Here is a 140637-nt window from a genome sequence, read left to right as displayed (position 1 = left end):
TTTAAAGGGCCCGGGGTTATATCGGGTCGTGTTATAGCGGGGTAGAGGTGTATATGCTATAAAAATCAAGGAATCCTCTGTTAGAGTTGGCAGTGTGCCTCTCAACTTCCAAACCTACTCAGTTGTGACACTAGCAATCAAAATGTGTGACAAATGACCAAAGTGTGGAGCACCCGTGTTTTGTTGTGTGACAGACAACAAAAGACACAATGGTTTTTAACTCACAAGCCCATTTTGCAGGATATTTTCTGATTGGATTAAATAAATTAGTTTTTAAAAAGAAAATTGGAAAAACAAATTCTCCCACATGCAGCCACCCACACTGGCCATCATCAGAACTTTCAGCGCTCTAGGATCGACAGCTACCCCTTGAACTGTGAGTAACTGCTGTCCTCTGTGTCAGTCAGCCACTAGAGGGGGACTTGACACATGTTTTGCGAGTGCATTACAAAATGTTTGCTAGACAGCAGTGAAATATTGGCGATCAGGAGTCCTGGGCTCTATTCCTGGCTGTAGGAGGGGATTGGTTGGCTGTAGTGAGAGACAGGATAAGGCATTTAGTTGGAAAAGCAATGTGGCTGAGTACGTAAGAATTAGAGAGACAAGATGGGGTCTGTTATTGGACCAACTTCTGCTGGTGAGAGAGACTTCAAGCTTACACAGAGGTCTTCGCCGAGACCTGAAGAAGAGCTCTGTGTGGCTCGAAAGCTTGTCTCTCTCATCAACACAAGTTGGTCCAATAACCAATAATACCTCTCCCACCTTGTCTCTCTAAGCTCCTGGGACCCAAACGGCTACAACAAAACTGCAAATAACTAAGAATTAGGCACGTTAGAGACATGGGGCTGGATTCACAAATGGACTTAGGTACCTAACTGCCCCTTTAGGTGCTTAAGTCCAGCATTTAGGCATCCCTGGCATTCACAAAACCACCGCTCAGCTGCTGCCTAACCCTGTAGGCACCTAAAGTCCCTAGATACCTTAGTTTCCACTGGTAAAGTCCCCAAAGAACATCAATGTCTTCTGCTGGGCAGGCACACAACCACTTTGGTCCTGACGCTGCCGAGCTGTTGGGGATCTAACCCATAGGATGATTCATGAGCTGGCGGTTCCCCCATCCATGGGCCCCAGTCCTGTAGGTGTGCTCAGAGGCTGCCAAACAGAACACCTACTGCACCGGTCCCTCTACAGCATGAAGCCAGAAGTGGTGGAACTCCCCTTATTCTCAATAGTTAGAGCACTGATGCTGGATATGGGAAACCCACGTTCAAGTCCCCACTCTGCCCGAATCAGGCCAGGGGCTTAGATTCAGAGTCCAAAGCCAGAAGGGATCATTTTGAACATCTAGTCTGACCTCCTGTATAACACAGGCCTGAGAACTTCTCCAAAATAATTCCTAGAGCAGATCTATGAGAAAAACATCCAATCTTGATTTAAAAACGGTCAGTGATGGAGAATCTGCTGTGACCCTTGATAAATTGTTCCAGTGGTTAATGACCTTCACTGTTAAAATTGTATGCCTTATTTCCAGTTTGAATTTGTCTAGCTTCAACTTCCAGCCATTGGATCGTGTTAGACCTTTCAGTGCTAGATTGAAGGGCCCATTATTAAATATTTGTTCCCCGCGTATGTACTAATAGACTGTAATCAAGTCACCCCTTTACCTTTTCTTTGTTAAAATGAATAGATTGAGCTCCTTGAGTCTGTCACTAGAAGGCAGGTTTTCTATTCCTTTCATCATTCTCATGGCTCTTCTCTGAACCCTCTCCAATTTATCAACATCCTTCTTGAATTGTGGACATCAGAACTGAACAGAGTATTCCAGGAGCGGTTATACCAGTGCCAAATACAGAGGTAAAATATTCCCTGGGGTACGAGGAAGTGACAGCTCCTACTCAGTTTATTTTCCCTTGAGAAAGGGCTGACCGGGCTTAGGCACCTGCCTCCAGGAAAGGGTCGTGGCTGAGAATCCTGAGCAGAGATAGGTCTGTCACAGATCTACAGTAGTTGGATGCCCCCTTTTGGTCACTCATCAGACTGTTGTGAGGGGACCAGCTGTTGGATTCCTGAGTCTGCTGGCTTCAACCAGGGGCGGCTCTATGTTTTTTGCCGCCCCAAACACGGCTGTCAGGCGGCCTTCAGCGGCATGCCTGCGGGCGGTCTGTGGTCACGCGGATTCGGCAGCGTTTCTGCGGGTGATCTGCCGGTCCCGCAGCTTCAGCGTACCTGCTGCCGAATTGCCACCGAAACCGCGGGACCGGCGGACCTCTCGCAGGCGTGCTGCCGAAGGCCGCCTGACTGTCGCCCTCACAACAACCGGCAGGCCGGCCCCGTGGCTTGCCGCCCCAGGCACGCACTTGCTGCGCTGGTGCCTGGAGCCGCCCCTGGCTTCAACCAATCTCCTTAGCTTTCCCATTGTATAGTCAGAGTACAGTGATTATGGTTGACTACTCTGCATTGTACCTAGTATGGTGGTTATGTGCTACAGGCCCTGCCAGCCCGTGGTGGATTCCACCTTTACATAGAGGTATTCACTGATAGAGCAATTTTCATGATAACAACTTCACAGTCTCAGGATTCATAGCTATACAGGCAGATTCCCCAATTCTCTTAGCCAGTGCACCATCGTGGGGCTACAAGGCATCTGGGTCGGGAAGCTGTTCTCTCTCCTGTTCTCAACATTGTCTGACTTAGTGGAACAGCAGCACAGGGAGCCTTATTCAGCTCAAATGGGGAACATTCCATAAAACCTGGTATGCTTGAAAGCCCTGCTTTCTTTGCAGAAAGAAAGGAAATAATCAAAGTGATTGGACACAGAAATTTTGCCCTAAAGCAGCCCCGAAAGGGAAGTAGGAAGGTGCAAGCTGTCTTAGAAGACAATGACTTAGAGAGACAAAGTAGGTGAGGTAACATCTTGTATTGAACCAACTTCTCTTGGTGAGAGGGAGAAGATTTCAAGCTACGCAGAGCTCTTCTTCAGGTCAGGGAAACAAAGAAGAAGAAAAGGAGGAGGAGGAAGAGCAGCTCTGCGTAAGCTTGAAAGAGTGTCTCTCTCCCCAACAGAAGTTAGTTCAATAAAAGATATTACCTCACCTACCTTGTCTCTCTAATAGCCTGGGACCCACAAGGCTACAACAACAGTGCATAACACAATGAATTGTCTGTTAAGAAAAGTTTGTAATTGATTCCAATAAAGGGGACTGAAACGTTATAGAAATAACTGTTTGGAGTTAATGAAATACACATATTAAGACATTCAGTAACAGCGAATGGTATTGAGTTTGGCCCAAAGAAAATGGAAGTTATTCCTAGATCCCCAAGACTAGAAAAAAGTGGGACAATTGCATTCCTTCACGGGAAATTGTGATTTTTTTTTAATGAAGTGTTTGTCAAACTATGTGACGATTTCAAAACTGATGACGGATCAGAAAAGGTGCTGTATAGATTCCTAAATTACAAGGCTAGAAGGGACCATTGTGATCAGCTAGTCTGACCTCCTGTACAACTCAGGGCAGAGAACTGCCCCAAAATATGAGAGTTGGGGTGAAACAGACAGCGCTCTTCAGATATTAAAACATGTTTTAATGAAAGATCCAGGTCTTGCACCAGTGTTGATCATCAAGTGGTTTAGGTGCAGTGTTGCTCCCAATGCAAAATAATGGCTCTAAGAAATCTGTGGCACAATTCATTTTTTCGCTAACTACTATGGAACAATGTCATTCCCAAACTGAACAGGAAGTTCTTGGCTGTGTGTGAGCCATATAACATTTTAATATGTATGTTTGGGGATGTACATTTGTTTTAGTGGCTGATCATAAGCCCCTAATTCACATCTTGAATCCTAGCAAATCTACCATGGAATCTAGCATCTGGGGTGACTATTTCATATATGTGGTTATACTATTGAACATATCCCAGGAAAAAGCAATATTGTCGGTGCTTTGTCATGCTTTCTGCTTCCAGATACTCTGTCTGGCCCAATAACAGAAAACTATGTGTGAAAGACAGTGTCAGTATGTCTAGCAGTTTTGGAAACATTATGGAGTAACTAAAGACTGGGTCTTAGCAAGACAGTCTCTTCAATTAACTTTATCACACTGCCAAATCTAATACAAGATAATCTTATTCCATTTCATACAGCTGCAATGAACTCTCTACCCTGGATATTATTCTGGGGTGAGTTAAACTTTGCTGTAACGGGTTGGATTAAAACTTCATTGAAACTGCCGAGTGTAGACATGCCCTTCATTTACAATAGCTACAAGAGACAGTTAATGAGCCCAAGGCATAATGGAGTCTCCCTAGAAACTAACACCATAAGGGTGGAGGGTCCCAGTGGATATTGTTTGACCAGTTGTGTGTGTGTGAGGGTATAGACAAGCTGAAGTACAACCAGAAACTGAGAGCGCACACGGAGAGACACACAGGGACAGCCAGGCGCAGAAGCAGAGAAAGGAAGCCAAGTAGCTGCCGGGAAGCCTGGGAGAAGCCTCCAGACTAGTTCTGGGAGGGGGTACTGGCTGAAAGAAGCTTACACCTGGAGCAAGAATAGCCACTCAGGTCAAAAGTGGTAGCAATACTATATTGAGACACTGCATCATTGTCCCAAACTCCAAGATTAAGAGAGTACTGCCCATGAGACTCACCCGGGTATAGTTCAATTTTAACACATTTTGTGCAGTAAGTTATTTGCCCAAACATTGTCTTGGCTGTTGAACAACTGAGAAGAAATGTTACTACACAGGCTGTGGATAAAACTAGATATGGGTCGGTTGGATTTAATCAACAATATTATCATGATTGATTAGGACCCATCCTACCTCGAGTCTAATCATAGAGATTCCATCACCTGCCTTTGGAAGGACACATGAGGCAGTCTGCATGTTATGGATACCCCTTTGAAGTGGCTTGAGCAATTTCATTGAAAAATTCTTTACAAACTGGATTTAAACACATAAGAGCTTCCCCCAAATGTCCCAGAATAATTAAAAGATAAAGTCTTTTCGTCGTTCTTGAAACAAGCCTCCAAAGAACTGGAAAAGTTGCCAGAAATCCTAATGGCCCTGATCAACTGTGTATAGAGCCCAAGATGAAACTCTTGCAACCCTATTTCTGTCTTGTGAAGTCTCTGTGCTTCACCGCCAAACTGCAGAGAATTTATCTGTGGGCAGTTGTCTATCTATGGACAATGTGCTTTAACAGCATCAAGTGCATATAGAAAAGATTAAACAAGATGCTGATTGCGGACCTAGATGATTAACGAATTGAAGATCATGTCCCATATTGCCAGTACCACAGGCCTGGGAAGGCTGAACTCGACCTACAAAAATGAGCAATGTTTCATCAGAAATTTGTCAGATAATGAGTTCATGCTTTGATTCACAAAGCTGAGCCTCTGAGCTGAACACCATCTGAACCTGCATCTGAGGCCTCCCTCAAAAGAACATAAGAACGGCCCTACTGGGTCAGACCAAAGGTCCATCTAGCCCAGTATCCTGTCTACCGACAGTGGCCAATGCCAGGTGCCCCAGAAGGAATGAACACAACAGGTAACGATCAAGTAATCCATCCCCTATCACCCATTCCCAGCGTCTGGCAAACAGAGGCTAGGGACACCATCCCTGCCCATCCTGGCTAATAGCCATTGATGGACCTATCCTCCATGAACTTATCTAGTTCTTTTTTGAACCCTGTTATAGTCTTGGCCTTCACAACATCCACTTGAAAAGAGTTCAACAAGTGATTTCTGACTTTAATCCAGACAATGACTCCATGGAAGGAGACAAGAATGCACGGCCAGGATAGAACTCATTTAAGTCCTGATTCAGGAGCTGGGTTTTGAGGTCTGGACATAGGAGATCCTTGTGTTTGGGCCACTGCTATGAGTAGAAGAGTTATGAAAAGACCTGTTTGATTTAATGATGGGTAAGTCAGCTCCCCACCCACCTCAAAATAAGGAATGTGGCATACTGCCATCTTGAGGCTGCTGCCTGTCTCTAACAGAGAGTGCAGAGGTGGGAGGAAATACGCTAGAACAACATGAAGTTACACTAGGCCTTATTCTCAGTTACCCCAGCCCTGTGCTTGAGGAGGGACAAAGGAGGTGGGGGTGGTGTTAGAGTGAGTTCAAGCCACCTTTATGTTCCCTGTTTTCTTGGGCTGTGCGGGTGTCTGCCCAGCCCCCAGTATAAGTTAGAGCAACCTCAGGGGCTGCTCCAACTTACATTCTTCTTTCCATAGTCCTTTGGTCCGTGAGAGTAGAGACTAGCCACTGGTCACACCCCAGCACATCCCCAGCTCACCCCCCCATGCCAGAGGCTGGGACCAGGAGTGTTGAGCTCTACCCCAGCTCACCACTACTGGGGGAATGCTCAGGGGGTTGTTCTGGCTTCTTTACACTGCCAGAGTGGCAGAAAAGGGCCGCAGGGTCACTGGGAATCAGGCTCACGGAGCGTAGGGATTCTCTGTGTCTGGTTTCAGCCGTTATGCCGTGGACGTAAGAGTTAAATGCAAACATTTCCCTGAAACCTGAGACTCCCTGCTTCTTTGAGAATACAACAGTGAGCACAGTGGGCCCAACTCTCTATTGATGTAAATTGGCAGAGCTCCATTGGCTTACCAGTCCTGCCCACCCCCCGAAGAGCAGAGCCTCCGGTGCCTCGGTCCCTTTGCACTTCTGCTCCTTTGCCAGGTACAGAACTCGCTCCTGCAGGTCTGGGAGCTAAATCCAGCCGGCAGTGGAGCTGGAGTCGGGGAGCCACCGCTGATTTTCACTCGAGGACAAGGAGTCCATTCACCGCTGCCTCACAGGCAGGGTTGTGTGTGAGGCTCTGTTGCCCCTGTATCCTGTGCAGAATATTTACACTCTAGAGAGCGAGAGGTCCAGGCGTGAGCAGCAGCTCAACTGGTCATGTGGCTCCTAATGAAATCCAGACGCTAGAGGAGCGATGACATAGTGCTGTGATTTGCGCTTCCATGCAGACTAAACAAGCAGAGGAGCTTTATATGTTGTGCTGTAGCCAGGAGAGCACAGACGCAAATATAAATCAGGAGTGGGGACACAGACACTCATTCTCTGCCTCAGCGTGTGTCTTTCGCAGCAGCTCAAGTTGGTGTATGAGAGGCAAATGCAGATCAATGCAAATATTAGGCAAAATATCTTTTCTACACTATATTTTACAGGGCTGCAAAGAATCCTGCCTCTGGTATCTGGTTATAGACCCTGATTTGTATTAATCTATTCACTATAAGAGTTGGCAGAACAGTGCATGCAAACAACTTTCAATCCGCAGGTGTTTTACTTTGATCGGTCCATTACAGGTGGGGTATGAATTGTCATCTAAGACACATAGTATTGTTTCCTTTTCCTTATTGGATTATTAGAACTTTTAAAAGAGAAGAAAAATGAATAGTGACTTCTGCATTGTCTATATGGAACGTGCCAACACCCGAAGCCTTTGTGATTGCTGACCATTTTCATGAATTAAATGGCGTTGTCCGAATACTTGTGGACAATAGAAAAGACGACTTCATGAACATCAGCCCCTGTGAAGAGTGCTGCTCAAAGCATTGCATCGTCATGTGATTACTGAGAACCGCCTGGGTACCGTGTGTCTGTTCCACAAATGCTTCCTCAGTTCATCAAACAAAAGCCTCTTACTGCATTTCCTGAGAAACAGCTCATGTATTTATTGATTTATTATTTTGAACGCCAATCCCAGATTCTAAATACTTTACAAAGCTTAACCCCTACAGCATTAATAGTCACAAAATATACCAATTAACAAACAAATGAAACAAAAAAGATAAGTGAGCTGCCCATATATAAAACCTAGAAACCACAGTCCTGGTCACCTGTAATTATATAGCAACATCTAAGTGTCAAACCTCCCCCTCTCCAAAGCCTCAGAACAAAGGTGGGCTTTGCAATGTACCTGGAAAGTTAAAAAGTCTGGGCTCTGTCCGACTGAGGGGGTTACAGCTTAAGCATCTGTGCTGATTGCATCTGGGGTTAAACAGCTCCAGAGAGAGGCAGGTCTTTCAGGTAATCAGCAGGGATCCTAAAAAATGCAGAAAAGTACAGAATGTGCATTTTTACAGAGAATCATTAGTTTTTACTCCGGGTGCCCAGCTCTGAAGGCAGAGCAGAGAGCGGTGGCTGCTGGCTGGGTGCCCAGCTCTGAAGGCAGAGCAGAGAGTGGTGGCTGCTGGCTGGGTGCCCAGCTCTGAAGGCAGCGCCGCCGTCAGCAGCAGCAGCACAGAAGTAAAGGTGGCATGGTATGGTATTGCCACCCTTACTTCTCCACTGCTGCTGGTGGCGGTGCTGCCTTCAGAGCTGGGCACCCAGCCAGGAACCGCTGCTCTCCGGCCATCCAGCTGTGGAAGGCACGGGAAACTAAGTTCAGCATTTCATTTTAACTTCAGAAAAATGTGGATTTTTATGTTTTTTACTTAGGGAATTTTGGGCTTTTTTATCATGGAAAACTAGGATCCCTGGTAATCAGGGCCAAACCACTTAGGATTTTATAGCTTAAAACCAACTCTTTAAATCCCAACCAGAAGGCACTAGGCAGCCAGTCCAGATTCTGGAGCACAGGGTAATGTGCTCTCTGCCTGGATCACAGCTGCGTAATGGGGTAGCCAATTTCTACACTTAACTTTGGCTTCTGGGTGGTTTCATGGTGTTTGCATTGTAGGAGTCTAATCATAAGATGACAAAGGCCTGGGTAATTGTAATTGTAGAGATACCTCTACATTTGAAAGAAGATGAGCTACCCTTCTCACCAAGCCGAAATGAGACAAGGCATTCCAGGCATTGCAGTTATCTGTGTTCAGTCATAAGCAGCCCTTGGGTCTAACATGAGCCACAGGACGTGAGCCAATGGCACAAAAGGTGGATGCACGTCAACGGGTGGCTTCTCTAACCCTTACCAAATGTCCAGGTAGCGCCTCGTCCTACCAACATCTTGTCTGACCTGGACTGAGCCTCAGCCAGCAAGTCTGCCCACACACCCCTTCCAATCTCATACAGACAGTGGCTCAGTGATATCCAAGGCCCCTGCACTCCACAGCAAGGTGCCAGGTTCTCCTGGTGTTTGCAGCTCCTCCGTGCAGCAGACTGGAAATCCTGTGGCAGCTTGAAGTGAACTAAACAACAGAGTTTTTGTTGAATTAACTATGAAAAGGACTCAATCGGCACAGTGTAGGAGGCAGTTTGGGATTGGAGGGAAAACACATTAGCTGGATGTTTCTGCTGAGAAACTCAGAAGTGAAATAGTTAATGTTGACTCATAGAACCAGATCGTCTGCTGTGCCCAGCTTCCACTATGTGCAGCCAAGTGTATGTGTGTGTGAGACGCTGTCCCTGATTCTCTGTTCTGAACAGCCTTGGGGTTGCTCTAACTTGTTCCCTTTGCCTATGGAGAATGAGGGAGATCTCTGTATTATTGTTATGAATCTCATAGGCACCTCAGTTTACCTGTTTGATAGTATCTCTCTCCCTTCCCGCCCCCCACCACTCCTGCTGAGACGTAAAGTACCATAAGGGAACAATGGGGAATCTTTTAACTGGGAAATGCCCACCTGGCTGGCTGGCTGGAGCCAGGCTAGCAAGGTGTATTCTTCTCAGGTCCAAGTATAGGATTAGAGGGAATACTAAACCATTAAAGGATCCCAGGCCTTGAGAAGACGTGTGTGTGTGTGTGGGCTGGGAGCGGGGGGTGAATGGGCAGCAGCTGCAGGTGAGTTTCTGACCGAGCGACACTGGCAGGGCGTGGCAGGGGCTGCATCTCTTGTTCAGGCCAGGGGAAGGGGCTGTCGGGGCTGAGTGGAATTTAGCTAAAACTTGCAAGGAAAGAATATGAGGATGCTGCTTTTGCGGATGCTGGTCACAGGCATAGGTGCTGGAACTAGGAGTGCTGGGGGTGCGGCAGCACCCCCCGGCTTGAAGTGGTTTCCATTATATACAGGGTTTGCAGTTTGATTAAATGGCTCTCAGCACCCCCACTATCAAAAATTGTTCCACCCCCCTGGTCACAGGCTCCCAGAGGAAGAGGGCATCCTGGTGCCAAACACGATTGGGCCTGCCATATTATCATGGTTGGTATCCAGAGAGACCGCAGACCAGAAAACCAATCTAGGATCCGTAAAACCGTCTGGTTCCACCCAGAGAGGAGTGAAGATAAGGAAACCTGTCCCAAGAGCGATGCACTCGAGAGGGACTAAAAGGGTCAAAAGCCCATTTTGCCTTGTGACTATGACAGTCCCGGGGGACCAAACGCCAGCCAGGCATAGACAGAGAACAGCATCTTCTACATCTGCCTCCAGTATTTCCCCCTGTACCAATGGCTGTAAGGAGGATGGGGTAGGAGCTGGCTATGGTGGCCCTATGTCCATCGGGGACTCCTCATGTCAGAAGAATCCCCACAGGAGTCTTGTGGGTGGTTTCAACTCCCTTTGTATCACAGCCCGGGTGACGCAAAGAAAGAAGCATGAGGAAGGGGAATGGCCCCTTAAACCGTAAGCGAGATCTCAGAATTAACAGACTAGTTTTGTAGGAATTACAGTAGGCAAAATGTTCCCACCCAAAAATGGAGAACGATTTTCATTTTGTTTAATTTCAAATTGGAATTGTTTGCACTCTGTAACTTTTCAAAACATCTTCAACTTGAAAAGCTACAGCGCAGCAATAGGAAAAAGTGACCCCCCCAGCCCCCCACCCCACACACACGTACTCTGAAGAGATTGAATTTGTTGCTCTGAGTGGAATAAAGGGAGGCGGCGCGGACAAAAATAAATACATTTTTTTCTGTATATAACAACTGAATCAAAGTGAAAATTGTTATTTGAATTGAAACCAAGTGAAAAAGTCATTTTGTTTCATTCTGAAATTGCCCCAGGTAAAATTGAAACATTTGCAACAAAAAATTTCAAATGAAAAATTTTCATTTGACATTTTTCGAGGGGCGAAAGCAGGTTTGGGGACCAGCTCTAGAGCCCAGGTCTGAAGCAAACTCCACCATTGCAGAGCCCCAGAATGCAGAGCCAGACATACGGTAAGACAGGTGCCTTCCAGAGTGTCTACTTGTAACCTTAAGCAGCCTCCTTTCTTCACCGATTTCCTTAGCTGTAAAACGGGCTAATAATACTGACATGCACCAGGCTCACCAATTTAGTGCTTGTAAAAATGCCTCGCACTCTTTCGTGATACTTGGCTGAGTATGTCAATGACTAAATGAAAATTCACCTGTAGCTCTTGTATTGAAACCATTTATAGAAAGTTAAGTGGGTAATAGGTGTTAGTTTGACCAATAACATTTTTGTGTGGAGATATTGGAAAATACAAGCACCAATGGAAAAGCTTTTGGAAAAAAATATTTATTATTGGTTTTTATCATTTGTGTAGGCTAAAATATGACAGTAGGATGAACTCCGGGGACTCTGATGAGGTGACAAGTTACTATGGTGATGAACGTAGGAAGGAATAACTGTAAACCGTCTTAGCCGGGCGCTTTGGGTGACTGGCTGATGGAGCCCACACCGCTTTTGAACACAGCAATGGAGGAAACACTTTCTTTGGAGGCCCAACATCAAATCAATGGCTTGATGGAAGTCAGGAGCCACCTTTAGGATTGCAGGAGATTGCTTGTGGACTTTGGGGGCCTTTTCTGTACCCAGGGCTGGCTCCAGGCACCAGCTTACCAAGCAGGTGCTTGGGGCGGCCATTTCGGAGAGGGACGGCACGTCCAGCTGTTTGGCGGCAATTCGGCGGATGGTCCCTCACTCCTGCTCGGAGCAAAGGACCTCCCGCCGAATTGCCACCGCAGATCGCGATTGCAGCTTTTTTTGTTTTTTGTTTTTTGTTTGGCTGCTTGGGGCGGCCAAAACCCTGGAGCCGGCCCTGTCTGTACCATTGGGGAGCCCCAAGGAAGCAGACAGAGCCTCCATACCGCTCAGAGAAAAGTGGCGGGGAGCAGCAGAGTTCACTATTTGCTGTCCTCGGGCTGCCAGTGTCTCTTCTTTAGGTGGCCTTCTACTGTCGTGAATGGCCAAGGGTCTCTCTCTTTTACTGATGCCTGTTGAATTACTCCAGGCATCATGCTCCTGTCTTAGTGCTGTCACTCAGGGCATGGCCACTAACAACCCCAAATGAGCCTTTAAAAACCAAACGTGTATTCTGTCATCATTACAGAACACCTGTCTGACGTGTGCATGCACTGTCTCCTCCCCTGCATCATATCATGGACGAGGCAATCCAGGTTGCAATTCTGTATTGATTTAGATAGTTGCAAGTGGAGAGGGGAGGACACTACCTTTCACCTGGGTCAGATTCCATACCCAAAGTGTTGTTCTGACTCCTTCATGTTGGTCTAAATCTTGTAGGTAAAAAATCAGTATATTTTAAATCCCGTTGTTTGATTTTCACCTAATCTTTATGGGGTCACCATGCTGCCAGGCTGTTGGCACTCTGCTCTGAGCTGCCCAATAATATGCTAGTAATCTTGATACTGCCATTTCCCCCTCCCCGAATGGGTCACATGAGAGTTTTCTTATTTACTTTAGGGGACGTATTGTCTCAAACAAATTTAATAATTCTTGTTTGAATTTCCTCTAGAGTTCTTTTTGGTAGGACCTGAAAAAGAAAATGACTTTTTGGCAACCAATTCGTTTTTACCACTGCTACGCAGCCAAGCCAAGCCAAACGTCGTTTTTTGCAGTCCGACAACTCCTTTTTCACTTTTAAATAACAGGAGGAACATTAATTTCATAGAGCCAGCTGAGGTTAGGAGAAATATTGACCACTAAGGACACACAGACTCAAATGTGTTTTGAAGCTGTTTGATCATAGATTTCTCCAGCCCTATATTTAATGTTATATTTAATGAAATTCATTTCATAGCCTGGCATCTCATTGAATTCATTAACTTCTTTCCGGATATAAATCATTGTACTGGATTGGTAGCCGCCAGTATCATATTTGCATACGGCACAATGTTGTGTTCTGTTTTATTAACTGTAACTTCTGCCATGCTGTTATGCTGATATGTATTTTTTTGTACCAGCTTCCCTTGTCTGGTTCCTCTTTGTAACTGAAATTCTTTGGCGTGTGCCCCTTTAAATTTGTATTCTAACCAAAACCCATCTCTGACAGCGGTGTTTTTAGGACAGGCCAGTCTACTTTAGGAAAGGCTTTCTCGCTGTCTAAGGACAGCAATAGACCTCTTTTATTCTGCTTATTATGACTTATTCCTATGATTTGTCTGTTATTAGCCAGTTGTCTGGTACATATGTGCTGTCTATTATGTATATCATCCATTTGCTTTAGCTGAGGAAGGACAGCTTCTAGTCTTCTGTCAGCAGTCTTTGAAAATAATTTCATGTCTACATTAAGACATGGGATTGGACTGTACAAGCCGCGCAGTAGCTTGTCCTTTTGTGGTTTTGGTATTGCTACCTTCTCCACCTCTTTCATTGATTGGGGAATCTCCTCACTAACAAAATCATTAAATAAAGTGGCTAGTTTGTTTGCAGTGATATCTAATGTCGTCTTACAAAACTCTCTTGGGATCCCATCCGGTCCTGAGGATTTTCCTGTTGGCATTGGTTCAGTCATTTCCAGAACCTCCTCTTCCTCTACTGGTCTATCAGCTGGTCCTGAGTTAACTTTGGTATGTTGGCCTGATTAATATATTCCATACTCTTCCCCATAGGCTCTTTATTGATGGAGACATAAAGATTTGTATAAAACCGCCTACTTTCTTCAACAATCTCTCTGGTTTTAAATTTTACTTTGTGTGTGTGTGTTTATTTGACTCTTTTCCTTCTGTTTTCTTTATCTATAAGCCTTATCTCCCCTTCATAATACTTCTATTTCACCTAAAGACCTCTTCAGGTTTCTCTATACATATGGCATGTGCTGATTCTTTGTGGAAGGAGAGGGGTTTAAATGCACGTCCATTCTTTTATGCAAAGTTTGCAGGTTTTTTCAGTCTCCTTAAAACGTTAATTTTGATTTTTCTGTCCTCTCCCCCCAGGATGCTAGACTAATCAATTACCTTCAAATTACTGTTTTATATGCAGCCCAGTGAATGTTTTTAAATGTTTGACCTTTATCATTAGTAGCTAATGATCAAGGAATGATCTCGATACTTAAGAAAACCCAAACTTGACAAAACTTCTTGTAACATATGCCATTACAAGACTGTTCTAAAATCTTGAGCTCACTTATTCTTAAACTTCCCACCATAAGTGACCCTTCTGCAAAGATAGTTACAAATATTCTGTTATTAATAGATCTAAAATCAAGCTGCCTGCTCTGGAAGAGAGCTGGGTCCCGTGCTAAATTATTATTGACGTTGTTTATTAAAGCCTACGAACCACAACATTAAAATCATGAGAACGTTATACCCCTCGAGTATGCTGTAACGATATGAAGTGTCTGGGTGTGATACAGACCAACTTCCATTTAATTATTGTCCTTTGTTGGTATAATTCTATCAAAATAGGGGATCTACCAGCAGCCTTCACCACCTTTCTCCTTTTCATACTTTTCAATGCGTCTCCGCTGGAGGCTACTCATATCTACAGTATTGCTAACTCCAACTGGTCAAAAATCATGAGTCAGGCTCACCCAAAATCATGAGCTTGGCTTTAAAATCATGAGATTATGTAAAAATAATAGGGTTGCTGTTCTTGTTATTTCCCCTCTGATTTCTGAGACTTTAGGATGTGCTGGGGTCACATTTTTGACGCTTTCTCCACAGTCACGAGGGCTAGAAGCTTACTTTTTTTTAAAAAAGAACAAAGGCTGAAATCATCACACTTCCACATGACTCCAGGAGCTGGGGCTTTAAGGAAATAAATAATTATCATGACACTCATGACAAAATCATGAGAGTTGGCGACACTGCATCCAGGGTTTATTTATGTGGATTCAGGCTGGTTTGCTCTTTTTTAAAATCTTATGTGTTCTGAATTTATACCAACCCTTTTGCAGAAAGCAAGATTAAGCCGCCACCTTGTTTGCTGGCCTGTTCCTGTCCCTAAGGCACCTTTTAAAAACAATAATTGCTGAGGTGGGGGCTAAGCAAATGGGAGCCCAGAGCCTCTCTCTCAGCCATGGCCCGCGGGTGAACGTTGGGGGAGGCTAGCCCCCAGCCCATCCCCCTCTGTCTGAGGGCCCACCCTTCCTCTCCCTTTCCACCCCCTCCCCTGCCACAGCCCAAAGCACACACCTCCCCTGTGGCCACTGCCCCCACCCCCACGGTCCCAGCCCTGGAGTGCCAGGTGGGCAGCATGGCTGGAGTGTCCCCAACGTCAGCTCTGGGTGGCCGGGTGGGTGGCACAGTGTGGCCCCAGCCGCAGAGCCCCCAGCCCTGGGCCTTGCGAGCAACGCCCCAGCTGCAAGCCCTGGCCTGGCGGCGGTCCGGGTCTTCGGCGGCATTTCGGAGGCGGGGGGGCCCTTCAGTGCTGCCGAAGACGTGGAGCGACTGAAGGGCCCCCCGCCACCGAAATGCCGCCAAAGACTCGGACCACCGCCGGGTGAGTACAAGCGCCGCAGCTCCCCGGCTTTGCCCCAGGCCCCCTGAATCCTCTGAGCGGCCCTGGCTGTTTGGGGAGGCACAGCTTTCCCTGGCCTATGCTACCCACCGCATGCTCTCAGGCCAGAGCAGACAGGGGCTCTTGGGGGAGGCAGTGAGAGGCAGAGTAGGGTGAGGGGAGGAGAGGCAGAACCAGGAGTCCCACCGAGCCAGCCAGGCTGAGAGAGAGCAAGGACACTCCAAAGCTCTGGTTTAAGGCAACATTACCAACTCCAAGTCAGGCCCCCTGCCCCCCAAATCATGAGCCTGGCTAACATTGTGGGATAAGTACATTTTCTGGCTGGTCTTTGAACCTTTAGGGCAGCGTTTCTCGAACTGGGGGTCCCTACCCAAACCGGGGGGGGGGGGGGGTGGTGGTGGTGCAAGCCTCTTGTAGGGGAGTTGTGGTATTGCCACCCTTACTTCTGTGCTGCCGTCAGAGCTGGGGGGCCGGAGAGCGGTCGCTGCTGGCCAGGCGCCCAGTTCTGAAGGCAGCGCCGCCGTCAGCAGCAGCGCAGGAGTAAGGGTGGCTTGGTATGGGGGGGGGCATCACTCCCTGAAATATTTTCAAAGGGGGTCCCAGCAAAAAACGTTTGAGAACCTCGGCTTTAGGGGTTGTGTTTTCCAGCTTGTCTCTGCAACCGCGAGGGCTGGCTGGCCAGTCTTGTTTGTAGTGGAAGCCGGGGCTCTAGAAGCAGGGCAGGGCTTTAATAGAAGCACCAACGATCCCGATGCAATTGCGTGAGTGGCAATACCGGGAGAAGGTGGCGGTGGGGAAACAGACAACCCAAGAGGAGGAAATGGAGCCTGGTGGGAAGGAAAACCCCAGCAATCAGGGAGGTGAGTGGAGGGTCCTCAATCCACTGCCTGATACAAAGGGAGAGGATAGGGAGAGCAACCCCCGCCCCCTCCCCCATGGGCCAAACCAGAGCTGTGGGGGCAGCCTAGCCATCACGTGAGAGTTCTGTGGGTGGGCATGAGTGGCCGACCGAGCTGATCACCCTAGGGCTGGAGCGAGACTCCCATAGGGTGTCACATCCAGTAAGCGAGGGAGAGTGTCAGGCGAGGGGGGAGGTGTGTGACAGAGTTGGGCAGCAGTAGCTGAGCCAGCACACAGATCGGACCCCCGTGCCCACCTCACAACGGGAACTGCGCCCCATTGAGAGCTCGGCATTGGCTGGAGAGAGGTAAAAGGTGAATGAACTCATTAGCCCAGAGGTACCAAAGGCACAAGTAGGACGTAAAAGAGAGGAACAGCCCCGCGCTCCCCGCCCTGCCTTGTCCCTGGCACTCTGTGGCACGGTAGCTATAGCGCTGCATAGGCTGTAGAGGTGGGGGAGCGAACGCTGTAACTAAACCGCACACGGGGTCTCCGAGCTGTTTGGGGGCGAGAACGTAGGCAGGAGCAAGCCCGCCGTGCCAGTGCCCTAACGACCACTGTGCTACTTAGGTGGCGCTCGCACGCTTTCTGGGGCTGGCTTTGGTCTGCTACGCCAGGGACAGGCTGACCTGGCTTTGGCACCGAGAGGGATTGAGGCGGAGCATCCGCAGCAGCGATCGTGGCTTCCCTCCGGCCTGCCATGTGCCTAAGGGTACGTCTACACGGCAATTAGACACCCGCAGCCGACCTGTGCCAGCTGACGCGGTCTCAAGGGCTGCTGGGCCGTTTAACTGCGGTGTAGCCCCCTCCCAGGAGCCTGGACTCCAGCTCAAGCCCAGACATCTACGCTGCAATTCAACAGCCCTGCGAGCCCGAGTCAGCTGGCATGGGCCAGCCTTGGGTTTCTAATTGCAGTGTAGACACACCCGAAATATCTCTGTGAATCTGGACCCCAGGCTCTGCCCCTCTCCTTTACATTTCCTACAGGCTCGCGCAAGCGGCTCCCTGCTCAGCTTGCCCGCTCCTGTGAAGCTCTCTCTTGGGCACCTCACTCGCCCCCTACAATGCCTGGGTGCCTTACTTGGTGTTGTGCAGGGTGCCTAGGACCTGGGCCTTGCAACGCCGCAGTCCTCTTTGTGGAGCGAGCAGTCAGGGCGGGAGGTTTCAAGGGATTTAGGCTCCTAGAGCTGTTGCTAGGCTGTGAGATGGCCATTATTACCTGGCATAACTCCTGTGGAAAGCAATGCGAACTAGGTGCTTGGGCACTTCTGCAAATCCCATTAGGTGTCCAAAAGCATCCTCAGGCACTTTATACCTTTACCAATCTGGTCCTGTGGGCCTCCGGGCTAGCCTCACTGTCCTCCGGTGCCAGGGGTGAATTAAACCAGTTTGAAAGGGGCCTGCTGAGGGAGCCAGTCTAGGAGTCTCTTGTAGACGGAGGGCACAGTTTGTGTCCACTGCCTCCCCAGTTATCCAAAGGTCTTGGGGGCTACTTCAGGCTCGTGGTGAAATTGTGAAAGGCCCACAGAAGCTAAGGCAAGCCCACCGACCTAGCCCAGCTCACACCTTTGTGGCTCATCTGCTTCCCTTCCCTGCTGCTCTTATACAAGGGCTACAAAACCGTCCCATTGCACCTCAGGAGGGCGTCACAGCGTTGCTAACTCTTGCAGTGTTGTGATTCTGACCCCTGCTGCAGGAGCTCTCATGAAAAGGGCCTACCCATCAATAATATGGGGGAAACACAGCATGAGTGAATGCCTGGTTGCCTAGGGGCAGATGTGGTGAGATACAAGTCAGGAGATCATGAGTGGTAGCCCTAATTCTTCCACTGCCAGTTGAGAATATATCTGCCCCGCTTCTTATTAACCAAGGCCTCATACTGCTGTCTGAGGGGAGAGAACAATAGCTCATCTATTTTCCCAGCTACAAAAACAAGCGCTTGCCCCATGTCACTAATGGTAGCGATGAAAATGGAACACAGGCCTCTAACATAACAGACTCACATCTCATCTACTTTGCCACACTGCCTTTCAGAAGGAACGTGCCAAATTATGTGCTTGTGCAACCCCCGCTAACAGTGTGGCGGTGTCACCCTCCAGTGGCTATACTGCATATAGCGGTTTCTGACTTTGCGACTGTCTCCACGCTAACAGCTGGTTCTTCTTCAAGGCGTGTCTCTATGGGTGCTCCACTTCAGGCGTGCCTGTGCCTCTTGAGCCCTTGATTGGTGCAGTCTAGCTAGCAGTGCCTGTTTGGCTCACGTAGGCGCCCTATGCCTCCTCACGGCAGACACCGAGGCTATTATAGGGGTGCACAGGCAAAACGCCCTCAGTTCCTTCGCTCCCACCTCAGCCTGAGCGAGAGTCCTAGCATGTCCCCCTAGACTGCTCAGCCTTTTGGTTTTTCTTGCAGTTAGACAGTTTCTAGTTGTAAGTGAGGGTTCAGTAGAGTTAGTTGAATGATTTTACATCCAGAGGTCCAGGATTCCATCCCTGCCGGGACCCCCAAAGAGGGGCTTTGTCAGACATGGCTATACTGTCTGTAACCACTCGAGAGATTTGGGCACCTACCTGCTTAGCTCATTTGAAAATTCTGGCTCACATGAATTTTTGGGGTTCAGCTCATGACTTTGAAAGCTTTAGGCTGGCAATACAGGGCCAGCTCCATTTCCCTTTTATTGGCTTCCTCTTTTCGGTATGGAGCTTGTTTTGTACATAATGGGCTTATCGGTGGCTAGGCCGTGGGCTGAGTGGGCCGAGAAGCAGCTTCAGGTTCAATCCAACCAGCTCAGAGGCCCTGCGGCTGAGGTGACAGAGCACATGAATGATAATGCTAATAGCTTATACCAAGCCCATAACTGGGCCTTGCTGAAAAGCAGCCACCTTGGGGGTGGGAGAGGGCAGCCATTTAATACAGTGTGCCCTGCACAGGGGTGCCAGGCAGGGACTTGGTTTGTGTCATTGAGACGTTTGGATTTGAAGGTCTCTCCTGCAGGTGCATGGCTCCTCCCTGTAATCTGCAAGGAACTCCACGGAGGAGGAGCCCTGGGTCCAGGGGCAGGGTGCTCACACCGCTAAGCATTAAAATAAAACAAAAGGAGCCCGGTGGGAGCCTTAATGCAGCCACGCAGCAGGCAGTGATCGGCAGAGGGCACGGGAGGAGAAAGCACCAAAGGTAGAGAAGAAATACACTTTTATTAGGAAAGCTTTCTGCAGATGTGCCAAATTCTGTAGTACCAATCACGCCACACAGCTCCAGTGGAATGGACCCCCTTAACCGGGACAGCCTCTTTGAATGGCATCAGGCCATAAATAGTACTTTCTTCACAGCCACCACCAGCGGCAACATCCTCAGACACCAGAGGGGGCATCAGTCGAAACCAGCTCGACCCCACGCTGACCGAAGCAGCGTGCCTGCAGAGGAAGGTGATGCCCGGGGGAGTTTACATCTTCAGAAGATAAAAAGCTACATGGCAAGGAAGAAACACAAACTAAACCCAAGACAGTGAGCACCGCTGGTCCCAGTGCTCCACCACTCTGGATCACGCAGGATCCGCAGCCGGCTCCTTTCTGCCAGGATGGACCACACAGGATGGACTTCAGACTGGCATTGGCCTTGTCTGCCCCTCTAATACACGGAGCAAGAGCCTTGGCCTCTGGCTGCCATTTGCCAATGTGAATGCGACAGACCGGATTAGGATACAGGAAGCAAGCTAATCCGTTACTGCAGAATACAACACGGGGATTTCTAGTAAACAAGCACTGCTTATGCAACCAATAATACTGCTACAAAAGGGCAAAGGCCCTGCTCAGAGTCTCATGCAGCCCCCCCTCAGAACTCAGGGCAGGTCAATGCCACCCTGCCAGCCCTTCCACATCAGGGGAGCTCCATGCGGTCCTTCTCCCTGCAAAAGAAACGGGGGACGCAAGCTGCTCCGGCCCCCGTGAGGAGAAGATACATGGCAGAGGGCACAGCGCAGCTTGGGAGGTGGGCGTCTGTGATGGGCAAAGAGTCCGAGGCCCCAGTGCAGGACAGAGATGGCTCGGAGGCGTCTCCAGAGCCCACTTCCCAGTTCAGACCTCCATTTCCACTGACCCTTCCTGCAGACTTGCTGAGAGCAGAGCGGCTTCCTCTGCCTGCCAACGCTTGTCTGGTGCAGTACCAGGCCGGCACCTGGGGCCCACGGGACTCCTCTACTGAACTGTCTGAGGGGGCATTATGGCTGCTTTGGGCTGCTCCAAGGTGGCTTCTCTGCTCTTCTTCCTAGGGGGCTTTTTAATGGGTGTTTTTTTGCCGGTCTGGTCACTCAGGGGCGCGTGTTCCTGGCTGCTGCTGGAATTTTGCTTCTCTGCCCTTTTGGCCTCATTGACCGTGGTCTCCGACACGGGGCTGATCAGTTTCTGCAGGTTGGGGGAGGTTGGCAGCGCCGGCTTGCTGGATTTCTGGCTGCTGCTGGTGGCCACGGAGCGCTTGGCTTTCTGCGGAGGGGTGGGTTTCTCCCTCTGGGGCTGCAAAGGGCTCACCCCATTTTGCCGGGCACTGCCATCGCCCTTGTTGAGGCTTTGAGTCTTTTCCTTCAGTTGAGCGGCCAGTAAAGTGGCTGCCTCCGAAGACAAATGGGGGTGGACGGCCTCGGAGCGTGGCTTGCTGTGACTGGGACTCCGGGGGGCTTCCCTGCCTTCCCCTCCTTTCCTGTCTGGGTGGTAGGTTCCCATTTTTTTCAGAGCATTTTGGACGGCCCCATTGATGTTCTCCATCTGCTCTGAACTGGCCTTGGTCTTCTGCTTGGGCTTGGATGGTGACTGGGGCTCCCCAGAGAAAGAGGCTTTGCCCTCTGGGAAGCTCAGCTCTTTCAGATGTTTCTGCGCTTTCTCTTTGCTCCTCGCGCTGCCCTTGTCATCGGCTTTCCCGTGGAGGCCGGCCGAGGTCTCACTTGGGCTTCTCTTCCTCTTGGCCTGAGGGTGCTCAGAGCAATCAGGCTGCATGGCCGCTCTCTCGGGCGACCTGCTGGGAGCGGGGAGCGAGTTGGACTGGTTGGAGTTGTACTTCCCATGGATCCAGGACACTTTCGGCTTTGTGGAGGGATCAGGGGGAGGGGGCTTGGTTCTCTCCGGGGAGGGGGATTTACCATTCACTCCAGGGCTTTTGGTGTCCACTGTATTTTCATCTTCGTCCTTGGATTGCTTGGAGAGGCGGGCAATTTTGGCATAGAGGGCTCCGCTGGTGGAGCCAGAGCCACAGGACGACCTTTCGCTGTCGGAGGATTTGAGCAGGGGTGTTTCGCTGCTGTCTGCTTGGAAGGCCTTGACGGAGCCCGTCTCTTTCAAGAAGGTATACTCTCCAGCCTCCTCCGCGCTGATTGGGGGTGCCAGCTTCTCCACCAGGCTGCAGGCAGGGCCTCTCTCTTTGCTTTCACCCACACCCTCTGCAAAAGAGAAAGCACAGATACATTACACTGTGCCATGGTGCACAGGAGACAGGATGGGGCATGAGGGCCCCACAGCGAAGGGACGGGAGGAAAGGGTTGGGACACAAGTTATAATCAGGCAATGCTTTATACTACCCCCATGGGCCTTCTGTCCCTGCTATTCACTGCCCTATGGACCTTACACCCCTTCCCATAGTCCTGTTATATACCCACACACATCCATTGTCCCATAGGCCTCATACCCACCCCCTCACATGGGCCTGCCATACCATCCCCACCAGACACCCCCTCAGAGCAGAGCAGCCTCGTTTGTATGTTGGGGTTGGCTCTCTTGAAGGGGTTGGTCAGACAACCTAGGGCAATGGAGCAGCCAGAACACAGCTCAAAACCCCTCAGTACAATAACAAGGCCACATGCTGGAGGCTGACAACCTACAACTAAGGTCCAAGAAGGTCCAAGGCCCATGCTTCTGGGACAAGAGCCTGCTGAGACATGGATTGCCACGAGGTGAAATGCTTGGCCCTCCTAAAGGTTGGTGCGGCATCCAGGAGTCCTGGGCCCCTTGTCCCAGAATGAGGATCTGCAGGAACAGGGTCCATTCTGAGCAGAGACATTTGTTCTCGTGGTTGCTAAAATAACCATGGCTTTTATTTTAGAGCAGCTTTGGCGTTGTCGGGGTGTTGGTTTGGTTGCTTTATTTTTGAAGGAGAAAGAATCATCCCATTGGCTTGGGAGAACCACACAAAGCATTGCACACACTCTGGACAACTTCAAGAGCAGAGGAACCTCCAGGATGAGCCTTGGCAGCGTGCCTCTGAGACGTCAACTAGCCAGAGGAGGAAGGAGTGCAAGTGGGGGCAGGCGGGGCAGCATCTCTGCTGAGCTCCCATCTGTTGGGCAGGGCTGTCTTTCGGCGGATGGGTGGGCTGGTGCCAATCCCAGTGTGCACTGACAGACATTCTGTATCACTCCCCACTTGTGAAGGCATGTAACCCCCCTGTATCACAGGGGTTGCCGTGCCAGGGGAACAACCCAGAGCTGGAGAGCCCAGATTGATTAGCAGTGGCAACGGGGATCATCCTATCCAGCAGCACTATCAGGCTCCTGGCTCTGCCCACCCTGCCCAACGTCCACTCACCCTCATGGGGTACACAGTACACTGGTCCCTCGTCGGTGGTGTCAAAGGAGGAGAAGGAGCCCCGGGAGGACCAGGAGGGAGATGGTTGTTCCACTACCGATGGTGGCTCAATGAAACTGCAGTTCATGGTGTTCTCCAGGTCATGGTGAGCCACTGCAACGGGAGAGAGCGGAGAGTTTAGAGCAGCGCTCTCACATCACCTCCCACGTGCACGCCAATCTTCCTTGTACAACCTTGGGGGAGAGAGAGACTCCCACTCCCAGAGAGCCAGTTCAGTTTCCAGAGAGTGCCCATCCAGAGCCATCCTAGCACTTCCAATAGGGGCTACATACCAGGGAAACTGGTTGAAATAATAATTAAAAATAAAATAGTAAAACATCTCGATGATCATGGTATGATCTGAACTAACCAGGGTGGCTTCTAAAATGGAAACTCATACCTCTCCAGTCTATTACAATGTTTTGAATGTGTCACTAAAAATAGCTGGTAAAGGGAGACATAATTATTTGTGCTTTCAAAAAGCCTTTGAGAAAGTCTCTCATGTGAAAGTTTTAAGACAACTAAGTTGTCATGAGTTGCAAGGTGAAATATCGTCATGGATAGAAACTAGTCTAAAGACAGAGAGCAAAGAGTAGGAATAAACAGTCAATTTTCAACCGCAGTGGTTAAGCGGAGGTGTCGCAAGGCTCCATACTAGGCCCTGTTTTATTTAATAGATTTGTTAATGGTCTGGAAATGGGGAGGGGAAGAAGGGTGGTGGCAAAATTTGCAGATTACACATCATTTAGGTTAGTCATTAGTAGAGAGAACAATTGTGGATATTAATGATGTTAATGAATTTATATATCGACTGCTCTCTGCATTATATGTAGTGAAGCCCTGTATAGTATGCTTCAGGGAGGAGGGATAGTTCAGTGGTTTGAGCCTTGGCCTGCTAAACCCAGGGTTGTGAGTTCAATCCTTGAGGGGGCCATTTAGAGATTTAGGGCAAAAATCTGTCTGGGAACTGGTCCTGCTTTGAATATAGGGGGTTGGACTAGTTGATCTCCTGAGATTCTATGATTCTACGCTATGAAAATGCATACCCTTCCCCCCCGCTTGGAATAGTGAGGGAAGAACAAGCTGTAACTATCTGCAGAATGTACTTTTGGTACTGAGCTACACTGGACACCACTGGGTTGGAGCCAGACACAGGCCCAGTGTTACTGATTTACTGGCGTATGGACAATGGCTAGAGCTGATCAAAAAGAAGAGAAACAATGTGAAAATTTTCAAAATGTTGAAGTTGTTTCCTTTTTATATAATTCAAACCAGAACAATATTTTATTCATTTGACTATTTTTACCAAAGCTGTATTGAAATGCAAGGTAATTTACATCCAGAGAAATAATTCAAACCACTCATACACCTCACTGGGTCCTTGATTCACAGATTCCAAGGCCAGAAGGGACCATTGTGGTCATCTAGTTTGACCTACTGTATGACACAGGCCAGAGAACTGCCCCAAAGTAATTCCTAGAGCAAAACATTTAGAAAAACATCCAATCTTGATTTGAACATTGACTGTGATGAAGAATCCACCACAACCCTTGGTAAATTGTTCCAATGGTTAACTGCTCTCACAGTTAAAATTTTACACCTTATTTCCAGTCTGAATTTGTTCAGCTTCAACTTCCAGTAATTGGATAACATTAGACCTTTCTCTGCTAGACTGGAGAGCCCATTATTAAATATTTGGTCCCCATGTAGGTACTGATAGACTGTAATCAAGTCGGCCCTTAACCTTTTCTTTGTTAAGCAAAAGAGATTGAGTTCTTTGAGGCTATCGCTATACGACATGTTTTCTAATCCTTTAATCATTCTCATGGCTCTTCTCTGAACCTTCTCCAATTTATCAACCGCCTTCTTGAATTGTGGGCACCAAAACTGGCCACACCAGCGCCAAATAAAGAAGACCTGAGCATTGTTGTGGAGATCTCTGCTCCATTTGCAAGAGCGACCAAGAAAACAAACAAAATGTTTCGGTGCGTAAGGACTGGCATGGAGAATAAAACTGAAAATCTCGGCATGCCAGTGTAGATATTCGATGGTCCGATCTCCTATGGAACACTGTGCCCAGTTCCAGTCCACGCGGCTCTAAAAGGATATTGCGGAAATCGAGGTGGTTCAGACACAGGAATGATTAGAGGCATGGAAAAAGTTCCAGATAAGGAGGGATTAAAATGATGGGGATTGTTTGAAAGGAGACAAATAAGATGAACTATGATAAAAAATAACCTAGCCCTAACTGATGGGGGTCAGGAGGAACTCCCCACGCGCCCACTGTCTCCCGTCATTGCCAACTGCAGGTGTTCTGAAGCGGCTGAAGAGTGCCTGAGAACAAGGCTCAATGAAGAGGGAATGGCTGTGGAAACAGCTCACCAGAGTGCAACCGGTGAGTAGCTGGCTCCTTGACACACTGGGCCCCGCCTTGGGAGTGAGCCGGCAGGCTGTGCAGTGCCAGCTCCAGAACAGGAGGCTCCCCCAGGGAACAGCGTTTCCTGTCGCTGTTTGGCTCGCACATCTGGCGCGGGGTGACTTGCAGATAAATCATAGGCTGACAGTGGCTGGGAGAAAACTGGCCACTTCCTATGGGCTCCTTCCACGCTGCTGGAGGTTCAGTCACTAAACACAGACTGAATTCCCGCTTAGGCTCAAAGAGAACAGCAGCACTGAGGTTCCCCACTCACCGGAGGCAAGGGGCCTGCTGTGATATATGGTCTTTCCTGCCGTAGTTCCCAGGAGGTGCTAGAGGTTTCACCTGAATATCATCCAGGTGGCAAACACGGGGGGGACAATACCGCTAGGGAGCACTAACCTGCTAGAAGGTTTTCTCTTTAAAGGTCCCATGACACTTTGGGCAGATTTCAGAACTGCTGGTCCCATTAAAGCATTGGCAAAACTCCCACTGCCTTTGATGGGGCTCGGCTTTCACCCTGGCCTCCCTTTTTGCACTCTCAGTTTTTGGGCACAAAAATTGCAGGCATAAGTTTGCAAAATCTAGAGAAGAAAGGCTGTGACCCCATTCAGACTCCCGTAAGAGCCAGGGTGCTATGCCCAACGTCCTGGCCAAACTCCTACTCAGACAATTCCACCCGGCCTCTGTACATTTTCCCTGTAGTAGCAATTGGACTGTGGTATTCACCTTCATTTCCTCTCCTAAACGGCTGTGTAGTGTAACATAGCTGCCGAGTCCCGCTCCTGCGGCGGCTGCATTTTAGTGGCAGGTGACATGATCGCTATATATTTCTAACTTTGCAGTCTCATGTGGGCGTGGGAGGGAGGGTTGTGAGACTGAATGAGTGTTTACAGAGCACTTTCAGATCTTCAGGTGGGACATGCCAGAGGAGCAAGGACACAAAGCTGCGCTTGGCACATTTCCACGTGAAGAGGCAGGCCCCGGGGTTGAGTCTGGAGATGGGAGGGCAGTGCAGGTCTGGGGAGAGGACGTCAGTGTGTACAGAGAGGCGTATGCAGGGGGGCGGAAAGCGCATAGGATGTTGAATACTTCCTGTATTTTAATGCCAAGTATTGCTGCTGATTTCCTAGGCAGGGCAGGTTTTGTGGGGCACAGGCAGGGCAGTGAGAGGAAAGATTTGCTGGATTTCCCTTGCTGCTCATGGAGTCATACGTGTTCGGGCCAGGAGGCGCCATCCCAACTGAACTCCTACATAGCCAGTGAGGAGGCTGCGCGGAGGCCAGGCCAGCCCCGCATCAGGACTGGAAGCGAAGGCAAAGGCAGATCCTTGCTCCAGCTGCTCTTCTGATGCGTGGTTCCATGTGGCACGCAGGAGGCTCCCTTGGAGCCCAGGGCAGCCCAGCTTCCGTCCACGCGTCACATTCCTCGCGGCACACGGAAAAGCCAGCAGTAGCGTGGCCCTGCCTCCTGGGGGATGAGGCTACGTCTGTGGCAAAGTCCCAGAGAGCCCCGTTGGATCAGCTTAGCAGCAATGACTCCGGGATGCAAAGCAGCTTTCTCAGCGGCTGGGTGAACAGAGACTTACTCACAACCGAAACACCCTCAAAGCAGGAGGACGCTGCCCATACGAAGCCAGTCTCCTCCAAGCAGTGCCGGCCCACGGAGAGGAAGGCTGGGATGGACTCCAGAGGGCTGGTGTTGAGCAGCAGCTGGCTCGCAGAGCGGAGTATTCTTAGCTCCCGGCTGTTCTCAGATCATTCCTTTCCCCCGTTCAGTCCCAGGAAGTGACAGAATGAAATCCTCCCTTCGTCGTCGTTTAAACGTCCAGAGATTTCAAACAGGGAAATGAAGCCCGGCCGGTGAGAGGGAGCGTTTGCGAGCAGCTGCAGAGGCGAGAGGAGCGCCAAGCCAAGACAGGCCCCAACCAGCCTGAGGCATGATGCCTATTTGTGAAATAAACACGTGCTGAGGAGTGAGTCTCGGGGCTGGTGCTATTTGTATGTAACAAAAGACCCCACGGCAGAGCAGATGCGCACGGAGGCCCCAGGAACCTTTCTTCTGGCACCAGCTGCTGGCGGCAGACTCTAGACTGAACGAGGCGAGTTTTCTCAAATCAGCAGCTCTGAGGTTTCTGAGACTGGCCCTGGTGGTGCTTCTCTTGAAGGGACAGCACGGGGGGAAAGGCCGCTGTGGTTCCATAGGGTCGGGATCTTACGCAGCTGGGCTCACGGCCTGAACATTTGGCATGCTCCTCCAGAGAGTCCAGCAGCGAGGAAGAGGCGGGATTTGAACTCACGCTCTCCAGCTCAGGCCACCTTTCCCTAAGCCAAAGGTGTTTAGATCACGGCTTGGTTCAGCTACACTATGGTGCCCTGTCGAGTTGCGAGGAGACATTTTGTACCACAAACCGTGGTTGAGATGAGGAGTTGCAGCTGGGGTTCCCTAGATATTGGACTACAGGCCCCTGTGCGGGGGCTGTGAAGCTTTAGGTGAGGCTCCTGTGCTCTGAGGACCTGTGGCTACCTTCATGGAGCCACTGTGGCACTTGGCAGGCTCAGGCACCATTCTTTGGGAGTTAAAGAGGGTAGAGACCAACCACCACACTGTCACCTTCCCCTGCACCTCAGACATTCCTCCTATCGCCATATCTCTACACCACAGGGGATGAAACAGGTTTCCTTGTCCCCCTTCCATGTCTCCCCCCAAACCCTCCTACAGTCGCCGTGTCGAAACCCTAGGAAGTCACATAAACAAACACTTTGTATAGCCAGGATGAAGGTTCAGTAAGTGCAACATCCCCCAGTGACCCCTGTAGAAGCAAGGGAACGGTAAGCCGTGGGACAGACCCTAATGGGCTCATGGTACATTTCCACCAGCAGTGACACACCACCTCTTCCCACAGAACTTCGCCAGCGAAGGAAACCCGCTACACACCACGCATTGGTCCCCTCCGCAGCATGGCATGATTCTTAGCGATGACGTCATGCTCCCCCCACAAACATGGAGCCCACTGGAACCTGGACTCTGCACATCTCTCAGCACTGAGTATTTGCTGAGGTTGTAATTAGGGTTGTGTGTTATTGAGGAGACCCCCCCGGATTGACCACAACCACGTAACACATTTTTATACATCACTCTCTTGTCTACACTAAGTGCTGAGCGGTGTTTAAAAGCACATTCGCACGCGTCTTGCTGGACAAACCCAGTCTAGACAAACCCAAAGTGCATTTCACTTTGTAAACAGTTCTGCTCCATCTCTCACTTTCTAGTTTCTATTCAAAATTTTCTTCAGCAAATACTTACCCTTTCTGACCAGCGACTGGCCCTCACTGTGCCTTGCTTATCTTAAAACATTTGGAGTTTTTATTTTCCTGGGTTTATAAGGCTTGTTTTGAGGATTATCACAATATCCCTGCACTGACAGGGACTCGCAGCCTTAGCTCCTCTTAACGTATTTTTTTTTCCTGGGAATTTCCTTGGGTTCTTTTATTGTAAAATTTCATCCATGAAACAAGAAACTCCCAGAGAATGTCCCCAGGGTTTATTTTTAATGATGTGATTATATGAAGTGTCAACCTCAGGTCGTATTTATTGTAACTTCCAGGGCCAGACTCACTAGTACGTTCTGGTTGCTCACCCCACTCTGGAGCAGTACAATGCAGCCATAGCATAAGGCCACTTCAGTGGGTGCGCACTGCTTTGTATCACCTAAAGCAATATAGAGCAACTGCGGTGTATGCCCCAGTTCCCTCTCCCTCCTGTACACCCCCCTGCACACACCCTAAACTCCTCCTCCTTCCTGTATCCCCGCACATACCTCAGATCCTCCTCCCCTCTGTAACCTGGGCATTCCCCTAGACACACACACAGACCCTGTAGAGAGCAGGGGACTTGCGTGGAACATTTAAAGGTCAATGGGCAGGAAATTGCTTCTTGCACGTCCTCCTCAGCTTCATAGATTCATAGATTCTAGGACTGGAAGGGACCTCGAGAGGTCATCGAGTCCAGTCCCCTGCCCGCATGGCAGGACCAAATACTGTCTAGACCATCCCTGATAGACATTTATCTAACCTACTCTTAAATATCTCCAGAGATGGAGATTCCACAACCTCCCTAGGCAATTTATTCCAGTGTTTAACCACCCTGACAGTTAGGAACTTTTTCCTAATGTCCAACCTAAACATTCCTTGCTGCAGTTTAAGCCCACTGCTTCTTGTCCTATCCTCAGAGGCTAAGGTGAACATTTTCTCCCTCCTCCTTATGACACCCTTTTAGATACCTGAAAACTGCTATCATGTCCCCTCTCAGTCTTCTCTTTTCCAAACTAAACTGCAAGACAGGAGCCCTGATCGTCAGGACCTACAGAGATTTGCAGCACTAAGACTCCCATTTGCAGACAGGAGATCTGCAGCACAAGGACTGCATGCCACAAGGGACCGTGCTTGGCCAGCAGACCCACAAGCATTGCCTACCTTTGGACCTCCATGGACCACTGCATTCTGAGGCTGCAGGAGAAGCCGAGAAGGGCTATTTTCAGCGGGACTGAGGACCATTAAAAAACAAACAAACCCTGAGGAAATTCTCACACACCAACTTGGCTGTGGTTGCTGGCACAGACAAGTAGGGTGAGCACATGTTACCTTCCAAGAACAGGAAAAACACACAAATACTGGAAACCCAGGCAAGGCGGGGTTACAACTGCACTTGTAGCACAAGTCACCAGACAATCCCCCTGGGGCAGAGGGCAGAATTAGGCTGGGTGCCTCGTGTCCAGACGTGCACCTGTCACTGCATTTCCTGGGGTTTGAATAGTGTTTGTGTTTGTTTTAATTCTAAGGCCCCTGCAAGGTACCCCTGTGCACTCCCAGCACTGACCTGCACCAGGAACTCCACCTGAACTGATGCATTCGCATGGGACCTTCAAATTACCCTGGATAAGACTCTAGAGAAGGCCAGTAGGGACCCTTCTGGCCTGGGCTTAGGAATTCTTTTCCATCTTTAATTTCTATACAGAATATAGAATAGACTCATAGAATATCAGGGTTGGAAGGGACCTCAGGAGGTCATCTAGTCCAACCCCCTGCTCAGAGCAGGACCAATCCCCAGACAGATATTTGCCCTAGATCCCTAAATGGCCCCCTCAAGGATTGAACTCACAACCCTGGGTCTAGCAGGCCAATGCTCAAACCACTGAGCTATCCTCCCCCCCAGCAGGCAGACTGGATGGTCTTGCACAGCTTTTTCATCTGTGATCCTGCACTGAAATGCTAATGTCTGTCACGGGCTGTCATAGGAACACAGGCCCTGTACAGCCCAGGTCACAGCAAGGTTCCCAGTGTCCTATCTTTGAAAGTGGCCACACCCAGCTGTCCAGAGGAAGGGGTAAGAACCCCCTACCAGACAATTCTGGAATTGCACATGCAGAGGGGAGTCAGAACAGTCCCAGTTTTTTAATCTCTCCTCATATGGAAGCTGTTCCATACCCCTAATCATTTTTTGTTTCCCTTCTCTGTACTTGTTCAATTCTAATATGTCTTTTTTGAGATGGGGTGACCAGAACTGCAAGCAGTATTCAAGATGTGGGCGTACCATGGATTTATATAGTGGCATTATGATATATTCTGTCTTATTATCTCTCCCTTCCCTAATGGTTCCTAACATTCTGTTAGCTTTTTTCATTCTTGCTGCACATCGAGTGGATGATTTCAGAGAACTATCCACAATGACTCCAAGATCTCTTTCTTGAGTGCTAACAGATAATTTAGACCCCATCACTTTGTATGTATAGTTGTGTATAAGTTCCAATGTGCATTACTTTGCATTTATCAACACTGAATTTCATCTGCTATTTTTTTGCCCAGTCACCCAGTTTTGGAAGATCCCTTTGTAACTCTTCATAGTCTGCTTTGGACTTAATTATCTTGAGTAATTTTGCATCATCTGCAAATTTTGTCCCTTTTCAAGATCATTGACAAATATGATGAACAGCATTGGCCCCAGCACAGCTCCTTTAGGGATCCCTCTATTTGCCTCTCTCCTTTGTGAAAAGTGACTGTTTATTCCTATCCTTTCCCCCCTATTGTTTATACACTGATCTATGAGAGAACCTTCCCTCTTATCCCATGACAGCTTACTTTGCTTAAGAGCCTTTGGTGAGGGACCTCGTCAAAGGCTTTCTGAAAGTCTAAGTACACTACATTCACTGTATCGCTGTTGTCTACATGTTTGTTGACAGCCTCAAAGAATTGGAATAGATTGGTGAGGCATGATTTCCTTTACAAAAACTGTGCTGATGCTTCCCCAACATACTGCGTTCATCTATGTGTCTGATAATTCTGTTCTTTACTATAGTTTCAATCAATTTGTCTGGTACTTTAGTTAGTACTCATTGGCTTGTAATTGCCAGGATCACCCCTGGAGCCTATTTTAAAAATCAGCATCACATTAGCTATCCTCCAGTCATCTGGTACAGAAGCTGATTTAAGTGATAGGTTACACGCCACAGTTAGTGGTTCTGCAATTTCATATTTGAGTTCCTTTAGAATTCTTGAGTGAATACCACCTGGTTCTGGTGACTTATTACTGTTTAATTTATCAATTTGTTCCAAAACCTCCTCTATTGGCACCTCAATCTGGGACAGTTCCTCAGATTAGTCATCTAAAGGAATGGCTCAGGTGTTGGAATCTCCCTCAGGTCCTCTGCAGTGACAGTAGATGCAAATTATTCATTGAGCTTCTCCACAGTGGCCTTGTCTTCTTTGGGTGCTCCGTTAGCACCTCAGTCATCCAGTGGCCCCACTGATTGTTTGGCAAACTTCCCGCTTCTGATGCTGTTAGTTTTTGTGTCTTTTGCTAGTTGCTCTTCACATTCTTTTTTGGCCTGTCCAATTATATGTTTACACTTGACTTGCCAGAGTTTATGCGCCTTTCTATTTTCCTCAGTGGGATTTGACTTCCAATTTTTAAGATGTCTTTTGGTCTCTAACTGCCTATTTTACTTTGTTTAGCCGTGGTGGCATTTTTTTTTTTTTGGTCCTCTTACTGTGTTTTTTATTTGGGGTATATATTGAGCCTCTATTATGGTATTTTAAAAAGTTCCCGTGCAACTTGCAGGCATTTCACTTGCGTGACTGTTCCTTTTAATTTCTGTTTAATTAGCCTCCTCATTTTGGTGTAGTTCCCCTGTTTGAAGTTAAATGCTACTCTCAAAGATGTTACATGTAATTACATTATGGTTGCTATTACCGAGTGGTTCATATATATTCACCTCTTGGACCAAATCAAGAATTGCCTCTCCCCTTGTGGGGTCCAGGAGTCGGACTAGCTGGTTCAATAAACAGTCATGAATGGTGACTAGAAATTTTATCTCTGCATCTTGTGCTGAGGTGACGTGTACCCAGTCAATAAGAGGATAGCTGAAATCCCCCATTATTATTGGGTTTTCTGGTTCTGTTGCCTCTCTAATGTCCCTGAGCATTTCACAATCACCATCACCATCCTGGTCAGGTGGTCAGTAGTATAGTCCTACTGCTATCCTCTTATTATTCAAGCACAGAATTTCTGTCCATAGCAATTCTATGGTACTGTTTGATTCATTTAAGATTTTTACTATATTTGACTCTGTGCTTTCTTTCACATACAGTGCCATTCACGCACCAGCAGGATCTACGCTCATTCCTGTATATTTTGTACCCTGGTATTACCATGTCTCATTGATTAGAATCGTTCCACCCAAGTTTCTGTGATGCCTATTGTTGCGGATTGTGGGGGAGTTAGGGCCCTGCACCCCTCTTCCCGAGATTCACTGCGACTCTCAGCCAACCAGTAAAGCAGAAGGTTTATTTAAGGACAGGAACACAGTCTCAAGCAGAGCGTGTAGGTACGACCAGACCCCCTCAATTAGGTCCCTCTGGGAGGTTCAGGGAGCTTAGACCCCAGCTTGGGGTTCCCTGCGTTGCACCACCCAGCCCCAACCGAAACTAAACTCCCCACTCCTCCCGCTGCTCCTCTCCCTTGTTCAGTCTCCCGGGCAGAAGGTGTTAATTCTCCCCACCCCCGTTCCTGGCTCAGGTTACAGCTCAGGTAGCTTCCTTCAAGGGAAGTCCCACATCCCCACTGCAACCCCCCTGCAACATTCCCAGGTCAAATCTGCCCTGCTCCCTGCTCCGTCACATCTCTCCCCCCTTCGAGACTGAACTGAGCGGGGTCACTCTGACCAGTGACCTGGGGAAGTTCAGGGCTCCCTCTCCGGGACAACGCGTCCGCTATCAGGTTGTCACGTCCCTTCACATGGACCACGTCCATGTCATAATCCTGCAGGAGCAGGCTCCATCTCAGGAGCTTGGCGTTGGCTCCTTTCATCTGGTGCAGCCAGGTCAGGGGAGAGTGGTCGGTGTGCACGGTGAAGTGACGCCCAAAGAGATATGGCTCTAGTTTCTTGAGGGCCCACACCATGGCCAGGCATTCCTTCTCGATGGCCGCGTAGTTCTGCTCCCGGGGTAGCAACTTCTTGCTCAGGTACACGATGGGGTGTCTCTCCCCCTTTTCATCCTCCTGCATTAACACCGCCCCCAGTCCTGTGTCTGAGGCGTCGGTGAACACCATAAAGGGCTTGTCAAAGTCTGGGTTTGCCAGAACTGGGCCACTGACCAGAGCCTCCTTCAGCGCCCGGAGGGCCTCCTGGCACTCCTCGGTCCAGACCACTTTGTCTGGCTTCCCCTTCTTGCACAGCTCAGTGATGGGGGCGGCTATGGCGCTAAAGTGGGGCACGAACCTCCGATAGTACCCTGCCATCCCAATAAAGGCTTGGACCTGCTTTTTGGTTTGAGGAGCGGGCCAGTCTCTGATCACCTCCACTTTGGCTGGTTCCGGCTTTAGGCAGCCGCTTCCCACCCGGTGGCCTAGGTAGGATACCTCAGCCATCCCCACCTTGCACTTCTCCGGTTTTACGGTCAGCCCAGCCTTCTGGAGTCGGTCCAGCACTTGTGTAACCTGGGATATGTGGTCCTCCCAGGTCTGGCTAAAGACACAGATGTCATCGATATACGCCACGGCAAAACTCTCCATCCCCCTCAGTAGCTGATCCACCAGGCGCTGGAAGGTGGCCGGCGCTCCCTTGAGGCCGAAGGGCAGGGTCAGGAACTCATAGAGCCCCAGAGGGGTGACAAAGGCCGATTTCAGCCTGGCATCTGCATCCAGCGGCACTTGCCAATAGCCCTTTGTAAGATCCAGGGTGGTAAGGTACCGAGCACCTCCCAGCTTGTCTAGGAGCTCGTCCGGCCTGGGCATGGGGTAGGCATCGGCTACAGTGATGGCATTGAGCTTCCGATAGTCCACACAGAACCGGATCGACCCGTCCTTTTTGGGGACCAGCACCACCGGCGAGGCCCAAGGGCTGGAAGACGGCTGGATCACCCCCAAAGCCAGCATGTCATTGACCTCTCTTTCCAGGTCCTGAGCAGTTTTCCCTGTGGCTCGGAAGGGGGAGCATTTTATAGGCGGGTGCGATCCTGTCTGCACCCGGTGGACAGTCAGATTAGTGCGTCCAGGCTGGTTGGAAAACAGCTGCTGGTACAGATGCAGCACCCCTCTGATCTCAGCTCGCTGGGCAGGGGTTAGCCGATCAGAGAGGGGAATTGCTTCCAGGGGGAAGCCAACTCTTGTCCCAGAGAATAGATCTACTAAAGGGTCATCTCCCTGCCCCTCCCACTGTCCACACACGGCCAATACCATATTCCCCCTGTCATAATATGGCTTCATCATATTCACATGGTACACCCGGTGGTGGTGTGCCCGGTTCGACATCTCCACCACATAGTTTACCTCGTTTAGTTGCTTGACAACCTTGAAGGGCCCTTCCCAGGCGGCCTGGAGTTTGTTTTTCCTCACGGGGATGAGGACCATCACCTGATCCCCAGTGGCGAAGGCGCGGGCCCGTGCTGTGCGGTCATACCAGACCTTCTGCTTCCTCTGGGCTCTGGCCAGATTCTCCCTGGCCAGGCCCATGAGCTCGGCAAGTCGTTCCCGGAAGGTCAGGACATACTCCACCACCGACTCTCCGTCAGGAGTGGCCTTCCCCTCCCATTCGTCTCTCATCAGGTCCAGGGGCCCCCTTACCCGCCTTCCATATAGCAGTTCGAAAGGCGAAAACCCGGTAGACTCCTGGGGTACCTCCCTGTACGCAAACAGCAGGTGAGGTAAGTACTTGTCCCAGTCCTGCGGGTGCTGATTCATAAATGTTTTCAGCATCATTTTTAGCGTCCCATTGAACCTCTCCACCAGCCCGTTGGATTGGGGGTGATATGCTGAGGCCCAGTTGTGCCGGACCCCACATCTCTCCCACAAGCACCGGAGTAGGGCCGACATGAAGTTGGACCCTTGGTCCGTCAAGACTTCCTTGGGGAACCCCACTCGGCTGAAAATGGTCAGCAGCGCATCCGCCACAGTGTCTGCTTCAATGGACGATAAGGGCACTGCCTCGGGGTAGCGGGTGGCGAAATCTACCACCACCAGGATGTATTTCTTCCCAGACCGGGTCGTCTTGCTGAGAGGTCCCACTATGTCCATGGCCACCTTCTGGAAAGGCTCCTCTATGATGGGCAAAGGTCTCAATGCTGCCTTCCCCTTGTCCCGGGCCTTCCCCACCCTCTGGCAGGGGTCACAGGATCGGCAGTACTGCCGGACGTTGGTGAAGACCCCGGGCCAGTAAAAGTTCTGTAGCAGCCTCTGCCTGGTGCGCCGGATCCCCTGGTGCCCTGCGAGAGGGATGTCATGGGCCAGGTACAGTAGCTTGTGGCGAAACTTCTGGGGAACCACCAGCTGCCTCCTGATCCCCCACGACTCCACTTCCCCCGGGGGAGCCCACTCTCGGTACAGGAACCCCTTCTCCCACAGGAACCTCTCCTTGCATCCTCTCCTCATGGTCTGTCCCACACTGAGGTCAGCCAGGCCCCTTAGCTTCCGCAGGGAGGGGTCCTTCTGCAACTCGGCCTGGAACTCGGCGGCTGAGGAAGGGATGGGGACCTGCTCCCTCTCGTCGGCTGGGTCGGAAGCCCCAGCCACCCCGCGGCCTGTCCTTGGGTGTTCCCTCCCCACCCGGGAAGGGTTCGGTGCCTCCGGTGGGACATCCCTCCCAAGGTCAGGGCGTAGTGCCCCTCGCCGGCTCTGGCTACGGGTCACGACTAAGGCGGTCTGGGGGCTGCTTGGCCAGTCCTCTAGGTCCCCCCCCATCAACACCTCAGTGGGCAAATGGTGGTGCACTCCCACGTCCTTGGGGCCCTCCTTGGCCCCCCATTTCAGGTGTACCCTCGCTACGGGAACCTTAAATGGGGTCCCGCCCACCCCGGTCAGGGTCAGGAAGGTGTTGGGCACCACCCGATCTGGGGCCACCACCTCGGGCCGGGCCAGTGTCACCTCTGCGCCCGTGTCCCAGTATCCATAAACTTTCTTCCCATCCACCTCCAGGGGAACAAGGCACTCGCTCCGCAGGGACAGCCCCGCGCCAACCCTGTAAACGGAGAACTTCGAATCCGGAGCATCTGGCCCTCCAGAGAAGCTGGCCGGGGGCCCTTCTCTCTCTTGAGCAGTTGATAAGCTGCCAGCCCCTCTTGCGTGGGAAGCCTGCCCCTCGTCCGTCTGGGCCGCTACCAAGTTAACCCGGTGCGGGTTCGGTCTGCTCAGTCTGTCCTGGAGCTTGGGGCACTGGGCCCGAACGTGGCCTCTTCGGCCGCAGTAATAGCAGCTCAGGTCCCGTGGGTCCCCTCGAGCCGGTCGGTTGTCCCTGATGCTGGGCCTTCCCCGTGGGAGGGGATTCCCCATATTCCCCCTTTGGGAGGTCCCAGGGTGACTCTCTCTCTGCATCGCGGCGGGCCTGTTCCTTTGGGGCTCCTCCCTGCCACCCCCTGACCGGCTCTTTACAAACTCATCAGCCAGCTGCCCGGCGTGTCGCGGGTTCTCTGGCTTTCTGTCCACCAACCACAGCCTCAGGTCGGATGGGCACCGCCCATACAGTTGCTCCAGTACCAGCAGTTTAATCAGGTCCTCCTTCGTCTGGGCCCCACCAGCCCACTTGCTGGCGTATCTTTCCATGCGGACGGCTAGTTGCAAATAGGAGATCTCAGGGGTTTTATCTTGACTCCGGAACCTTTCCCGGTACATCTCAGGAGTCAGCCCAAACTCTCGTAGCAGGGCCTTTTTGAATAGTTCGTAGTCCCCTTTCTCTGCCTCTCCCAGTTGGCGGTACAATGCCACGGATTTGGGGTCCAGTAAGGGGGTAAGGACCCGGAGTCTGTCCGCGGGATCCACCCGGTGCAGCTCGCAGGCCGTCTCAAAGGCCTCCAGGAAGTCATCCATGTCCTCCCCCTCCTTGTATGGGGCCATGATGCACTTATCAAAGCCCCGTGCAGTCCTGGGTCCCCCCTCACTCCCCGCAGCCGGGGGTTCGCTGCCCCTCAGTCTCGCCAGTTCCAGTTCATGCTGACGCTGTCTCTCATTCTCCTCCCGTTCACGCTGATGCTGTCTCTCATTCTCCTCCCGTTCATGCTGTCTCTGTCTCTCTTCACGCTGATGCTGTCTCTCTTTCTTCTCCCGTTCACGCTGATGCTGTCTCTCTTTCTCCTCCCGTTCATGCTGTCTCTGTCGTTCACGATCCTCCAGCTCTCTCAGTTTTAGCTCTTTCTCCCATTCCAGCCAATTCCGCTCCCCGGATGCCGAACGTCGCCGGGAGGATCCTCTGCTGGCCGGCGGGCTTCGCCGGGGGGACCCCCTGCTGGCCGGGGGGGTCACGGCGCCTTCGGTATTTGCTGGGCTCCTCCCCACCCTTCCCCTAGGCATAGGAAGGAGGGGTCTCGGGAAGCCCTCAGCAGCCGGCTGACCACTCCCAGCTGGGACAGACACTGGTGCCTGCGCTGCATTTGCCAGGCTGCTTCCCTGAGACACAGGGATCAGTTCATTCGCGCGATCTTCCGCCTCCAGCTGGGCAATGAGCTGTGCTTTGGTGAGCCTCCCAATGCGCAGCTGCCTCTGCTTGCACAGCTCCACCAGGTCGCTCTTAAGCCGCTTGGCATACATCTTCCTGCTGGCCACTCACCGGCCTGTGTGCTCACAGCTCCCCACAGTTCCCAGGGGGACCCCTAGTGTGCCAGCCCTTCTCGAGGTCACCGCTTCTCTGCCAGGGTCGAGCTGCAGACTCCTCCGCCCCTGGGACCACTCGCTGCGATCCCCCCGGGGGACCCTGTTACTGCAAAAGTCCTCCTCGCTGGTCACACACTCCCAGGGGTAATAACCGTCTCTCTCTCACTCTTCAGTACGCCTGGTCCCCGTCAATCCCCCTTCGTTTTACTGCTCCCCAGTCACTTACTGCAGGAAGCGCCGTCCACGGGGTGCAGTAGATCCCGCCGCTGCCACCAGTTGTTGCGGATTGTGGGGGAGTTAGGGCCCTGCACCCCTCTTCCCGAGATTCACTGCGACTCTCAGCCAACCAGTAAAGCAGAAGGTTTATTTAAGGACAGGAACACAGTCTCAAGCAGAGCGTGTAGGTACGACCAGACCCCCTCAATTAGGTCCCTCTGGGAGGTTCAGGGAGCTTAGACCCCAGCTTGGGGTTCCCTGCGTTGCACCACCCAGCCCCAACCGAAACTAAACTCCCCACTCCTCCCGCTGCTCCTCTCCCTTGTTCAGTCTCCCGGGCAGAAGGTGTTAATTCTCCCCACCCCCGTTCCTGGCTCAGGTTACAGCTCAGGTAGCTTCCTTCAAGGGAAGTCCCACATCCCCACTGCAACCCCCCTGCAACATTCCCAGGTCAAATCTGCCCTGCTCCCTGCTCCGTCACACCTATTATATCAATATCCACTCAAGTTCACCCATCTTAGTATTTAGACTTCTTGCATTTGCATACAAGCACTTACAAAATTTGTCAATATTTAGTTGTTTGCCTTCACGTGATGTAATTCAATGGGACTTTTTTTTGTTTGACTGTTTCTCTTCAGTTCCTACCAGTACTTTATCAACATCTATCCTCGCCTCCTTACAGTACTAGGTTATAGAGAATTTGTTAATAGATCCTTCCCTAAGGGATGTCTCTCTCTGAACCGTGTGCTCCTCCACATTCTCGGCTTTCACCCAGCCCTTAGTTTAAAACCTCTATGACCTTTTTAATTTGACATGCCAGCAATCTGATTCCATTTTGGTTTCAGAGGCGCCCATCCTCCTTTCCCAAAAGGTCCCCAGTTCCTAATTAACCTAATGCCCTCCTCCGTACACCCTCATCTCATCCACGCATTGAGACCCTGCAGTTCTGCCTGTCTATCTGGCCCTGCACATGGAACCAGAAGAATTTCAGAGAATGCTACCATGGAGGTCCTGGACTTTAATCTCTTACCTAGCAATCTACATTTGGTCTCCAGGACCTCTCTCCTACCTTTCCTTATTTCATTGGTACCTACATGTACCACGACCACCAGCTCCTCCCCAATACCTCACATACGTCTGTCTAGATGTCTCGAGAGATCTGCAATCTTTGCACCCGGTAGGCAATTCACCAGGTGGTTCTCCTGGTCATCACAATCCCATATATCTGTATTTTTAATGATGAAATCCCCCATTACTATTACCTGTCTCTTCCTCATAATTGGGGTCCCCTCCCTCAGAGAGGTGTTCTCAGTGTGAGAGGAGACCATGACATCATCTGGAAGGAGGAGCCCAACTATGGGATCACTTCCCTCTGCTCCAGCTTAATGTTCTCTTTCCCTGAGATAGGGTTACCATACGTCCGGATTTTCCCGGACATGTCCGGCTTTTGGGGGCTCAAATCCCCGTCCGGGGGGAAATCCCCAAAAGCCGGGCATGTCCGGGAAAATCGGGAGGGAGGGCTGGGCCGGGGTCGCGGGGCCGGGCGCGCGGTGCCGGGCCAGGGTCCAGGGGCGCAGTGCCGGGCCGGGGCCGCGGGGTCGGGCCGCCGAGGGGGTGCGCTGGGCCGCGGGGCCGGGAACCGGGGGGTCGGGCCGGGAGCAGGGCCGCCGGGGGGCTGCGCTGGGCCGCGGGGCCGGGAGCCGGGGGGTCGGGCCGGGAGCCGGGCCGCCGGGGGGCTGCGCTGGGCCGCGGGGCCGGGAGCCGGGGGGTCGGGCCGGGAGCCGGGCCGCCGGGGGGGTGCGCGGGGCTGGGGGGGTTCGCTGGGCCGGGGGGTCGGGCCGGGAGCCGGGCCGCCGGGGGGTGCGCTGGGCCGCGGGGCCGGGAGCCGGGGGGTCGGGCCGGGAGCCGGGCCGCCGGGGGGGTGCGCGGGGCCGGGGGGGTTCGCTGGGCCGGGGGGTCGGGCCGGGAGCCGGGCCGCCGGGGGGTGCGCTGGGCCGCGGGGCCAGGAGCCGGGGGGTCGGGCCGGGAGCCGGGCCGCCGGGGGGGTGCGCTGGGCCGGGGGGGTGCGCTGGGCCGCGGGGCCGGGGGGGTGCGCTGGGGCCGGGAGCCGGGGGGTCGGGCCGGGAGCCGGGCCGCCGGGGGGGTGCGCTGGGCCGCGGGGGTGCGCTGGGCCGCGGGGCCGGGAGCCGGGCCAGGAGCCGGGCAGCCGGGGGGGTGCGCTGGGCCGCGGGGCCGGGAGCCGGGGGGCCGGGAGCCGGGGGGTCGGGCCGGGAGCCGGGCCAGGAGCCGGGCAGCCGGGGGGGGTGCGCTGGGCCGCCGGGGCCAGGAGCCGGGGGGTGCGCTGGGCCGCCGGGGCCGGGAGCCGGGGGGGGTGCGCTGGGCCGCCGGGGGCCGGCCGGCAGTGCTGGGCGGGCCGGGGGTGGTTGGCCGGGGGCCAGGGCCGGCACCCCAGGGCCCGAGCCGACCCAGGCTGGAGCCGCCGGGGGGGCCAGCCTGGGCCGCACCTCCTCCCCCCACACCTCCCCTTACCTGCCCAGGCTTCCCGCGAATTAAATGTTCGCGGGAAGCAGGGGAGGGGGCGGAGACTTTGGGGAGGGGGCGGAGTTGGGGCGGGGCTGGGGGCGGGGCCAGGGCCCCGTGGAGTGTCCTCCTTTTGGAGGCACAAAATATGGTAACCCTACCCCACACCTCCCCTTACCTGCCCAGGCTTCCCGCGAATTAAATGTTCGCGGGAAGCAGGGGAGGGGGCGGAGACTTTGGGGAGGGGGCGGAGTTGGGGCGGGGCTGGGGGCGGGGCCAGGGCCCCGTGGAGTGTCCTCCTTTTGGAGGCACAAAATATGGTAACCCTACCTGAGACTTTCATCCTCCTCTACAGCACAGAGGCTGTCAGACTGGGGGTGCTGTGTCCCAGAAAGTCTCCTCTATGTACCTCTTTGCCTCCCTTAGCATCTCCAGTTTAGCCACTCTGGTCTCCAGAGCCCATACTGTGTCTCTTGAGGGCCAAGAGCTGCTTACCCTGAATACACACATACGCCACCAGCCCACAAGGCAGGTAATCCTACATGCTGCATTCGGTGCAATAACCTGCATAGCCCCCACTCTGCTGCTGGACTTCTGCCTGCATTCTCTTTACGCCTGCAGGGTTTCTTTTTGTTTGTGTGTTTTTTTGTTTGTGTGTGTGTGTGTTTCTTTGGGGGGCCGGGGCTACTGGCCTAAGTTTAGAGAATGTTTATTAGGCATATTTGGCTCTTACGTTCCCTCTCTAAATGCCCCCGCAAAACTCCACTGTTTGCTGCTCCTCTCTGCTAGCTCCTCTGGTCGCTTAGGAGCTGGCTTTAAAAACCCTTGTTCTCCCTGAGTTAGCCCCCCTCCTTCGTCTGGGATCCTACAGGGGATCAAAGGAAGCAGGTTAGAGCCTGGTCAGGAAGCTCTCAGCGGAGCCTAGTGGGCTGCTAGGCTCAGCTAGGGTGACCAGATGTCCCAATTTTATAGGGACAGTCCCGATTTTGGGGTCTTTTTCTTATATAGGCTCCTATTACCCCTCACCCCATCCCGATTTTTCACGCTTGCTGTCTGGTGACCCTAGGCTGAGCACACGGCCCCCCAGACAGACCACACTATATACTTCAATCAAGCAGCCCCACGGCAAGCAAACTTGCAGACAACAAACTCACTCCATGTGCCTCCTTCACCTGGAGAACTAACTCGCAACCTCCCGTTCGCTGCTCCTGTTCACTGGGTCCTGCCCTGCTAGAATCACTCTGTTTTTTCCTGCTGGCCCCTGTGGACTCATTCACGCCAGTGCAGAATAGGTGCAAAACGCTACTGCACCACAATGGGAGTGCCTTGCACTCCTGCGCATAGGTGCCAATGGCTACAGCCAGCTCGGATCTGACCCTCGGCCTGCCCCTGACTGACCCAGGCTCTGCCCTTCTCCGCTCCCGGGGATGAAGAACAGCACCAAGCTGGATCTGGCAAGAGGCACAACTGGACGCTGCAGGCCCACGAACGGGCATTGCTTGGGCTGTGTTCAAAATCCCAGTGGGGGTCGGGCGACGGGGCTGGTTTAGCGCCCAGCCTCTCCCGGAGCTCCCAAACCTCGGACCGGATTTGTGCTTGTTCCTCGAGGGGCTGAAGCCAGACTCCCAAATGGGAGGGCGTATGCCCCTTCCTCCCGACAGGCTGCACTTCTACTCCTAGCACTTCCCCTTCATCCCGCTGAGGAGCTGCGGGGGGATCGGCCTCCAGCCCACTCCGAAGCCAGGATAATAGTAAGACCACATGGCAAGGTCTGCAAGCCAAGGCAAACAGAGCAGCCTGTGACCAAAGCATTTCATTCCAATGAACTAACAGCCCCCTGGCAACACAAACAGTCTCTGCGGCTGCCTGCCTTCCCCTCGCCTTAGCGGGAGTACCGTGGGTGACAGCCGAGCATGGCTCCTTGGCCTTTTGCTCGGCTGGCCCTGAGGAGCCAGCCATGCTCCTGGGCAGAGAAGCCTTCCTGTAACGGTGCATTGCCGCTCAGCTAATTAAAGCCAGTCGAAGAGATAGTGGGGACTCTGCCCTTGACGGGTCGGGAGGAGCCGTGCCAGTCAGCCCGGGGCAATACCTGCTGAATGGGCGAGTGACGCTCGGGAGCTCAGCCGTAAGGCACAGCCTTTCACACAGCCAGGGCCCAAGAGGAGTTCTCCCTCCGTCTCCCTGTTTACACAAACGTCTGATTTGCAGCCTGCTCCAGGAAGCGCACACAGCTCCATTCATCCTTCCCCACCGGAGCCGCCGCTCTTCCAGAAAGGCCTGCTTCACTCGCTCCCATAAACCCAGCGTTTGTTATTGTTTCGGGGTAATGGTCCTCCCGCTTCGGTTCCCTTGGCTCCCAGCCACAGTCCTAGAGCTACAGCTCCGCCACGAGAAAGCAGCACCTCAGGAGAGCAGCGATCAGCGCTGCCGCCCGCAGTGGAGGGGAGCAGCAAGGCCCACGTGCCGCGGGCTCTTATTGAGAGCTGGCACCTGAGTGCCCCGGGCTTTGGGGGAACTGAGGCTGGGATGGGAATGGGGCGGCTCAGCTCTGCTTCAGTGCGGGGCTGGGGGAGGAAGTTACACCCCAACCACAGCACAGGGGCAATCACTCATTTATTACAACCCAACCCAAATGCATTGCAGGTAAGGCTCCCAGCCAACCTATCCCCACCGCCTCACTCTAGCTCCACTGTACAGCATGGGATGACAAGAAATATGCCCCTTTAAAGGGGGCTCCAGGGACAGATCGTGGATGGAACATGGGTACCAGAAGCAGTGCAAAGGTCCGGAAAGGCATTCCCACCCCCTGCGCAAACACCATCGGGATGTGTGCGAACCGCCTGGTGTTGCCCAGACTCTATCCTAGCAGCCAAGCTGCGGGCAGCTCCGTGGGACTAGGGTTACCATACGTCCGGATTTTCCCGGACATGTCCGGCTTTTTGGGCTCCAAATCCCCGTCCGGGGGGAAATCCCAAAAAGCCGGACATGTCCGGGAAAATCGGACATGCGGTCGGTGGCTCGGGTGCCTGGCCGGGGGCTCGGGGGGCCTGGCCGGGCCGGGGGCTCGGCCGGCGGTGCTCGGGGGGGCCCGGGGCCGGGCGGCTTGGCTGGCGGCTCGGGTGCCGAGCCGGGTGCTGGGCCGGGGGCTCGGCCGGCGGTGCTCGGGGCCGGGCGGCTCGGCCGGCGGCTCGGCCGGCGGTGCTCGGGGGGGCCCGGGGCCGGGCGGCTCGGGTGCCGGGCCGGGTGCCGGGCCGGGGGCTCGGCCGGCGGTGCTCGGGGGGGGGCCGGGGCCGGGCGGCTCGGGTGCCGGGCCGGGTGCCGGGCCGGGGGCTCGGCCGGCGGTGCTCGGGGGGGGGCCGGGGCCGGGCGGCTCGGGTGCCGGGCCGGGTGCCGGGCCGGGGGCTCGGCCGGCGGTGCTCGGGGGGGCCGGGTGCCGGGCCGGGGGCTCGGCCGGCGGTGCTCGGGGGGGCCCGGGGCCGGGCGGCTCGGGTGCCGGGCCGGGGGCTCGGCCGGCGGTGCTCGGGGGGGGCCGGGGCCGGGCGGCTCGGGTGCCGGGCCGGGTGCCGGGCCGGGGGCTCGGGCGGCGGTGCTCGGGGGGGCCGGGTGCCGGGCCGGGGGCTCGGCCGGCGGTGCTCGGGGGGGCCCGGGGCCGGGCGGCTCGGGTGCCGGGCCGGGTGCCGGGCCGGGGGCTCGGCCGGCGGTGCTCGGGGGGGCCGGGTGCCGGGCCGGGGGCTCGGCCGGCGGTGCTCGGGGGGGCCCGGGGCCGGGCGGCTCGGGTGCCGGGCCGGGTGCCGGGCCGGGGGCTCGGCCGGCGGTGCTCGGGGGGGGCCGGGGCCGGGCGGCTCGGGTGCCGGGCCGGGTGCCGGGCCGGGGGCTCGGGCGGCGGTGCTCGGGGGGGCCGGGTGCCGGGCCGGGGGCTCGGCCGGCGGTGCTCGGGGGGGCCCGGGGCCGGGTGGCTCGGGTGCCGGGCCGGGGGCTCGGCCGGCGGTGCTCGGGGGGGCCCGGGGCCGGGCGGCTCGGGTGCCGGGTGCCGGGCCGGGTGCTGGGCCGGGGGCTCGGCCGGCGGTGCTCGGGGGGGCCCGGTGCCGGACCGGGCCGGGGGGCTCGGCCGGCGGCTCGGGTGCCGGGCCGGGTGCCGGCGGTGCTCGGGGGGGCCCGGTGCCCGGGCCGGGCCGGGGGGCTCGGCCGGCGGCTCGGGTGCCGGGTGCCGGCGGTGCTCGGGGGGGCCGGGTGCCGGGCCGGGCCGGGGACTCGGGGGGCCGGGCCGGGGACTCGGGTGCCGGGTCGGGGACTCGGCCGGCGGTGCCGGGCCGGGCCGGGGGCTCGGGGGACGGGCTGGGGACCTGCGGTGCCGGGGGTGGGCCGCGCCTCCTCCCCCCACCCCCCCTTACCTGCTTCAGGCTTCCCGCGACTCAAATGTTCGCGGGAAGCAGGGGAGGGGGCGGAGACTTTGGGGAGGGGGCGGGGTTGGGGCGGGAGCGGGGGCGGGGCTGGGGCCCCTTTAAAGTGTCCTCCTTTTGGAGGCACTAAATATGGTAACCCTACGTGGGACACTTCGTGCAAATTATTCAGGGAGCTCTTTGGCAGACTTCCAAATCATTTGCATGTGACCATAAACTTCCAGGCAGTGACAGGGACATGGCAGTGAGTTGCACAGATTGTGGCAGCTGTGGTTGGAGCAGGTGAGCGGGTTCTGGAGAGGGTCTCAGGGGGATAGATGGGTCGGTGCTGGGGCATCTGGGAGAGGCTGCGGTAGGTGAGTGCATGGGTTTGCAGGTGGAGGTATCTGGTGGGCAGTTGGATGGGTGCTGGAGTTCCTGCAATGTGTGATGGCAGTTCCTGGGGGTACTGGAGTAACTGGAGGTTCTGGGTGCCTTTAGCAATGCTGCCAGCTATCACAGTTTTATTGCAAATCTCATAATAGTCGGTATTTTTCTAAAAGCCCTAGCTCCTGGAGTCAGGTGATTACAGGAGAATCTCACCTTGCATTAACAAAGGTTAAGGTCACATGTTCTCCACAGCCATGGCAGCTTTCACATTACACCTTGCTACTAGAACATGGGTACAAGGAGCAGTGCAAAGCTCTGCACTAAGTGTCACATGAAGCCACCCAAAACTTGGCAGCCATGATAGCATCTGCGTGCATCAACTCTGCATCGCTCATTATACGCATGTTCCATCAGCAGGGTGTAATATGAAAGCTGTCTGGGCTGTGGAGAAAAACGGGACCCTTCAAGACTCAACCCCCAGAAGGCAAATAAACATTTATTTTAAAAAATCCTGTGATATTTAAGCCCATGTCATGATTCTTGCACACTGGATTTTGGGTGTGCAGATCCTGCCAGCTCTCCTGCTCCAGATTTTGGTGGGATAAGCTCTGCATGGACACCCAGAGCAGGGCTTCTCGGCCCCCCCCACCCTCTGTGTGGCTGGGCAGGGTTGAGCAGGATCTTCATCTTTAACATGAACAAGGTGTTTCGCTGACAGCCCAGTCTGTATTTGGAGAATTTAAATTCTAAACGAGACCTCACTATTGTCAACCAACAGCACATTCCAACGGACAATTTGCACCTCTTTGTGTCTCCCGCCACATCACACATGACACACGATGGAAGCAACAGGAGATTCAGAAATGAACCACCACACTGTGACAGCAGGAAGGTTTTAACCCCCCCAGCACAAACATGAGCCAGGACAGATCAGCTAAGGCATCAGCAAGCAACTTCCACGAAGAAATTAAAGACTTGTTGAAAACTCCTCACATTGCTACACACAGCCCTGCCACCCACTGCAAAACTCACTGCTCCACATGGCCCTGCAATCCCACTGCAAAACTCATTGCTACACATGGCCCTGCAATCCCACTGCAAAACTCACTGCTCCACATGGCCCTGCCACCCACTGCAAAACTCACTGCTCCACATGGCCCTGCAATCCCACTGCAAAACTCACTGCTACACACGGCCCTGCCACCCATTGCAAAACTCACTGCTACACACGGCCCTGCCACCCACTGCAAAACTCACTGCTACACACGGCCTTGCCACCCACTGCAAGCTCCCAGCTCCACATGGTCCTGCAATCCCACTGCAAAACTCACTGCTCCACATGGCCCTGCCACCCACTGAAAAACTCATTGCTACACATGGCCTTGCAATCCCACTGCAAAACTCACTGCTACACATGGCCTTGCAATCCCACTGCAAAGTTCACTGCTCCACATGGCCCTGCAATCCCACTGCAAAGCTCACTGCTCCACACAGCCCTGCCACCCACTGCAAAACTCACTGCTCCACATGGCCCTGCAATCCCAGTGCAAAACTCACTGCTCCACATGGCCCTGCAATCCCACTGCAAAACTCACTGCCCCACATGGCCCTGCCACCCACTGCAAAACTCACTGCTCCACATGGCCCTGCAATCCCACTGCAAAACTCACTGCTCCACATGGCCCTGCAACCCCATTGTAAAACTCTCTGCTCTCATTGCCACACACGGCCCTGCACTCTCTTCTTCAGACTGAAACGGAGGCGAAGGGACTTTGCACGGAGTACAGAAGGGGAATACTCCGGAACACACACAATGGCACACAGCACAACACAACATAGCACATGCATACTTTACATCCAGCACCACATACAACCCCATCAGTTTATCCATTGCAACGCAATACAACAAACACACATTACACCTCCTTCAACATATACATACCATGCATTCAGACATCACAACAGCAAATACAGCATAATCTAGTTTTAGCAGGGCACACATTCCACACTTGGGCCCCATAGCAGCTGGAGTCGGGGGGCCAATAGCTCCTTGCAGCAGGACCGTGAAGTTTCCTGTGCCACACAGGGTGAGCGTACTCTGAGCAGCTGGCAATGGAGTTGGGATTGATACTTGGTTGTTGATTGCCGAGGGCCCCTTAGCTGTTGATTTGCTTGTTGCTAGCCTTGGGGGATAGTGGGTTGTCTAGGTTGGAGCCTTCTGCTCCTTCCACAGCTGGGTTAGGGGCTGGAAAACACACACCAGAGCAGTTAATGAGCCCTACCACCTTACCGACAACTTTAGGCAGTTTCTGGCGATGCAGAGGAATTCGGGGGAGTTTCATGCTAATTCGACTGAACCGGCCACACAAGCGCCCTGGCGATTTCTTGCTTGCTGCTGGGTCCTGGTTCCCACTGCAAGAAAATACTGTGCGTCAGTCAGAGAGCTGGCAGAGCAGGAGCGGGTGCAGGGGTATGTATAGGGAGCACAACAGCCGCATGCTGGAGACGTTTTAGACGGGCCAAGCCTGGGCCTAGAGCCAATGCTGGGAGCCCCAAAGCGAAGTGCATGGTGAAGGTGGCTTCATTTATCCCGACACGGCCCTAGGTCCCCAGAGAGCTGAGCTGAGCAGGGTCCGCACTAGCACAGAATGGGAATGTGGGCACAGCACCACCTCATCCTGGTGCAGGGTCCCCAGGGGGAACTATCGCCAGCGAGGTGCCAGACTAGACATGGGTTTACGATCTTGGCCATGAGCAGCCCAGGGCTGGACAGTGAGACATGCGTGTCGGCATTTGCGCTCCCAGCGGCTCAGCCCTGCCCTTGGACGGTAAATTTCGTCTCAAGTGCGAGTCTGACCTGCCGGGTACCTGAAGCTCAGTAATTTACTGGCCTCTACAAAGCTTGCTAATGGTGCTGGCACCTGTATCCTCAGAGAACAGCCTGCTGGGGGTTATAGGAAATCTCTTCCCACTTGTTCCTCTCTGCCACCATGTCCTCTCTCATTATCCACCGTTCCTGACCTCACATGAGGCCTCCAGCCTCTATGCTCCAATCCAGGCTGGGCTCACAAATCCCATTCAAAGGTACAATTGAATTTCTTATTACTGCACTGACTCTGCCCCAGCTGTGCCATCCTGGAGAGCTGCTTCTCCCACAAACACGTGTGCTCTCCCATTCCACCCCTTGAACATGGGCGGAACTCCCGAAGGCATTCACGCTCTTAGTGGATGTCTAATTCATGTCCTTTTTCAGACCTCTCCTTAACACCTGGCAGTGCTTTGGCTGGGACCGCAAAGCCCACCCCTTGGCAGTGCTTTCGTTGGGACCACCTGCCGCTTCTGAGACTACACCTGTATACCAGTGCATCCCCTTTACTGTCTCCCTCCTCTGCATGCTGTGTCCTCGCTGGTACCGAAAGCACCCCTGTATTCACACCCGACACACGATTGTCATAATCTTTGTGCAAAATATGTCTTGTGAAGTATCATTTAAAAACGAATGACACACTGATCATCAGTCTTGTTGTGTAATGTGTGTACAAAATGCATATTAAGCATTATGAACATAAGCCAACATTATAATGCGTTTATCAGACAAGTCGGGGGTGGGGGTAAACCAGTTTCTCAAAGATGAAGGACAAGTCGACATCTCTAGCCATCAAAGTTGACTGGCAATCACCTGTCAAGTGGCCATTCTTTGGCAACGAATCGGGGCAAGAACAGATCCATCAGCATTTTAGCAAACACCACCATGGAACACTAGACTCCATATCTTGGCTCTTGGGCCCCCCTTTACATCTCAGGCCTCCACCTGTCATCTCCCTATGGGTAAGGACCCATGTGCTTCATCCTCCAGATTGGGGTTTTAGGCTGCAGTCCCCATGCAATTCACGGTGACTATCCAAGCAGGTGTGTCCCGTGCCTGCTATTGTCTTCTCTCCCTGGGTCTATAACAGGGTTACCAATCAGCAACCAGCTTTCCCAGAGCACAGTCCGTTTATTTAGGACAAAAACATTACAGAGGAAACCTATCATAGCACAATACACAGTCTACATGAATGTCAGCTTCCCAGGGGTCACCAATCTTCCACGTGGAGACCCTGGCAGGTTCCAGGCCTTCCAACCTGATCACCAGGCTTGCAATCTCATGTCAATTTGAGGAACCAAATGAGGGACTTGAGTCAGGTCACGCACCCCACTTATACCAAAAGCCTGTTCTTTGTCTGCTGGATCTGAGCCAGTCTATGCAATTCCCCCTGGTGCTGGGGTGGGCCTTCTCTGGAGTTGTTCACCTGTCTGGGCATTTGCACTAATAACGCGTCCCCCCCACACTGATTTTAGCTCCTCCATGAAGCTCTGTAACCCTTCCCCATGGAGGTAGAATACAATTCCTAGTTCCCAAAGACACAGAGAACACTTATAGAGATACATGTGTATGAATAAGCCTAGTGCCCACAGTGCACATCTCAGTATACCGGTCCATGCTTCCAAGATCTCAGATCTGTGTCACTAACAAAAATGTTCTAAAATACAGATTTTAGGGGGCGGGGAGGGTATTCTGGGCAGGTGGGTGGGCAGGCAGGGGTTCCCCTACAGTATTTGCAATCCAAACACAACAGTATGGGACTTCTGCAGGAGACCCACAAAGTGAAGCCAACCAGTCTAGGTTTGGTGTCCAAGTTGAGTGAACAGCAAATCTAACAAATGCAACAGTAAAAACACTACAGATAATGAACTTGCTTCCAAATTGAGGGAAGAAGCAGTGTTTTACCATGAATCTTGTGTCTGATGTTGTATGATTGAAGATGACCATGTATATCATTGTTGCTATCACTGTCGTCCAATTGCACTAAATTATGATACAAAGTATATCATGTAAGGTGTCAATGGAAAAGTTACACTCTGTCAAGTATGAGTATCCTGGTTAAATCCATGTATCTTCACTATATCTGAAGTTATGAGTATTGGCTATGTATTTGTATCTCAAATGTGTTTACTCTTGGGGTGACACCCACAAGGTATCCAGTCTCGCCAGCCTTTTGTGAATGGACTATTTAAGCTTGATGGGCCATTAAGAAGAATCAACTCTCTAGATAGCGCTTCCTGAGGATGCCTCAGACAGAAAGGAGCCAATGGCTAACCCTGTGATTCAGCAAAATATGTAAGAGCATGTGATGTGGACACGTGACCTCGGACTCCATCTTTGTCAGTAACTTTCTGTATGCAGGGGCTGTGGGCTTTGTTTGGGACAGTAAATTTCCATGCACATAGCAGAGGATATAAAAGACATCCGAGACATCTCCATTTTGCCTCATTCCTACTCCAATTCTCTGGATTGTGGATTTACAACTAAATAGAGTATTTTGAACTATGGACTGAGGCCCTTCCAATCTTTCGGAAGTTACCAGAGAGACTTTTGCAAACCAGCAGACTGTTCTATCACTGCTATGAACCTGATCTATGAACACTGAAAATCATCTATATGTATATGATTCTTTAACTATTCAATACACTCTTCCTTCTTTTATTAATAAATCTTTAGTTAGTTTCCTAAGGATTGGCTGACAGCATGATATTTGGGTAAGCTCTGAGATACATATTGATCTGGGGGTAAATGTCTGATCCTTTGGGATTGGGATTGGGATTGGTAGACCCTCAGATATGGTGACTTGGGTTTTCAGTAACATCTCACTATATTAGACAAGTGGCTATTCTCTGACTGGAAGGATGTAAACAAGTATTTACAATTCACCTGTAGGACAGTTTGCAGAGCATGTACGGAATGGAACGGCCTAACCCCATGACTTAGCAAGGGTTTTTCTAGCACAGAATATAAAAAGAGTGGGGGAAATGGTTCTGGTCACTTCTCCTCTCCCACCTCTACTGATGGCAGCAAGATTGTTAGAAAGACAAAGAGCCATCACTGAAGTGGGGATAGTGGTCCTAGCTGGAAGGTTTTCTAGTTAGTATGGACTGCTGAAAGCTTTTGGGTGAGAAACAATTTTTTGGTTTTGAATCTTATTTAGCTTGTTAAAGTTTAGAAAATACACCTCTACATATTGCGACCTGATATAACACGAATTCGGATATAACGTGGTAAAGCAGTGCTCCTGCGGGGCGGGGCTGTGCACTCAGTGGATCAAAGCAAGTTCGATATAACGCGGTTTCACCTCTAACGCAGTAAGATTTTTTGGCTCCGGAGGACAGCGTTATATCGAGGTAGAGGTGTAGTGTGTGTGTTTATCTTTAATTTCTTTTGTAACCAATTCTGACATTTATGGTTTTATTACTTATAATCCATCTTTCTCCAGTTAATAAACTTGTTTCAGTGTTTTATCTAAACCAGTGTGTTTTAGCTGGAGTGTCTGTGGAATCTTTACTCAGGTTAACAAAGGCTGGGGCATAATAAAAGCCATGCATTGACTCTTCCTCTACAAATCATAATTCTGTTCTTTGCTATAGTTTCAATCAATTTGCCTGGTACTGAAGTTAGGTTTACTGGTCTGTAACCGCCAGGATTGCCTCTGGAGCCTTTTTTAAAAACTGGTGTTACATTAGCTATCCTCCAGTCATCTGGTACAGAGGCTGATTTAAGCAATAGGTTACATACCACAGTTGTTAGTTCTGCAATTTCATATCTGAGTTCCTTCAGAATTCCTGGGTGAATACCTTCTGATCCTAGTGACTTATTCATTTATCGATTTGTTCCAAAACCTCCTCCATTGACCCCTCAATCTGGGACAATTCCTCAGATTTGCCACCTAAAAAGAATGGGTCATGTGTGAAAATCTCCCACAGCCTGTGTTATGCGGGAGGTCAGACTAGGTGATCACAACGGTCCCTCTGACTCTGTAGTTTATGAATCAGTGCTGGGCAGAGCCGGCATGATCTTCAAAGCAGGTCAGGAACCAGAAGGTGCCTGGCAATTCCAGGAGGACAGTTTGCTGCATCCATCAGCATCACTGACCACAAGTGTTCAAAAAATCACGAGTTGGGCCCCCCAAATAATGACATTTTTAAAAATAATAAATGTTGGTTCTGTTTCTTTGCGTCTGGTTTCTGAGTCTTTAGGAATCATGTTTTCGAGCGTATTGTGATGCTGGCAGAGCAGGTGCCAGCTCACGCCAAGGCCCCTAGGCCTCAACTGAACAATGACAAAGACACAGCTGGAACCACTCAGGCTCACCTGTGTGTTAGTGTTGTTAAAATACGTATTCGAGTTATACAGGCAAGTCTCATCTTACGTGCATTTAACATGTGCGAATTCAGCTTTGCGTGGTCGGCAAACAAAACAAAAAAAAAGAGAAAATTAACATTTTAAATACTGTACCTTTAGTGCGGGTGATTCCACCCGCCATTACACTCAATGTAATTTTGACTATATGTGATTTTTGCTTTACGTGCTGACAGCGGAATGTAACCCCAGTGTAAGATGAGACTTGCCTGTACACATGTGCTTGGTGTTTAGGCTTTATGTGTATTAATCTCATGTACATCATCTATACCCTGTGTTATGATGTGACATTACATGTTTGCATTGTAATCCTCTACAATTGTGTAAGTCATCATAGAATCATAGAATATCAGGATTGGAAGGGACCTCAGGAGGTCATCTAGTCCAACCCCCTGCTCCAAGCAGGACCAATCCCCAACTATTTTTTTAAGGCCCCCAGATCCCTAAATGGCACCCTCAAGGATTGAACTCACAACCCTGGTTTAGCAAACCAATGCTCAAACCACTGAGCTATCCCTCCCCCCCCATTGAACAGGAAAGAAGTGTTAATCAATGTACAATGCTGGCTTCCTACACAAGGTCCTGCCCACCAAGAAGGCCCAGAAACCAAATGAGCCATTGTGAAACATCAAAGAACAAAGACTTTGTTAATATTCCTCCTCTCCATTACCCATGAAGAGGAAATGAGTGCATTAACTCAAAGTTAGTTCTGTGTTTGTACTGCATCTAGCACAGTGGAGCCCTGCTCCATGACTGGGCCTTCTAGGTGCTATGGGAGTATAAATAAATAACCATAATAACGCTGTGATGTGAACAGGTTGAAAAGTCAAGGAGACACCTAGAAAGGGAAGCACAGAAGATGGGCTGTGTGCTCACTAGAGTTCCCTCTAGTCCTCCCACACTTTCATCAACTACAGGAGCCCACAGTTGATTGCCTTGTGATATGTTGTCATGCCACTATGCTGTCATTAGAGGGTGCTAAACAGTGACACTCCATATTCATCTAGGACAGAGGTCCCCAATCTGTGGAGTGCGCTGCTCTTGGGGGCGAGGAGGAACGTTTGTGGGGTGTTTGCAGTGGTGTGGTTGGGCCCTGTCCTGGCTCTGGTCCCGGGGATTGGCTGCTGGCCCTGCACCCAGGGATCCGTGCCCAGGGCCCTGGCTGCCGACCCCACGCTCTTGGCTCTCTGCTCTTGGCTGCATCTGCCGGCCCTGTGCGTGGGACCCTATCTACCGGCATCAGCTGCTCCTGCCCCCAGGCTGGGCCCCCTTACCCCTGTTTGCATCTCCCGCTCCTGGCTGGTGGGATGGTGGGGCGCAGACAGAGGTAAGGCGGGCACAAGATAAAAAGTCTGGGGACCACTGATCTCGGATTTTGCACAGAACATGGGGCAAACCTGCCAAAGTTTAGAATTAGCCACAACCTGAACTCGCCCCACTCACGGTGAAGAGATTCTGCCATTCCACTGCTGCTAGCAGGGGTGCTGCCATTTCCTCCTGGAGCTCTGCACTGGGGAAGCAGCAGGCTGTGCTTTCCAGAGCTAACCCCATCCTGCAATGCGCCAGCACAGCCGCAAAGAGCCGGAGAGCCCAACAAACCATGGACGAAGGAAACTATTTCGAGACTTTGCCCAAGAAATACTTCTGACAATGAGTCTGTGTTTGTGAAGTGGCTTCTTTTATCTGCACAATAATTAGATGCAGACCACACGTTCTCCAAACCAGATGTACGGTTTTGGAATTTAATTGGCACTACTGCCAAATGGAGGCTTCCTGCAGCAGTCGACAGTATGAGATGCAGCCACACTGCAGGGAGATTTTTTCCACAGCTATTTCGGTTGGAAAGGAGCTGCTACTTCCCTCTTTGCTCCCTCACAGCAGCAGGATAGAGCCTATGGCTGGCCTAGTCGTTTTTACTGATCTGTGCATGAAAGCTAACAACCACCTACCCAAACGCCACCAAGAAAGGTGGATGATACTTTGAGCCATGACAGTTTTGATGGCCCTGACCAGTCAATCTCCCGTGCCCACACTGCAGTCCAAACCCATGCTGGTCAATACGGCTCAGACCCACCTCTCCAAAGGGGAGTAGGCTCAATGCCAGGCTGAAGACCTCTGTCTGTTTTATGGACAACCTGAGGATTTTGCTTCATTCTGTCCATGTAAGGCCTGACCTCGATCAGGAAACGCCCCAGCTCCGACAGAGGGATCTAAGCTGAGACAGTTTTCCTCCCCTCATTTAGCCATGCAGAGCCCACATCTATCCACCAGGGCTTTTGCAGTGTCCAACCAGCAGCCAACACCTCCCCAGATTCCACGTTGTCTACGGCACCCTGCCATGCAGGCCAGTCAAGAAGCACTAGTTGATTCCGAAGCCTCTACTGCATGGACTATCTAGCCTTGAATGAGGTCACCATCTGGAATCGATACCCTTCTACTGCTCTCGAGACACTTCGCTCTGCTAAGATCTTTACCAAGCTGGACCTCCATGGAGCTTATAACCTTGTCTGTATTCAGGAATAGGATGAGTGGACGACTGCCTTCCACACCCAGTTCGCACATTTTGAGTACTTGGTCATGCCCTTTGGATTGTGCATTGTCCTTGCGATGTTCCAACATTTAATCGAGGATATTCTTAGAGACATGTTGGACCAGATCGTTGTGATCTTCCTTGATGATATCTTCTCTGAGACCCAGGTCCTTCATGACCATGGGTGACCCAGCTCTTGGAAGGGCTCCACCAGCATGCTTAACTAGAGAAGTTTGAATTTGACCAGAGCACAATCCAGTTCTTAGGATACACCATTTTGCCTGAAGGGCTGACTATGGATCCATGTAAGGTATCTGCCATCTCCAAGTGGGCAGGTCCAAGGGACGTGCAATAGGTATAATGATTCCTCGGTTTTGCCAACTTTTTCCCACCTGGTAGCCCCTCTGAGGGCACTCTTCCAGAAGGGAGAACGATCGGTCTGGTCTCCTGAGGCTCAGTTCACCTTTGACCAACTAACCAGAACTTTCACCATGGCGCCCATCCTTGTCCATACAGATCCCACCCAACCATTTACTCTGGAGGCCAATACATCAAATTTCACCATTGGAGCCATACTGTTGCAACAAATGGGTCACATAATCAGCTCCACCCACATGCCTTTTATTCACAAAAGTTAACCCTGGCAGAAAGGAACGACAACATTTGGGATACGAAGCTATTGGTGACCAAGGCAACCACTGAAGAGGGGCGCCACCTCCTGGAAGGAGCCTGGTTCAGGTCCCTACTGGCCACAAGAACTTGGAATATTTCTGTATGGCTCAAAACGTAAATCAGCGTCAGATCTGTTGGTCACTATTTTTTGCCCAATTTGAGTTTGTCATGACTTACTGCCTGGGTGCTAGAAATGGAAAGGTGGATGCCTTGTCCCTCAAGGATGACTACGTCAAATCTCACACAGAACCTCTTTGGAGTCCTTAAACCATCACATTTTTGTCAGTGGAACAGTGGCAAAGAGCCTAATGTCCATCATTTGGTTCTGGCTGCCTCATGATCCATTTGCTACCCAGATTGACCAGGCTTTGGACAATGCAAATACCCAGCCCGGCTCACATTTCCTCTACCATGGGGAACACATTTATGTCCCTGATCATCTACCTTGACGCAAAGTCCTGAAACTTTGCCATGATGCACCTCTCAATGGTCACTTTGGCCAAACTAAAACGTGGAGCTTAGTTTCATGGACCTTGTGGTGGCTGGGTAAGCACTCTGTCAAGACATACATTAGCTTTTGTGATCTTTGCTCCTGAATCAGAAACACACATGTGAAGCCACTCAACCTTCTCCAGACACTGCCTAACCTGTCCTAGCCCTGGTCCACTGTCTCTTTGGACTTCACTATGGATCTGACTCATTCTCGGTAGTGCACAGTGGTTGATCAAGATTGCACATTTTGTTCCTTCCTGCACAGTACCAACCACCTCAGAGATAGTCCATCTCTTTTAGAACATGTCTTCTGGCTCCATGGACTTCCAACTGCCATTGTGTCAGATCGAGGCAATTTATTGCGCACTTCTGGCATGAGTTTTTTAAGCTCCTAAGCATAGCACTTCTTATCTCATCAGCATACCATCCACACACTATGGACAGATGGAATGGGCAAATCAGATCCCGGCGCACGACCTCCCAGTTGTAGCGTTTGTTCCATAGATGCCTCCTGAAAAGTTCAATTCTGGGGTCCCTACTTGGGCCTGGGAGGAAGATGGGGGTAGTGGCGGAGCTTGGAGAAGCCCAGAGAAGTAGCGAGTGACTCCCCCTAGAGCCCATCCTTTCCCTGTGCCTCCAGCTGGGGGCTCCAATGTCCAGGCAGCTCTGCTACTCAGCTCTGACCCCCCCCCCCCCCCCCCCCGAGTCCACCTTGAACTCCTAGCACCTCCAGCCCCTGCACTCCCCTGCCCAGTTCTGGACTGCAAGTCTCCTGCACTGACCCACCTCTGAGCACCCCCGTCTCCTGCCCGAGCCCAGCACTGGCACCTGCTGGCTCAGAGAATGCTCTGCAGGGGAGGGAAAGGGGCCGTCTGGCAGGGGAGCACAGGTACCATAGCCACCGGCAAAGGCCTTCTGTTTGGCCCACCAGGAATCAGCTGTTCCTTCCTGTTCCAGCCGGGGGCTCCGCTGTAAAGGCGGCCCTGCTACCTGGCTCCAGCTGGCCCTGGGCTCCTTGTGCTCCCTGGCTGCGAGGCAATCCTGTTCCCTCACCCAGCGGGGAGACTGGGCGGGTCAAAGTGGGAACTGCTGGAGCTGGGAATGAGAAGGGGAGTGCAGGTGCTGGAGCCACCAGGAGCGGAGCTGGAGCCAGGCAGCAGGGCTGTCCTTCCATCAGACCCCTATTGGGGAGCAGGACAGAGCAGCTGTCAAGCAGGCCAACAGAAGGCCCTTGTGGACTGGACCAGGCTTTCAGGGGGCTCTCTAGCTTCCTTGGGACCTTCTGCTTTTGCCTGGGTTGCAGGTGCCTCACGCTGCCATGAGTACCACTGTTGCTTCTTAAATTGTCAACAGGATGACTGGGTATCCCTGCTGCCTTTTGTAGAATTTGCCTATAACAATTTGGGGCACACTTCGACCAAACACAGCCCGGTTCTTCGCCAACTTTGGCTTCCACCCATGTTTCCACTCAGTGTTACCCATAGTTTCCTTGGTCCCTGCAGTGGCAGATCTGGTCACTCAGCAGGAACTCGGGGAGCAGCTGGAAGCTGCCAGAGCCCTACACGTGCTGCCCAAGGGTGAGCCCATCTGCCCACATGCGTGTGTACTCGGGCAGCTATCAAGTCAGGAGGCCAGTACTTGGTCGGGAAGCCCCTAGGGGAAGCTGAGGGCGTAATGGCACCAGTTACTCAGCAGGTCGTACACTTTTCTCCAAGTCAGTGTCACTCTGCTGGGGAGGTTCAGACCTGATCCCTTGTGGGCATCAAAGATTTCATGGCACTTGTAACAGCACGAGTTTGACCCTGGTGTCATGTCCAAATTCTAGGAAGGTAATTATGTTCTTCCGACCTACATTTCCCTGAGCTTCTGCTTGGCAGTGCTATCTCTGACTCCCAGGGCCTCTGCAGTGCATTGTTAGATGGACTTTCTGCCCAGAGGTGGCTGCACCCCCCAGTCCCCCCCGTCCCCCTGCACTAGAGGATGGCTGCACTGGCAGATGGCAATGCCCTGGGGATTGGGCCCAAGCCAGGGGAGTGAAGGCTGCTCCGAGTGGCCATTACTAAAAACCTGTTTGCAATTACCCAGAGTTTTCAGAAATCTTCGCCTTTTTGGTTGCAATTTTCCAGGCTCAGCCTGTGTCTGAGGTCGAAAATGTTTGGAAAGTGTCTGCAAAAGTAGTTCAGTCGTTGCAGAGAATGAGGGAAAATGCACTCCCCTGCGGTGGAAACATTGATTTTAACCAGCTTTGCTGTAGAAATGGGTGGGAGTGCACCGACTGGGGGCCCTGGCCGAGCAGCAGAGGAGGGGAGGGGGAGGGGTGGCTAGAGACCGGGCTGAGCAGAAGGGAAGGAGGAGGGGGGTGAGGGGCTGGAGTGCTCCCATTCGAGTTGGGTTTTTGTCATGGATTCGCAGATTCCAAGGCCAGAAGTGCCCATCCTGCTCTAGTCTGACCTCCTGGGTTTACAGGGCAGAGAACCCATCCAGGGAGTCTAGCCCAATAACCTCTAGTTGAACCAGAGCAGATCTTTAGAAAGAGACCCCCAGTCCTGACTGAAGGGCTCCCAGTTATAGACAATCCCCCCGTCCCAATCTCCCAGAGGCTACTTCCCCTCACTGTTAAAAATCTGTGCCGTGTTTCTAGTCTGAATTTGCCTAGCATTCGCTCCCAGCCGGCGGATCCCATTCTGCCTTGTCCGCCGGATTAACGAGCTCCTATGCCAGGTCTTGTCTCCCTGTGTGAACTGGCCACTTGACGGATCTCCAAGCATATGGCAATCACGCAGCGCAGTGCCCATCGCGTAGATTTCTCATTGATTCTGTGCCCTCTACCGGTGGCTGCTTTGTGGGATAGCTAAGGAAAGAGCACATTCACCTCCTTGGTTCCTTGGATGATGGGCATGGCGCCATTTCCATCCAGGTCGGGGAACACCTTGGTCTGATTAAAGGGATCTTCCCTCTGCTGCATTTTCCCCTTCCTGCCCCAAAATGCCCCCTTGGCCTAGGGGCATGAGACAGAGGCTGAGAGCACTTGTATAGGGAGGATCTCAAAGCCACAACCACTATTGCATGGTGCCTTATCATGCCCTGCAGGGACTTCGCCCCAGTCTGCAGACGGCGATGCTGAGAGACAGAGCAGCGATGAGACCAGTAGCATAGATCTGGGTAAACAGTTTATCCGCTTCTGTTCTTGGAAAGTGGAGTTTAGTTTAGGTTCATTTACCCGCTTTTTTTTTTTTTTTTTTTTACCACTCCACCACTGGATGAGACCCCTCTAAGGTCACAGAGTCAGTGTTGGGCCCAGGCTCAGCCCCCACAGCCCCTGATCCCCACCGCTGCGCTTTGACCACCAGACCGTCCAGCTCGGAACATGCTCTGGAAGAGTCGGACACATGCCGTTTCTGCCACGTCCCTGCCTGTCTGGTGCACGCTGAGGAGCACACGCCCACGTGTATCCCGAGTGGCCGTCAGAAGCGCTCGATGATCTACCGCGTAAATAAAATGAGAGACTGAGCCAAGAGCTGTGACTAGGGACGGAAGGTAACACAGGCTCACGGGGCTCTGGCAGAGCCTGACCTGAGTACTGACCTCAGTGGCTGCAATCTCCATTGAGCTCCTGCAGGCATGAGGGGGTCAGGCTTCCCCTGGGGGTCAGTGGCAAGAGGCTGATTGGCACTCCCCAGTGCACGGCTGGGCCCGTGCTGGAAGGGTCTATGACCCATCTAGGGGATGGTGGGAGGAGCAGAGGCTGAGGTCATGCGCACACACGCGTTGATATGGCCACGCTGAGTGCAGTTTTCCCATGGAGATGCCAGGGGCCAGGGCAGTAGAGCAGGGGGCTCAGAACCTGCTCCCCACTCGGGGCATGGGTACTGCAGTGAGGACATGGTGGCCGGGCAGGCTCCCAGACCGCACTCCAGCAGGACCAGCTCTTTGCCACTTTTCCTTTTCAGGCAGGAAGATAAATGCTGACCTGCAGGGAGGTGACGTTCAGGGTGGGCCTGTCAGAGCCTGGCACTTTGGAGCCCAGGCACGCTGCACAAGGAGAGGGATCGGGACGCTTGCTAATGGGGCCATGGGTACAGCTGGCCCAGCAGCCACTCCGCAGGGACACAGAGGCAACAACGGCCCATTGTTACTGCTGGAAACTCTACGCCTGCCCTCCCTGGCTTCAGTGAACTCAGCCCGTGCGTAGTAGTAACAGATCCTTGAGAGCTCAGCTTCCCCAGTGTACCTCCTTGCCCTTTGCTCCGCAGCTGCACCCAAGGGGCAGTCTAAGGGAGCATCTACACTGCAACAGACATAGAATCCCAAACACAGGCCTGGCAGGAACCTCGAGGGGTCACCTTGTCCAGCGCTGAGGCAGGACCAAGTAAACCTAGAACATCCCTGACAGGTGTTTGTCCAACCTGGTCTTAAAAACCTTCAAGGACAGGGATTCCACAACCTCCCTTGGAACCTAGTCCAGAGCTTAATGATCCCTTTAGTTAGACAAGATTTCCTAATATCTAACCTAAATCTCCCTCGCTGCAGATGAAGCCCATTACTTCTCGTCCTGCCATCAGGAGACATAGACAACAATCCATCATCATCCTCTTTATAGCAGCCCGCAACATATTTGAAGACTGTTGTCAGCCTCCCCACCTCAGTCTTCTTCTACTAAACATGCCCCCTTTTTTTAACCTTTCCACCTGCGTCAGGTTTTGTAAACTTTGGGATGTTTTTGTCGCTCTCCTCCGGAGTCTCTCCAATTTGGCCACCTCTTTCCTGACCGAGCCAGCACTAAAAGCAGAGGATAGCCGCACCTGGATGAGCGGCGGGGGGGGGGGGGGGTGGGGGGGTGGGGGGGGGCGGCTAGCTGGCCGGGTGCGATCCTGTCTAAGATCCTAGCTGTGTACTCAGGACAGCTCGCCCCTCCCGCTGCTGGCTCTGCCATGGCTACTGTGCGGGGAATGGCACCTCCAGCTCCAGTGTGGACATACCTTAAGCCATCCTCGGAGCTAGCTGCTGCTCAGTTTGTAAGGAGTGCGTGACCTTTGCCAGGGGTGGGGGAGAGGACATTCTAGGATCTCTCTCCCGGGGGGGATTAATCTAGGATAGCCTCTCCTGGGGGAGATTCTAGGATAGCGTCTCCCGAGGGAGTTTTCAGGCTATGGATGGTTTCCAAAACTCGAAGGAAATTTTTAAATTTTGTTCTCAAATTTTTCCATCCCAAACCTGAAAAACGCCGTGGCAGATTCCAGCTGAAGAGAACATGTTGCTTCATTGGACAGGCTCGGTGGCTGGGAGCCCGGCAGCTCCGGGATGGACGGCAGCGGCTCCAGGAAGGCCGCACGCTGGGCTCTCACGGTTGAGGCAAAGGCACAGACACTTACCCCTGAGCTTCCTCCTTCTTGCGACAGACACAGCAGCAGCAGAGCAGCGAGAGGAGGAGGATGAGCAGCAAAGCCAGCAGGGCCCCCGCTGCGATCACCCCCATCCGCTGATTGGCCTCTGAAAGACACACAAGGCACTCCATTAACGCACTACCCTGGGGATGGGTGGAGAGCCAGGAGTCCATCCCAGTCATGACCCAGATCCTATGGGCTGGCCAGTCGGAGTGGGGAAAGAGGGAGAGAAGGCACCTCCCCTGTTTCCTGCCCCTCTCCGCCAAACGCCTCAACACAGGCCGCTCAGACGCCCTCACTGAGTCCAATCACCAGCACCCCCACCAAGCAGAGACCATGATAAAATCTCTCCCCAAATCTCCCCTTTGGGGGTGACAGTTCCTGAGCTGCCCCTCTGCCCCACGCTGAGCCCTGGGGCTGCACCTCTGCCCCACGCTGAGCCCTGGGGCTGCACCTCTGCCCCACGCTGAGCCCAGCAGTTGGTGTTTGATACGGTGGAGAAGGGGGAACCAATGGAGGGATGCAAAAAGAGGAGTGACACGGCCAAAGCATCATTCTGAGTGGATGTGAGTGGGGCAAATTGGCGAAAGCGTACAAGATATTTTAAACCCAGGGGCACCATTGTGATCGTCTAGTCTGCCGTCCCCTCTAACACAGACCAGAGAATTTCCGCACCCAGAGCAGATCTCTTAGAAAGAGGCACCCAATCTTGATTTAGGCTGGGATTTTCAAAGGATTCTCAGAGAGTTAGATGCCCAATACCCATCGTAATTCAGGCCTTTATGTCCCTTTGAGAATCCCAGTGTTAAAGAGTCCAAGTGACGGAGAATCCACCGCACTTGAGTGAGTGCGTTGTTCAGTGGTTAATTATCCTCACTGTTAAAAACGTGTCCCTTATTTCTAGTCTGAAATTCTCTAGCTGCAGCTCCCACCACTTACATCTTGTTCTGCCTTTGTCACACAGATTGTTCATGGATTCCAAAGCCAGAAGGATCCCTTACGATCATCTCGTCTGACCTCCTGTATCACACAGGCCAGAACCTGCCCCACAATAATTTGTAGAACAGAGCTTTTAGAAAAAAAACATCTAATCTTGACTGAAGAATGGTCAGTGATGGAGAATTCACCACAACCCTTGGTAAATGGTTCCGATGGTTAATTACTGTCACCGTTAAAAATGAACACCCTATTTCCAGTCTGAACTTGTCTAGCTTCAACTTCCACCCACTGGATTGTCTTAGACCTTTCTCTGCTAGATTGAAGAGCCCATTATTAAATATTTGTTCCCCATGTAGATAACTAAAGACTATCATCAAGTCACCCCTGAGCCTTCTCTTTGTTAAGCTAAACAAAGTTCGATCACTTTAAGGCAGGTTTTCTAACCCTTTAATCATTCTTGGGCCTCTTCTCAGAATCCTCTCCAATTATCAACATCCTTTTTGGATTGTGGGCACCCAACCTGGCCGCGGTATTCCAGCAGTGGTCCCACCAGTACCAAACAGAAAGGTAAAATAGCGTCTCTACTCCTAATGGAGAGCCCCCTGTTTATACATCCCAGGATCGCATTCGCTCTTTTGACCACAGCATCCATTGGGAGCTCACGTTCAGCTGATTGACCACCCGACCCCCAAATGTTTTTCAGAGTCACTGCTTCCCAGTGTATGTGTGGCCTACATTCTTTGTTCCTACATGTGCATATTTACCTTTATCCATATTAAAATGCATATTGTTTGCTTGCACCCAGTTTACCAATTGATCCACAGGTCTCTGAATCAGTGACATGTCCTTTTTATTATTTATCTCTCCCCCCAGTTTGTATCATCTGCAAACTTTATCCATGAGGATTTTAAGTTTTCTTCCAGAGCACTGATAAAGATGCTAAATAGCATAGGAGCAAGAACTGATCCTTGTGGCACTCCACTGGAAACACATCTATTCAGCGACAATTCCCCGTTTACCGTAACATTTTGAGACCTACCAGGGAGCCAGTTTTTAATCCATTTAATGTGTGCCGGGTTCATTTTATATCGCTCTAGTTTTTTAATGAAAATGTCATGTAGCACTGAGTCAAACACCTTACAGAAGCCTAAATCTATTACGTGAACACTATATCAACCAAACCTGTAATCTCCTCCAAAGAAAATCTCAAGTTAGCTTGTGGCACAACCAGCATGTGGGTGGTCTGAGCAGCATGAGACGGGGCCAGGCTAAGCGTACACCAGGAGATCAGAGTCCGAGACAGGCCAGAGGGTAGATAGAGAATCAGGTGTCATGAGACAGGCAGGGTCATGTTACCAAGAGACCAGAGTCTGGCAGTAGGAGCAGGTAGTTGGGGGGGGGGCATCCTAAATAGGAGAAATCTCATTGCATAGACAACTTCCTATTCCTCTGCTTGGTTTAAATAGAGCAGGGGACTAATTGGGACTGCTGGAGTTCCACCAATCAGATCCCAGAACTGGAGTTCTCCATCAGCGTTGGACTTGTAGTTCTGGGGGTCATTAAGAGGACACAAGGTGACAGGTCAGAACTTATTGGATCTTAAGAGCCCTGTGTACCAGTGTTCAAGACCCACTGTCCCTGACAGCATCTATTTTCCATAAATCCAGGCTGATTGGCATGAATTACATTCCTCCCCTTTAGTTATTAATCGAGTTCTGTGGCAGCTGCTCCATTGTCTTGCCCAGGATTGATGTCAGGCTGAGAAGCCTATAATGATATGGGTCATTTACCTTTTTAGAAATTAGCACACTATTCACTTTCTTCCCGTCTTCTGGAACTTCTCCACTATTCCGAGACTTTTGAAAATCAACATTTATGGTACAGCACACTCCTCAGCCAGCTCTTTTAAAACTCTTGGAGGAAAGTTCTCTGGAGCTGTGGATTTAGAGCCATCTACTATCAGAAATCTTCGTCCCCTGTAGGCACTTGTAGGCTGTGATAAGTCACCTCTTAATCTGCTCTTTATTAAGGTATATCTCCTTGCATCTCTCACTATAAGGCAGGTTTTCCAGATCTTGAATCATTCTTGTGGCTCATCTCTGAATCCTCTGCATTTAGTCAACATGTTTTTGAATTTTGACACCAGAACTAGATGCAGTGTTCAGTCATGGTCTCATCTAACCTATATGTCACCTCCCTGCTCCTACCCAATCTTCCCTGAGAGTTCATAGGGCTGCCCCTAAGATCTGGGGATTGTCAGCAAAAGGACAGTAGTCAACACGTGGTTTTGAATGAGATTATGCAGACAAGGTTAAAGGGAGAAGGGGAGGCGACAACGAAGAGCTCTGGGGGACTCTCTGTGAAACCTGGGCAGGTAAGAAGAGGATCCTACATCTGAAACATTGACAGAGTGATGAGAAAGGGAGGAGGGGACCTGGGAGAGGCAAGAGGCTCCGAACCCGAGGGGCACACCATTCCAAGAAGAGCAGCCCGGTTGATGGCATGGAAGGTGGCTGGCAGGTTGAGGGGGATGGAGCACTGGCTCTGGGTTTGGCCAGGGAGAGGACATTCTGGTGAGAGCAGTTTTAGTGGTGCACAGGGGGAGGATGCTGGATTGAAGATGGCATTGGAGGAGAGGAACTCCAAGCAGCAGGTTCAATGAGTTTCGAGATAAAAGGGAGAAAGGAGACGGGGTGGCACTGGAGAGAAAGCATCTGGCACATTTCATGGGTCCCACAGGAAGACGAATAACTTTAAACCATCTGTGTAACCAGAGACACAGGCATGAGCGGTGCTCCCGCTGTGCAATGAGGCTGGCGCTGCTATCTGCACCGTACGGACTGGAATTTCCTGGCCCTGCAGGATTTCAGCTGGAGCGTTCCATGCATTTCACTTCCTAATGCCACAGAAGATTCTCCAAGCCAGTGGCTGCTGCCGGGCCTGGCTGTGATGTGGTGGGCCTGATTCCTGGGGAAGGCCTCACCACACTTTGTGTGGATCTTGCTGGGGAGGAAGGAGGATGAAGGTGGAGCCAGCCGGGAGCCAGTTCCACTCCCAAGGGGCCTTTCCAGCTGCAGGGAAGAGCCGGAGAGCAGCAATTCTCCAGCCACGGCCCTCACGTTGGGGCTGGGGCTATGCAGAAAGAGAGGAAGCTCCCAGCCACTGGTGTAGGGGAGGCAGAATGTGGCTCTGCTGCCCTGGGCTAGCAGATCCCTGGCACTCTGTGCGTAATGGTGCACTGTTCCTGCTCCTACGCTTCTCTCTGATGGTGTTCAGACTGGGATCTGATGCTGCTCAACCCATGGCCGTCTTGATCTCTTGCCTCGGGTTCCCCAGTGTTGCTTGCAAGGCGGCTCAGCCAGGCTTCTCGGTCACTACCCCTTGGAGCATGGCCTCTCTCATCATTCTCTGGGGGTCCATCACGGGTTCCCCGTGCCTGAGCAAAAGTGAGATCTGGAGCCGTCTGGCCCAGCAGGGCTCAGTCCAACTGTGGCTTCTTTCAGTCTCCAAAGGGACTCTCACATGGGGCTTGAGGGAGACAGAAAAGCAGATCAGAGCAGGGAGCTGGAGCCAGAGGGCCCAGGTGACCAACAATGAGGATTTTCCAGCTTCCCACCCCTGTGCAAGGAACCGCTCTGTGCAAATTCCAGACGGGATGGTCTGTGCCAACCACTGGACTGACCGGAGTCCCCCGGGGGAGACAGCAAACAGAGCTGCTATCTCAGAGATGGGAACAACCTGCCGATGGGAATGAGGGGGTGAGTAGGGCCTTTGCTGGCAGAGCAGCCCGGGGCCCGGCAACACCGAGGCCAATGGAGTCGCTAGACTGAACCTGGCGACTCTGGGAAAGGAGAGAGCAGGACACCCAGCCCGTGAGGAACTGGAGCTCAGCCCTGAGCCGTGAGGCCTCTCGGGCAGCCAGCTGCACTCCCCCACACTTGCCTGCCCAAGCTGCCAGGAAAGAGGAACCACGGCCTACTGGCTCCTGGCATCCCCCATTCCTCACACCGGTGCCTGGATTTCACAGCTGGATGGGGGCTCAGGCAGGCCGCATGCCTCATTCCACGTCCCGGAGAGAATCAAAGGGAATGGCACAGAGCTTGGCACAGCTGGCAGCCCCTGGCATGCAGAGCAGAGAAAGCAGCACCCCAGCGAGCTTGACTCCTCTAAAGGTGCCAGCATCCAGCACAAGGGGGCTGACCCAGAGCCCAGCCCGAAGCTCTCTGTGCAGAGGGCCAGGGGCCAGGAAGCCCCCTCCCGCCAGGGGATGCTCCTGCCTATCACACTCCTAATGGATTCAGTGCTGATGACAGGCAAAGTGCTGCACAAGGCACAGATAAAGAGGCCCCTGGTTAAAACTCAGCCAGCAGGTGACAGAGCAGGCTGGGGGACACAGGACTGGAAGGGGGCGGGCTAGTCCCCTGCTCTCGCAGGCAGCACATCATAGACTCCCATTGGTAAACTTATCAAGCTCCATCTCAAAACCAAGTCAGTTTGCCCCACTCCTGGTGGGAAGCTGTCCCAGAACCCCTCTCCTCCCATAGTTAGAAACCTTCTAGTTTCCAGCCTCAATTTACCTGTGGCCAGTTTAGCCCCATTTGTTCTTGGGCCAACACTGTCCTTTAGCGTCACTAGCTCTTCCCTCCCCCTGGTGTTTACCCCCCGATGTATTTACAAGAGCACTCAGCCTGGGTTTTGCTAGGCTACACAACCAAACTCTTGTAGTCTCTTCTCGTGTGCTAGGGGTTCCCTTCCCCTGCTCTGCTTCTGCTTCAGTTTGACTTCATCTCTCTTGAACGTGGCTTGTAGCCCGTATTCCAGATGAGCTCTTCCCAGTGCCTTGTGCAATGGCGTTCATACCTCCCTGACTCGAGGGGCAACTCCTCGCCTGATACGTCCTATATCAGAGGGGTAGCCGTGTTAGTCTGGATCTGTAAAAAGCAACGGAGAGCCCTGCCTTGGGGCACCTTTAAGACTAACAGATGTGTCGGATCCGACGAAGTGGGCGTTCACCCACGAAAGCTTATGTTCCAATACATCTGTTAGTCTTCAAGGTGCCACAGGACTCTCTGTTGCTTGATACATCCTAGAATTTCATCTGCCTTTTGCGCAGCCAAATCACATTGGTGGCTCAGAGCCTGCCTGTGATGAACGAATGCACCCAGCTCTTTCACGTTCTCTGTCGATTCCAACGGATGAGACCGCAGTTGACAGCAAAAATTCTTGTTACTCGTCCCTATGTGCACGAACTTGCACTTTATACTATTGAATTTCATCCCATTTCTACTACTCCAGTCCTCTAGGTCATCCAGTGCTCCCTGTATAATATTCCAGTTCTCTCCTGGCGCTTCCCAGTGTGCACACCTGTGTGGAGCAGAAGCAGGTGTGGAGGAGCAGAGCAGTGCATGGCACAAGGGAGGATGGTGGGAAAGGGCAGGGTCATGGCAATTTGCTAACGTTGGGCAGGGCTGGCAGGGTGGGACAGGACGGGCTCCATGGTGCAGGATGGGGGTATATGAACTGTCAGGGTGAGCCATGCACGTGGCTTTCACTTCTGGTCACCCCTTCACTAGACAATTAAATAGTGTTTAAAGCTGATTTGTAACAGGCAGGTCGAAGTCAGGTGACACCAGGCAGCCAGACACAGCCATGGCACAGTCAGCATCATGCACACTAGTTGTGGATCCAAGCAGGGTCCACACGTGCCCTGACCACTCGGCAGCATGTCCCACGGCTCCGCTGTTAAACACGTGTCAGTAAAACACCACTCCCTTGCTTAGCGAGGATGAACCCCCGTAGGTCTGAGTTCATGCTCCAATACCCCCAGAGTCTGGCATGACCGGTCATTTCAATCACAGCAGATCCAGGGCTAGGATAGCAGGTGCTTTGCAGGTCAGGACTGAGAGGTACTGAGAGTTGTGTGCATGGGAGGGAATAGAACGGGCCGAGCAGGAGGGCTGTAGGTCGGGATCGAGGGGCATCAGCAGAGCTCTGTGCATGTCTGAGGGTGCGCCCAGGACCAGAACAGCAGGGCACTGTGGCCTGAGATCTATGGGCAATGGTGGAACAATTGGGGAGAAGCTGCTGCCAAGCCCGGCTTAGTCCATACTGTTTATACACAATGCAATTAGACTGTTCCCTACATGAAAACTTCCTGTTGCGGTGGTCACTGCACGCACCCCGGCAGCCTAAGCTGATAACATCTTCCCTGCTGCTGGTCCTAACAGACTCGAAGCATCAGCAGGAAAGCGAGTCTAACACACTCAATGCATTCAAGAATCTATCGCTGCACCTGCTTCCTTGTCCGCCTGATTGCAGATCCTCAACAGGCGACTCTCTGGCTCCACCTGGTTTCCTCCCCATGCGGTGACGGTGGGGCAGCTTTGCAGACAATAAATCACGTGGTGGAAGAGTGCCCAAGCTGACATCTGGAGAGCGGCCTACAATGCCTGGCCTCCCAGGACACAGTGGCCATCCTCTGGTTATGGAACCTGGACAATAGCCCTGAGGTCTGCACAGGAGAGAGACTGAAGGCCCCAGGGCGTGCCCCGTACAGGAAGTGTGCCGGAGCTCAGGCTGTGGCTCTAAGATGCACATGCAGTGCTCGTCTGGTGCAGTGAGAACCTACCTGATCCAAGCCAACCGGGTGGGGGGGGGGAGGGGAGAGAGCTGGGGGGCTCTCCTGGACAGTGGGTGCAGGAAAAGTTGGGGAGCATCTCAGTTATGTCTGGGGCAAGTGGGCCTGGCTCCTCTTAGCAACAGGATTGGGTGCAGTGGGTAAGGGGGGCTGGAGTGCCTGGGGGGAGAAGCACCAGGATAGCTGAAAGCCCCACCCCCACAGCTCCTGTTTTCTAGATAATATAGCAGAAAGGGGCCCTGCCCGCCCCCATCCGACTCCACACCCAGACACAACTACTGCACTCACCCATGTGGCAGGCTCCAGTCAGGGGGTCACATGTGTCATCATGGCAGCTGCAGGACTTGGCGCAGTTGACTCCGTACTGACCAGCTGGGCATGTCAGGTTACAGCTGGAGAGGAGAGAGAGTCCCACATCAGCAGTTCTGAGCCCCCCACTGGGCTCCTCACAGCCCCCTTGAGCCGCAACGCCTGCCCTGGATCTCCGCCTGGGGGTGGAGCTGCGCTGGGAGGAAACTCCCGTATCCTGGTGGCTCAAGCAACAAGAGACGTGTGCGGAACAAAGAAGTGGAGCTGCTCAGGGCTTCCCAGGAGCCCCAGCCATTCCCCCACTCCCCATTCCAGGCTTGAGCTGCGGGCTGGAAGGGACAGAGGGAGGAGCTGTATGGTCACCACTGGCCAGACACACAAGCATCTGCAGTAGCCTGGGGCAGGGGAGCAGAGGACCACAGCCATGGAGGTTAGAGATGAGAAAGCCCTGCTAACTTCTGTGGCACCCACCCTGGGGGCCAATGAAAGAATGGCCCAGGGTAAATGAGGAATGGGAATACAGGCCTGGACTGAGATCCCAGCTCCTGCCACAATCGCTGGCGTGGGCCAAGCCCACAGGCCACAACCCAACAGCCCTTAACCTCTGGCATTTATCCACCACAAGCTGTGCTCTGGGCCCCTGCAGCAGTCCATGATGCCATCAGCACCCAAGGGACCATGGCTCCCCACGCTGTCCCAGGGGCCGGGACACCATCTGCCCTGGGAAGGAGCAGACACTTGAGGGCTGGAGCTGGGGCGTTGGCAGGTAGCTTCCATTGCCACTCCAGCCTGCAGCAACCACGTACCTCCCTCTAGCGGGAGATGATGGGGCTCTCCTGGGCTAGAGCTCTCTTAGACCAGTCGCTGGTGCTGGAAGGGCAAAGTGGGCAATGAGCCAGAAATAAGAGAAAAACCATCACTCTGCAGGGCCTGGGACTGCATGGTCCCTCAGGGTGTTTCCCAATGCTTGGTCCTGCCAGTTCGTGCTGGGACGCCGTCACGTCCCTCAGGGGCTAGGTCATGATGACCTGGGATCCTAGTTTTCCGTGATAAAAAACCCAAAATTCTCCTATAAAAAACCATAAAAATCTGTTTTTCTGTGATTAAAATGAAATGCTGAACTTTAGTTTTCCTAGCCACAATATATACAGTATCAGCTGAACACGTTTTATTGATATATTTACAATTTTTAAGCAAGTTTGAAGCCTACCAGTGACACCAATCATTATAATACAATAAAATAGAATTGCAATTTGTATTTCTTCCAGATTCCAAATACTTCTTTCTGTATTCTATATTTTCAGATTTTTTTAAATGCACAAAAAATAAAGTGAAAATTGCTTTTATATTAACATTACTCACTTTCTGAGTTAGTCCTGGAGGCTGAAGTGAAATTTGAGATGCATTAAAACACAAATCCCTATATGCCATTGAGTAACCTCTATACGCCGGAAACAGTTTATTGGAGTCTGTTTAGCGATGTAAATTTAATGGGCATTCAAAAATCAACCACAAGAGGGGGAGGTTGCGCACATTGAAGAAGTGACACTGGTACTTTCATTAAAATTTAGTTAATGGTTAATATATGTGCTTATTTTTTCACAAAAGGTAGAAACTAAAGGTTCTCTGTAAAAATGCAAATTCTGCGTTTTTCTGTGGCAAACGGATTTCTAGGATCCCTGCTGATGACACAAAGTTTGCTCTGGGATTTGGCCTAAACTGCCCTTTTCTCACTTTCATCTCATTTCTATTATAGGCTGACCCTCTCAGAGCAGCCTGTATGTCCCCGCTGTGCCCTCAGCTATGCCACCTGCTGGTATCCTGCCCCTGTAGGAACTACTCATTCATAGCTCACTGTTTAATCTCCCCTCACAAATCACCAGCTTTCTGGTCCTTCCTTGCTTTCTTCTGAGCTTCCTCCAGCCTTCAGGGTTGTTCTGGTAACCAAGTGCCAGCACTGAAGATAAAGTGCCAGGTGCAGTCACCCTGGAGTCTCACACAGCCAACCCCCCCCCCACACACACCCCACTGTGCAGCCCCAAATCACACGAGCCCTGTCTGCAACTCCCTGTTTGCTGCTCTCTGCTCCCACCCGTGTGTTTCACGGGAGATTGCGCACATTTCTCCAGAACCAAGCCCACTTTGTCATTCCTGCTGGGCTCCGCATCTCTCCTCACTGGAGTCTGAACAGCTCCCAGTTTACTTATCCCCTGCCAATGCACCAATACTGCCACTGCTGATCATGATCGAATGTGCTGTGAGGATGGAGTTCACACAGATCCCTGCCTCACTCTGCTAGGCACCAGCCCCCAGCCTGGGGCATCACAGCTCTCCAGTACTGGGACCGCAGCAGCAGGATGGGCTGCCCAGATGAGCAATGTGCAGCTGAGGTAGGAGACCAGTGAGTGTGTAGAAGGGGGTCCAAGGGGGGCACAGGTAGGGGGACGTAGGGGGCTGTGGTGAGGGGAAAGGGTGCAGGGGGCTAGGGCTGCGGGGGACGCAGGGAGGAATGTGCAGGGGGCTGAGGAGGGGGGTGCAGCTGGTGCATGGGAGACAGACTCTAGGTGGGGGGCTGGGTACATGGGGGGCAGTCCCTGGGTGGGGGCTGGCTGCCGGAGAGGGCAGTCCTGGCGGGGGGCGTTCTGCCCTTGACAAGGCCCCCTGTCTCTGCAGGGCAGGCAGATGTGCCAGCCCAGCGTTGGGGGTTCCTGGGTGCTGGGGGGATAATCGCTGTGGGGTTGGGTGAAGGGGGCATTCCCGGACTGGAGGGGCAGTCCCCAGCTGGGCTCCCAGGCGCCACAGCTGCGCTTTCCAGATACTCAGCTCAGTTGAAACGAAAGGCACCAGCTCGGTTTGAATCCTAGTGCTGTCATATAACAAACACAAAACATGCTTTCTTTTGTAGATACACAGGTAATATATCTAGTGTGTGGATGGGGCCCACATAACACACAGAGAGCTGCATATGCAGCCCACAATGGTAAATAGGGTGAGAACAACTGCTTCAGAGGAAGGAAATAAAAGACGACAATCCCAGAATACGGCGGGGAAGAGGGGCGGGAGAAATCCCTTCCTGAACCCTGCTGGTTGTGGCTGAAACCCTGAAGCATGAGTTTTAGGAACATAATAAGGCATGCTGAGCCCTGCCCCCCACCCTCACAAGCAACCCCAGCATACAATCCCACTCCTACCTTTGTCCAGCTCTCTCTTAAACCAAGTAAGTTGTTTGCCCCCACAACTCCTATTGGGGGCTGTTCTAGATCCTCACCCCTCTGATGGTCAGAAACCTTCTTCTAATTTCCAGCCTGAATTTGGCCCTGGCTGGTTTATCGCCATTTGTTCTTGTGCCAATACTGACCTTTAGCTTCAATAGCTCTTCTCTCCTCCTGGTGTTTACCCCCCTGACGTATTTATCGGGAGCAGTCAGGTCCCTTCTCAGCCTTCATTTTGCTAGGCTAAGCTCTTCCAGTCTCCTCCACTCCCTTCATCATCCTACTAGATCGTCTCTGCTCCTGTTTCAGTTTGAATTCATCGTTCTCAAACACAGGTGACCAGAGATGTAAAGAGTATTTCAGAGCAGGTCTTACCCATGCTTTGTACAATGGTATTAATACTTCCCTCTCTCTGCTGGAAATGCCTCGCCTGATCGATCGTTGTGAACGTTCTGTTCCCGTATGTCCAAGTTCCTGGAGTGCTCACTAAAGCGCTGGGGGCATTCAGGGAGCTGGGGCCACAACATGTGGGCTGGACCCACAGCTCCTTGGCTGATAAAATCTGGTGGGGAGATCCAGTGTTGGCTTTGTTATCTGTTGAGCTTGCCAATGCCTCCCCTTAGGTCTGCCTCCCGCCATGCAATTAAGCATGTAAGGAATCCCATTGAAGTCAATGGGACTAGTCAACCCATTCTCAGCATACTCCTGCCTTTGCACATGGTTTGGTGATTGCTCAATTGGGGCCATAGTGATTAAACAAACCCAATTTTTTCAATCTTCCCTCATAGGTCATGTTTTTTAGACCTTTAATCATTTTTGTTGCTTTTCTCTGGACTTTCTCCAATTTGTCCACATCTTTCCTGAAATGTGGCACCCAGAACTGGACACAATACTCCAGCTGAGGCCTAATCAGCGCTGAGTAAAGTGGAAGAATTACTTCTCGTGTCTTACTGACAACACTCCTGCTAATACATCCAGGGCTGGCTCCAGGGTTTTGGCCGCCCCAAGCAGCCAAAACAAAACAAAACAAAAAAAGCCGCGATCGTGATCTGCGGCGACAATTTGGTGGAAGGTCCTTTGCTCGGCGCGGGAGTGAGGGACCATCCGCTGAAATGCCGCCGAATACCTGGACGTGCCGCCCCTCTCCGAAGCGGCCGCCCCAAGCACCTGCTTGGTAAGCTGGCGCCTGGAGCCGGCCCTGAATACATCCCAGAATGATGTTCGCATTTTTTGCAACAGCGTTCCGCTGTTGACTCATATTTAGCTTGTGATCCACCATGACCCCAAATCCCTTTCTGCAGTACTCCTTCCTAGGCAGGCATTTCCCATTTTGTATGTGTGCAACAGATTGTTCCTTCCTAAGTGGAGTACTTTGCATTTGTCCTTATTGAATTTCATCCTATTTACCTCAGACCATTTCTCCAGTTTGTCCAGATCATTTTGAATTTTAATCCTATCCTCCAAAGCACTTGCAATCCCTCCCAGCTTGGTATCGTCTGCAAATTTTATAAGTGTTCTCTGTATACCATTATCTAAATCATTGATGAAGATATTGAACAGAACTGGACCCAGAACTGATCCATGAGGGACTCCATTCGTTATGCCCTTCCAGCTTGACTGTGAACCACCGATAACTACTCTCTGCGAACGGTTTTCCAACCAGTTTTGCACCCACCTTATAGTAGCTCCATCTAGGTTGCATTTCCCTAGTTCATTGGTCACCAACCAGTTGATCGCAATCGACTGGTCGATCCTAGAGGATCTCCCAGTCGATCGCAATCTCCAGCGGTGCAGTGTGACTGCTGCTAAGGCAGATTCCCTGCCTACCCCCGCCCCCATGCCGCTCCCGGAAGGGGCCAATGTGCCCCTGTGGCCCCGGGGGCGGAGGGAGAGGGATCTCCCTCTGCGCGCTGCTCCTGCCTGCAAGCACCTGCCCCCGCAGCTCCCATTGGAGGGACTGGAGCCATGTGCCCTCCCTCCTCCCCCCACCCAGGGGCACAGCGGCGCGTTGGCCCCTTCCAGGAGCAGTGTGGGGCTGGGGTAGGCAGGGATCCTGCCTTAGCCTTGCTGTGCCCACCACCGACTGGGAGCCGTTGGAAGTCAGTGCTGCTCGGCGGGAGGCTGCACTCCAACCCCCATCCCTGAGCCCCCTCTTGGACCCAGCACCCCATACCCCCTCCTGCACCCCAAGCCCCAGCCCTGACCTCCCTTCCAGAGCCAGCACCCCATACCCCCTCCTGTACTCCAACACAATGCCCCAGCCCAGAACCAACTCCTGCACCCAAACTCCCTCCTAGAGCTTGCACCCCATACCCCCTCCTGCTCCCCTACCCCCTGCCCTAGGCTCAACCCAGAGCCCCCTCCCACACTGCAAACCCCTCGGCCCCAGCCCAGAGCCCGCACCCCTTCCCAAACCCCGGCGAAAGTGAGTGAGGGCGGGGAAGAGCGAGCGACAGAGAAAGTGGGGGTGGAGTGAGTGGGGCAAGACTTTGGGGAAGGGACAGGGCCTCGGGGTAGGGGTGGGGTAGATCCTGGGTTGCCCTTAGATTCAAAAAGTGATCTTGGGCCTAAAAAGGATGGAGATCACTGCCCTAGTTTGTTTATGAGAAGGTCATGCGAGACAGTATCAAAAGCTTTACTGAAGTCAAGTCATACCTCATCTACCGCTTCCTCCTATCCACAAGGCTTGTTACCCTGTCAAAGAAAGCTATCAGGTTGGTTTGACACAATTTGTTCATGACAAATCCATGCTGACTGTTACTTATCACCTTATTTTTCTTCTAGAAGTTTGCAAATTGATTGCTTAATTATTTGCTCCCTTATCTTCCAGGTACAGAAGTTAAGCTGACTGGTCTGTAATTCCCCGGGAATTACAGGTTGCCTTTAGGTGTCGACAGCAATAGATGGGGCTCTCAGATTCCCTGGAGCCCATCCCTCCAGCTTTTAGGACTGGGTAAGCAGGGATTGCTGGTCTCATCGGTAGATGGCCTCCTCCTGGTGGTGGACCAAGACGAGTTACTGTGGCTCTGACAGCCTGACTGTGAGATCCTGTCCTATGGAGATCCTCAGATGGTGCCCATCACCACGGTGCCCCGGCCGCTGGTGCCATGTCTGTGGAGCCCGGCTTGTATGGTGAGAACTGTGCTTATGTGGCTCTGTTCCAGTCTCGCAGGAGGACCAGCCCAAAGGGCTCTGTTAGGTGGTGGCTCATCTCACCTGAGGGCTCTGCCCTGTCACCTGCTGCTCTCTGCAGCACACCTGTAGCCTCAGGGTGGGGGCTTTGAAGTGCCAGGCGTTGGAGACAGACTCTCAGCTCTATACCTCTCGCCTCAGGTGGGGCAGGTTCTCAGCTTCCCCTGCTGCAAGCCCAGACCGGGGCTCAGCTGCGAGCAGGTGGCTGAAGCTCTGTGCAGAGGCAGCCGAGGAAGTAAGCCAAGGAAAGAGCAGAGGTGGCAGCTGCCACCGTGTTGTGGGGATTTGCCAGGTCACGTTTGCAGTGCCCGAGTGTCCAGACAGCCGGGGTGGCCCAACGTGCTCCTTAGCACCTGGGCTTGGCGAGGAGAAGATGGCCTCTCCTGGCTCCTGTGTCTCCTGCAGCCTGAATCAGCATAGCACACTCTACGTGAGCTGTGGCCAGGCATGGGATGCAATCACCCGCTCACTAGCAGCGCTGCACTAGGGCTGCCGCCTGTCCAGGTTTTCCCTGGATCATCCCTCTTTTGCCGTAGTCGTCCTGAGAAATCGGTCAGGGTGCTCAGAACGTGCTGCCGGCTGTCCGGTTCTAAGAGTTCAGGATCATCCCGGATGTCCTGGGGTTTGCGTCTTACAGGCGGCAACCTGACGTGTTACCTCTCTGCTGCACAGGCTGCCGCTGCTTCTGGTGAAAGTGAAGACATTAGCTCAGAGCCATAAAACTTTCATGGTTTGGGCCCTAGCCTGGCAGAACCGGAATCTATGGCCCTTCCTGCCACACTAGCAGCTTCTCTTCAGGGGTGGGGTGAGGGGCCAGCACTTTAGCAGAGGAGGTGACATGCGGCGAGGATGGGGACCCCCTGTCTGCTGTGCAGATCTGTGTGTGTGAGAACTTATTCCGGTGCCTAGAGAGCAACAGGTGCGGTGGGTAGCAAACAACAAGCCAATCAATGGGGCACGAGCTCTGAGCTGCCCCCAGTGCACTCTATGCTGGGTCCGCTGGCCCCTCCAGACATATGCTCTGCACTGGGCTTGTCCATTGCCAATGTGCCCTGCACAGACTGCCTTCCTCAGTGAAGTTTGCCAGTGTCTAAGGCAGGGGTGGGCAAACTACAGCCAAACTACACATCTGGCTCTTCAGACATTTTAATCTGGCCCTCGAGCTCCTGTTGGGGAGTGGGATCCGGAGCTTGCCCCGCTCCACGAGTGCCATGGCTCCCGGAAGCAGCGGCACATCCCCGCTCCGTCTCCTATGCGTAGAGACAGCCGGGGGCTCCACACACTGCCCCCGCCCCAAGCGCCGCCCCCGCAGCTCCCATTGGCTGGCAACCACAACCAATGGGAGCTGCAGGGGTGGTGCCTGTGGATGGGGCAGTGCGCAGAGCTGCCTGGCCGCGCCTCCATGTAGGAGCCGGAGAGGGGACATGCCGCTGCTTCTAGGAGCTGCTTGAGGTAAGCGCTGCCCGGAGCCTGAACCCCTGACCCCTTCCTGCACCCCAATCCCCTGCCCCAGCCCTGATCCCCCTCCCGCCCTCTGAACCCCTTGGTCCCACCGTCCTGCACCCCAGAGCTCGCACCGCCAGCTGGAGTCCTCCAGAGCACCCCCCTCCCACCTGCACCTCTGCCCCAGCCCAGAGCCCCCTCCTGCACGCTGAACTCCTCATTTCTGGCCCCACCCCAGAGCCTGCACCCCAACTCCCAATTTCATGAGCATTCCTGGCCTGCCATACAATTTCCATCCCCAGATGTGGCTCTCGGGCCAAAAAGTTTGCTCACCCCTGGTCGAAGGGTTCCCGCTTCTCTGTGCCTGGATGAGCTCCCGGATGCTATGATCTGAAGCAGTGACAGCCCTCATTCACGTGATGCACACGATGTGCTTGAGGGAGTCACCGTCTGGCTCTGCCCCCTGTTGCTTTCCCCACCATAAAACCCAGCCCTCTCTCAGCGCCACGTCCCTGGGCTTGAACCTAGCGCCTTCAGCAATGATAAAACACAAAGACTCCAGGGCCCGTTGTCTCCACCAGGCAGAGCGTAGCTGGCACGTTCCAGCCTGCTGCCGGCAGCTGCTGCACTGTCAGGCCTCAAAGGGATTCAGCTGGGCTAGCCTGGCCCGAGCACATTTCATGCCTTTTAAACGTACAAAGCTTCCCCCGGCCCAGCTCCGTGCCCGTGTGGCACCATGTGCCAGGCACAACACAGGGATTAGCGCAGAGTCCGTGCAGGCTTCACATCCACTCAGAGCAGCTGGGTCAGGGATTGGATGTCAGCTGTTGGAAGCAGCGCTGTTCTCTGTTATTATAGACGAGGCGGGTAGCATTACCTATTATTAAACTTGCCTGACATTTCTCTTATGAGACCCTATTTTCAGTTGCTCATAACGGTGCCAATCGTTAACTGGTTGGGCTGACATTTTTGATGCTGGGTGCCTGCCTCAGGCTGAATTGTTTTGGAAAATTTCAGCCGAAGTGGTTCAGCCATTTCCAAGAAGGAGACTAGTGAAAAATCCATTGTTTTGCTCAGCTGAAATTGTAGTGAGAAAAATTCTTTGAGAAGCTCTCACACCCCATGGTTTGGAGCGGGGATTTGAAATCTGCAGGGGGGTGGCAAGCACCAGACCTAGGGGGGAAGGCAAAGGAAGTAGATTTGAACAAGGAGCCCAGGGAGGGAGACAGGGACTGGGAGCCAGAAGGGATGGGGAAGTGAGGTGTGTGGGTTACTGGAGGGGGGAAAGTAGAGGAACAGATTAGATTGAGAGGTGAAAGGTGGGAATTAGGACTGGCTGGGCAAGGAGCTGTCGGTGTTGGGGGAGGACTAGGAATAGCTGGGCAAGGGGATTGATGGGATGAAATGCCTGAGGATTGGAAACTGGGACTACCTAGGTGAGGAGAATGGAACTGGGATGCTCACTAGTCTAAACTCCTCTCCAGAGCCTGGAAAGGAATCCAAGATTCGAAATCTCACCATTCCTCTGATGTCAACAAACATCTGTGAAACTCACTAGCAAAGCGTCTCATCTCCCCCTAGTGCTGGTCCACACAGAGGATAACAACCTACTACTGCTATCAGTTACTCCATTAGCTTATGTGGCAGAGGTCTGTGTGGTGGATTTAAAGGTTTCTACACTGCTGATGACCCATGTGGGTGTCAAAAGGAGACCACATGATGGAATCTGTTCAGTTTGCTTTTTAAAAAAACAAACAGGAAATGCCACACAACTGTTAACAGAACACTAGTAAGATTGCAAAGTCAAGAAATACCAGGACTAAGGTTGCTTGTGCATATGAATTCTGCATTGTTCAGGGCTGTGCAGTAAAGGAGGCTGCTGTCTGTAGGACCCCGCTCCGTTTGTTGCAAAGTTGGAAGGTGCATTGCGCCCCAGGCAGGGGGTTACAGGAAGAGAAAGGATGGGCTCATGCATCACAACGCCTAATTTTTATGCACCTAGAAAATCACAGGAACACCACTGAGAGTCACAACGCCTGAATTCAGTCCCTAGGCTCCTATACAATGAATGGGGAGAAGTAGGTGCCTCAGACTGCGAGTCACAAAAGCCAGCAGGCAAGGCAGAGAGCTGCCTAAACTAGCCAATGGGCAGGGTGTGTGCTAAGTCCCCCCCCGAGACTGGCGCCTAAGTGTGGGCTACGGAGAGGTGCCTCCCACTGGTAGCAATCACAGCCGGGCCCCCTCTCCTGGAGGCAGGCGCCGAAGGCATTTCTGGGGAAAACAAGTTACTTCACACGGAAGGGCCAGAGGAGGAGTGGTGCCCAATGGTTACAGCGCTTACCTGGGACTCCCCCCTCTTTCTGAGGGGAGAAAGGTCTCTCCGCTCTTGCCACTGGGCCATGGGATAGGCTGATGTGGGGCTGCCCCCATCTCTCCTGTTGAAACGGTTTCACTCTGGATAAATACTTAAACATTCACCAGGCCAGAGAGTGAATGACTCTGTAGCCGGTTGATTATGGCACCACCTGGGAGGTGGGAGACCCCGGGTCTAGTCCCCCTGCTCCAAGGACTCTTTAGTTATTTAAACACGGTGGAACCGTTTCAACAGGCGAGACTGAGGGACCCCTGCAGTAATCTTGGTGTCACCCTTTACCTAAGTCTGCGCTTTTCAGTTCCAGGGGGATTGTGATGGTGGAACAGTCTCCAGCTGTTCTCGGCTCGCTTCCCTTCTTGTAATTACTGGTATTTCTTTAACGTTACTGTCAGCAATAAATGCAGGCTTACTCCTCACTGACGTCACCGGGTGCCCTGCAGAGAAATTCCCACATGCTGTTCGGGAAAGTTACCACAAAGTTTTCTATCCTGAGCAAAGTGAAGCCAAGTCCCTTTCTGGAGTTAGTCTGTAAGCCAGGGGCAATGAGTAACTGCTGACCAAAGTTATATTTAACCCGTCGGCAGGGGTTTAAACTGCTGACAAAGCTTCTGGATGGGATGGCTCTTCTGGAGTCACGGTGTTCGTTCAGCTACCAGAGTCCTCCATGTGACACACAGCACATCAGCTGGGCCTGACTGGAAACACAGGTCTAAGATGCTCTTATAATTAGAAGGGCCTACTCTCCGGGGGGGGGGGGGGGGGGTTGGGACACATCAAAGAAAACCCAGCCCGTGAGGGTCAGATCCCAGGTGAGTCGGCAGAACAGCACCAAGAAAACTAGCTCTTGCCTCATTAAGAGAGCAGACGGTGTGGAAGGATCAGCACGGAACGCCACCCAGCACAATACCACCCTGCTACCCAGCCATCAGCACAGTGAAAGGGGGAAAGGACCCGGCCGTCTCTGTGCACAAGAGGCGAAGGGGAAAGTCTGGCTAAGTTGCTTTCACCCCGTCACACTAAAGTGAGCGTAGCCTGGACCTGTACAGCTAGGAGACACTTGTGGCTTTGTGACACAAACCAAGTCTCTGCAGCGTGTGCACGCAAACCTTGCATCGGAGCCCCCTGGCTTGTGCGCGCTGTGTCCCATGCCTGTCTGAGTACGCTGGAGAGGTTCTAGGGAAATGGGGCCCCCACAATGCGACGACACCAGGAGGAGCATGCCTGACTGAGCCCAACGCTCTTCCCTACAAGGCTCTGGCAGCGTCACCAGCTCTCATGTTGTTAACAGGATCGTCACCATAGCTGGTGTTTTGCTTAAAGCCCCAGCTTCTGGAGTCAGGTGATTACGGGAGACTCTCAAGTTTCCACTTACAGAAAGCACATTTTTAGTAATTGCGGATCAGGAAGAAAGCTAGAAAATGTGAATCCTCCAGGCTTAAGACCAGAAGGCAAATAAACAAACCAAAAACATGTTTTAAAATCGCCTGATTTTAAAGCCAATCTCATGATTTTGGGGCCTGAACCCTTGCGGTGGGTGACACAGCAGGGGGCATTGGCACAAAACCACCACTGCTTTCCCCTTTCCTTCCACTGAAAAAAGCAGCAGCAGCAAAAGGCTGAGTCAGCGAACATCTGGGCACCCTGCAAAGCCCTCCCTGCCAGGGGCCATGCATCAGACACATGACTCTGGCCTTGACCTTCCGCAGCCAGGGTTGGAACCACATGGTGCAATTTGTAAAAGGGATGCTCCAGTGCCCCCTGCTGGACTCAGCCGGCAAATCACAGAGCTGCTTTCCAGCTCCTTAAGGAAGACATCAAAACCCTCCTTGGAAGCGTAAGCACAGCCGTCCCCCACTGCTAGCACGGTTTCCGCGGGACACATGGGAATGCAGGGCCCCAGCAGGACATCTGGGAAGCCATGAATGTCTTAGCCCCAGCCCCAAAACCGGACCACACACCTCAAACGTCAAGAGAATCAGAATTGCGAAGCTGCAGCATAGGTGTGCGTGCATGTGTGCCCACTGATCTGTGCCAGGCCATCAGCAACTTCCCACCAGCCCCTATCCCCCACTTCAGGGAGGAGACGATGGCCCACGCTCCTCTACTGGGGTTGGAGGCAGTTCTGCAGCTTTTGCTCCCGATCTCTGGCAGCTGCCGTGATGACAAGGAGAGATTATTTCTATCTTGGCTGCTATTTCTCAGTTTAGTCGTAAATCTCCCAATCTGACTGATAAGACCCATTGAGGGAGACAGCTACACAACTCTGTTTAATAAGGGCCAACAAGAGGCACTTAGCACTGGCGACCTGGCTGTCCAGAGTTAATCACCGCTGTGCGGTTTTGAGGAAGCAAAGCAGAGCGGCGAGGCAGACAGTGATTAGTCAGACAGCAAATTTCCCCTCCAGTTAGCGGTTCCATCAATCACTGAAGGGGATTCTGGAAAACGAAGAGTTGAAACAAACAAGTGATTTCACGACAGGTGCTGCTGGAGATGCAGTGAGCTGGGTACACAAGACAAATGGTCACAACACTCATCTGTGCAGTACGTAAAGCCCCGGGCTTACACATGAGAACGATCATTTGCTGTGAAAAACAAAACCTCTAGGAAAAGTGTGAAAATCTAACCTGGCCGCCGTTTTTTGCTCACTGGGCAGATAGCAGCCTGTGCGATAGAGTTGCACTGCGTGACAGAACTCACTCAAAGGGGTGAGCACAAGACACGCAAGTCATTCACGCAGCTAGATTGACTGGAAAGCACTCCTTCCCTGCCAAAACTGGCGCAGGAAAAGAAACTTTCCAGGACTCTTTTGGTTTCTCAGTTTGTTGTTTCTCCCTTTTGCCCCCTTTTCCAGTGGGAAAATGGAAAAAAAGGAAGGAAAAAAAGAGAAAAGCGGAGGGGAAGTAAGGGAGAGACAATATGTGCACAATGGTGGCGGGGGAGGCTGGAGGGTAAACAAAACCCCCAAAATAAATAAATTTCTGATGACCTTTTCTGGTATCAAATTTCAAATAAGTCAAAATAAACCCACCCCCTTCAAAAAAATTGAAAAAAAAATTACCTCCAACTTTTTGCATTGTAGGTTCCACCTGGGTTGGACTTGCTCCAATCTAAAGCAAAATCAACACTGGCTCTGCTGGTGTGGATTCCAAGCACCATTGTGATCATCTAGTCTGACCTCCTGTATAATAATACAGGCCAGAGAACTTCCACACAATAATGGCTAGAGCAGAGCTTTTAGAAAAACATCCAGTCTTGATTTAAAAATCGTCAGTAATGGAGAGTCCACCACGACCTTGGTAAATTGTTCCAATGGGTAATTACACTGTTAAAATCTATGCCTTATTTCCAGTCTGAATTTGTCTAGCTTCAATTTCCAGCCATTGGATTGTGTTAGACCTTTAGCTGCTGGATTGAAGAACCCATTATTAAATATTTGCTCCCCACGTAGGTACGTACAGACTGTGGCCAAGTCACGCCTTAACCTTCTCTTTGTGAAGCTAAATAGATTGAGCTCCGTGAGTCTATCACTATAAGGCAGGGTTTCTAATTGTTTAATCATTCCCCAGACCAAAAAGGGGAAGAGCATCTTCACACACAGACATGCCAACCTACTGAGGTGGGTTGTAAATTACTTTCAAAGGGGGCAGGTGACAAAAGGTCACAGGTAAGCATTAAAAAAAAAACCTTAAGAGAGAGCTAAATGTTCGGGCAGTAGGGAGGGGACATGGAAAATTACAAGAGGCTCAGAGGAACATCAAGAGGGAAATCAGTGAAGGAATCTGCTCAACATCATATATTTCTGCTATAAAAAAATGCAAGTAGTATGGGGGAAAAACAGGAAGAACTAGACGTATGGGTACATAAGCTAATTATGATGTAACAACTGGTGTCACAAAGACTTGGTGGGATAAATCTCATGATTAGAATATTGGTATAGGGGGGTATAACTTCTTCAAGAAGGACAGGCAAGGAAAAAGGGAGACGGTACTGCATTATATGTCAAGAATATATACATGTGTTCTGAGGTCCAGAAGGAGGTGAGAAGAAGACCAGTTGAAAGTCTTTGGGTAAAGCTAAAAGCAGGGGAAAATTGGGGTGATGTCATGGGAGGGGTCTACTCTAGACCCCCAAATCTGGAAGAGGAGGTGGAGGAGGCATTTCTAGAACAAATAACAATATCCAAAACACAAGAACCTGGTAGTAATGGTGGACTTTAACTACCCAGACATCCATTGGAAAAGTAACATGGCAAAACACAATATTTCCAGTAAGTGCTTGGAATGCATGGGGGACAATTTTTTGTCCCAGAAAGTGGAGGAAGTAACGAGGGGGACGGCCATTTTACACCTGACTCTGACCAACAGGGAGGAATTGGTTGCAAATGTGAAGGTGATTCTAAGGAAAGGAAGGAGTGAGAGCAGCAGAATAAGAACAATGGACTTCAAAAAAGCCAACTAAACTCAGAGAACTGGTAGGTGAGGGCCAATGGGAAGCGAATCTATGGGATAAAGACGTTCAGGAGAGCTGCCAGTTTCTCAAGGAGACAATACTAAAGGCACAACTGCAAATTATCCCAATACAAAGGAAAGATAGGAAGAACAGTAAGAGGCTAATATGGCTCCATCAGGAGTTCTTTAATGACCTGAAAATCAAAAAGGAATCCTACAAAAACTGGAAACATGGATGAATTGCAAAGGAGGAAAAGAACAGCACAAGCATGTAGGGACAAAATCAGAAAGAGAAAGATACAAATGAGTTACACCTGCAAAGGACATAAAAGGTAAGAAGAAGAGGTTCTTTAAATACATTAGGAGCAAGAGAAAGACAAAAGGAAAGTGTAGGTCCTCTACTTAGCAGGGAAGGAGAGCTAATAACTAATGACATGAAGACAGCTCAGGTGCCCTGGCCCCTGTTTTAGTTAGGGGTATATAGTACAAGTCATGGACAAGTCACAGGCCGTGAATTGTTGTTTACTGCCCGTGACTCATCCATGACTTTTACTAAAAATACTCGTGACTAAAACATAGCCTTAACCATGATCCTCAAATCTTTCAGAGTCACTGTTTCCAGGGATAGAGTCCCCCATCCTGTAAGTAACGGCTCTGAAGACTGTTATCTGGTCTGCCCTCAGTCGTCTTTTCTCCAGACTACACATGCCCAGTTGTTGTAACCTTTCCTCATAGGGCAGGGTTTCTAAATCTTTTATCCTATATTTTTTGTTCCTAGATGTATATATTTATATTTAGTTGACCTAAAACGCATACTGTTTGCTTGTGCCCACTTTACCGAGTGATCCCAATCATCACTGACCAGTCCTCTTCAATATTTACCACTCCCCTAATTTTTGTGTCATTTGCATAACAACTAAACCCTTCTTCCCATCAGAACGAGGAATATGGCAGCTTTTCTCCCTCCCTGTTACGTGCAGCAATTCACACTTCTCCCTCCAAACACTATCTGCTCTCATACAGGAAGAGGGAACGCTCTTAGGGTTCAAGATAAGCCTCTCCAAGACAGAGATCTTACCAATTAATTGAAAGAGAAACCTGAATTTCCAGTAATCTTCGGGCTTGGTAAACCACAAGAGGTAATAATTTCAGCCTGTGGATGACACCTCCCCTAGGATCTTTGGCTAGAGCACTTACTACCTACCGTTAAAACATGCAGTGAATCACTATTAGCAAACATTGATGACCACGAATTGTTCCCAAGGCTGTTATATCCACCACACGGGCTGACAATGGAAATATAACAAAGGGGAGGAGAGAATGCTCAGGATCAATCATCCTTAGCTGGAACCACTCCGTGCACTGAAAAAACAACCGGCACTCTCCTAAAGCACATTGTGGAAGTTCACACCTGCTTCTGCAATCACCGTCAGCCTCCCGGCTGCTTAACTGGACAAGAAAATTTTCCAGTGACTCTTGGTTGAACTCTCAGGAAGAGCATGTCTCTATATTATCAGCCAGTTACCACCAGAAGGACTTTGAGAAAAACCACAGCGGACATTTTCCACAGCAAGGGGCTCTACAGAGAGGCTTCCCTAAGCAATTCAAGGTGCTTTGGGTGGGACCTGGCAGACTCATGACACCACTGTCATTGTGTCAGCAGAAATTTGGCTCGATCTAATTGCAAACCAAGCACACCAGCGGATTCTGGGCTTTTTGTGTTTTCCTCACAGCACGGCAGGTTTTTCGTGTTGAACGAGGTGTGCCTGTTTATGTTTGAGGGATGAACGCGTGTGTGACATGAACAACACAGGATGTGTTTTCTGTTCCATTTCAAAACCCTTCGGAGAGTTCTGCTTGTTTATTTGCTTTGCCGCTGAGTTTCTCAGTGGGTTTGTGTTGTTGGGTTTGTGTTTGGCTGGTTTTTGATTGGTGAAAATCACAAAAAGCCCCACCTTCCCTGGATTGGGTGGAACTAAAGTGGCACTGGTGTACTCCGGGCCTTTTCCGAGTCATACATTTAAAAGGTGTATGAAGGACGATAATGAATGTGCAACAATACCGAGCTGTCTCTGCAATGGTGGCAGGTGAGGGGGTTTGGAAAGTAAGCTATTGCTGTACTTGTGATTACTCTCTTGTATTAAGAATTGTGTTCGGTTTGTCCCTCTACTTTGGGATCTCACCGTGAAAACCAGCATAACAAACAAACAGAACATATCACACAAAATCCAGGTACACCTCTACCCCGATACAACGCGACCCGATATAATACAAATTCGGATATAATGCGGTAAAGCAGTGCTCCGGGGGGGGGGAGCAGGAGGGGCTGTGCGTTCCGATGGATCAAAGCAAGTTCAATATAACGCGGTTTCACCTATAACGCGGTAAGATTTTTTGGCTCCCGAGGACAGCGTTATATCGGGGTAGAGGTGTATAATCTTCAGCAAATTCTGCTTAGTGTCTAGATGAACACCAGGCAGCCTGGGAAGGGCGGTTTGTGAAAATGAAAAAGTAGACAGTGCTCGGTCTGCAACTGAAAATAGGAAACAGGCCCAGGATAATTTCATTGATGGGGCTCAAGCAGACGGAAGCCAGGAATGAAGAAATAAGAATAACTTTGCACTGATACATTGAGGGTTCATTTGATCTGAGCCAGACAGAGCCGCCCTCACCTGCCACCCCAGCTAGTACAATAACGAACTGCAATCAATTAGCTCCCCCTGGAGGGAGTTGTGCTTTCAATCAAAAGGCACCCTCCTCCTTCTGCAGGCTCCAGAGAGATTATTTAGGGGACACTGTCAGTGCTTCCTAAGGTTGAGCCCCGGCACCTCTAGACTAAGGCACCTCTAGTCTTGACAGTTCATAGACCCGGCACCTCTGGGTTTGCCACGTCAGTCACAGAAGTAAATGGCTTGAGCCCTGGCACGTCTTTCATTACAATTTAAGCACTGATCAGTGTCATACTCCTCTGGGCTCTCCCCCGCAGCCTCCTCTCCTGGGGATGTCAGAGACAGCCCAGCCCATGTGCCCAGATCCAGGTGTGTTTATCCAGACTGGTCTGCAATGGCGGGAGCAGCCCATGCACCCAGCACGCCAGCCGCACAGAGCGCGAGACACAAGAGTCACTTACTAGGTGCCGTGAGAGCCGGCCCGGCAGAGGCATCGGCCCGTCTCAAAGTGGCATTCCCCATTGAAGCAGTCGCTGCACACAAAGGCGCAATTCTCGCCGTATGTCCCGTTGCGACACTTGGTTTCACACCTAGGAAAGGGCCAAGAGGAGCAGGTCACAAGGCGGGTACCGGAGGAGAGCACGCCCTGGGAGCTGGCATAGCCACGCTGGTGCAGCTGCTGGACTCTCCAGACAAACACATCTGAGTGCTGCAAAGCCACTGCCCTTGTGTGGTCCCTCCCTGTCCGAGTACAGGGGCTGTGGGGACGGAGTCACCAGGAGCCTTTAGCCGGTAGAAGGACTGAGCTTAGCTGTGGGGAGCTGCCAGGCCATTTTCCACCTCAGCCAATTGACCCTTGGCTCTGTGCAGGGAGTGCTGGGCTCGGGGTCACGTACTGCTCACAGTTTGTGAGGTATGTAGGCAGCAAAAGGAAAGGTTCTGCTGCCTCTCTCCACACGCTGGGCTCTCCGGGGAAAGCAGCAGCGTACGTCAACCCCAGCTCACAGTGCTGCCCGTGCGAGGCGCTAGCCGGGATTCAAAGCACGAGGCCACCGCAAATGCTCTGAGAGCTCCAGATTGCGAATGCAGGTGCCATGATCGCTGGTGGGACCCGGAGGCAGCTTTAGTGCTGGCCTGGCACTCTTGCTACGGGATTACAGCCTATCTGGTAGGTGAAGCTGTGATTGCAGCAGAGAGGCACCTCCCGAGACCACACAGCACAGACAGGAGTCGGCAGAGCCTTCGACACCGTCCTGGGACACTCTCCTTCTCTTCACCTCACTAACCATGCTCTGCCTGAGATACCATTCCCTGCCCATGCTGTGCTCTGAGACCGGCCCGCAGGGACGTCACCCCAGCCACTGCCCACACTATGCCCCGAGACCAGCGTGCCAGGATGTCCCCACGGATCACTATCCATGCTCTGCTCTGCGACTGGCTTCTAGTTGTCAGCTATGTTGTCAGTCTGTGACTGGCCAGAGCTTCCAGCGGGGCGGCTCCGTGGCAAGACTGGGGCATGTTGACCGAGCACTACGCAAAGCGCCAGCATGTTTGATGCCCCAGGAGGAGGGGAGAGCCAATCCCGGAAGAGGGCTTTAAATGGCGTTCAGAGGAAGGCAGCATCGTCTAGTGGCTAAGGCAAAGGTTAGGAGTCAGGGGGGCCACATGTCTAAGGCAGGTACTGCCACAAACATCGCTTTGGCCAAGGGAAGAACACACGAGCGTGCAGCCTGGTTCCGCACAAAGCAGCCTCCACTCACCTGTCTCCAATCCAGCCGGGATTGCAGTGCGAGCACTTGCCATTGATGTGGTTGCAGGTGTGGCCGTCTTTGCACAGGGGGCAGATTTTCTCGCAGCCGTCCCCGTAGAAGCCCGAGGAGCAGGCCTGATCGCACTTGGTGCCATTCCAGCCAGCTTCACAGGCCAGGCAGCGGCCGTCCGCGATGGTGCAGGGCTGCAGCCCTTTGCACTGCCCACACCTACAGACGCCAACAGGGAGCACAACCCAGAACGTGAGCAATCATTTGAACACCCCCGTGTGCCTGGGGCTCACCCCTCCCTCCCTCCCGCCCCATCATGGGCAGGACTCGGCTGTTGGAGCAAGCGGTGACTGCACAAGGCAGGTGAAACAGGGACTGTCCTCAACCGGGCGGGCAGGGCCCAGTGCAGCATGGGAGCCTGAACCTGCCCAAGGCCCTGCACACTTACCGCCTCCTGCAGCCTTGTCCGTAGAAGCCCGCTGGGCAGGGCTCCCGGCAGTACTTGCCCCGATATCCCGGCTCACAGGCGCAGGTCCCATCCACCTGGTTACATTTCCCCTTGTAGCACTGACAGTAGCGGTCGCAACGCGGGCCAAACATTCGCTCTCGGCACTGGCAGCGCCCGGTGAATTGCTCGCAGGGCGAGTTGTTGCAGACGCACTGGTTGTTGCAGCCCCGGCCCCACCAGCCGGGCTGGCAGAGGCAGGTCCCCGTCTGCTGGTCGCACTGGGAGTTGAGACTGCAGTAGCAAGAGCTGGAGCACTGGGGACCCCACCAGTTGGGCTCACAGGTGCACTTGCCCGTCTTCTGGTCACATTTGCCGTGCTTGCAGAGACAGGCGTTCTCACACTTGGGCCCCCAGCGATTGGGGTTGCACGTGCACTGGCCCGTGACGTCCTCGCACTGGCCATTGGGGTGGCAGCTGCACATTTCCTTGCAGTCTGGACCCCAGAACTGGCGGGGACATTCTGCAAAACAAGAAACACACCAGGACTTACTGAGCAGCCACCGAGCCCGAGAGGAGGGGGCAGGAGTCCCTGGGTGCCATCATCCCGTCAGCTTACGTACCAGCTGCAGCTCCTTAGAGGACTGCACCTCCAAACCCAAGTTTAAAGGAGCCCCACCCAGCACACTCATCTGCTGACTGTAGGTCTGTGTAGCCCTGCTTCGGTGCCAAGAGCAGTGCAGGACTTGCACGACAGTCAGCAACAGCAGCCGAGCATCATTCGCAGGCTCGTCTCCCCAGCACATGGCGCACGGGCTCTGCGTCTGCACACTGCTCTGCCCCGGAAGGGGAAGCGACCCAGCAGGTCCCACAGGAGTCTATAGCACCCGCTGGCTGTGCTGCGGCTTCTGCTGCCACTGAACATGCAATTCCAGGGCCAGGGAGACAAGAACGCAGTAGCCGTGCCAGCATCTCTAGCTGTCTCCGTTTGGAAACAATGTCAGCTTCCAACCAATTTCCAGCAGAACCCCCTAAAAGCACCCTGTAGCACGCAGGCCTGGGCAGGTCCCAGGGAAAGGGGCTGGGAGCCAGCCCTGATGCAGCTTCCAGAGGCAACAATTCCAAGAGCCGTCTGGCTGAGCTCAGGACAGGCAAAGTCTGGCCTCTCCCTCCCCTCCCCTCCCCGCTTTCCCACTGCAAAGTGCCTCTTCTCCTTGGTAGAAATGTGTTCCTATTTAGGTGAACAGTTGTTCTGTTGCATGACTGCTGTCCTTATCCTTAGCTACTTCATCCTGCACACGTAAAGCAACCTCTGGTCAATCAATCAAACACACCTTCCCCTATGACTGACACGGAGTCTGATCCCCAGCTGCTCAGGGGTGGGGAGGAGGCCTCCTGCCTAGACAAGGAGGCAGCAGAATCCGGGTAGGCTCAGGGATAGAGGTCTGGTGCGTTCACCATTCCTTACCTACAGGAGCCGGCCAGTGCTTCATTTGTAAGGAAAGAGGGGCCGGGACTCGAGCAATTTTTTAATTTTCATAACTGATGTGGTAAGCCCAGAGGTGTTGGGCTCTGAACAGCCAGGCCCAGAGGTGCCGGAGGCTCTGAACCGCCAGGCCCCGAGGCGCCGGGGCTCTGAACCGCCAGGCCCCGAGGCGCCGGGGCTCTGAACCGCCAGGCCCCGAGGCGCCGGGGCTCTGAACCGCCAGGCCCCGAGGCGCCGGGGCTCTGAACCGCCAGGCCCCGAGGCGCCGGGGCTCTGAACCGCCAGGCCCCGAGGCGCCGGGGCTCTGAACCGCCAGGCCCCGAGGTGCCGGGGCTCTGTACTGCCAGGCCCCGAGGTGCCGGGGCTCTGTACTGCCAGGCCCAGAGGTGCAGGAGGCTCTGAACCGCCAGGTCCCGAGGCATCGGTGCTCTGAACCGCCAGGCCCCGAGGTGCCGGGGCTCTGAACCGCCAGGCCCCGAGGTGCCGGGGCTCTGTACTGCCAGGCCCCGAGGTGCCGGGGCTCTGTACTGCCAGGCCCAGTGGTGCCGGGGCTCTGTACTGCCAGGCCCAGTGGTGCCGGGGCTCTGAACTGCCAGGCCCCGAGGTGCCGGGGCTCTGTACTGCCAGGCCCAGAGGTGCAGGAGGCTCTGAACCGCCAGGTCCCGAGGCATCGGGGCTCTGAACCGCCAGGCCCCGAGGTGCTGGGCTCTGAACCGCCAGGCCCCGAGGTGCTGGGCTCTGAACCGCCAGGCCCCGAGGCGCCGGGGCTCTGAACCGCCAGGCCCCGAGGCGCCGGGGCTCTGAACCGCCAGGCCCCGAGGCGCCGGGGCTCTGAACCGCCAGGCCCCGAGGTGCCGGGGCTCTGAACCGCCAGGCCCCGAGGTGCCGGGGCTCTGAACCGCCAGGCCCCGAGGCGCCGGGGCTCTGAACCGCCAGGCCCAGAGGTGCCGGGGCTCTGAACCGCCAGGCCCCGAGGCGCCGGGGCTCTGAACCGCCAGGCCCCGAGGTGCCAGGGCTCTGTACTGCCAGGCCCAGTGGGGCCGGGGCTCTGTACTGCCAGGCCCAGTGGTGCCGGGGCTCTGTACTGCCAGGCCCAGTGGTGCCGGGGCTCTGAACTGCCAGGCCCCGAGGTGCCGGGGCTCTGTACTGCCAGGCCCAGAGGTGCAGGAGGCTCTGAACCGCCAGGTCCCGAGGCATCGGGGCTCTGAACCGCCAGGCCCCGAGGTGCTGGGCTCTGAACCGCCAGGCCCCGAGGTGCCGGGGCTCTGTACTGCCAGGCCCCGAGGAGCTGGGGCTATGAACTGCCAGGTCCAGAGGCGCCGGGGCTCTGAACCGCCAGGCCCCGAGGCGCCGGGGCTCTGAACCACCAGGCCCCGAGGCGCCGGGGCTCTGAACTGCCAGGTCCAGAGGCGCCGGGGCTCTGAACCGCCAGGCCCCGAGGCGCCGGGGCTCTGAACCGCCAGGCCCCGAGGTGCCAGGGCTCTGTACCGCCAGGCCCCGAGGTGCCGGGGCTCTGTACTGCCAGGCCCCGAGGTGCCAGGGTTCTGTACTGCCAGGCCCAGTGGGGCCGGGGCTCTGTACTGCCAGGCCCAGTGGTGCCGGGGCTCTGAACTGCCAGGCCCCGAGGTGCCGGGGCTCTGTACTGCCAGGCCCAGAGGTGCAGGAGGCTCTGAACCGCCAGGTCCCGAGGCATCGGGGCTCTGAACCGCCAGGTCCCGAGGCATCGGGGCTCTGAACCGCCAGGCCCCGAGGCGCCGGGGCTCTGAACCGCCAGGCCCCGAGGCGCCGGGGCTCTGAACCGCCAGGCCCCGAGGCGCCGGGGCTCTGAACCGCCAGGCCCCGAGGCGCCGGGGCTCTGAACCGCCAGGCCCCGAGGAGCTGGGGCTATGAACCGCCAGGTCCAGAGGCGCCGGGGCTCTGAACCGCCAGGCCCAGAGGTGCCGGGGCTGTGAACCGCCAGGCCCCGAGGCGCCGGGGCTCTGAACCGCCAGGCCCCGAGGCGCCGGGGCTCTGAACCGCCAGGCCCCGAGGCGCCGGGGCTCTGAACCGCCAGGCCCAGAGGCGCCGGGGCTCTGAACCGCCAGGCCCCGAGGCGCCGGGGCTCTGAACCGCCAGGCCCCGAGGTGCCAGGGCTCTGTACTGCCAGGCCCCGAGGTGCCGGGGCTCTGTACTGCCAGGCCCCGAGGTGCCGGGGTTCTGTACTGCCAGGCCCAGTGGGGCCGGGGCTCTGTACTGCCAGGCCCCGAGGTGCCGGGGCTCTGAACTGCCAGGCCCCGAGGTGCCGGGGCTCTGTACTGCCAGGCCCAGAGGTGCAGGAGGCTCTGAACCGCCAGGTCCCGAGGCATCGGGGCTCTGAACCGCCAGGCCCCGAGGTGCTGGGCTCTGAACCGCCAGGCCCCGAGGCGCCGGGGCTACGAACTGCCAGGTCCAGAGGTGCCGGGGCTTTGAACTGCCAGGCCCCGAGGCGCCGGGGCTCCGAACTGCCAGGCCCAGAGGTGCCGGGGCTCTGAACCGCCAGGCCCAGAGGTGCCGGGGCTCTGAACCGCCAGACCCAGAGGTGCCGGGGCTCTGAACCGCCAGACCCCGAGGCGCCGGGGCTCTGAACCGCCAGGCCCCGAGGCGCCGGGGCTCTGAACCGCCAGGCCCCGAGGCGCCGGGGATCTGAACCGCCAGGCCCCGAGGAGCTGGGGCTATGAACTGCCAGGTCCAGAGGCGCCGGGGCTCTGAACCGCCAGGCCCAGAGGTGCCGGGGCTCTGAACCGCCAGGCCCAGAGGTGCCGGGGCTCTGTACTGCCAGGCCCCGAGGTGCCGGGGCTCTGTACTGCCAGGCCCCGAGGTGCCAGGGTTCTGTACTGCCAGGCCCAGTGGGGCCGGGGCTCTGTACTGCCAGGCCCAGTGGTGCCGGGGCTCTGAACTGCCAGGCCCCGAGGTGCCGGGGCTCTGTACTGCCAGGCCCAGAGGTGCAGGAGGCTCTGAACCGCCAGGTCCCGAGGCATCGGGGCTCTGAACCGCCAGGCCCCGAGGTGCTGGGCTCTGAACTGCCAGGCCCAGAGGTGCCGGGGCTCTGAACTGCCAGACCCAGAGGTGCCGGGGCTCTGAACCGCCAGGCCCCGAGGCGCCGGGGCTCTGAACCGCCAGGCCCCGAGGCGCCGGGGCTCTGAACCGCCAGGCCCCGAGGCGCCGGGGCTCTGAACCGCCAGGCCCCGAGGCGCCGGGGCTCTGTACTGCCAGGCCCCGAGGTGCCGGGGCTCTGTACTGCCAGGCCCCGAGGTGCCAGGGTTCTGTACTGCCAGGCCCAGTGGGGCCGGGGCTCTGTACTGCCAGGCCCAGTGGTGCCGGGGCTCTGAACTGCCAGGCCCCGAGGTGCCGGGGCTCTGTACTGCCAGGCCCAGAGGTGCAGGAGGCTCTGAACCGCCAGGTCCCGAGGCATCGGGGCTCTGAACCGCCAGGCCCCGAGGTGCTGGGCTCTGAACCGCCAGGCCCCGAGGCGCCGGGGCTCTGAACCGCCAGGCCCCGAGGCGCCGGGGCTCTGAACCGCCAGGCCCCGAGGCGCTGGGGCTCTGAACCGCCAGGCCCCGAGGAGCTGGGGCTAAGAACCGCCAGGTCCAGAGGCGCCGGGGCTCTGAACCGCCAGGCCCAGAGGTGCCGGGGCTCTGAACCGCCAGGCCCCGAGGCGCCGGGGCTCTGAACCGCCAGGCCCAGAGGTGCCGGGGCTCTGAACCGCCAGGCCCCGAGGTGCCGGGGCTCTGTACTGCCAGGCCCAGAGGTGCCGGGGCTCTGTACTGCCAGGCCCCGAGGTGCCAGGGTTCTGTACTGCCAGGCCCAGTGGGGCCGGGGCTCTGTACTGCCAGGCCCCGAGGTGCCGGGGCTCTGAACTGCCAGGCCCAGAGGTGCTGGGGCTCTGAACCGCCAGGCCCAGAGGTGCCGGGGCTCTGTACTGCCAGGCCCCGAGGTGCCGGGGCTCTGTACTGCCAGGCCCCGAGGTGCCAGGGTTCTGTACTGCCAGGCCCAGTGGGGCCGGGGCTCTGTACTGCCAGGCCCAGTGGGGCCGGGGCTCTGAACTGCCAGGCCCCGAGGTGCCGGGGCTCTGTACTGCCAGGCCCAGAGGTGCAGGAGGCTCTGAACCGCCAGGTCCCGAGGCATCGGGGCTCTGAACCGCCAGGCCCCGAGGTGCTGGGCTCTGAACTGCCAGGCCCAGAGGTGCCGGGGCTCTGAACTGCCAGACCCAGAGGTACCGGGGCTCTGAACCGCCAGGCCCCGAGGCGCCGGGGCTCTGAACCGCCAGGCCCAGAGGCGCCGGGGCTCTGAACCGCCAGGCCCCAAGGCGCCGGGGCTCTGAACCGCCAGGCCCCGAGGCGCCGGGGCTCTGTACTGCCAGGCCCCGAGGTGCCAGGGTTCTGTACTGCCAGGCCCAGTGGGGCCGGGGCTCTGTACTGCCAGGCCCAGTGGTGCCGGGGCTCTGAACTGCCAGGCCCCGAGGTGCCGGGGCTCTGTACTGCCAGGCCCAGAGGTGCAGGAGGCTCTGAACCGCCAGGCCCCGAGGTGCTGGGCTCTGAACCGCCAGGCCCCGAGGCGCCGGGGCTCTGAACCGCCAGGCCCCGAGGCGCCGGGGCTCTGAACCGCCAGGCACCGAGGCGCTGGGGCTCTGAACCGCCAGGCCCCGAGGAGCTGGGGCTCTGAACCGCCAGGCACCGAGGCGCTGGGGCTCTGAACCGCCAGGCCCCGAGGAGCTGGGGCTATGAACCGCCAGGTCCAGAGGCGCCGGGGCTCTAAACCGCCAGGCCCAGAGGCGCCGGGGCTCTGAACCGCCAGGCCCCGAGGCGCCGGGGCTCTGAACCGCCAGGCCCAGAGGTGCCGGGGCTCTGAACCGCCAGGCCCAGAGGTGCCGGGGCTCTGAACCGCCAGGCCCCGAGGTGCCGGGGCTCTGTACTGCCAGGCCCCGAGGTGCCGGGGCTCTGTACTGCCAGGCCCCGAGGTGCCGGGGCTCTGAACTGCCAGGCCCAGAGGTGCCGGGGCTCTGAACCGCCAGGCCCAGAGGTGCCGGGGCTCTGTACTGCCAGGCCCCGAGGTGCCGGGGCTCTGTACTGCCAGGCCCCGAGGTACCAGGGTTCTGTACTGCCAGGCCCAGTGGGGCCGGGGCTCTGTACTGCCAGGCCCAGTGGTGCCGGGGCTCTGAACTGCCAGGCCCCGAGGTGCCGGGGCTCTGTACTGCCAGGCCCAGAGGTGCAGGAGGCTCTGAACCGCCAGGTCCCGAGGCATCGGGGCTCTGAACCGCCAGGCCCCGAAGTGCTGGGCTCTGAACTGCCAGGCCCAGAGGTGCCGGGGCTCTGAACTGCCAGACCCAGAGGTGCCGGGGCTCTGAACCGCCAGGCCCCGAGGCGCCGGGGCTCTGAACCGCCAGGCCCAGAGGCGCCGAGGCTCTGAACCGCCAGGCCCAGAGGCGCCGGGGCTCTGAACCGCCAGGCCCCGAGGTGCCAGGGCTCTGTACTGCCAGGCCCCGAGGTGCCGGGGCTCTGTACTGCCAGGCCCCGAGGTGCCAGGGTTCTGTACTGCCAGGCCCAGTGGGGCCGGGGCTCTGTACTGCCAGGCCCAGTGGTGCCGGGGCTCTGAACTGCCAGGCCCCGAGGTGCCGGGGCTCTGTACTGCCAGGCCCAGAGGTGCAGGAGGCTCTGAACCGCCAGGTCCCGAGGCATCGGGGCTCTGAACCGCCAGGCCCCGAGGTGCCGGGGCTCTGTACTGCCAGGCCCCGAGGTGCCAGGGTTCTGTACTGCCAGGCCCAGTGGGGCCGGGGCTCTGTACTGCCAGGCCCAGTGGTGCCGGGGCTCTGTACTGCCAGGCCCCGAGGTGCCGGGGCTCTGTACTGCCAGGCCCAGAGGTGCAGGAGGCTCTGAACCGCCAGGTCCCGAGGCATCGGGGCTCTGAACCGCCAGGCCCCGAGGTGCTGGGCTCTGAACTGCCAGGCCCAGAGGTGCGGGGGCTCTGAACCGCCAGACCCAGAGGTGCCGGGGCTCTGAACCGCCAGGCCCCGAGGCGCCGGGGCTCTGAACCGCCAGGCCCCGAGGCGCCGGGGCTCTGAACCGCCAGGCCCAGAGGCGCCGGGGCTCTGAACCGCCAGGCCCCGAGGCGCCGGGGCTCTGAACCGCCAGGCCCCGAGGCGCCGGGGCTCTGTACTGCCAGGCCCCGAGGTGCCGGGGCTCTGTACTGCCAGGCCCCGAGGTGCCAGGGTTCTGTACTGCCAGGCCCAGTGGGGCCGGGGCTCTGTACTGCCAGGCCCAGTGGTGCCGGGGCTCTGAACTGCCAGGCCCCGAGGTGCCGGGGCTCTGTACTGCCAGGCCCAGAGGTGCAGGAGGCTCTGAACCGCCAGGTCCCGAGGCATCGGGGCTCTGAACCGCCAGGCCCCGAGGTGCTGGGCTCTGAAACGCCAGGCCCCGAGGCGCCGGGGCTCTGAACCGCCAGGCCCCGAGGCGCCGGGGCTCTGAACCGCCAGGCCCCGAGGCGCCGGGGCTCTGAACCGCCAGGCCCCGAGGCGCCGGGGCTCTGAACCGCCAGGCCCCGAGGCGCTGGGGCTCTGAACCGCCAGGCCCCGAGGAGCTGGGGCTATGAACCGCCAGGTCCAGAGGCGCCGGGGCTCTGAACCGCCAGGCCCAGAGGTGCCGGGGCTCTGAACCGCCAGGCCCCGAGGCGCCGGGGCTCTGAACCGCCAGGCCCCGAGGTGCCAGGGCTCTGTACTGCCAGGCCCCGAGGTGCCGGGGCTCTGTACTGCCAGGCCCCGAGGTGCCAGGGTTCTGTACTGCCAGGCCCAGTGGGGCCGGGGCTCTGTACTGCCAGGCCCCGAGGTGCCGGGGCTCTGAACTGCCAGGCCCCGAGGTGCCGGGGCTCTGTACTGCCAGGCCCAGAGGTGCAGGAGGCTCTGAACCGCCAGGTCCCGAGGCATCGGGGCTCTGAACCGCCAGGCCCCGAGGTGCTGGGCTCTGAACCGCCAGGCCCCGAGGCGCCGGGGCTCTGAACCGCCAGGCCCCGAGGCGCCGGGGCTCTGAACCGCCAGGCCCCGAGGCGCCGGGGCTCTGAACCGCCAGGCCCCGAGGAGCCGGGGCTCTGAACCGCCAGGCCCCGAGGCGCCGGGGCTCTGAACCGCCAGGCCCCGAGGCGCCGGGGCTCTGAACCGCCAGGCCCCGAGGCGCCGGGGCTCTGAACCGCCAGGCCCCGGGGCTCTGAACCGCCAGGCCCCGAGGCGCCGGGGCTCTGAACCGCCAGGCCCCGAGGAGCTGGGGCTCTGAACCGCCAGGTCCAGAGGCGCCGGGGCTCTGAACCGCCAGGCCCCGAGGTGCCGGGGCTCTGTACTGCCAGGCCCCGAGGTGCCGGGGCTCTGTACTGCCAGGCCCAGTGGGGCCGGGGCTCTGTACTGCCAGGCCCAGTGGGGCCGGGGCTCTGAACTGCCAGGCCCCGAGGTGCCGGGGCTCTGTACTGCCAGGCCCAGAGGTGCAGGAGGCTCTGAACCGCCAGGTCCCGAGGTGCCAGGGCTCTGTACTGCCAGGCCCCGAGGTGCCGGGGCTCTGTACTGCCAGGCCCCGAGGTGCCAGGGTTCTGTACTGCCAGGCCCAGTGGGGCCGGGGCTCTGTACTGCCAGGCCCCGAGGTGCCGGGGCTCTGAACTGCCAGGCCCCGAGGTGCCGGGGCTCTGTACTGCCAGGCCCAGAGGTGCAGGAGGCTCTGAACCGCCAGGTCCCGAGGCATCGGGGCTCTGAACCGCCAGGCCCCGAGGTGCTGGGCTCTGAACCGCCAGGCCCCGAGGCGCCGGGGCTCTGAACCGCCAGGCCCCGAGGCGCCGGGGCTCTGAACCGCCAGGCCCCGAGGCGCCGGGGCTCTGAACCGCCAGGCCCCGAGGCGCCGGGGCTCTGAACCGCCAGGCCCCGAGGCGCCGGGGCTCTGAACCGCCAGGCCCCGAGGCGCCGGGGCTCTGAACCGCCAGGCCCCGAGGCGCCGGGGCTCTGAACCGCCAGGCCCCGAGGTGCCGGGGCTCTGTACTGCCAGGCCCAGAGGTGCAGGAGGCTCTGAACCGCCAGGTCCCGAGGCATCGGGGCTCTGAACCGCCAGGCCCCGAGGTGCTGGGCTCTGAACTGCCAGGCCCAGAGGTGCCGGGGCTCTGAACCGCCAGACCCAGAGGTGCCGGGGCTCTGAACCGCCAGCCCCGAGGCGCCGGGGCTCTGAACCGCCAGGCCCAGAGGCGCCGGGGCTCTGAACCGCCAGGCCCCGAGGCGCCGGGGCTCTGAACCGCCAGGCCCCGAGGCGCCGGGGCTCTGTACTGCCAGGCCCCGAGGCGCCGGGGCTCTGTACTGCCAGGCCCCGAGGCGCCGGGGCTCTGTACTGCCAGGCCCCGAGGTGCCAGGGTTCTGTACTGCCAGGCCCAGTGGGGCCGGGGCTCTGTACTGCCAGGCCCAGTGGTGCCGGGGCTCTGAACTGCCAGGCCCCGAGGTGCCGGGGCTCTGTACTGCCAGGCCCAGAGGTGCAGGAGGCTCTGAACCGCCAGGTCCCGAGGCATCGGGGCTCTGAACCGCCAGGCCCCGAGGTGCTGGGCTCTGAACCGCCAGGCCCCGAGGCGCCGGGGCTCTGAACCGCCAGGCCCCGAGGCGCCGGGGCTCTGAACCGCCAGGCCCCGAGGCGCCGGGGCTCTGAACCGCCAGGCCCCGAGGCGCCGGGGCTCTGAACCGCCAGGCCCCGAGGCGCTGGGGCTCTGAACCGCCAGGCCCCGAGGAGCTGGGGCTATGAACCGCCAGGTCCAGAGGCGCCGGGGCTCTGAACCGCCAGGCCCAGAGGTGCCGGGGCTCTGAACCGCCAGGCCCCGAGGTGCCGGGGCTCTGTACTGCCAGGCCCCGAGGTGCCGGGGCTCTGTACTGCCAGGCCCCGAGGTGCCAGGGTTCTGTACTGCCAGGCCCAGTGGGGCCGGGGCTCTGTACTGCCAGGCCCTGAGGTGCCGGGGCTCTGAACTGCCAGGCCCCGAGGTGCCGGGGCTCTGTACTGCCAGGCCCAGAGGTGCAGGAGGCTCTGAACCGCCAGGTCCCGAGGCATCGGGGCTCTGAACCGCCAGGCCCCGAGGTGCTGGGCTCTGAACCGCCAGGCCCCGAGGCGCCGGGGCTCTGAACCGCCAGGCGCCGGGGCTCTGAACCGCCAGGCCCCGAGGCGCCGGGGCTCTGAACCGCCAGGCCCCGAGGAGCTGGGGCTCTGAACCGCCAGGTCCAGAGGCGCCGGGGCTCTGAACCGCCAGGCCCCGAGGTGCCGGGGCTCTGTACTGCCAGGCCCCGAGGTGGCAGGGCTCTGTACTGCCAGGCCCAGTGGGGCCGGGGCTCTGTACTGCCAGGCCCAGTGGTGCCGGGGCTCTGTACTGCCAGGCCCCGAGGTGCCGGGGCTCTGTACTGCCAGGCCCAGAGGTGCAGGAGGCTCTGAACCGCCAGGTCCCGAGGCATCGGGGCTCTGAACCGCCAGGCCCCGAGGTGCTGGGCTCTGAACAGCCAGGCCCCGAGGCGCCGGGGCTCTGAACCGCCAGGCCCCGAGGCGCCGGGGCTCTGAACCGCCAGGCCCCGAGGCGCCGGGGCTCTGAACCGCCAGGCCCCGAGGCGCCGGGGCTCTGAACCGCCAGGCCCCGAGGCGCCGGGGCTCTGAACCGCCAGGCCCCGTGGTGCCGGGGCTCTGAACCGCCAGGCCCCGAGGTGCCGGGGCTCTGTACTGCCAGGCCCAGTGGGGCCGGGGCTCTGTACTGCCAGGCCCAGTGGTGCCGGGGCTCTGAACTGCCAGGCCCCGAGGCGCCGGGGCTCTGAACTGCCAGGCCCAGTGGGGCCGGGGCTCTGTACTGCCAGGCCCCGAGGCGCCGGGGCTCTGAACCGCCAGGCCCCGAGGCGCCGGGGCTCTGAACCGCCAGGCCCCGAGGCGCCGGGGCTCTGAACCGCCAGGCCCCGAGGCGCCGGGGCTCTGAACCGCCAGGCCCCGAGGCGCCGGGGCTCTGAACCGCCAGGCCCCGAGGCGCCGGGGCTCTGAACCGCCAGGCCCCGAGGTGCCGGGGCTCTGTACTGCCAGGCCCAGAGGTGCAGGAGGCTCTGAACCGCCAGGTCCCGAGGCATCGGGGCTCTGAACCGCCAGGCCCCGAGGTGCTGGGCTCTGAACTGCCAGGCCCAGAGGTGCCGGGGCTCTGAACCGCCAGACCCAGAGGTGCCGGGGCTCTGAACCGCCAGCCCCGAGGCGCCGGGGCTCTGAACCGCCAGGCCCAGAGGCGCCGGGGCTCTGAACCGCCAGGCCCCGAGGCGCCGGGGCTCTGAACCGCCAGGCCCCGAGGCGCCGGGGCTCTGTACTGCCAGGCCCCGAGGCGCCGGGGCTCTGTACTGCCAGGCCCCGAGGCGCCGGGGCTCTGTACTGCCAGGCCCCGAGGTGCCAGGGTTCTGTACTGCCAGGCCCAGTGGGGCCGGGGCTCTGTACTGCCAGGCCCAGTGGTGCCGGGGCTCTGAACTGCCAGGCCCCGAGGTGCCGGGGCTCTGTACTGCCAGGCCCAGAGGTGCAGGAGGCTCTGAACCGCCAGGTCCCGAGGCATCGGGGCTCTGAACCGCCAGGCCCCGAGGTGCTGGGCTCTGAACCGCCAGGCCCCGAGGCGCCGGGGCTCTGAACCGCCAGGCCCCGAGGCGCCGGGGCTCTGAACCGCCAGGCCCCGAGGCGCCGGGGCTCTGAACCGCCAGGCCCCGAGGCGCCGGGGCTCTGAACCGCCAGGCCCCGAGGCGCTGGGGCTCTGAACCGCCAGGCCCCGAGGAGCTGGGGCTATGAACCGCCAGGTCCAGAGGCGCCGGGGCTCTGAACCGCCAGGCCCAGAGGTGCCGGGGCTCTGAACCGCCAGGCCCCGAGGTGCCGGGGCTCTGTACTGCCAGGCCCCGAGGTGCCGGGGCTCTGTACTGCCAGGCCCCGAGGTGCCAGGGTTCTGTACTGCCAGGCCCAGTGGGGCCGGGGCTCTGTACTGCCAGGCCCTGAGGTGCCGGGGCTCTGAACTGCCAGGCCCCGAGGTGCCGGGGCTCTGTACTGCCAGGCCCAGAGGTGCAGGAGGCTCTGAACCGCCAGGTCCCGAGGCATCGGGGCTCTGAACCGCCAGGCCCCGAGGTGCTGGGCTCTGAACCGCCAGGCCCCGAGGCGCCGGGGCTCTGAACCGCCAGGCGCCGGGGCTCTGAACCGCCAGGCCCCGAGGCGCCGGGGCTCTGAACCGCCAGGCCCCGAGGAGCTGGGGCTCTGAACCGCCAGGTCCAGAGGCGCCGGGGCTCTGAACCGCCAGGCCCCGAGGTGCCGGGGCTCTGTACTGCCAGGCCCCGAGGTGGCAGGGCTCTGTACTGCCAGGCCCAGTGGGGCCGGGGCTCTGTACTGCCAGGCCCAGTGGTGCCGGGGCTCTGTACTGCCAGGCCCCGAGGCGCCGGGGCTCTGAACCGCCAGGCCCCGAGGCGCCGGGGCTCTGAACCGCCAGGCCCCGAGGTGCCGGGGCTCTGTACTGCCAGGCCCAGAGGTGCAGGAGGCTCTGAACCGCCAGGTCCCGAGGCATCGGGGCTCTGAACCGCCAGGCCCCGAGGTGCTGGGCTCTGAACTGCCAGGCCCAGAGGTGCCGGGGCTCTGAACCGCCAGACCCAGAGGTGCCGGGGCTCTGAACCGCCAGCCCCGAGGCGCCGGGGCTCTGAACCGCCAGGCCCAGAGGCGCCGGGGCTCTGAACCGCCAGGCCCCGAGGCGCCGGGGCTCTGAACCGCCAGGCCCCGAGGCGCCGGGGCTCTGTACTGCCAGGCCCCGAGGCGCCGGGGCTCTGTACTGCCAGGCCCCGAGGCGCCGGGGCTCTGTACTGCCAGGCCCCGAGGTGCCAGGGTTCTGTACTGCCAGGCCCAGTGGGGCCGGGGCTCTGTACTGCCAGGCCCAGTGGTGCCGGGGCTCTGAACTGCCAGGCCCCGAGGTGCCGGGGCTCTGTACTGCCAGGCCCAGAGGTGCAGGAGGCTCTGAACCGCCAGGTCCCGAGGCATCGGGGCTCTGAACCGCCAGGCCCCGAGGTGCTGGGCTCTGAACCGCCAGGCCCCGAGGCGCCGGGGCTCTGAACCGCCAGGCCCCGAGGCGCCGGGGCTCTGAACCGCCAGGCCCCGAGGCGCCGGGGCTCTGAACCGCCAGGCCCCGAGGCGCCGGGGCTCTGAACCGCCAGGCCCCGAGGCGCTGGGGCTCTGAACCGCCAGGCCCCGAGGAGCTGGGGCTATGAACCGCCAGGTCCAGAGGCGCCGGGGCTCTGAACCGCCAGGCCCAGAGGTGCCGGGGCTCTGAACCGCCAGGCCCCGAGGTGCCGGGGCTCTGTACTGCCAGGCCCCGAGGTGCCGGGGCTCTGTACTGCCAGGCCCCGAGGTGCCAGGGTTCTGTACTGCCAGGCCCAGTGGGGCCGGGGCTCTGTACTGCCAGGCCCTGAGGTGCCGGGGCTCTGAACTGCCAGGCCCCGAGGTGCCGGGGCTCTGTACTGCCAGGCCCAGAGGTGCAGGAGGCTCTGAACCGCCAGGTCCCGAGGCATCGGGGCTCTGAACCGCCAGGCCCCGAGGTGCTGGGCTCTGAACCGCCAGGCCCCGAGGCGCCGGGGCTCTGAACCGCCAGGCGCCGGGGCTCTGAACCGCCAGGCCCCGAGGCGCCGGGGCTCTGAACCGCCAGGCCCCGAGGAGCTGGGGCTCTGAACCGCCAGGTCCAGAGGCGCCGGGGCTCTGAACCGCCAGGCCCCGAGGTGCCGGGGCTCTGTACTGCCAGGCCCCGAGGTGGCAGGGCTCTGTACTGCCAGGCCCAGTGGGGCCGGGGCTCTGTACTGCCAGGCCCAGTGGTGCCGGGGCTCTGTACTGCCAGGCCCCGAGGTGCCGGGGCTCTGTACTGCCAGGCCCAGAGGTGCAGGAGGCTCTGAACCGCCAGGTCCCGAGGCATCGGGGCTCTGAACCGCCAGGCCCCGAGGTGCTGGGCTCTGAACAGCCAGGCCCCGAGGCGCCGGGGCTCTGAACCGCCAGGCCCCGAGGCGCCGGGGCTCTGAACCGCCAGGCCCCGAGGCGCCGGGGCTCTGAACCGCCAGGCCCCGAGGCGCCGGGGCTCTGAACCGCCAGGCCCCGAGGCGCCGGGGCTCTGAACCGCCAGGCCCCGTGGTGCCGGGGCTCTGAACCGCCAGGCCCCGAGGTGCCGGGGCTCTGTACTGCCAGGCCCAGTGGGGCCGGGGCTCTGTACTGCCAGGCCCAGTGGTGCCGGGGCTCTGAACTGCCAGGCCCCGAGGCGCCGGGGCTCTGAACTGCCAGGCCCAGTGGGGCCGGGGCTCTGTACTGCCAGGCCCCGAGGCGCCGGGGCTCTGAACCGCCAGGCCCCGAGGCGCCGGGGCTCTGAACCGCCAGGCCCCGAGGCGCCGGGGCTCTGAACCGCCAGGCCCCGAGGCGCCGGGGCTCTGAACCGCCAGGCCCCGAGGCGCCGGGGCTCTGAACCGCCAGGCCCCGAGGCGCCGGGGCTCTGAACCGCCAGGCCCCGAGGTGCCGGGGCTCTGTACTGCCAGGCCCAGAGGTGCAGGAGGCTCTGAACCGCCAGGTCCCGAGGCATCGGGGCTCTGAACCGCCAGGCCCCGAGGTGCTGGGCTCTGAACTGCCAGGCCCAGAGGTGCCGGGGCTCTGAACCGCCAGACCCAGAGGTGCCGGGGCTCTGAACCGCCAGCCCCGAGGCGCCGGGGCTCTGAACCGCCAGGCCCAGAGGCGCCGGGGCTCTGAACCGCCAGGCCCCGAGGCGCCGGGGCTCTGAACCGCCAGGCCCCGAGGCGCCGGGGCTCTGTACTGCCAGGCCCCGAGGCGCCGGGGCTCTGTACTGCCAGGCCCCGAGGCGCCGGGGCTCTGTACTGCCAGGCCCCGAGGTGCCAGGGTTCTGTACTGCCAGGCCCAGTGGGGCCGGGGCTCTGTACTGCCAGGCCCAGTGGTGCCGGGGCTCTGAACTGCCAGGCCCCGAGGTGCCGGGGCTCTGTACTGCCAGGCCCAGAGGTGCAGGAGGCTCTGAACCGCCAGGTCCCGAGGCATCGGGGCTCTGAACCGCCAGGCCCCGAGGTGCTGGGCTCTGAACCGCCAGGCCCCGAGGCGCCGGGGCTCTGAACCGCCAGGCCCCGAGGCGCCGGGGCTCTGAACCGCCAGGCCCCGAGGCGCCGGGGCTCTGAACCGCCAGGCCCCGAGGCGCCGGGGCTCTGAACCGCCAGGCCCCGAGGCGCTGGGGCTCTGAACCGCCAGGCCCCGAGGAGCTGGGGCTATGAACCGCCAGGTCCAGAGGCGCCGGGGCTCTGAACCGCCAGGCCCAGAGGTGCCGGGGCTCTGAACCGCCAGGCCCCGAGGTGCCGGGGCTCTGTACTGCCAGGCCCCGAGGTGCCGGGGCTCTGTACTGCCAGGCCCCGAGGTGCCAGGGTTCTGTACTGCCAGGCCCAGTGGGGCCGGGGCTCTGTACTGCCAGGCCCTGAGGTGCCGGGGCTCTGAACTGCCAGGCCCCGAGGTGCCGGGGCTCTGTACTGCCAGGCCCAGAGGTGCAGGAGGCTCTGAACCGCCAGGTCCCGAGGCATCGGGGCTCTGAACCGCCAGGCCCCGAGGTGCTGGGCTCTGAACCGCCAGGCCCCGAGGCGCCGGGGCTCTGAACCGCCAGGCGCCGGGGCTCTGAACCGCCAGGCCCCGAGGCGCCGGGGCTCTGAACCGCCAGGCCCCGAGGAGCTGGGGCTCTGAACCGCCAGGTCCAGAGGCGCCGGGGCTCTGAACCGCCAGGCCCCGAGGTGCCGGGGCTCTGTACTGCCAGGCCCCGAGGTGGCAGGGCTCTGTACTGCCAGGCCCAGTGGGGCCGGGGCTCTGTACTGCCAGGCCCAGTGGTGCCGGGGCTCTGTACTGCCAGGCCCCGAGGTGCCGGGGCTCTGTACTGCCAGGCCCAGAGGTGCAGGAGGCTCTGAACCGCCAGGTCCCGAGGCATCGGGGCTCTGAACCGCCAGGCCCCGAGGTGCTGGGCTCTGAACAGCCAGGCCCCGAGGCGCCGGGGCTCTGAACCGCCAGGCCCCGAGGCGCCGGGGCTCTGAACCGCCAGGCCCCGAGGCGCCGGGGCTCTGAACCGCCAGGCCCCGAGGCGCCGGGGCTCTGAACCGCCAGGCCCCGAGGCGCCGGGGCTCTGAACCGCCAGGCCCCGTGGTGCCGGGGCTCTGAACCGCCAGGCCCCGAGGTGCCGGGGCTCTGAACCGCCAGGCCCCGAGGCGCCGGGGCTCTGAACCGCCAGGCCCCGAGGCGCCGGGGCTCTGAACCGCCAGGCCCCGAGGAGCTGGGGCTATGAACTGCCAGGTCCAGAGGCGCCGGGGCTCTGAACCGCCAGGCCCCGAGGTGCCGGGGCTCTGTACTGCCAGGCCCCGAGGTGGCGGGGCTCTGTACTGCCAGGCCCAGTGGGGCCGGGGCACTGTACTGCCAGGCCCAGTGGTGCCGGGGCTCTGTACTGCCAGGCCCCGAGGTGCCGGGGCTCTGTACTGCCAGGCCCAGAGGTGCAGGAGGCTCTGAACCGCCAGGTCCCGAGGCATCGGGGCTCTGAACCGCCAGGCCCCGAGGTGCTGGGCTCTGAACAGCCAGGCCCCGAGGCGCCGGTGCTCTGAACCGCCAGGCCCCGAGGCGCCGGGGCTCTGAACCGCCAGGCCCCGAGGCGCCGGGGCTCTGAACCGCCAGGCCCCGAGGCGCCGGGGCTCTGAACCGCCAGGCCCCGAGGTGCCGGGGCTCTGAACCGCCAGGCCCCGAGGAGCTGGGGCTATGAACTGCCAGGTCCAGAGGCGCCGGGGCTCTGAACCGCCAGGCCCCGAGGTGCCGGGGCTCTGTACTGCCAGGCCCCGAGGTGGCGGGGCTCTGTACTGCCAGGCCCAGTGGGGCCGGGGCTCTGTACTGCCAGGCCCAGTGGGGCCGGGGCTCTGTACTGCCAGGCCCCGAGGTGCCGGGGCTCTGTACTGCCAGGCCCAGAGGTGCAGGAGGCTCTGAACCGCCAGGTCCCGAGGCGCCGGGGCTCTGAACCGCCAGGCCCCGAGGCGCCGGGGCTCTGAACCGCCAGGCCCCGAGGCGCCGGGGCTCTGAACCGCCAGGCCCCGTGGTGCCGGGGCTCTGAACCGCCAGGCCCCGTGGTGCCGGGGCTCTGAACCGCCAGGCCCCGAGGTGCCGGGGCTCTGTACTGCCAGGCCCAGTGGGGCCGGGGCTCTGTACTGCCAGGCCCAGTGGTGCCGGGGCTCTGAACTGCCAGGCCCCGAGGTGCCGGGGCTCTGTACTGCCAGGCCCAGAGGTGCAGGAGGCTCTGAACCGCCAGGTCCCGAGGCATCGGGGCTCTGAACCGCCAGGCCCCGAGGTGCTGGGCTCTGAACCACCAGGCCCCGAGGCGCCGGGGCTCTGAACCGCCAGGCCCCGAGGCGCCGGGGCTCTGAACCGCCAGGCCCCGAGGCGCCGGGGCTCTGAACCGCCAGGCCCCGAGGCGCCGGGGCTCTGAACCGCCAGGCCCCGAGGAGCTGGGGCTATGAACTGCCAGGTCCAGAGGCGCCGGGGCTCTGAACCGCCAGGCCCCGAGGTGCCGGGGCTCTGTACTGCCAGGCCCCGAGGTGGCGGGGCTCTGTACTGCCAGGCCCAGTGGGGCCGGGGCACTGTACTGCCAGGCCCAGTGGTGCCGGGGCTCTGTACTGCCAGGCCCCGAGGTGCCGGGGCTCTGTACTGCCAGGCCCAGAGGTGCAGGAGGCTCTGAACCGCCAGGTCCCGAGGCATCGGGGCTCTGAACCGCCAGGCCCCGAGGTGCTGGGCTCTGAACAGCCAGGCCCCGAGGCGCCGGTGCTCTGAACCGCCAGGCCCCGAGGCGCCGGGGCTCTGAACCGCCAGGCCCCGAGGCGCCGGGGCTCTGAACCGCCAGGCCCCGAGGCGCCGGGGCTCTGAACCGCCAGGCCCCGAGGTGCCGGGGCTCTGAACCGCCAGGCCCCGAGGAGCTGGGGCTATGAACTGCCAGGTCCAGAGGCGCCGGGGCTCTGAACCGCCAGGCCCCGAGGTGCCGGGGCTCTGTACTGCCAGGCCCCGAGGTGGCGGGGCTCTGTACTGCCAGGCCCAGTGGGGCCGGGGCTCTGTACTGCCAGGCCCAGTGGTGCCGGGGCTCTGTACTGCCAGGCCCAGAGGTGCAGGAGGCTCTGAACCGCCAGGTCCCGAGGCGTCGGGGCTCTGAACCGCCAGGCCCCGAGGTGCTGGGCTCTGAACAGCCAGGCCCCGAGGCGCCGGGGCTCTGAACCGCCAGGCCCCGAGGCGCCGGGGCTCTGAACCGCCAGGCCCCGAGGCGCCGGGGCTCTGAACCGCCAGGCCCCGAGGCGCCGGGGCTCTGAACCGCCAGGCCCCGAGGTGCCGGGGCTCTGAACCGCCAGGCCCCGAGGTGCCGGGGCTCTGTACTGCCAGGCCCAGTGGGGCCGGGGCTCTGTACTGCCAGGCCCAGTGGTGCCGGGGCTCTGAACTGCCAGGCCCCGAGGTGCCGGGGCTCTGTACTGCCAGGCCCAGAGGTGCAGGAGGCTCTGAACCGCCAGGTCCCGAGGCATCGGGGCTCTGAACCGCCAGGCCCCGAGGTGCTGGGCTCTGAACCACCAGGCCCCGAGGCGCCGGGGCTCTGAACCGCCAGGCCCCGAGGCGCCGGGGCTCTGAACCGCCAGGCCCCGAGGCGCTGGGGCTCTGAACCGCCAGGCCCTGAGGTGCCGGGGCTCTCTACTGCCAGGCCCCGAGGTGCCGGGGCTCTGTACTGCCAGGCCCCGAGGTGCCAGGGTTCTGTACTGCCAGGCCCAGTGGGGCCCGGCCCTCTGTACTGCCAGGCCCAGTGGTGCCGGGGCTCTGAACTGCCAGGCCCCGAGGTGCCGGGGCTCTGTACTGCCAGGCCCAGAGGTGCAGGAGGCTCTGAACCGCCAGGTCCCGAGGCATCGGGGCTCTGAACCGCCAGGCCCCGAGGTGCTGGGCTCTGAACCGCCAGGCCCCGAGGCGCCGGGGCTCTGAACCGCCAGGCCCCGAGGCGCCGGGGCTCTGAACCGCCAGGCCCCAAGGAGCTGGGGCTATGAACTGCCAGGTCCAGAGGCGCCGGGGCTCTGAACCGCCAGGCCCAGAGGTGCCGGGGCTCTGAACCGCCAGGCCCCGAGGCGCCGGGGCTCTGAACCGCCAGGCCCCGAGGCGCCGGGGCTCTGAACCGCCAGGCCCCGAGGCGCCGGGGCTCTGAACCGCCAGGCCCCGAGGCGCCGGGGCTCTGAACCGCCAGGCCCCGAGGCGCCGGGGCTCTGAACCGCCAGGCCCCGAGGTGCCAGGGCTCTGTACTGCCAGGCCCCGAGGTGCCGGGGCTCTGTACTGCCAGGCCCCGAGGTGCCAGGGTTCTGTACTGCCAGGCCCAGTGGTGCCGGGGCTCTGTACTGCCAGGCCCAGAGGTGCAGGAGGCTCTGAACCGCCAGGTCCCGAGGCATCGGGGCTCTGAACCGCCAGGCCCCGAGGTGCTGGGCTCTGAACCGCCAGAACCCGAGGCGCCGGGGCTACGAACTGCCAGGTCCAGAGGCGCCGGGGCTCTGAACCGCCAGGCCCCGAGGCGCCGGGGCTCTGAACCGCCAGGCCCCGAGGCGCCGGGGCTCTGAACCGCCAGGCCCCGAGGCGCCGGGGCTCTGAACCGCCAGGCCCCGAGGCGCTGGGGCTCTGAACCGCCAGGCCCCGAGGTGCCGGGGCTCTGTACTGCCAGGCCCAGTGGGGCCGGGGCTCTGAACCGCCAGGCCCCGAGGCGCCGGGGCTCTGAACCGCCAGGTCCAGAGGTGCCGGGGCTCTGAACCGCCAGGCCCCGAGGTGCCGGGGCTCTGTACTGCCAGGCCCAGTGGGGCCGGGGCTCTGTACTGCCAGGCCCAGTGGTGCCGGGGCTCTGAACTGCCAGGCCCCGAGGTGCCGGGGCTCTGTACTGCCAGGCCCAGAGGTGCAGGAGGCTCTGAACCGCCAGGTCCCGAGGCATCGGGGCTCTGAACCGCCAGGCCCCGAGGTGCTGGGCTCTGAACCACCAGGCCCCGAGGCGCCGGGGCTCTGAACCGCCAGGCCCCGAGGCGCCGGGGCTCTGAACCGCCAGGCCCCGAGGCGCTGGGGCTCTGAACCGCCAGGCCCTGAGGTGCCGGGGCTCTGTACTGCCAGGCCCCGAGGTGCCGGGGCTCTGTACTGCCAGGCCCCGAGGTGCCAGGGTTCTGTACTGCCAGGCCCAGTGGGGCCGGGGCTCTGTACTGCCAGGCCCAGTGGTGCCGGGGCTCTGAACTGCCAGGCCCCGAGGTGCCGGGGCTCTGTACTGCCAGGCCCAGAGGTGCAGGAGGCTCTGAACCGCCAGGTCCCGAGGCATCGGGGCTCTGAACCGCCAGGCCCCGAGGTGCTGGGCTCTGAACCGCCAGGCCCCGAGGCGCCGGGGCTCTGAACCGCCAGGCCCCGAGGCGCTGGGGCTCTGAACCGCCAGGCCCCAAGGAGCTGGGGCTATGAACTGCCAGGTCCAGAGGCGCCGGGGCTCTGAACCGCCAGGCCCAGAGGTGCCGGGGCTCTGAACCGCCAGGCCCCGAGGCGCCGGGGCTCTGAACCGCCAGGCCCCGAGGCGCCGGGGCTCTGAACCGCCAGGCCCCGAGGCGCCGGGGCTCTGAACCGCCAGGCCCCGAGGTGCCAGGGCTCTGTACTGCCAGGCCCCGAGGTGCCGGGGCTCTGTACTGCCAGGCCCCGAGGTGCCAGGGTTCTGTACTGCCAGGCCCAGTGGTGCCGGGGCTCTGTACTGCCAGGCCCAGAGGTGCAGGAGGCTCTGAACCGCCAGGTCCCGAGGCATCGGGGCTCTGAACCGCCAGGCCCCGAGGTGCTGGGCTCTGAACCGCCAGAACTCGAGGCGCCGGGGCTACGAACTGCCAGGTCCAGAGGTGCCGGGGCTCTGAACCGCCAGGCCCCGAGGCGCCGGGGCTCTGAACCGCCAGGCCCCGAGGCGCCGGGGCTCTGAACCGCCAGGCCCCGAGGCGCTGGGGCTCTGAACCGCCAGGCCCCGAGGAGCTGGGGCTATGAACTGCCAGGTCCAGAGGCGCCGGGGCTCTGAACCGCCAGGCCCAGAGGTGCCGGGGCTCTGAACCGCCAGGCCCCGAGGTGCCGGGGCTCTGTACTGCCAGGCCCCGAGGTGCCGGGGCTCTGTACTGCCAGGCCCCGAGGTGCCGGGGTTCTGTACTGCCAGGCCCAGTGGTGCCGGGGCTCTGAACTGCCAGGCCCCGAGGTGCCGGGGCTCTGTACTGCCAGGCCCAGAGGTGCAGGAGGCTCTGAACCGCCAGGTCCCGAGGCATCGGGGCTCTGAACCGCCAGGCCCCGAGGCGCTGGGCTCTGAACCGCCAGGCCCCGAGGCGCCGGGGCTCTGAACCGCCAGGCCCCGAGGCGCCGGGGCTCTGAACCGCCAGGCCCCGAGGCGCCGGGGCTCTGAACCGCCAGGCCCCGAGGCGCCGGGGCTCTGAACCGCCAGGCCCCGAGGCGCCGGGGCTCTGAACCGCCAGGCCCCGAGGCGCCGGGGCTCTGAACCGCCAGGCCCCGAGGCGCCGGGGCTCTGAACCGCCAGGCCCCGAGGTGCCGGGGCTCTGTACTGCCAGGCCCCGAGGTGCCGGGGCTCTGTACTGCCAGGCCCCGAGGTGCCAGGGTTCTGTACTGCCAGGCCCAGTGGGGCCGGGGCTCTGTACTGCCAGGCCCAGTGGGGCCGGGGCTCTGAACTGCCAGGCCCCGAGGCGCCGGGGCTCTGAACCGCCAGGCCCCGAGGAGCTGGGGCTATGAACTGCCAGGTCCAGAGGCGCCGGGGCTCTGAACCGCCAGGCCCAGAGGTGCCGGGGTTCTGTACTGCCAGGCCCAGTGGGGCCGGGGCTCTGTACTGCCAGGCCCAGTGGTGCCGGGGCTCTGAACTGCCAGGCCCCGAGGTGCCGGGGCTCTGTACTGCCAGGCCCAGAGGTGCAGGAGGCTCTGAACCGCCAGGCCCAGAGGTGCCGGGGCTCTGAACCGCCAGGCCCCGAGGCGCCGGGGCTCTGAACCGCCAGGCCCCGAGGCGCCGGGGCTCTGAACCGCCAGGCCCCGAGGCGCTGGGGCTCTGAACCGCCAGGCCCCAAGGAGCTGGGGCTATGAACTGCCAGGTCCAGAGGCGCCGGGGCTCTGAACCGCCAGGCCCAGAGGTGCCGGGGCTCTGTACTGCCAGGCCCCGAGGTGCCGGGGCTCTGTACCGCCAGGCCCCGAGGTGCCAGGGTTCTGTACTGCCAGGCCCAGTGGGGCCGGGGCTCTGTACTGCCAGGCCCAGTGGTGCCGGGGCTCTGAACTGCGAGGCCCCGAGGTGCCGGGGCTCTGTACTGCCAGGCCCAGAGGTGCAGGAGGCTCTGAACCGCCAGGTCCCGAGGCATCGGGGCTCTGAACCGCCAGGCCCCGAGGTGCTGGGCTCTGAACCGCCAGGCCCCGAGGCTCCGGGGCTCTGAACCGCCAGGCCCCGAGGCGCCGGGGCTCTGAACCGCCAGGCCCCGAGGCGCCGGGGCTCTGAACCGCCAGGCCCCGAGGCGCCGGGGCTCTGAACCGCCAGGCCCCGAGGCGCTGGGGCTCTGAACCGCCAGGCCCCGAGGCGCTGGGGCTCTGAACCGCCAGGCCCCGAGGCGCTGGGGCTCTGAACCGCCAGGCCCCGAGGAGCTGGGGCTACGAACTGCCAGGTCCATAGGCGCCGGGGCTCTGAACCGCCAGGCCCAGAGGTGCTGGGGCTACGAACTGCCAGGTCCAGAGGTGCCGGGGCTCTGAACTGCCAGGCCCAGAGGTGCCGGGGCTCTGAACTGCCAGGCCCAGAGGTGCCGGGGCTCTGAACTGCCAGGCCCTGGCACAGATTAAGCACTGGAGCCGTCACCAGGAGTGAGTCAGCAGAGGCTGGCTATGAGACACGTGGACGTTTCCGCTGGTTCAGGGTTCTGATTCACACGTAATTCCTCCTCTCCCGCAGGAAGCAATAAATGAACCCTGCAGTGACTGGCCCCTCCAGGCTCTTTAGAAATGCTGGGCTCAGGGACACCCCCCCCCACCCTTGCGAGGTTCCAGCCCAAGCCTGAATGTCTACACAGCAATTTTACAGCCTCACAGCCTGACCCTCACAAGCCCAAGTCAGCTGACCCGGGCCAGCCCCAGCTGTTTAATTATGGGATCCTGAACGGGAGCAGACTTTAGCCCATGCAGTCCGAACACGGTTAACAACGCTACTGACGATGCCTAAGCCAGAACAGACTCCAGCTGCCTCTTCTCTGGCCTGGGCTGGGCTGGCTCCACAGGGAGAACCGGAGTAAGGAGGAATCAAAGCCTGTTTACGTCAGTGGCATGAGCAGACTGACTGCAAATCCAGCAGAAGCGGATCTGCGGAGTAAGACGGGACCATTAGTCACTTTCCTGGCCACACTAAATGAACACAAATGTTTCGGCCCCAACCATTCCCCTGGAATTGCCGGGCAGCTCACTGCAGGCGGTGAGACTTTGCACTTTGCTAAGCCCTGGCAGCAGGTAAATGAAATGAGGATCCTACGAGGCTGTGGGGGGCCAACAGTGTCAGCTAACGCCTCCTTCTCGTGCTCTATTATCCGGGGTACGGACAAGGAAAGAGAGAAGCTTGTCGTTATTCGGCAGCCAGCAGAACGTCTCAGTTTGCTTTCCCAGAAATCCCCCTTGTGGCTTGAAACTTTCCATTCCTGGTGCCAGCCTGAAGGAGACGGGGGGCAGGGAATTTGGGGGAAAGCCTGCACCACTTCTGCCTGCAAGGAATACGTTGCTGCTGCTCCGTTGTCCGCTTAGAGAGCGCTGTCCGTTTCAAAGAGAGTTTGGGTGATTTGCATTCTGGACCCAGTGCTTCGCTGGGCGGCTGGAGGAGGTGAGCCTGCTGTGCGAAGTGTCAGATTGGTTTGGGGAAAAATACGGTTCTGAAGCTTTGCAAAACACTGTGGTGAGCCTGCACCTTGGGAAGCGGCCCTGCTGGAGCGGGAACAAGGATTTCGAAAGGGGAAAGCTTTGTCCAACTGCTACTTCTAGCCCTGCCACCCCTTACGCCCACAGCTCCTGGGACAGGTTTGTAGGGGTGATCACTCTTGGGCACTCAGACCCAGACTGACGCCCAGGAGGCTCCAGCCTCCTGAAGCATGTATAAGTAAGCAGCTGGAGCAGCGTGCTGTCAACCACACACCAGCGTGGCCCTTGTAGGACCCAGCGTGGCCTCCCAGAGTGCACAGAGGCCGCCCTGCTCCATGCTTCTCTTTAGAAGATGCAATCCAGCTAAAACATGTCAGCTTCCAGCCAAGGAGCAAACAGAACAATTTGCAGCAGAGATCCCCTAAAAGCAGCCTGTAATGCCCAAGCCTGGGCAAGTCCCAAGCAAAGGGGTCAGCGGGCATCTTTCCCAAGTGCAGTTTCTAAAGGAAAGAGCACAACATGCAAAAGGGCCAATACCACATCACACACTTAGAGGGCGTGTGCAGCGGGGTGAGTTAACCCCGCGCTCCCTGGCTGCTTTTATCATCAATACTGCAGGAGCAGAGCTTTGGCACTCTGACTTTACTGCGTATGCACTAACCCGAGCTTGGCGGGGCTGTGTTACTCAGCTACGGGACGGTGTCAGGACCGAGGTAAGAGCTGCTGAGGCCAGCTCCAACAGACGCCCGATACTCACTGGTGTCACAGTTGGCCCCGAAGTATCCATGGCGGCAGCGGCACTCGCTGGGTCTCACGCACACCTCGTTCTCCTTGCAGGTGAAATTCCCCTCGCACACGGCTGCCAAGAGAAAGGAGGAGATGTGGTACAGTGATGGGGCAGGGAAAGGCAAAGCCAGGGCTTGGCACTCTCTGCTAGAGAAGGGGAGGGAGGAAGTCCTCCAGCAGTCTGGTAGAGTCGGCACTAGGCAGCACCACCGCTGTCCTCCCCAGCTCCCCTTAGGAAGCCAGTGGCACCAGGGCAAGGCCCCGGGTGGAGGTGGGATCCTGGATGGAGCCAGGAGGCAGCGGCAGAACAGTAACTGGTGCCTCAGTGCTCCGCGGACTGCTGCCTTCTGGCCACCTGATAAGGTGCTTTGGGTGGAAGATCAAGGACACCAGGGTGGGAGAAGGCAAGAGTCCAGTCTGGGGCGGTCAGGGTGATCAGATGTCCCAATTTTATAGGGACAGTCCCGATTTTTGGGTCTTTTTCTTATATAGGCATCTATGACCCCCCCACCCCGTCCCGATTGTTCACACTTGCCCTCTGGTCACCCTCGGTGTGGTGCTGGTCTAAGAGAAGGGGGCTGCTCCCCCTTCTTGCCCTGGAGTCGGGCAACCGCAGTCTCACAGGACTCCGGGTGCCACACTAAACCCCGCAGCGAGGGCTCGGCTGGCAAAAGCGGGTGCCATGACACTCTGGGATCTAGCAGGAGCTCTGCCTGGGGAGGGGAGGGGGAGAGGCCTAGCTGACAGGGAGGCCCTGCCCTGGCTCTGGACGAGCGACAGGCCAAGGGTGCTGCAAGAGGGAAGGATGGAAGTCACCTGCAAAACTCTGGATGGAACATGGCAGCTACAGGTAGAAAGGGCCAATCCTGTTACAAACCTAAATGAACACAGTCGTCAAAAGCAGCATCAGCCAGTCATCGTCAGGGGATGAGGGGATGCCAGCCTCCAGGCCTTGGGAATGCCAGGCAGCCTCTGGCAGACACAGCTAAGGCAGCGCCTGGCAGCCCGGAGCCAGATGACTCAGCCAGGTTCTCGCCCCCCCCCGCCCCCCCCGGAGCATCGCAGGGTGAGGAGGGGAAGGGTGCCTGCCTCCTTTGTCACAGGCGCTGACCTCCAGGAGCCATCACTTGCCCTGGCAACAGCACACCACAAGGATTCGGCTGGGGCATGGCACGGGGGCAGGGCGTGGGTCAGCCACCTCTCCTCAGCCACCTGGGTCCAGCAAAGCCAGCCAGGGTCAGCAAAAGGCTCTCCGTGTCTTCTGCTGGAGACCGCTCCCTGCCTGCGCTGGCTCTGACCCTTCTGCTCTGGGAGGAAGCTCCTCCTCCGTCCTGGTAGCCAGCAGCAGCGTGTTGGCTGCCCCACCACAAGGAGGCAGTGGCACTGCCCGGGGCTAGCCCGAGGCTGAGGAGAGCTCCGGCTGGGGGCAGCACAGGTATCCTGTCCAGTGCTCGATGCTGTGCCTGGCTCCTGTTCTCCCAAGGTGGCCTGGCTGGAGCCCCACCTGCCCCTGACCAGGGGTAGAACCTCACTGGTCCGCACTCAGAAAGGGGCAGCATGACTCCATGGTGCTCTCTAGTCCGGGTGTGCCTTCGCTAGGCACCTCCGCCCTTCCTCCCGCACGGGGACCGGGCTGCATCGATCCGTGCGGTGGTCACCTCCAGGCTGCATTACTGCTGCACGCTGCGCATTGGGCTGAGCGTGGGCGAAATGCAAGAGCTGCAGCCTGAACACAAGGCAGCAGTCCCTCAATGGGCCAGGCTGCCGTCAGCACATCCCTCTTGGGCTCAGTCCCTTCCATTGGTTCTGTCCACAGCCTGCAAAGCCAGCAAAAGGCCAGGTTCCAGCTACCTCCGCAACCACATCTGCACCCATGACCAACAGCTATGCACAGCGCAGCTCACAAGCCCCAGCGAGCTGTAGGTAAAGCGTTGTCAGTCACCAGCAGAGCCTCCTCACCCAGGAAAAGGAGAAGAGCAGGGGACTCCATACAGTCCATCTTACCTGGGAAGCTCCCAGATGCTATGGTGATGGATATTGAAAGCCCTCAAAGAGACAGCTAGATTAGATAAACCAGACTAGTGGTGACAACAGGCCTAGGGCTGAGGAAACCTGGATCGCCTTCCTGATTGACTCCGATGGCTGTGAGACCTTGAAAGAGGCTTCCAGATGAAGACACTAAGAGGTTAATGAATCCCCCACCTCATGAAGCATTTTGAGAGTGTCAGATAAAAGTCACTAAACAAAGTATCATAATTAGCCTTAAATGCAAACCTTGAGGTATTGGTTTGTTATATTGTTCCCTTCGTATATGCAGGAGATGCAAAGGGGCTCTCGTAATTTTCCTGCAGGAACCGTAACCTCTGAATTCCCTGGAGTCGTGTGATGCATGCTCAGCGTGAATGTTGCATTGGAGCGAGGCTGTGCACAGAACACACATAGGCAGGAAGCCTTTCCTCCAGCACTAACACGCAGCCGCTGAGCAGCCCAGAGCAATACCACACAACAGGAAGTCAGGGATACTGGGGCCAGCTGGAACTGCGGGAAGTTTTACAGGAATCCAAAAATAGCCTCCCAAAGTTTCACAGCCGCGCTCTGGGAATGCAGGTTCCAAGAACTCTCAATCCCCACACACTCACTCATGCAGAACTGAACTTGACAGAGATGCCGAAAGCCGAGCGTCAGCCCCCAGGGGAGCTTTGAACCGCTGACAATAGCCGATTGATTGTAACAGAACCTTCCGATGACCCTACCCTGGAGCAGCCCTGGCCAGAGCTCTCCTTCAGAAATGAAGAGCGTGCCGTGGAATACCCACTATTATCCTGCCATATCGAGGACGTGCTTTAGGTTACGGCCTTGCCTTCCACAGAGGTGTCCACAACAGAGTGTCCACAACAGAGCCCCAAATTCCCATCACTTGCTTCTTCCACTCACTGCAGACACGCTCAGGCCGAATGTCAGGCACTGGAGTTGTAGCAATGTTCACTGAAGCTCTTCATGGTCCACACCCGCGGCCTCCCTTTTCTTTCCAGCCCCCTGTCTTGGTACCCCCTCCTTCACTTCTCTTCCTCTTCCCCCCCTCAGAGATGAGGCCTCTCTGGTAGCTACATCATCTCTCCACAGGGGCTGGGCAGTACACTCTGAAACCCAGCAATCTACTCCCAGGACTATCCAAACACTGGCCGATACAGAGTCGTGGGAGGCATCTGAGGGGCAGAAGGGGCTGCCCCCAAAGAACCCCTCAACCCTGGCACAGAGCGTAAGTGGCCAGCGCAGAAGCTGAGTTTCATTCTCCTGCCAAGGCCCAAATGAGGAACCCAGTGTGTGACAAGGACCCAAAATGAGGAACACTGCAAAATGATTCATGCAGGACAAACTGCTGTGGGCTTCTTCCCCTGAGCGTACATGGCTCTCTTGGCTTGGCTTTACGGTGGATGTAAACGGCTGTCAGCAGTAACAGTGAGGAGACCCCAAATCTAGGTGGACGGGCAGGGACTAGTGCTCGGGGCCACCTCTCGCAGGGGAAGCCAGACACTGCTTGTGGAACTGCCATCTGCACTTTGCTGTCTCCCGGAGGCAGCTGGCACCGTGCTGGGAAGGGACGTCAGCTGTGACTAGCTGTCTGAGGGGAGCCCAGCTCCAATCCATCGGCTGCAATGCCACTTTCCCAAGTGAACAGGAGTTTTGGGATATGCCCACTGCCCTGGGTGCGCTTGGTGTCCTGCAGACATCCACTGTTTCACTGCTGGTCCCTGCCTCGCCCCCAGGGCTAGCTCTGATCAAGGAAGGAAAGGTGGGACCCCCTGGACACAGAGCTCTGAGCAAGGCAGGCTCTGGGGGAACCGCACTCAGATACAAGGGGGCTGGGAACGCCCTTCAGGGATGGGAGGACAGGTGGCTCTGAGGAAGCAGTATCTAAAGAAGGGATGCTGGTGCTTACCTATCAAACACTCGTCTCCTTGTTGCCTCCATCCTGGGCAGCACACAGACCCAGAGAAGCTGCACAAAGGAAAACACAAAGGTCTGGTTACAATTCTCACGTGCCTCAGTCCCTCTGCCAAAGGCTTCCGCTTCCTCTGGAGAGAGCTCGCTCTCCTGTGTGAAGGGCCACAGCTCTGAGAGAGCCACCCTACCCCAAGGGCTTGAAGTGAGCCAGGAAGGCCCAGGCCTCCACTTTAAAGCCCAGCAGGCAGGCCGGTTTGAGAGGAAGGCAAATATCTGCAGCCAGCGGCTGCAAGTCCTGGCCGACATAGGGGCTGGGGCACTCACTCGTGGGCTGCTCCGCTCCCCCCACCCCTTGGCGAGTACTTTGGGGCAGATCTCCTTCTCCTCAAGGGTTGTCCAATGCAGGGTGCTGACGGCTACAATGCAAACCAAACAAAAGAAATGCAGCCGCAAGGAGTCTCAGAGCCTGAGTCAGCTGATGCGCGCTCCCCTTCTGGGGCTAAACAGAGCAGTGTGGACACATTCCCGCTTGAGCTGGGGCCCAGGCTCCGAGACTCTCCCCACGTTTCAGACCCCAGGCTCCAGCCCAAGCGGGAATGGCCGCACTGCTAATTTCAGCCCCACTGCACAAGCCCCGCGAACCCGCATCATAGAACCCTAGGGTTAGAAGGGACCGCAAGGGTCATCTAGTCTGACCTCCTACCAAGATGCAGGATTTGTTGGGTCTAAACCATCCAAGACAGGTGACTCCAGCCTCCTTTTGAAACCTCCAGTAAAGGAGCTTCCACGCCCTCCCTCGTGTCAGTTGACCTGGGCTCTGTGACTTGCTCCACAGAGTTTTTCTTTGCAGTGTAGATGTATTGTATGAGGCTGGTCGGAGGATAAGCAAGGGATGAGGCTTTCAATAGGCTACCACCGCTCACACCCATATCTCGGCCTCATCTGCCCCAGCTGGTGCAGTGGAACAAACCACCAGGTGTCTGCAGGAGACGGGGCCTGCCGGTGTGTGAGCTGGCAAAGGACCAATCCAGATGCCTGAAGTGATGCTAGGTTGGGGGAAGACACGGGAGGAGCTGGAGAGGATACCAGCAACAGAGGGGCCGCAGTCTTCACAGGAAATCTTTGTCATCCACATTTCCCATTTGAACATGGAGTTACCACGACCGTTTCATTTCTTCAGAAATCTCCATTTTGAAAAATATTCAATGGAAACTTCAGAAGAAACGCCACCCGATGCCTGGCCCAATGAAATGGAGAGGTGTCTTTCCATTTTTCTGCATGGCCTGTTTTGATTGGCTAACTCAGTCACATGCTTTCTAAACAAAAACATCTCATTCTCAGCATCTCCCTTTTGAAAACGAAATACAGTTTTTCTACAAAAAGTCGCACAATAATGAAAAACTGGAGCTTTGAGGAACACCCGGAGCCCAAATGTCTTCACCTCACTCAGATCCATAGAATCCTTCTACTTCTTGACCAGCTCCAGTCAGCCAGCAGGGAGGGGAGAGGGTCTGTCACACAGGTCTGAAGTTAAAGCCGCGGCAGAGACCAGCTGCAGTGGAGAGGGCACTCTGGGTATGTCTACACTACAGTAACACAACTGCAGCTGACTTGGGCTCCCGGGGCCTGGGTTGTGGAGCTATACATCTGCAGTATCGAGGTTGGGGCTCGGGCTGGAGCCCAGGCTCGGAGACCCTCCCCACGTTGCAGGGTCCGGGATCCAGCCTGAGTCTGAATGTGTTCACTGCACTTTGATAGCCCCACCGGCCAAACCCTGCAAGCCCAAGTCAGCTGATCTGTGCCAGCCGTGGGTGTTTTACTGCAATGTAGACATACCCTCTGAGTCCATACCTAGTGAGAGGGGTCAGTCATTTTCTGTTAGCCCATCAGACAGTGACCCAGGCCTTCGTTACCAAGATGAGACTGGACTAAACCCAACGCCTGCTGTGGCCCAAACGTCACTTGCAGCTTCCACTTGCTGTTACAGAAACTGCCCCAGGAACATTGACCTCTCACTGCTTCAAGCCTACGTACAAGGGAGCAGCTGAGCCAGCCAGCCCGTCATTCTGCCTGGCCCCTTGTCTCCCAGAACTTCCCTACTCCAGTCTGCTGTTTCTTCCCTATCCAAACTTGGCATCTAGAAGCTGAACAAGCAGCTTCTGCATTGGTCCTAGCTCAGCTTCCTCCAGTCAGGCCATTTCAAAACAGCCCAGCTGGTCTTCTAAGCGCTAGACTGGAGGAGCCGGAGGTTCCCCTTCTGAGACTCACGGGGAGTTGCTCATCTGTTGCTCTCTCAGGCAACGTTCTGTTCTGCAGACCATGTGCGAGACATCTCCTGTCACACACATTTGGCAGCCTTGTCCCAGCTCTCATACACTGTGCGTGTTTGTGTGTGAAAGAGAGACAGTTGGAAATTGTCAGGGACGGAGAATCCACCATGACCCTTGGTGAATTTTTCCAGTGGCTGATTACTCTCACTGTTAAAAATGTACACTTTCTTTCCAGTCTGAATTTGTTTAGCTTTAGCTTCCTGATATTGGCTCGTGTTATACCTTGCTCTGGTAGGTTGAAGAACCCATCATTAAATATTTGTTCCCCATGTAAAAAGCAACAGAGGGTCCTGTGGCACCTTTGAGACTAACAGAAGTATTGGGAGCATAAGCTTTCGTGGGTAAGAACCTCACTTCTTCAGATGCAAGTGATTCCCCATTTACAATTACATTTTGAGACCTGTCAAGTAGCCTGATTTTAATCAATTTAATGTGTGCTGTGCTCATTTTATATCCTTCTAGTTTTTTTAATCAAAATGTCATGTGGTACCAAGTCAAATGTCTTACAGAAGTCTAAGCATATTAAGTCAACGCTATTACCTTTATCAGCCAAACTTGTAATCTCATTACAAAGAGATACCAAGATAGTGACAAGATATATTTTCTATAAACCCATGTTGATTGGCATTAATTATATTATCCTCCTTGAAATCTTTACTATTTGAGTCCTGCAACAGCCCCTCCATTATCTTATCAACATCAGACCAACAGGCCTATAATACTTGGGTCATCCTGTGACCTTTTTAAAAAATGGCACAACTGAACTTTCTTCCCGTCTTCTGGAACTTGTCGGGTGCTTCCAGACTTAGTGAAAATCAACGTTAACAGTTGAGCAAGCTCCTCAGGCAGCAGTTTTAAAACTCTTGGATGCGAGTTAACTGGACCTACTGATCTGAAAAGTTGAATTTTAGTAGTTGCTGTTTCACATTCTCCTGAGACATTTGTGGAACAGAGTGTTATCATATGGTAGGATGACATCATCTGTTTTTCCCCCAAATACAGAACAGAAATATTTAATGGACACTTCTGCTTTTTATTGATAATTCTGCCATTTCCATCTAGTAATGGACCAATATCATTTCAGGATTCTTTTTGTTCCTAATATACTTTAAAAATTCCTTCTTATTATCCTTAACTCTGTTGGCCATAATTTCTCTGTGTGTCCATTTGCCTCCCTTATCAATTTTCTACAATTCTAGCTTCTGATCTAAAGTCACAAAAAACTTCTGATCTATATTCATTATTCTCAACTTCTCCATTCTTCCATTTGTTTACACACACACACACACACACACACCTGCCTTCACTTCCCCTCCTAGCCAGGCCATTTTTTAACCAATATGGCCTTCTTCCTCGATTGTGGCTCTTGGGCATCTAATAAAGTGATCTTAAACAATTCCCAAATATCATTCATGTTTTTCTGATTAAATTCTTCCTCTCAGCTGATCTGGCTTATAATTGTTTTCAGCTTTGTGAAATTGGCCCTTTTAAAGCAGCAAGTATGTACATCATCGATCTGGACTTTATTCTGTTTGCACATTAAAAATATAGTCAACGCATTATCACTTATATCTAAGTTACCATTAATTTTTAATTGTGATCAGTTCCTCTTTATCCATCAAGACAAGGTCTAATATAGAGTTCCCCCATGTTGGATGCAACACTTTTTTCATGCACAGCTGCGTGCAGCTGAGGGGAAGGTCAGACCTTAAGTGTCAGAGAGACGCTCCCAAATACAGAACAGAAATATATTGCTGTGATGATTTAGAGCCAACTGGGAAGTGTCTGTCTCCCCTCTTCCCCCTAGTTTGGAGGTGGGAAGAAACACAGTCTCTAATGGCACCAGGAGCCTCTCTAGAGCTGGTCTGAAATTTTCTCTCACAGGAAATATTTTTAAATGCATTTTTTCTAAGTTCTCCATGAATAATTTTTCATTTTTTTCAACAGAAACACACATCAAAATATTTTCAGTTTCTAAACCCCCCAAATTTTACCAGAAACTGAACATTTTTACCAAAACAAACAAACAAAATCTGTTTCCGTTTTTTTCAGTTAAAAACATTTTGAGAGGAAACTGTCAAATCAGTTCTAAGTCTGTCTCTTTCAAATGCAGCAACTAAACCAGCAGCCCCCCCGGCCTCCTCACACACACAGCACACCAGTGCAGGGCCTGGAGTGAGCGCCAGGAAACACTGCATCCCTCATGGCCAGCGGAGGAATTTCTCCAGCTCACACCAAAACGTCAGAACCTGGACAGCTTGTTCTAATGCAGCTCAAAGGCCCCTTCTGGGCCGGATCTGTAGCCGTTTATACCTCATACAAGGCACAGGCAGTGAAGAATAAGCCAGCTCCGGCCTAACAGCAGTTCTCGATAGCTCATCATTAACGTTGCATGGACTTTACTTATCCGATTCGCCTCCCTGGTGCCAGCATCTCCACAGCAGCAGGACTCTGATGTGACCTGTGTCAGCTTCACTCCTGCTCCAATTGTCGAAGCGCCATGTGCAGCAGAATCCGAGGCGTGTACTCAAGCCGCCATTGCTGCTGGAGGAGTTACTTGTGGGATGGCCAGGACAGTGGCAGAGGTAGACACACAGGAACACGGACATTGCCAGACAGGATCAGACAGTGTCTCGTCTAGCCCAGTAGCCTGTCTCTGACAGACGCCAGTACCAGCCAGGGCCGGTGCTACCATTAAGGCAAACTAGGCGGTTGCCTAGGGCGCCAAGATTTGGGGGCGCCAAAAAGCGGTGACCCCAATTTTTTTTTTACAGTGTTCCTGGGCTGGGCGGCCGGCGGCGCGCTGACACGTGCGGCTCAGACTCCCTCTCCCAGTGCAGCGGCCGCTCCATGCAATTATCGTCGTTGCCGGCGGGGGCGGCATGCTCAGGGAGGGGGCGTAGCAGAGGTGAGCTGGGGTGGGGAGCCCTGCAACAGCTCCCCCCCCCACCCCGAGGCACCCCCCCCCACGGCAGCTCCCCACCCCCCTGGCCCAGGGAGCCATGCGGCAGTCCCCACCCAGCTCATCTCTGCTACACCCCCTCCCCGAGCGCGCGGTCGCCACTCCACTTCTCCCGCCTCCCAGGCTTGCGGTGCCAATCAGCTGTTTGGCGCCACAAGCCTGGGAGGGGAGGAGAATTAGAGCAGGGGCGGCGTGCTCGGGGAGGAGGCGGAGCAGAGGCGAGCTGGGGTGGGGAGCTGCCGCACGGCTCCCCGGGGGGGGGGGGGAGCTGCTGCGGGGGGACGCTTCAGGGCGGGGGGCGCAAGGTGGAAGTTTCGTCTAGGGCACGAAACTTCCTTGCACCGGCCCTGGTACCAGCTGCTTTAGAGGAAAGGGCAATAAACCCCTAGTGGGCAATACTGGCCATAGGGGAACTTGATGGTTGTCTGCACTACCAATATTAATGTTAATCTGCTTTTGATTCCTGCTCAGCTCTTGGCCTTAGCAGTATCTTGCGGGGGTGAGTTCCAATGGTCACTAATGCACCATGTAAGAGAGTATTTAGTTGTCAGTGTTAAATTTGTTGCCTTTCAATTTCATTGGACGTCCCTTTGTCTGGATTTACTATCTCAAGGTCTTTCATTATCTCATATACCCCTAATATGTGCCCTCTTATTCATCTCCTTTCTAACTAAGCAGTCACCATCACTTATGTCACTCCCTTCGGGTTCTACCCTGCCACCCATCACTCTAGAATCTAAAAATAAACAGCAACAGTGGAGAATCGAGTGGACTTCATGGGGTTTCTGGCTCTTCCTCCTTTTCAGGATCAAACAGCCTCTGCTTGCAGCAGGGTAGTTGCTTTTCACTCTCCTTTCATACAGAAGTCTCTCCCAGCCTCTGATCATATTTATCACCCATTTCTGGACATGTGCTGCATCGGTGTAGTGCTTCTAGTGCAGTCTAGCCCTAAGGCACCTCTCTCCCCCCATTCATTGTACAGGAGCTCAGGCTTCGTGAATCGTAGTGTGTTCCTGTGATGTGATTTTCTAGGTGCCTAAAAGTTAGGCACTGTCATGCTGCGCCTAAGTTCCTGTGTCACTCAAGGCCCTAAGTAACTACATCATTTTTTGCAAATCTAATAGATTAGTGAGGCAGGATTTTCCTTTGCAGAAACTGTTCAGATTAATCCTTGTTATATCATGGTCATGCAGATGTTTTGTAATTCTACTTTTAGTTATCGTTTGAGCCCGTTTTCCTGGTCTTGAAGTAAGGCTAACTGGTGTGGACCAATTTGACCCTCCATTCCTATAGGGGAGCAGATGTAGCCATAACCAGGAGGTTACTCCCCGCAGTGAGGAGAATGCAGGGGTCTCATGGGAGCGTGTGCAGAAGAGAAGGTGAAAAGTTGTCTATAACTTGGATTGCCAAACCAGGCTGTGCTCAATCATACAGGTCACCCCACTTGGCTAGTGCAAGACTGCTCCCTGTTGGACGTACTAGCATTGTGATCAGTCCAGTTTTCAATATTCCAACTGACAGGATCCCCATCACGACCCCAGGCAGGCGCTGCCCCAGTCTGAGCAGAGGATTATTCTGATAGACTAAATTTACTCTTCCATCCCACTTCTCCTCATTATGCCCTCTTCTATTTGGAAAACAATACCCCCTCGATAGCGTTTAACTTGCTGCACGCAGTCACTCCAGCTGTCTCCCTCTCATGGAGGATTTGAGGTTTGGGATTAATTTCCATGACCCTCCCGGCTCCCAATTATTAGCTGCATTTCCCCAAAATTCATCTCGTTTTGTTATAATGAAAATTGGACTCTAATGATAGTACAAAACTAGAGTTTGTTCCTACCACAGTAGAATCACCCACTTCAAAGACAATGCTCCAGAAAACCCCAGTTATGGGAGAAGTTCTAATCCTAAGGAGTAGATGAAGGAACATTTTACATTTCTGTAGTGCCTGCTACCTCATTAATGTGAAGCAATATACGAACTATATATTTTATCCAGGGATCGCTCACCCACCACTGAAACACAGCCACCTCTGGGGGGGAATGTGGCCTTGCACATAGTGCACGGCAACGCTTCACAAAAGGAGGCAGGGAATTCAGAAGGCTGTGGAAAATGGTCTAGTTAAAACTGCAGAGGGAATTTAGGGATGCAGAATGTGACTATTCCAGTCCAGGTGGAATTTGGATAGGCCAGGTTTAATACCCGGACTCTGAGGAAAAGGCACACGGGGGTTACAAACAACATTATTCTCCTTTTCAGAAAAAGAAAACAACAAGGCATCATAGGATCCAAGATCTCAATAAGCAACTTCCGGACATAGGGAAGGAACACTCGGTTCACAGAGCATACACTCAGCAGCCACTGCCGCGATACAGCCGATAAAGATGCTATGGCCCTCCAATGAGCAGAAGTGGACAGGACCTCTGCTAAACACCAAAGAGTAATGGAATGTAGAGGCCTAGGGGGCAGGTCTACACTACAGCCCTAAGTTGACCTATGCTAGGGCATGTCCACACTACCCTCCTTCTGCCGGTGGTGCACGTCCTCACCAGGAGAGCTACCACCGACTGAAGAGGAGCAGTGCGTGTGTGTGGGGGGGGGCTCTCAGCTCCGTGCAGTTCCCCACTGGGAGGCCAACTGCCCTTCTGGGCTCTCAGCTTCTCGCCTCCCAGACGGGGAAAGGGAGGCAGGAAGGGGGGGAGGTACCTGCGCTTCTCAGTTCCCTGAACAGGGAGTCTTTGGGTAGCAGCCGGCAGGGAGCTGAAAGACAGCCAACAGCCAATGTAAGGAACGCAGTGTCTACATGGACACTGCGTGGCCCCGACTAGACCAACATAAGCGCTAGGCCTCTGGCAGAGGTGGAGTTATGATGTCGGTGTAGTAGGGCACTGACATCGGCGGGACAAGGCTGTAGTGTGCACACTGACATAATTCGGTCGACGTGAGGCAGCTTACATCGACCTAACTGTGTAGTGTAGACCCGGCCTATGCACTGTCCAGGACGACAGCATGGCATCTCCTGACCAGGTGAGGCCCTGCTTTATCGTAGCCTGAGTCACAAAGTTAAAGGCCAGAAGGGCCCACCACATCTTCCAGGCTGAAGTCCTGTATTGCACGGGCCACCAGTCCCACCCAGCACCCTCACACTAACCCAACAACTGAAATGAGACCAAAGTATCACAGCGCTCAGGAGAGCAGACTGGTATGTGCCACAGGAAGACAACGGGGGGACTGAGGGGCACCAGTGCTGAGGTCCCTACAATGGCAGGGAAATGATTGAGAGAATCCTGGCAAGTGACACCCCCCACCCCAAGGTCACTGCCAATCAGACCTGGGGGGAAATTCCTGCCCCACCTATAGATGGTGATCACTTAGACCCTGAGCAAGAACCAGCCAGCCAAGCACCCAAGAAAGAATGCTTAGTACCACCTCAGAGCCCTGGCCCTTCCCATCCTATGTCCTTTCTCCAGCCATGGCCATCCCCAATGCTTCAGAGGAAAGAGATTAAAAAAACCCCACAGAATACATGGCGGGGGAGGGCAGAATCCCTTCCTGACCACTGCTGGTCGCTGGCTGAAACCCTGAAGCATGAGCTTTAGGAACGTAAGGCATATACTGGAAGCAAGCCCCAGGGCTGCTAAGCCCTGACCCCCACCATCATAAGCAACCCCATCATACAATCCCACTCCTACATTTGTCCAGCTCTCTCTCTTAAAACCAATTAAGTTGTTTGCCCCCACAACTCCTATTGGGGGCTGTTCCAGATCCTCACCCCTCTGATGGTGAGAACCTTCTTCTAATTTCCTGCCTGAATTTGTCCCTGGCCGGTTTATCCCCATTTGTTCTTGTGCCAACACTGTCCTTTAGCTTCAATAGCTCTTCCCTCCCCCTGGTGTTTATCCCCCTGACATATTTAGAGAGAGAGCAATCGGCCCCCCTCTGAGCCTTCTTTTGGTGAGATTAAACAAGCCAGGCTCTTCCCATCTCCTCTCAAAAGACAGCTCCTCCATTACCCTGACCAGCCCTGTAGCTCTTCTCTGCATCTGGTTCAGTTAGAAAAAACAGCTACTAACCTTTGTGTCACTGCTGTTCTCCGAGATGTGTTGCACATGTCCATTCCATGTTAGGTGTGCACGCGCCGCAAGCATGGACGCCGGAAATTTTTCCCTCGGTGGTACCCATCGGGTCAGGTCTAGCGCCCTCTGGTACTGAGTGCTCATGCGCCAGTATAAGGGGTCTGGCCAACCCCACATCCTCTCAGTTCCCTCTTGCCAGCCAACTGCGACAGAGGGGTAGGACAGTGGGTCGGGGAATGGACATGCACAGCACATCTTGAAGAACAACAGTTACGGAAAGGTTAGTAACCGTTTTTTCTTCTTCAAGTGCTTGCTCATGTGATGTCCATTCCACATTAGGTGACTCCCAAGCAGCGTCATAGGAGCTAGGATCGGAGTTCATGGACATGCTGATTGCAACACGGCTCGACCAAACTCGGTGTCATCTCTAGCTTGCTGGGTGATGGCATAGTGGGAAGAAAACGTATGTACCGACGACCAAGTCGCCGCTCTGCAGATGTCCTGGATTGCGATCTGGACCAGGAACGCTGCTGAGGAAGCTTGCGCTCTCATAGAATGGGCCGTCAGTATAGTCAGTGGCGTGACACATGCCTGCTTGTAGCATATGCGGATGCACGATGTGATCCAGGATGAATTCTCTTGAGATGAAATAGGCTTCTCGTCCTGTCCGCTACCACCACAAAGAGCTGTGTGGATCTGCGGAACGGTCTTGTTCCTCTCCATATAGAAAGCCAGGGGGCGTCTACCATCTGGTGTGTGGAGACATTGCTCCTCCCTCCTCGCGTGTGGTTTTGGGAAGAAAACCGGCTGGAAAATAGCCTGATTACTGTGAAACTGCGAAACCACCTTGGGAGGAATGTGGGGTGAGGGCGGAGCTGTACCTTGCCCTTAAAGAAGACTGCGTACAGGGGTTCTGATGTAAGGACCTGGATCTCTGAGACCCGCCTGGCCAAAGTGATAGCCACCAGAAAGGACACCGTCCAAGGAAGGTAAGACAAGGGGCATGTTGCCAGTGGCTCAAATTGGGGCCTGTGAGTTTTGACAAGACCAGGTTTAGGTCCCATGGGGGAATGGGCTCCTGCATCTGAGGGTATAGTCTTTCTAGGCCCTTGATAAAACGAATGGACATCTAATGCGAAAAAACCAATCAGCCATCCACCATGGAACATGGCCAGGTGTATTTTAACTGATGAGATTGCCAGCCCTTGCTATTTCAGATGGAGCAAATACTCCAGAACGGTCTGCAGTGACAGCCGGGCGGGTGAGAGACTTTGCTGGGAAGACCAAATGGAAAAACGCTTCCGCTTGGAGAGGTATGTAGCTCTGGTAGAGGGGTTCCTGCTAGGTAGCAGCACCTGGCGGACTTGCTCGAAACAGGCCAGCTCCTTGGGATTTAAGCCTGGAGCTTCCAAGCTGTCAGGTGGAGGGCACTGAGGTTTGGGTGGAGTATCTGACCATGGTCCTGTGAGATCAGGACCAGGAGGAGAGGGAGCAGCAATGGAGTCGCTAGTGAAAGACCTAGCAGTGTGGCAAACCAGTGCTGGGGCGGCCAGGCTGGGGCTATGAGAATGACTTGCGCTCTGTCCCGCTTGCTCTTCAGCGGGACCTTGTACACGAGAAGAATGGGAGGGAAGGCATAGAAAAGGTGCCGTGTCCAAGGGACCAGGAAAACATCTGTGAGTGAGCCTGGGCTGTGGCCTCGCAGAAGCAAAATTGGTGACATTTCCTGTTCTGTTTGGTCACAAACAAGTCTATGTGGGGAGTCCCCAATCACTGGGAAACGACCCTTACTACATTGAGGTTGAGAGACCACTCGTGGTGACTGGAGAAAGACCTGCTGAGGGGATCTGCCAGCTCGTTCTGGGCTCCCGGAAGCTGAAAAGCTTTGAGGTGGATAAAGTGCTTTATGCAAAACCTCCACAAGCAGATAGCTTCCTGACAGGGAGGAAGAGCGAGCGCCTCCTTGCCTGTTGAGGTAGAACATGGCTGCCGTGTTGTCCATGAGCACTAGCATGTACTTGTTTGCCATGTGGGGTAAGAACACCTGACAGGCCCCAGGTGAGCCCCCCATCCTAGTTCTGACACATCCAAGACGCGGGATAACGAGGGCTGGGGCCTGGAGAAGGGGATGCCTGAGAGGACCGACAGAGGGTCTCTCCACCAGTCGAGGGAGGCAAGGACCGGGGCAGGTGCTGTGGGCACGGAGTCCAAGTGGTGACGGCTTGGCGAGTACACTGAGGCCAGGCAAACTTGAAGGGGTCTGAGGCGTACTGCACTATGTATGTGCACGTGGCCATGTGACCTACAATCTGAGGCAAAAACAGGCCATCGTGACCAGGTGGGCCTTGACCTGCTCTGTCGATGAGGCCATTGTCTGGAAGCGGGTTTCTGGGAGGAAGGCCCCGGCCTGGGAGGAATCGAGCACCGCTCCAATAAACTCTATCCTCTGCACAAAGGCCAAGGCAGAGTTATGTTCGTTTATAAGCAGGCCCAGTGCTTGAAGGGATGGCTGTATGAGGTGGATACACCTCTACCTCGATATAACGCTGTCCTCGGGAGCCAAAAATCTTACCGTGTTATAGGTGAAACCACGTTATATCGAACTTGCTTTGATCCGCTGGAGTGCGCAGCCCTGCCCCCCCGGAGCACTGCTTTACTGCGTTATATCCGAATTCGTGTTATATCGGGTCGCGTTATATCGGGGTAGAGGTGTATTAGCCTCCACCTGGGCCTCAGACCGGCCTTTGACCAGCCAGTCATCAAGGTCTGGGTAGACTTGGACCCCTCATCTTCTCAGGAAGGCCGCCCCTACCTCCATGCATTTCGTAAAAACCTGTGGGGCTGCGAACAGGCCGAACAAGAGAACCGTAAATTGGTAGCGAGTCTGGTCTATAGCAAACCTGAGAAACCTTCTGCGGCCTTGGAAAAGTGAGATGTGGAAATAAGCGTCTCTCTAATCGAGGGCAGCGTAGCAGTCCCCTGGATGCAGGGAGGGAAAGATGGAGGCCAAGGAGACCACTTGGAACTTCAGCTTTTTGAGGTAGCTGTTAAGGCATTGCAGGTCTAAAATAGGTCGGAGAGCACCCTGGGCCTTTGGAATTAGGAAACAGTAGTAGTAAAACTCCTTCCCTCTTAAGTCCTGAGGAACCTTCTCCATGGCTCGCACTCAGAGGAGGGCTGGCACCTCCTGGGCTAGCAGTTGCTCATGAGACGAGTCCCTGAAGAGGGACGGGGAGAGAGGATGGAGGGGAGGAGTGGAAATACACTGGAGTGTATAACCCCTTTCCACAGTGCTCAGCACCCGGTGGTCTGTGGTGATATGAGACCATGCCGAGCTGAAGCGGGACAGGCGGTCTGAAAACAGCAGAGAGACAGGTTCCGGTGACACAGCAACTGGAATAATGCCCTTGGGCGTCCCGTCAAAAGTTCTGCTTAGCTGCCCCTCAGTATCTGGGCGGGCTGGGTAGGGACGCTGAGGCAGACGGGGCCAGTTGCCTGTGTCTAAAATCCCTGATCCGTTTCTTTTGCAGGTCCTGATGGGGCAGTAGAGCCAAGAAACGGGTAGAGTGCTGGGGCCTGAAGTGCTTCCTCAAAGGCGCCAGAGCGTAGAGACCCAGGGACTTGAGGCTGGCTCTAGAGTCCTTCGGGCCATGGAGCTTTGCATCCGTTTGCTCTGAGAAGAGCGAAGCACCTTCAAACAGGAGATCGAGAAGGGATGGCTGGACCTCCATCAGCAAGCCGGAGCACTGGAGCCAAGAGCACCTGCACGTGGCCACTGCAGAGGCCCTGGGTCTAGCCTCCGAGTCTGCTGCGTCCAGGGTGACTTGCAAGAAAGCCCAGGCTACAGACCAGAGCAGAGAACTCCTGCCTGGACTCTTGGGGAAGCGAGTCCTTGAATTTTGACAAAGTCCCAGACCGTGAAATCGTACCTTCCTGGCAACGCCGGCTGGTTGGAGATACGGCACTGTAAAGCCGGTGCAGAATAAAACTTTCTACCAAAGAGGCCTAGTTTCTTTGAGTCCTTCGCCTTGAGGCGGGGGGGTTGCTCCTTGCAGCCCTGGTCTGGAGGGGAATACAAGTACTCATACCCCTGGGTGGGAACAAAGTACTTCTTTTTGGCCGTCTTTGAGTGGGAGGCAGGGAGGATGGGGTTTGCCACAGAGCTTTAACAGGTCCCATGATGGCCTCATTGAGAGGTAGAGCCACCTTAGACGGGGCCTCAATATATCGACCAAGCTGTGGGAGGACTCTTTGACTACCTCCTCTTCCAGCCCGAGGTTTGAGGCCAGGGGGCACATTCTCCCTTCTGCCCACCGGCACTGCCAGCAACGGCTCTTGTGCTGCTGGCAACAGCGGTACAGAAAGCGCCAGCAACTCTCGGGCTGCACTAAACGCCTCCAGGGTGCACAGTACCGCGATTATACTGGTGCTGCACTGTCCCTCTGGCGCTGATGATGGGGATCGGACTCTACGGAGCCTACGTACAGGACGGAATCAATGGTACTGCCCGCGGAGCAGGGCGGAGGAGTGGCCAGACTCCACTGCACTCCCCGTGCCTGGCCTTCCTTAGAGTCTGGGAACGCCACCTCTTGGCCAACTGCTTCTTCCGTTTCTTTCTCGGCACCAGTGAAGGGGAACAGCGCTGAGAGTCTCTCGCAGTGGGAGGAGCACTCCACACCGACATGGAGGGACTTGGTGTTGAGTCCGACCGACTCGGCTCTGAAGAGGGTCAGAGCACCACCTCCATCAGGAGCAACTTCAACCTGGCCTCCATTATACACTTCTTTATACACTGCTTGAACGGACAGCAGATCTGACAGTGATCCCTGATACGAGTCTCACCCAAGCACTTTAGGCAACTGGAGAGTGGGTCTCCCATAGGCCTGGCCTTGATGCAGAAGGCTCAGGGCTTGAAGCCCAAAGACTGAGGCATGCCTCATGAGGTGCTGGGGACAGATGAAACTAGGGTGACCAGACAGCAAATGTGAAAAATCGGGACAGGGGGTTGGGGGTAATAGGAGCCTATATAAGAAAAAGACCCCAAAATCGGGACTGTCCCTATAAAATCAGGACATCTGGTCACCCTAGATGAAACTTCGCTAACACAGCAAGAAGCACCAACTAACTATGTATAACAAACTAACAATAGTCCAAGCAAGAAATAAACAACTGGGATAGAACGAAAACCGAGAAAATGGAGTAAAACAGAGACCACTGAGTACAGTCAAAACAAGAACAGTTCCAGCGACAGTCACGGGCGATAAGAAGGAAATGAGAGGATGTGGAGTCAGCCAGACCCCTTAGACCGGCGCATGAGCGCGCGGCACCAGAGGGCGCTAGAGCCAACCTGACGGGTACCACTGAGGGGAAAATTTCCAGGACTGTGCTCACGGCGCACACACCTAATGTGGAATGGAACACGGAGGACCAGAAGTGTACAGTGTTCCAGGTGAGGTCTTACCAGCGCCTCGTACAATGGCATTAATACTTCAATATCTCTGCTTGAAATGCCTTGTCTGCAGGGCCGGTGCAAGGAACTTTCGCGCCCTAGGCGAAACTTCCACCTTGCGCCCCCCCCCCAGCCCTGTGGCAGCTCTCCACCCGCCCCCCGCCCGTCCTGAGGCGCCCCCCCCCCCCCGCGGCAGCTCCTCCCCCCCCCCGGGAGCCGTGCGGCAGCTCCCCACCCCAGCTCACCTCTGCTCTGCCTCCTCCCCGAGCACGCCGCCCCCGCTCTAATTCTCCTCCCCTCCCAGGCTTGTGGCGCCAAACGGCTGATTGGCTCCGCAAGCCTGGGAGGTGGGAGAAGTGGATCGGCGACCGCGCACTCGGGAAGGGGGCATAGGAACGATGTAAAAAAAATTGGGGGCATCGCTTTTTGACGCCCCCAAATCTTGGCGCCCTAGGCAACCGCCTAGTTTGCCTAAATGGTAGCACCGTCCCTGCTTGTCTGATACAACCTAGGATCACATTTGCTTTTTTCACAGCCGCATCACATTGGCAGCTCAGAGTCATCCTGTGATCGACCCACACACCCAGGTCTCCTCCTCCTCTGTCACTTCCAAAGGATGAGCCCCCAGCCGGTAGCAGATATTTGTATTAGACCCTAAGTGGATGATCTTGCACGTTGTACTATTGAATTTCATTCCATTTCTGTCACTCCAGACTTCAAGATCATCCAGATGTTCCGGTATAATCTGCCCATCTTCCTCTATATTGACAATGGCTAGCTTTGTATCATTAGCAAATTTCATTGTCACAATCCTACTTTTTGTGCCGATATCATTACTAACAACACTGAATAATGGGTACCCAGACCAATCCTGGAGGAACTCTACTAGTAACCACCACAGTGCATAGGGGTGGGAACCTCCCAGGAAATGTATGCTTCCTTCTTGGGGTTTCTAAGTGCCACTGACATTAGGATGAGTAGATTTTAAAAATGTACAGATCAGGTCCCTCTCAGGTAGACTAGGTGGGGGGGGCAGCAGCAGAGTGGGGGATGGCTGGGTATGGGGGCAAGGCACTGGTACGGGGTATGCAGGGCAGAGGGTTAGTGGGCGATCAGGGCAGAACATGGAGGGGGGTTAGAAGGTTGGATTGGAAGAAGAGGAGCCACCTTCTTCCCTCTACCCTGTCCTAGCCAACACACCCCCATCAACTCTCCTATCTTTCAGACCGGATATTGGGATTCATTACAGAGGTGGGTGGGGGAGAATGACTATTTACTAGCTGTCCCTTTCCCAGGGTGCTGCCCCCCCCTCCGCCGCCCCCCCCCTCCCACCCAACCTACCTACTGTATTTATTATTTCTATTAGGGAGCACCTAGAAACTCCAGCTGAGATTGTGGCCCCTGGCACCAGGCACTTCACAGGCTCTGCAATAAATAGGTCTTGCCCAGAAGAGCTTCCAGTGGTTATCCCCACTGTAGAGACCAGGAAATGAGACATCTACCCATCCACCCTGCCTCCCCTGCCCGCCAGGAGGCAGAACCAGAATAAGGCGCTAAGGTGGGGAAGGGTCACGTTCAAGGCATCCTGCGGAATATAGTTTACTCTGGTGGCCAGGGCACCAGGTGAGACGTGGCCTCCCTGCAGAGAGTGGGGAGGTGCCAGGCTGGGCTCCCTCAGTTCTGGCCTGCCCCGGAGAAGGGATTTTGTTTCTACTTCTCAAGCACTGGTTCTCTTGCTGCACCTGGAACCAGGCTCCAGGCAAGTCCCTCCCTTTGAGTGCGTCTGGAAAACACCAAGGGCTGGATGTGGTCTCTCTGATGGCTTTTGTTGCATTTTTGGAATGAAGGTGGCTGAAGGGAGGTGGGGGGGGGGGGGAGGGAAATACTCGGTAGTTTTTTCAGAAAACTGGAGGGTTTCCCCCCTAAATAGCAAATGTGAAACTCTCTATTCCCCCTGCAGCAAGAAGGCCAACTCCTAAGTGAGCACATGGCTGGGATCTGAAGCCTGTTCTGGTTCATAAACTGTCTCACTAGAAAATGCAGCCTGTAATTTGAGGAGAGGGCACTAGAGCTGGGAAGGTTTGCTCAATGAGCCCATTATCCAAGCCCCTTGAGAGCCCATGAAAGGTGAGTGTTGTTCCTGTAGTAGCTTGTGGACTCACTTGACCTCACAAGCCGCGATACAAAAGGTGAATATATGCCCTGTCCCCAGGCAGCAGCCCACCCCCAGCACAGGCCAGGGGCTAGAAAAGAAAGGGGCTTTTCCTTCCTGCAAAGAGCAGATCTCGGCTCCTGCCCCACAAACCAACCTGCTGCTTGAATGTCTGGTTTGTTGGCAGTTCTTCTGCCCCCCTTCCCTCCTCCCTCTCCAGCCGCACGCTGAAAATGAGACCCTGCTTCAAATCCAGGGCTGTGGAGCAGTTGGGCTTGTGAAAACAATCTGCAGCGTCAGGGATACAATCAAATGGGAGGAAGTGGTGGCCTCTAAGCAGCTGTTTGGAGAGCGAGGCAGGGACTCGAGCAACTCCCTGGAGTCCCTGGGCCTTGCTAGAGGAGTCAGACGCTCTGGCAAGGCCGTTGGAGGGGAAACAGCGCCAACCCTCGGCGTGCCAGCCCCCATGGGCTCCACCGCAGCTCGTCTAGTGACTAGGAGAGTGGGGACATTTCAAACCAAAATGAAAGTCTCCTTGATTCTCTACTGCTCCAGCCCATGGGCGATCTAACCCCAGGAGTGGACCAGTGACCCCAGAGAGGAGACAGTCTCCTCCACGCCAGGAGTCACCAATCGCCACGTACTGTACACTCACGGGCAGCAGAGGGCAGGGCAGGATGGGTTCCTCACCAGCTCTGGTGCCCTTTTTTACACACGCACAATTGCTCTCCTTCCCACAGACAGCCTGTTGGGTTACATGGGCCTTGGCTCATCACGAGACACCCCAGCCCCCGACTAGCCCCCCAACCCAGCAGGGTGGTGTCAGACCCCACCACCCCGCAGTACTGCACAAAAGGGACTTTGTCCTGCAAAAAAAAAAACAAAAAAAAAAAACCCACCCAGATGCTTCCATTGGAGGGGGGGGGGGGGCTCGTGCAGAAATTCCACAGAATTGGAAAGTCCTCTTGTCTAGGAGGGTTTGTTTGCAAGAGTTTAAATCTAAAGCAGATGGCGCCTCCTTTCCACTGGGTTTTAGGTTACACTTGGGCTGCGTGTTCTCCCTCGGAACCTCGAGGGTGTCTGAGTCTCCCCAGAAATGCCAGCCCTGGGGCGCTCCGCGGGCCGGGCCGAGCGGCGCACGGCTGCTGGCGGGGTTCGGGCTTGGCCGGGGGAAGAGGGAGCTGCCGCATCCCGAGAACCGTAGCCCACGATGGGGTTAATCCTCCCGAAAGCGGCGCTGGCTGGAAGGAGGGAGGGGAAGCCAGAGGCATGCGGAGCTCTGAGCTGGCACTCCATGCAGGGATGCCGAGAAACGTGCGACTAAAGTTACAGGCTCGGCGAGCCCGAGCGTGGCAGTGGGGGCGATTCAGGTGACCCCCCCCTCCCCGCGCCGGACCCAGGTGGTTCCGAGGGCAGCTGTGCACGGATGTAGGGGCACACAGAGCCTGCCCGGCCAGGTGCCTGCGGGTCGGGCGGCCGGGGACCGTTAGCTAGAGCCTGCCCCGTCTCCGCATCCACAGGCGGGACCCCAGCCACCCAAAACCTCCTCCGGAGGGGCCGCCGATCGCCAGCGGCCAGTACCCCACACACACCCACCCGGAACGGGGTCCCCAGCAGCTTTTGCCGCTTTGCCCAGCACTGGGGATCGCCCCCAGCAGCCCCAATCCGGGGGACCAGGCCAGGGCCAGCGGGACCCTCGCCCCCAGCTGCCCCTCGGGGGGGGGGGATCTCAGGGCCAGCGGGACCCTCGCCCCCAGCTGCCCCTCGGGGGGGGGGGGAGGATCTCAGGGCCAGCGGGACCCTCGCCCCCAGCTGCCCCTCTCGGGGGGGGGGATCTCAGGGCCAGCGGGACCCTCGCCCCCAGCTGCCCCTCTGGGGGGGGGGGAATCTCAGGGCCAGCGGGACCCTCGCCCCCAGCTGCCCCTCGGGGGGGGGGGGATCTCAGGCCAGCGGGACCCTCGCCCCCAGCTGCCCCTCTCGGGGTGGGGGGATCTCAGGGCCAGCGGGACCCTCGCCCCCAGCTGCCCCTCTCGGGGTGGGGGGATCTCAGGGCCAGCGGGACCCTCGCCCCCAGCTGCCCCTCTCGGGGGGGGGGGATCTCAGGGCCAGCGGGACCCTCGCCCCCAGCTGCCCCTCTGGGGGGGGGGAATCTCAGGGCCAGCGGGACCCTCGCCCCCCGCTGCCCCTGGGGGGGGGGATCTCAGGGCCAGCGGGACCCTCGCCCCCAGCTGCTCCTCTCGGGGGGGGGGGGGGGGAATCTCAGGGCCAGCGGGACCCTCGCCCCCAGCTGCCCCTCTGGGGGGGGGGAATCTCAGGGCCAGCGGGACCCTCGCCCCCAGCTGCCCCTCGGGGGGGGGGGGAATCTCAGGGCCAGCGGGACCCTCGCCCCCAGCTGCCCCTCTGGGGGGGGGGGGGGGCGCAAGGCAGGGCCCCTCTCCGGCGGGAGGGGGCAGCTCTCTCCGGGTTCCCGCGGCGGGGCAGGGGGCGGCGGGGCCGCGGCGGCTCCTACCCGGTGGCTCCGCACACGTTCCTCCCGCCGGGTCGCAGCTCCTGGGCAGCTCCCCAGCTCAGCAGCAGCAGCAGCAGCGCTCCAGCCGGCCCGGGACGAGGCAGCCCCCGGAGCGCGGCGGCCGGGCCCCCGGGCGCCTCCATCGGCGTCTCCTTCGCTCGGGCGGCTGCGGCGCGCTCCGCTCCCCGGCCCGAGCGCGGCCGCCCTGGCTCCCCGGCGGCGGCTGCCTGCGGGGTCCCGGCCGGAAGCTGCAGTGCGAGCGCGGAGCTGCCCCGCCGCCGCCTCCTCCGCGCCCCTCTCGGCAGCAGCAGGAGGGCGCCCGGCCAGCCAGGAAATTCCACATTGGTTCCCCTGATCCCGGGCCAGGCTCTGGGGGACGCGGAGCCGCCGCCTCCTGCCCGCCCCGGGGCCTCCCCGCCCTGCGCCCGGCCGGGCTGCAGCGCCTCGTCCCGCCACGGCCCTGTCCCCTTCCGAGCCCTTCTCCCCCTGGGGCTCGGGGGCAGAGCGCGGGGAGCGGCCGCCACTGTCCCGGGCACCGCTGGTTAGTGTAGGGTCGCTTGGGAGGAGCGGGGCTGCCCCTGGGGGCCGCGATTCCTAGCGAGCGGGCGGAGGGGGCCAGGGGGGCACGGTCCGACCTCGCTGGTGTGCGGGGCTTGCCCGGTGACTTCCAGAATGACCCAGCCTCGCCGCAGCCGGAGCGAGGCAGTTCGCGGCCCGTGTCCGAAGCGTGCTGGGCAGAGAGACAGGGAGGCTGCCGGTCGGTTGCTGCGGAGGGGAAGGCTCTCGCAGCAGCGGTGTGAGGGAGCGGAGCGGAGCGGAGATGGCCTGCCAGTCCCGCAGGGGTGGGAGAGCAAGGGCAGCCGGGACCCGAGAGTAATGGAGAGGGACAAGTTCAAAGCGGGGGAAGAAGCGCTTTGTCTAGGAGATGAGGCTGGAGAACAGACTTGGGAGGTCACTGCCAGCCGCAGATCGAGGGAGGGGGGCAAGACAACGTGCAAATGGACTGTCCACGTTAGCTGCATCTTTGTGAGAGACGGTGAATCGCAGGAGAGCCAGCCAGCGCTTTCCAGACGTCAAAGCCAAGCCATACAAAGAGGGACTGTGCCCTGGAAAGCGGACTCTGAACGTGACAAAGGGCAAACACGCTCCTTGGATGTCTAAGCGGGGTCCACACTTCAGAAAAGATGTTGAAAAGTTGGAAAGGGTTCCGAAAAGAGCCTCACGGGCTGGCAAACCTGCCCGGGGAGGGCAGGGAAGCTCAGGAAAGGGACTATTTTGATCATCTAGTCTGACCTCCTCTAAAACGCAGGCCACAGAACTGCCCACAATAATTCCCAGAGCAGAGCTTTTAGAAAAAACAGCCCGTCTTGCTTTAAAATCGTCAGCAAGGGAGAAGTCACCAAACCTTGATAAATTGTTCCAATGGTTAATTATTCTCACCTTTCAAAAGGTATGCCTTCTTTCCAGCCTGCGTCTAACTTCAACTTCCAAGGACTGGATCATGTTATAACTTTCCCAGGTCCATTGCAGAGCCCACCGTTCAATGTTTGGTCCCTAGCATCCTACTTACAGACCGTGATCCAGTCATCACTGAACGGTTCTCTTCGTTAAGCTAAATAGATGGAGCTGTTTGAGCCTCTTACTATACGTCATGTTTTCTACTCATTTAATCAGTCTTGTGGCTCTTCTCTGAACCCCTCCAATGTATTAATAACCTTCTTAAAATGTGGGCACCAGAACTGGGCACAGGATTCCAGCAGTGGTCACACCAGTGCCAAAGACAGAGGTAAAGTAACCTCTCTACTCCTGCTGGCTCTACTTAGTTTAGCCAAGAGAAGGGGACTTGGTCACGGTCTACCCGTACCTATGTAGGGAATACAGTTCTGATAGCAGACCGCTATTTAATCTAGCAGAAAAAGGCACAGTGAGTTCCAGTGGTTGGAAGCTGAAGCTAGAGAAATTCAGATTAGAAATAAGGGGCACGTTTTTCAGAGGGAGGGTCATTAACCATTGGCAATCCGTAAGGAAGTTGTTCCATTATCCGAACTGGAAGTCTTTCTAAAAGATCTGTCATAGTTCTGACAGAGGTTATTGGCTCGATGCAGACATTATTGGGTGAAATGTTC

At 56.3% G+C, this 140637-nt stretch overlaps 2 protein-coding genes across 5 annotated transcripts; both read right to left on the bottom strand.

Moving 5' to 3' along the window:
* Positions 1 to 19633: 19633 nt before the first annotated feature.
* Positions 19634 to 138798, bottom strand: SCARF2 (scavenger receptor class F member 2). Of its 3 annotated transcripts, XM_008174576.4 has the most exons (11): positions 138512 to 138798; positions 119029 to 119087; positions 115060 to 115161; positions 89862 to 90381; positions 89414 to 89632; positions 88115 to 88243; positions 70295 to 70398; positions 62419 to 62536; positions 48409 to 48530; positions 23025 to 23177; positions 19634 to 21883 (listed from the first exon to the last, which is right to left on the bottom strand). In XM_008174576.4, exons 1-11 carry the CDS (start codon positions 138652 to 138654, stop codon positions 20652 to 20654), a joined length of 2901 nt encoding a protein of 966 aa, XP_008172798.2. In that variant the 5' UTR covers positions 138655 to 138798; the 3' UTR covers positions 19634 to 20651. The 3 variants fall into 3 exon arrangements, with proteins under 3 accessions (XP_008172798.2, XP_023966829.2, XP_042699142.2); XM_024111061.3 differs by lacking the exon at positions 23025 to 23177; XM_042843208.2 differs by lacking the exon at positions 119029 to 119087 and having other exon boundaries at positions 138512 to 138649.
* On the bottom strand, positions 31844 to 48400 carry LOC135975789 (uncharacterized). 2 transcript variants are annotated; one of them, XR_010592836.1, is made up of 3 exons: positions 41680 to 48400; positions 39313 to 40227; positions 31844 to 33230 (listed from the first exon to the last, which is right to left on the bottom strand). XR_010592836.1 is itself a non-coding variant. In XM_065568262.1 (2 exons), the coding sequence occupies exon 2, from the start codon at positions 38548 to 38550 to the stop codon at positions 33625 to 33627; it is 4926 nt and encodes a 1641-aa protein (XP_065424334.1). In that variant the 5' UTR covers positions 38551 to 40227; positions 41680 to 48400; the 3' UTR covers positions 31844 to 33624. The 2 variants fall into 2 exon arrangements, 1 of the variants encoding a protein (XP_065424334.1); XM_065568262.1 differs by having other exon boundaries at positions 31844 to 40227.
* Positions 138799 to 140637: the final 1839 nt, after the last annotated feature.

Source organism: Chrysemys picta, chromosome 15 (genome assembly GCF_011386835.1).
Source record: "Chrysemys picta bellii isolate R12L10 chromosome 15, ASM1138683v2, whole genome shotgun sequence".
Taxonomy (NCBI): Eukaryota; Metazoa; Chordata; order Testudines; family Emydidae; genus Chrysemys; species Chrysemys picta.
This window is presented reverse-complemented; position numbering and strand designations above follow the sequence as displayed.

What these genes read in the sequence shown, in the direction of transcription:
- LOC135975789 (XM_065568262.1), bottom strand. Translation starts at nt 38,550, where the DNA reads ATGTATGCCAAGCGGCTTAAGAGCGACCTGGTGGAGCTGTGCAAGCAG.
- SCARF2 (XM_008174576.4), bottom strand. Translation starts at nt 138,654, where the DNA reads ATGGAGGCGCCCGGGGGCCCGGCCGCCGCGCTCCGGGGGCTGCCTCGT. An exon ending in AGGAGACGAGTGTTTGATAG is followed by an intron (nt 115,162 to 119,028) that starts GTAAGCACCAGC and finishes TTCTCTTGGCAG; the next exon opens with CCGTGTGCGAGGGGAATTTC. An exon ending in GAAACTGCCTAAAGTTGTCG is followed by an intron (nt 23,178 to 48,408) that starts GTAAGGTGGTAG and finishes CTCCCGTTGCAG; the next exon opens with TGGCTCACCATGACCTGGAG.